We start from the raw sequence: 144,179 nt of genomic DNA on the forward strand, positions 1-144,179 counted from the left end.
AAGTGACAAATTTAGTGAGCTCTCAGACCTGTCGTTCAGGGCTGAGCTGTCATCTCCCCGCTCCCTCCTGCACCTTAAAAATGCAAGCTGGCATGTAAAAAAAAAAAAAAGTTATATAAAAACACAAACCGGTAGCTCCCCACTTCCCCCTGCACTAACCAAAACAAAAAAAAAATTCAAATAGATCGGGAGGGGGCAAAGGCGCTCGTCAGGAGCGTCCTGTATGGGCGCCCTTGCCCCCCCCCCCCGAGATCGCCGCTGTTCCCCGCTTCAGCCGGTTTTAATAAAAACAAATCTCCAAATTTTCTCATCCCCGGTCCCTCTCCCTTCCTGTGTTTCCTGTCCATTGCTCCAGGGCTCCACCTCACGCCATCCTCCGCCCCCATGCCCCGCCCCCTGGGATCGTCGCCGCCGCTCCCACCCTCCACCGGACCCCCCCTCCACATTACCGTCCCGTGCAGCGCCTCTCACCTGTATGCGAAGGTGCTGCACGGGATAAAACATCTGATTGCCAATTGCTTCAACCTTCTATTTATTTATTTATTTGTTGCATTTGTATCCCACATTTTCCCACCTATTTGCGGGCTCAGTGTGGCTTACAATAAGACTTGAATAATAGAAATACATTTGTTACAAATAAGTTATGGATTACATTGAACAGAGTTGTGCGAGTTGTGCGAGTTGTGCGAGTTGTGCGATGTCAGTCTGTTGTTCCTGGGCCCACCCTCCATTGACGTAAGTTATCTACGTAGGTAACTTATGTCAATGGAGGGCGGGCCCAGGAACAACAGACTGATGTCGGTGAAGGGAGAAGCAATTGGCGATCAGATGTTTTATCCCGTGTAACACCTTCGCATACAGGTGAGAAGCGCTGCACGGGACGGTAATGTGGAGGGGGGGTCCGGTGGAGGGTGGGAGCGGCGGCGACGATCCCAGGGGGTGGGGCACGGGGGCGGAGGCGTTATGCGGAGGCCAGCATAACGCTTGGCTGCTCTGCGCATGATTTAGGGGCCGATTACGACGGGGATTACGATTCAGTGATACATTGTACTTCTGGATACCGCAACGAACACGTTTGACCTGTTTTTTTGGTGCATGCTTCGGTTTTTCAAAATCGTTAAGGACTTTAACGATTTAGATTTTGTTACGTTTGTTTGATGCATCTGGGCCTAAGAACTGTTGAGGCAGGAAGAGGCAGCTGCTATAATTAGAGCAATAAAGATAACGGAGCTAAAGCAATCCAGGCTTTGAGTCTGTGATTTTTTTTTTGTTACATTTGTACCCCGCGCTTTCCCACTCATGGCAGGCTCAATGCGGCTTACATGGGGCAATGGAGGGTTAAGTGACTTACTCAGAGTCACAAGGAGCTGCCTGTGCCTGAAGTGGGAATTGAACTCAATTCCTCAGTTCCCCAGGACCAAAGTCCACCAGAAACCGTGGGTAGAATACCCAGGGTTTAGTGCGCGGTTATGTTATTTTTATAACACACGCCACGATCATAGGGCAAAAAACTTCATTTTTAGGTGAATTCACTATTCAATAGCCTCTAATGAGGCTTATAGAATGTATCTTTTCGTGAATATATTTTTTTCTTTTCTTTTTTTAAATAATTATTTAGCAATCCAACATAATCTGTTGTACTTAGCTTTGAAAGCTGGGCACTCTTCAATTTCAATATCTGTTCAACGGGAACCCGTTTCGCCCAAAACCTGGCTTCATCGGGAACGGAGTGCTTTAAATGTGCTGAAAATAAAGTGCAATAAATGCAGAAAGTTGTTATCATAGAAAGAAATATAACATTAGCACATTAAATTTCACCTCACGATCAAACATACTTTAGTGAAAGCGTGCAGCATTTCAAAAAATGGCGCCTCAGCGTTCCTGTGCATTCAATTGCCTGAAATACTTGCGCGTGTGTTACGTAATGACGTCAATAAAGATTTTACCAATCAATGGAACTGTTATGCGTGTATGTTGCGCAATGACGTCAGTAAAAATTGTGCCAATCAATGGAACTGTTAAGCCCATTTGGCTCTAAAGTGTCAAAGTCAAATATCCATCTGGTTTCCCTTCTCAACAAAGTGAGTTTGCGATTCCCTCCTCTGTGGTGAGCCTCTACATGATCTATTGCAAAACATTGAAGCTCTTCAAACTTGTGTTGGTGAGAAATGCAATGTTCCACGATAGGTTCTTTTACAACACCTCTACGAATGTTAGATCTATGTTCTAAAATTCTAACTCGCAGAGGTCTCGTTGTCATGCCTATATAAAATTTTTTGCAAGGACAGCCTAGAATATACACCACATGATCAGATGAACAGTTTGTAAAATGCACTAATTTGTGAATTTTTTTGGTTCTAGGATTTGTAACTTGTTTCATCTGTTTGGTTATTTTGCATATTTGGCAATGTCCACAACTATAGTGTCCCTGTATTTTCCTTTCGCTGGTGGTTAAAGGTCTTACATCAGCAGGACTGATGATTTCTTTGATATTAGTTGTCCTTGCATATGCAATACGTAAATCAACATTTTCAAATGCACTGGTGGACTTCATGATGTCCCATCTGTTTTTAATCAAATTCGAGAGAAGAGGACTGTGTTCGTTGTGTTGCATAACCATTGTGAATATGGTTTCATCCGTTTGGTGTACTGGTTTACTGGACATGAGTAAACTTCTGTCATTAAATTTCGCTCTGCGATATGCTTTTTTTAAAACGGACTTAGTGTAGCCTCTCATTGATAAATCATTCATCAGTTGTTTGGCTTGAATCTTGAACATAGAGGTATCTGTACAGATGCGTCTAAGTCTTAACAGTTGAGAAAACGGGAGACTGTTTTTGAGGTGCTTGGGGTGGCAACTGGAACTGTGTAAAAATGTATTTCTGTCAGTGTTTTTCTTATACACTTTTGTGATGAATTTCTTTGAGACGATGTTGATCTCAACATCAAGAAAATGTATATGGTCTGGTGAATGTTGTTCAGTGAATTGAATGTCATGATTACAGCTGTTAAGCCATATCATGAATTGTTGGAGGTTAATCAATGAACCCCCCCAGAGCATGAAAATGTCGTTGATGAATCTCCACCAATGTATGATGACTTCTTGGAAAGGGGACTTTGTGATCCAAGAAGATTCAAAATTGGACATATATAAATTTGCTATTGATGGGGCAAACGTAGCCCCCATCGCCACCCCACTTGTTTGCAGGTAGAATTTATCAAGAAACATGAAATGGTTTTCTTTCATGGCTATCCTTGCCAATGTCAACAAAAATTCTGTAGGTATTGTGTGTGGCCTAGGTCTCTTATCAAGAACTGATTGTATCGTGTCTAAAGCCTCATCTTGTGGTATGGACGTATACAATGAACATACGTCCAATGTGACCATTAGAACATTGCTATATTTGTCAAGGTCCACATCTTGAAGTTTGCATAAGAAATGCGTAGTGTCTCTGATATATGATGAATATTTAGGAACCTCTTCTCTGAGAAAAACATCGACAAAGGTCGACAAGGGTTCGAGGACAGAATTCTTACCAGATAAAATAGGTCTACCTGGTGGATTAATCAATTGTTTGTGTACTTTCGGTAGGAAGTACATCACTGGAGTAATTGGATACTTTAAACAGAGAAATTTTTTGTCTTTGATGGTGATGTAGCCATCATTCAGTGCTTTGTTAGTTATTCTATTAATAAGGGATTGTAGTCTTTTGGTTGGATTTAAAGGTATTCTTTTGTAGTACCGTATATCATTCAATTGTCTTAGTCCTTCATTGATGTAATCTTGTCGGTTTTGAAGGACGATCGCGCCACCTTTATCAGCTTTTTTAATGATGATCCCTTTATCATTTTTCAGTTCTTTTAGTGCGTTCATTTCTTCAATGCTAATATTATAGTTCTTCCAATGTAACGGACCACTCTTTTTTTTCAATTTATCCAGATCTTTAAGGATCATTGTTCTAAAAGTGTGAATGGCCGGTATTGGTGGAACTGGTGGTTTCCAAATAGACTTGGGTCTAACAACAGTTCTGTCTGGAATATCCTCACAATTGTGAAAAAAAGATTTAAGTTCTAACTTCCTGATAAATTTTTCCAAGTCTATGTGAAATTGAAAATCATTGAAGTGAGTTGACGGAACAAAAGAAAAACCTTTTGTAAGGATTGATTTCTCTGTGTGTGTTAACTCTCTGTCAGATAGATTAATGACAACGGACTCTATCTCTGAGACCTGGTCCACGGTCTGTTGCGTTGACCTGTCTGTCCTCTTTTGTTCCCTTTTCCCTTGCGTTGAAATCTGTTTCCTAAAAAAACTTGTTTGCTAAGTCCATCAGAGTCTCCACTCGTACTGATCGATGATGAGGAATCATAATATGCAGTGCGTTTTTTATCAGTAGGCAAATCAATTTCCTTGTTGCTCATCCAAGAGTATACATTATTCGTGGAGTAATCTCTCTCATCCCTTGCTAGTTTCTTTAATTTCGTTTTTTTGATGTTTTCTCGAAATTTCTCAATACTTTCTTTGAGCTCAAGGTGTTGTTTTTCAAAATCAGTTAACGCAATGTCGCTTTTGATTTTGATTAGCTCAGTGTCTAATTCTGCTTTAAGGTTGTTTAAACTATTCTGGCTTTTTTCAATGATTAGTAACATTAAATCAAGTGAACACTTGTTTAGTATCTTGTTCCATTTTTCTACAAAATCTTTGTCATCAACAAAGCACTGAGGAGCCTTGTTGATCCGCAGTCCGCGTGGAATTCTTTCTCTTTTGCAGTATTCAATTAATAAACCACTGTTCAGATCTATTTTTGCAATATTCTTATATTTGAGGGTAATGTCATTCCAACCGCCATTGGTGGTGGGACTAGATGTTGGTAAAGTGAACTCTGAAGGGAAACTTAACAGACTCTTGACCTGATCATTTGAAAAACTAAAGCATGATGACCTCGAGTCTTGTGACATACTGCTATTATCTCAATAGAACAAAACCATAGAACGAAAGCAGTAGCTATTAGAGCAGAACAAGTAACCTAATACAAAAAACAAAGCTCTAGTATCTGAATACGTGCTTGCGAAAAAATGAAGAAAAAGCCCTCAGAAACCGTGGGTAGAATACCCAGGGTTTAGTGCGCGGTTATGTTATTTTTATAACACACGCCACGATTCTATCATAGGGCAAAAAACTTCATTTTTAGGTGAATTCACTATTCAATAGCCTCTAATGAGGCTTATAGAATGTATCTTTTCGTGAATATATTTTTTTCTTTTCTTTTTTTAAATAATTATTTAGCAATCCAACATAATCTGTTGTACTTAGCTTTGAAAGCTGGGCACTCTTCAATTTCAATATCTGTTCAACGGGAACCCGTTTCGCCCAAAACCTGGCTTCATCGGGAACGGAGTGCTTTAAATGTGCTGAAAACAAAGTGCAATAAATGCAGAAAGTTGTTATCATAGAAAGAAATATAACATTAGCACATTAAATTTCACCTCACGATCAAACATACTTTAGTGAAAGCGTGCAGCATTTCAAAAAATGGCGCCTCAGCGTTCCTGTGCATTCAATTGCCTGAAATACTTGCGCGTGTGTTACGTAATGACGTCAAAAAAAATTTTATATAGGCATGACAACGAGACCTCTGCGAGTTAGAATTTTAGAACATAGATCTAACATTCGTAGAGGTGTTGTAAAAGAACCTATCGTGGAACATTGCATTTCTCACCAACACAAGTTTGAAGAGCTTCAATGTTTTGCAATAGATCATGTAGAGGCTCACCACAGAGGAGGGAATCGCAAACTCACTTTGTTGAGAAGGGAAACCAGATGGACATTTGACTTTGACACTTTAGAGCCAAATGGGCTTAACAGTTCAATTGATTGGCACAATCTTTACTGACGTCATTGCGCAACATACACGCATAACAGTTCCATTGATTGGTAAAATCTTTATTGACGTCATTACGTAACACACGCGCAAGTATTTCAGGCAATTGAATGCACAGGAACGCTGAGGCGCCATTTTTTGAAATGCTGCACGCTTTCACTAAAGTATGTTTGATCGTGAGGTGAAATTTAATGTGCTAATGTTATATTTCTTTCTATGATAACAACTTTCTGCATTTATTGCACTTTGTTTTCAGCACATTTAAAGCACTCCGTTCCCGATGAAGCCAGGTTTTGGGCGAAACGGGTTCCCGTTGAACAGATATTGAAATTGAAGAGTGCCCAGCTTTCAAAGCTAAGTACAACAGATTATGTTGGATTGCTAAATAATTATTTAAAAAAAGAAAAGAAAAAAATATATTCACGAAAAGATACATTCTATAAGCCTCATTAGAGGCTATTGAATAGTGAATTCACCTAAAAATGAAGTTTTTTGCCCTATGATAGAATCGTGGCGTGTGTTATAAAAATAACATAACCGCGCACTAAACCCTGGGTATTCTACCCACGGTTTCTGAGGGCTTTTTCTTCATTTTTTCGCAAGCACGTATTCAGATACTAGAGCTTTGTTTTTTGTATTAGGTTACTTGTTCTGCTCTAATAGCTACTGCTTTCGTTCTATGGTTTTGTTCTATTGAGATAATAGCAGTATGTCACAAGACTCGAGGTCATCATGCTTTAGTTTTTCAAATGATCAGGTCAAGAGTCTGTTAAGTTTCCCTTCAGAGTTCACTTTACCAACATCTAGTCCCACCACCAATGGCGGTTGGAATGACATTACCCTCAAATATAAGAATATTGCAAAAATAGATCTGAACAGTGGTTTATTAATTGAATACTGCAAAAGAGAAAGAATTCCACGCGGACTGCGGATCAACAAGGCTCCTCAGTGCTTTGTTGATGACAAAGATTTTGTAGAAAAATGGAACAAGATACTAAACAAGTGTTCACTTGATTTAATGTTACTAATCATTGAAAAAAGCCAGAATAGTTTAAACAACCTTAAAGCAGAATTAGACACTGAGCTAATCAAAATCAAAAGCGACATTGCGTTAACTGATTTTGAAAAACAACACCTTGAGCTCAAAGAAAGTATTGAGAAATTTCGAGAAAACATCAAAAAAACGAAATTAAAGAAACTAGCAAGGGATGAGAGAGATTACTCCACGAATAATGTATACTCTTGGATGAGCAACAAGGAAATTGATTTGCCTACTGATAAAAAACGCACTGCATATTATGATTCCTCATCATCGATCAGTACGAGTGGAGACTCTGATGGACTTAGCAAACAAGTTTTTTTAGGAAACAGATTTCAACGCAAGGGAAAAGGGAACAAAAGAGGACAGACAGGTCAACGCAACAGACCGTGGACCAGGTCTCAGAGATAGAGTCCGTTGTCATTAATCTATCTGACAGAGAGTTAACACACACAGAGAAATCAATCCTTACAAAAGGTTTTTCTTTTGTTCCGTCAACTCACTTCAATGATTTTCAATTTCACATAGACTTGGAAAAATTTATCAGGAAGTTAGAACTTAAATCTTTTTTTCACAATTGTGAGGATATTCCAGACAGAACTGTTGTTAGACCCAAGTCTATTTGGAAACCACCAGTTCCACCAATACCGGCCATTCACACTTTTAGAACAATGATCCTTAAAGATCTGGATAAATTGAAAAAAAAGAGTGGTCCGTTACATTGGAAGAACTATAATATTAGCATTGAAGAAATGAACGCACTAAAAGAACTGAAAAATGATAAAGGGATCATCATTAAAAAAGCTGATAAAGGTGGCGCGATCGTCCTTCAAAACCGACAAGATTACATCAATGAAGGACTAAGACAATTGAATGATATACGGTACTACAAAAGAATACCTTTAAATCCAACCAAAAGACTACAATCCCTTATTAATAGAATAACTAACAAAGCACTGAATGATGGCTACATCACCATCAAAGACAAAAAATTTCTCTGTTTAAAGTATCCAATTACTCCAGTGATGTACTTCCTACCGAAAGTACACAAACAATTGATTAATCCACCAGGTAGACCTATTTTATCTGGTAAGAATTCTGTCCTCGAACCCTTGTCGACCTTTGTCGATGTTTTTCTCAGAGAAGAGGTTCCTAAATATTCATCATATATCAGAGACACTACGCATTTCTTATGCAAACTTCAAGATGTGGACCTTGACAAATATAGCAATGTTCTAATGGTCACATTGGACGTATGTTCATTGTATACGTCCATACCACAAGATGAGGCTTTAGACACGATACAATCAGTTCTTGATAAGAGACCTAGGCCACACACAATACCTACAGAATTTTTGTTGACATTGGCAAGGATAGCCATGAAAGAAAACCATTTCATGTTTCTTGATAAATTCTACCTGCAAACAAGTGGGGTGGCGATGGGGGCTACGTTTGCCCCATCAATAGCAAATTTATATATGTCCAATTTTGAATCTTCTTGGATCACAAAGTCCCCTTTCCAAGAAGTCATCATACATTGGTGGAGATTCATCGACGACATTTTCATGCTCTGGGGGGGTTCATTGATTAACCTCCAACAATTCATGATATGGCTTAACAGCTGTAATCATGACATTCAATTCACTGAACAACATTCACCAGACCATATACATTTTCTTGATGTTGAGATCAACATCGTCTCAAAGAAATTCATCACAAAAGTGTATAAGAAAAACACTGACAGAAATACATTTTTACACAGTTCCAGTTGCCACCCCAAGCACCTCAAAAACAGTCTCCCGTTTTCTCAACTGTTAAGACTTAGACGCATCTGTACAGATACCTCTATGTTCAAGATTCAAGCCAAACAACTGATGAATGATTTATCAATGAGAGGCTACACTAAGTCCGTTTTAAAAAAAGCATATCGCAGAGCGAAATTTAATGACAGAAGTTTACTCATGTCCAGTAAACCAGTACACCAAACGGATGAAACCATATTCACAATGGTTATGCAACACAACGAACACAGTCCTCTTCTCTCGAATTTGATTAAAAACAGATGGGACATCATGAAGTCCACCAGTGCATTTGAAAATGTTGATTTACGTATTGCATATGCAAGGACAACTAATATCAAAGAAATCATCAGTCCTGCTGATGTAAGACCTTTAACCACCAGCGAAAGGAAAATACAGGGACACTATAGTTGTGGACATTGCCAAATATGCAAAATAACCAAACAGATGAAACAAGTTACAAATCCTAGAACCAAAAAAATTCACAAATTAGTGCATTTTACAAACTGTTCATCTGATCATGTGGTGTATATTCTAGGCTGTCCTTGCAAAAAATTTTATATAGGCATGACAACGAGACCTCTGCGAGTTAGAATTTTAGAACATAGATCTAACATTCGTAGAGGTGTTGTAAAAGAACCTATCGTGGAACATTGCATTTCTCACCAACACAAGTTTGAAGAGCTTCAATGTTTTGCAATAGATCATGTAGAGGCTCACCACAGAGGAGGGAATCGCAAACTCACTTTGTTGAGAAGGGAAACCAGATGGATATTTGACTTTGACACTTTAGAGCCAAATGGGCTTAACAGTTCCATTGATTGGCACAATTTTTACTGACGTCATTGCGCAACATACACGCATAACAGTTCCATTGATTGGTAAAATCTTTATTGACGTCATTACGTAACACACGCGCAAGTATTTCAGGCAATTGAATGCACAGGAACGCTGAGGCGCCATTTTTTGAAATGCTGCACGCTTTCACTAAAGTATGTTTGATCGTGAGGTGAAATTTAATGTGCTAATGTTATATTTCTTTCTATGATAACAACTTTCTGCATTTATTGCACTTTATTTTCAGCACATTTAAAGCACTCCGTTCCCGATGAAGCCAGGTTTTGGGCGAAACGGGTTCCCGTTGAACAGATATTGAAATTGAAGAGTGCCCAGCTTTCAAAGCTAAGTACAACAGATTATGTTGGATTGCTAAATAATTATTTAAAAAAAGAAAAGAAAAAAATATATTCACGAAAAGATACATTCTATAAGCCTCATTAGAGGCTATTGAATAGTGAATTCACCTAAAAATGAAGTTTTTTGCCCTATGATAGAATCGTGGCGTGTGTTATAAAAATAACATAACCGCGCACTAAACCCTGGGTATTCTACCCACAGTTTCTGAGGGCTTTTTCTTCATTTTTTCGCAAGCACGTATTCAGATACTAGAGCTTTGTTTTTTGTATTAGGTTACTTGTTCTGCTCTAATAGCTACTGCTTTCGTTCTATGGTTTTGTTCTACCAAAGTCCACCACCCTAACCACTAAGCCACTCCATCAGGGTGCTGTTTTTTCTAATTGAGATTGAGCAAGCAGGGCAGCTCCAGTTCTGTCTTTAGCGCTGTTAGCGATTTTACTTTCGTTTTCGCGCAGGAGTTTATTTACCTCATCAGCTGTTCACAATGTCAGCTCTGAGTCTGTGATTTCTGTCAGGGTGCTGTTTTTTCTAATTGAGATTGAGCAAGCAGGGCAGCTCCAGTTCTGTCTTTAGTGCTGTTTGCGATTTTACTTTCGTTTTTGCGCCGGAGTTTTATTTACTTCATCAGCTGTTCGCAATGTCGGAAAAGTTGCAGCGGTGTTCAGTTTGTCAGCGCCGGGGCCTCGCTTCGAGTGGGGTGTGTAAATTTTGTACTGCAGTGGACATTTTGCAGGAGCAGGGTGCAGGACCGTCTGTTTCGTTGGCGCCGGTAGTTCTGCCGTCGGGGGGGGGGGGTCCGATTCGAGTAGCGGTAAGGCGGTTGCGTCCCCTGCTCCCTCACTACCGGTTTTGGCGGGAACGTCCGCCATTTTGGATATGACCCGCTCTGATCTGTCTCGGGATCCCCTGGTTTCGCTACCAGCTGCTCCAGCTACAGTCCTATCTCAGGGGACAGCTGGTTTCCCTCCTGCCTTTGTAGTTCAGATGTATCAGGCTTTCTTACTGCAGCAGGCTGCTCCTGCTGAACCTCCAGTAAGGAGTTCTGTGGAGGCTCCTTCTGTGCCTGTGAAACGCTTTAAGCCTTCTGGGCAGGCAGAGCAGGATGATTTCTTTGAGCCTGAGCAGGAGTTCCCTACCCTGGCAGAGGATTCTTGGTTACCTGAGGAGGATTTGTCTGAGGAATTTTCTCATCCAGGTGATACAGTGGGGGAGGATCCCTCGGTGGTTAGAATCTTTCATAAGGATGACCCTTCAGGAGCTTATTTCCCAGGTTTCTTCTACTCTCCGTTTTGAGGATGATGATAGTGCTGTGGTGGAGCCTAGGAAGGTGGACTTGTTGATCAAGGGAGTCCGCAGGTCTGGTAGGTCGTTTCCCATGCATCAGGACATTAGGAATGTGGACCAGGCTCAGTGGGAGCGTCCGGACTCTGGTTTTCGGCTTGCAAGGGCCATGAGCAGGCTTTACCCAGTTCTGGATTTCCGATAAAGAGCTTTTAAGTTCCCCTGTAGTGGACGCAGTTGTCTCCGCGGTGACTAAGCATAACACGGTGCCGGTAGATGGTGGCACAGCTCTGCAGGATCCTCAGGAGTGTCGGATTGAGACCCTCCTGAAGAATGCCTTTGATGTTTCAGCTATAGCAGTGCAGGCCGCTATTTGTGGTTCTCTGGTCGCAAGGGTGAGTTTTTGGTGGTCCGAGAGGATTTTAGACCATAGGCGTAGTTTGTTTCATTTGGGGGGGGGGGGGGGCAAAGGATGGGGCAGAGCATATTAGCATATTCATTTGCATATATATATATATATATATATGCAAATGAATATGCTAATATGGAGGAAAGATACACAATTTCTCTTTGTGGATTAACTTTTCACTTCATCTTAAATGGATATGTGTTAACATGTATGCAGTGATTTCTGAAAAATAGCAGGCACAATACAGGACATTCATCTTCTGATTTTGGACACCACATGTTCTCAACCCACAGTAAATTATTACATTCAAACATCTCAAAACACTCCCCTTTCTGCATGCACATATGATTAGCAGCACAAGCTTAATTTCACCCATTTCAGTTTTGGTTTTATGTTTATAGTGAACTCTAAAGCAGGGATGGACACCCTCGGTCCTCAACCCAGTCAGGTTTTCAGGAGGACCCCAATGAATATGTACGAGACCTATTTGCATGCACTGTCATACATTTTCACAGAGGAAATACTGAAAGCCTGACTGGGTTGCAGTGCTCTACAAGGCTGAGATTGCCCACCATTTCTTTAAAGTGACCCTGCTTTTATCTAGCTTCTAGAAAGCGAGAATTCAGTGTCCATACCCATTCAATCTTCAGTTTCTCCCATAACTGCTAATAAAGGGGGTCACTTATGATAGCAGTTTTGTGGTGAGCTGGTTCTGCCCACTGAGAACTTAGACTAGCAGATTAATTCACACATAGCTTTTGGCCATTGATAGTCCAATTTGAACCCGTAGTCTGAAGATGAAGGCTCCATATACTAGCATGCCTCTAAGTCACCCAGTCCTATTCACTCTTGAACAGCAGTGGTTAGACTAGAGAGATCTCAATGTAAATCCATTGAGTAGAAGGTGCCAAATCTGGGACAGATACCTTTTTAGGAGAAGTTACAATTATGCTGAATACATCTATGGAGCTAGCTGTTTCTCTGCTTCTACCCCACAAGCTGCATGAAAGCAAGGCTGAGTCTTACTGTGAAGTTTCCATCTTTTACCCAATGCTATTCTTGCTAAGCATGTTTCTTCTTTAATAAGTTATTTTTGTTAACGATAGTAAAACAATATACAGTAGGCGCAAACACCCAACCAGATCAGTTTGTCCATCTGCCAGTTCAAGCCAAGAGTAAAAACACAGCAAGAAAGATCTAATATACCTGGCATTCTGCTCTTCCCTCCTACATAGGAAGGCCTTCTTTCGTTTTTTGTCTCTAGCCACCAAAAACTCCTGTATCCTCCGTTATTCACCTGCCTCCTCCGCTCGCTAACGTGCGAAACGCTACTTACACCAGGGATCCGCTCGCATCACACTTACCGAAGCAGTCCTCTAGGCGACAGCACCCCGCCAGCCTCCTGACCACAAGCCATACCCCGATCAGCTCACAGCCCAGCAACACCATAAGCAGTTCCCGCAGCGACGAACGGGCAGGCAGCACTGCGGTAGTAAAAGCAACAAGGAGGCAGGTTCGACTCCGTCCGTCACTTCCCTGCCCTCTCAGCGTCCTGCCCGAAAGGAAATGGCATCAGAGGAAGGTGGGACGTAGAGGGCAGGGAAGTGACGGACGGAGACGAACCTGCCTCCTTGTTGCTTTTACTACCGCAGTGCTGCCTGCCCGTTCGTCGCTGCAACTTTGGGTGAAAGTCGCCGTTCCAGTCGTTGTCGTTTGGGGGGGCAATGCCCCCCCTCGCCCCCCCCCCCCCCAGTCTACGCCCATGTTTTAGACCGTTCTTCGGATGATCTTGCTGCTATTGATCGTGACGTGGCTAAGCTGGAGATGGCATCAGCTTTTTTGGCGGATGCTATGTATGATTTGCTGTGGGCCTCTTCAAAGTCTATGGCTTTCTCGGTGGCTGCTTGCTGTACTCTGTGGCTGCATGGTTGGTCAGCGGATGCAGCCTCCAAGTCTAAACTTAGTAAGTTTCCCTTTAAGGGTTCCTTTTTGTTTGGTCCGGAGTTGGATAAATTGGTAAGTAGCCTAGGGGAAGCTAAAGTTCCGTGGTTGCCGGAGGATCGCCCTAGAGGTTTGGGGCGCGGGCAGTTCTCAGCTCGTAGCAGAGGTCGTGATTTCCGTCATTTTCGTCCTAACAGGGGATTTCTAGGTCTTCAGTCTAGATTATTCCAAAGAACTCAGTCCTTTCGAGGAGGTCGAGGGGCCGGGGGTTCTTTCTCCTCCGCCTCCCGGACTCAACAATGAAGGTGTGTGGGTCCAGCCTCTTATCCAGGTCGGCGCTCGGTTGGCGCAGTTTCAAGAGAGGTGGGCCCACATTACTTCAGATCAGTGGGTCTTAGAGGTTATCCGAGACGGGTACGCTTTAGAGTTTGCGTGTCCCTTGTCAGATGCCTTCCTGAAATCACCTTGCCAGTCTCGCGTCAAGGCCGCAGCGGTCCGGCTTACTCTTCGCAGGTTGCTGGAGCTGCAAGCGATTTCTGCGGTGCCGGCAGCGGAGAGGGGACAGGGCCGTTATTCCATTTATTTTCTGGTGCCCAAAAAGGACGACTCCTTTCGTCCGATTTTAGATCTCAAAGCAGTCAACCGAGCTCTCAGAGTCCCCTCGTTTCGGATGGAAACTCTTTGGTCCGTCATTGTGGCGGTGTGGGCCAGGGAGTTTCTGACTTCTCTAGACCTTACAGAAGCCTATTTTCATATTCCCATTCACCCGACTCATCAGCGGTTTCTGCGGTTTGCTATTCTGGGGCATCATTTTCAGTTTCGAGCCCTTCCCTTCGGGCTTGCGACCGCTGCCCGCACTTTTACCAAGGTCATGGTAGTTGTGGCGGCAGCTGTCAGAGCAGAAGGTATTTTAGTCCATCCTTATTTGGATGACTGGTTGATTCGGGCAAAGTTGTTCCACGAGAGCTTCCAGGTCACGGCTTGGGTAGTCGAGTTTTTGCAGCATCTAGGTTGGGTAGTCAATATGCAAAAGAGTCGTCTTCAGCCTTCTCAGTCCTTAGAGTATCTGGGGGTCCTCTTCGATACACAGCGGGGCCGTGTGTTTCTTCCGGCGGCTCGCGTGCTGAAATTGCAATCTCAGATTCGGCTTTTCTTGCAGAGATCCAGTCCATCGGCAAGGGATTACCTTCAGGTGCTAGGGCTCATGGCGGCGACAATAGAGACGGTACCCTGGGCCAGAGCTCACATGAGGCCCCTGCAGAGGTCCCTCCTATCCAGGTGGTCGTCCCAGACTGGGCCCCTTCTTCACAGGCTGCCGCTGTCGTTGCCAGTGAGGGCCAGTCTGCGGTGGTGGCTTCGGGAGGTCAACTTGACCAAAGGTATGCCTCTGGATCAGCCCGACTGGATAATGGTAACGACGGATGCCAGTCTTCAAGGCTGGGGAGCTCATTGTCAGGGGCAGGTGGCTCAAGGTCTGTGGTCCCTTCCGGAGTCCAGGTGTTCGATCAACTTGTTGGAAACCAGGGCAATCCGTCTGGCGCTTCGGAGTTTCCTTCCGCTGCTCACCGGTCGGGCGGTGCAAGTCATGTCGGACAATGCCACAGCGGTGTCGTACATCAGTCGGCAAGGAGGGACGAGGAGCCTTCCGTTGGAGCGAGAGGCGTCGTTGCTTCTAAGGTGGGCGGAAGTCAATCTGGTGGCTTTCTCAGCGGCTCATGTAGCAGGGGTGCTAAATGTTCAGGCAGACTTTCTCAGTCGTCACATGCTCGATCCCGGAGAGTGGGCGCTCAGCGACGTGGCATTTCGGATGTTGGTAGATCGCTGGGGAGTCCCCAAGATGGATCTGTTGGCGTCCGCGGCCAGTGCAAAGTTGCCTCTGTTCTACAGTTGTTGCAGAGATCCCAAAGCGCTTGCAGTGGATGCTCTTCTTCAATCCTGGCCGGACGGGCTGATGTATGCGTTTCCGCCTTGGCCTTTGATCGGGTGTCTGCTTCAGAAGGTAGAGAGTCACAGGGGTCGCCTAATTCTGGTGGCACCGGATTGGCCCCGCAGGCCGTGGTATTCCGACCTTCGATGTTTTCTGGCCGATCTTCCCTTCAAGCTTCCGGTTACGCAAGATCTCTTGTCGCAGGGTCTGGTCGTTCATCCGGATCCGGGTCGATTCTGTCTTACGGCATGGCTCTTTAGAGGGCTAGGTTGACTAAAAGAGGTCTCTCTGCTCCGGTCATTGCTACAATGCTGCAGTCTCGGCAGCGTTCCACTTCTCTGAGTTATGTGCGTACTTGGAGGATTTTTGAGAGTTGGTGTACAGAGCGTAGTCTGTCGCCTTTTCGGACTACAGTGCCGCAGGTTTTGGATTTTTTGCAGCGAGGGTTTGACAAGGGGTTGGCCTTGTCTTCTCTTAAGGTGCAGATTGCGGCTTTGACGTGTTTTTGTGGTCGCATCAAAGGGAAGTCGTTGGCCAGTCATCCGGATGTCGTGCGTTTTCTCAAGGGAGTTAATCTTCTTCGTCCTCCCTCTCAGTGTTCGTTTCCTCCGTGGGATCTGAATGTGGTGCTTTCGGTTCTTACCAAGCCCCCTTTTGAGCCTTTGGCGTCTTGTACTTTAAAGGATTTGACTCTTAAGACCGTGTTTTTGGTGGCCGTTGCTTCGGCCAGGCGAGTTTCTGAGTTACAGGCGTTGTCATGTAGGTCTCCGTTTTTGGAGTTCTGTCCAGATCGTGTAGTGTTGCGACCGGTTCCATCCTTTCTTCCTAAGGTGGTATCTCAGTTTCATGTTTCTCAACCAGTGGTTTTGCCTGTGTTGGGTTCTTTCTCCGGTGCGGAGGAACAGCGGAGATTGAAGTGCTTGGATGTGAAGCAGGTCTTGAAGCACTATATTAAGTCTACAGATGAATTTCGCAGATCGGATCGGTTGTTCCTTTTGATTGGAGGTGCGCGTAAGGGGCTGATGGCATCTAAGCCTACTATTTCTCGGTGGCTCAAGGAAATGATTGCTTCAGCCTATCTGCTTTCTGGGAAATCCGTTCCAGAGCATGTTAAGGCTCATTCGACGAGAGGTCAGGCAGCTTCGTGGGCGTAGCGTTGTCTGGTACCTCCAGAGGACATTTGTAGAACGGCTACCTGGTCGTCCTTGCATTCTTTTTCTAAGCACTACCGTTTGGACGTTCTCAGTCGTCGACAGGTGGCTTTTGGCAAGCGCATGTTGTCGGCGGGGCTGCTAGGGTCCCTCCCATAATGGTACTGCTTTGTTACTTCCCATCAGTCACATTCTGGACCGGTCCGGAGGGAGGCTAAGGAAGGATAAATTAGGCCTTACCTGCTAATTTGCTTTCCTTACTCCCTCTGGACCGGCCCAGATCCCTCCCTGCAGATATCGGATTTGTTTTTTTCAAGGGTTGGTTGGTTCGTTGTTTGGTTGTTTAGAGCTGTGTTGCTAGTTTCGTTATCTAATATGTTTCAATGAATACTGCATAAGAAGGCACATATAAAGTTGTAGAAACAATACTGTCCAATCTTTGGCTGTTTGTTTCAGGCACTCAAAATGAATAATAAATAAGAAGGCACATAAAAGTTGTAGAAACAATACTGTCCAAACTTTGGCTGTTTGTTTCAGGCACTCACCCTTGGTTGGCAAGGTGCCGGTGGCTGCTCAGGTTTTTGGATGCACAGATGTTAGGTGTTTTTTCTTTCTTCTGCTTTGGTACTCTATTACTGGATCTTTCTCTGTCTGGCAAGGACTCTTATTGGCTCTCTAGAGTCACAGTTTTTTCTCAGTCTCCACCTGCTGGAAGGTGTGCACAACCCATCAGTCACATTCTGGGCCGGTCCAGAGGGAGTAAAGGAAAGCAAATTAGCAGGTAAGGCCTAATTTAACCTTAGTGCTTACATGCTATAATGGAGACGGTCCTTGGGGGCAGATGGTGATGATGAATGTTGAGACACCATCTGTGCCTCAGGCAAAGTTGCACTAGGCACATGCTTTCTGCCAGACTGAAATTGGGCTCTCGTTGCAGTGCCATGTTTCTCAGTGAATAAACGTTCTAAAATATGCATAGCCTTAAATGGATGTCCAGCACGTATGAACGTCATTACATACACAGCTGTATATATGATCATCTAGCCCATATATGGATGGTCATCACGTGGACAGCCATCACGTGCATGGACATCTTCACACGTGTGGAGCCTCCTTATATGGATGATTGTCTTCATATATACAATGCAAAGTATAAACGTTCCTTACATTTTCAGTACCTGGATGTCCTGCAGGTACAGTGGATGTTTCTAGCTGGCAACATTTGCCTTATAGACATTCTTCGGTGGTTGTGCAGGAAAGACGTCCTTTCTACTTTACTTTGGACGTTTCTGATTTAGCCGTTTTGCACTGCGATTTTGGAATGTCTAAGAACATCTATACTATCTTTCCATTATACTTACCCAATTTTGGACGTTTTTGTTAGGACGTCCAAATTCAGACTTAGACGTCCTATCGAAAATGCCCCTCCACGTAAACAGCAGCTACGTAAAGCAGAACGGCAATGGAGAATAGGGAAAACTGAAGAATTGAAAAATATATGCAAATGTCAATGCTATTTTTTAACTCAGATTAGAATAGCTAAGACTTCTTACTACTACAAACAAATTCAACAAGCCTCCAACTCACCTAAACAACTTTTTTCTATTGTAAAACAAATAACAGCAAAACCACAGACTAGGGTAATTACACCGCACGTGGATGCTGAAATCTTAGCTAACTTCTTTATATCAAAAATTGACAAGCTACGAGCACAGTTTACCAGTAATACCAATACATTAGATGACGAGTTCATCTCAAGTCTCTCCGGGTCATGGTACACATTTGACCTATCACAAAAAGACTCCAGTGTAATTTAGATATCAAAAAAACTTTTATTCATTATACTTTAGTGTCATCCTACAACAGCTGACACTATCAACTACCTAAAAACTCTCATTCACTTCATCCACTCACCGTTCTCACCCTGTACCTAATAATATAAACTACACTAAATTGCATTACAATTGTACAATATATAACACTTGTTAAATTAATTTACATGTTGCACAATTTTTACACAGTTGACAGAGAACCATTACCCAGTCTGTCCAATGCAGTGATTAACGCCACGTTTTCCACCAGGCCACTGCGTTCCAGATGTTGATTATTTAGTCCCAAATATGCAGGAACAAACTAAAATATTGATGGTCTATCAATTGCTTGCAAGCAGTCTGCTACTTCAACAAGCGTCCTTTAAAATCACTGTACAGCTCCTGAGAAATTGGTGACCAGTTCATTGATTCACCATTGGTGTCTCCTACTCATATCGGTTCCCCCATGCTGGACCGCATTTCACAAGATCTTCCTCAGGAGGAACCACCACCACAAAGACAATAGTCTAATCGGCTGCACGCCAGACTGAAGCTCCCTCAGGAGTGGGCCACAGAATGCCGCACTGTAACGGGTCCGAAAATCAGGAGGCGAAAGACAAATTGGTTCCAAAACAAAGCAGCTTTTTTATTGCTAGCAACGAACAGTACTGAGTAGTCTCAGGATACTGCCCCCTGAGCGTCACCTGACACTCGTTCTTATACACTCTTATCAGTAGTCATGCGCAGTTACAGACAGAGGATCTTACACAGAACCCAGGAAACGAAACTTATCTTTGGCTTTGCACACAACCCTCTATTTCCAACACTGGTCTCTTGTCTATTCACAGTAAGGCAATATACTGATAAGCAGCACAAGTTCCAGCTGGTTTCTGCTATCTGGTTACAGCTGCTTCCTTTGAGCTAACTGTCAGCTTGCAAGCCTTATATTTCAGAAAAGGCACAGAAGGAGAGAAAATGTATTTCACAGAAAAAACAAGGTTAATGGCTGCCATGCTACAAGTTACAGCTTCTTTTAGCAAAGCACAATAGATTGTCCTTTACAGCAAAATCTAACTTCTAGTATAAACTGCAGCAAAACAGTAACTTATTTCAGTGTTCCAGCACATTTACACAATACAGCCTCTATGCAGGGATCACGAGACTGGGCTGGCAGAGCCAGCTGCCTTTCATACAATTCTGAATTGCTGACTACTACAATTTGTTATCTAGCTGCTGGTAAACAAATACATACTACTAGTAAAAGTCTAAACTGCACAGGTTTTGGTCTGAGTCTAGGCTCATTATATGTAAGGCACAAAAGGTCCAGTGCATTAATAAAGTATGGCTAAAAGGCCAAAAGCAGAGGTAGAGTCCATAAGTATAAGTCCATCAGTAGGCACAAAACATGAGGTTGTTCTGGTGGTCAGTAGTATTCATAGTATTCGAGTAGTATCCGGCGTTCCACTCCTTCATTCCCCCCTTTTGATACTTGAATATCCATCTGGTGGAAAGTATCACCTCCATGAACCCTGAAAAAGGAAAGAAAGGACAAGGATAGTTAGCGAGGGAGGCAACAAGTGAGCCCTAAGCCCTTGCGCAGCCGTTGGTTGCTTCGCCGGGGTTGAGACGGAGGGCCCCTAGTGGAATCCCCCCCCCTTTGTATCCGGTCTTATGCTGACACAAGGGTACTGGCCCATTAAGTGACTCAGGAGGTGAAAGGTGCACGTCAGCCACAAGGTGCTTCATCGTCAGCTTCATCAGACTGGGGAATGGGGGAGTACATCTGGAGAGCCATAAGTTGGGCAGCAGCACGGCGGTCAGCGATGCTTTCCATGGTGGAGCGGAGACACCTGAAAACTAAGGGGAGAGACAAAGGAATTAATAAGCAGGACAACAAAAACAGGCCACCCATGACGAGGATACTCTTGAGGCTTCCAGAGGTCGGTAGCCAGTTGGTTAAAGAGGGATCGGTTAGCTCTCTCCACTATTCCACTGCTCTGGGGTCTCCATGCACAATGTAACTTCCAATCGAGACCCAGCCTTGTACTGAGTTGTTGTGTTACTTCGCTGGCGAATGCAGGACCGTTGTCGGAGTTTATCTGTCTGGGAAGGCCGTATCTCAGCAGGAGGTGATGGATCAATAAGGAAGTGACTTCTTTCGCCATTTCCGCTCTGGTAGGCTGGGCCTCAATCCATCCGGTGTAGGTACACACGGCGACGAGGATGGCTTTGTAGCCCCGGGCTGGGGGCATATGCGTGAAGTCAATCTGGCAGACGTGGAAAGTGTTAGTGCCTCGGAGAACATGTCCTGGCATAGGACCGGGCCCCATTCTTGGGTTGTTCCGAGCACAAGTTGCGCATTGGCTGGAAGCATTTTTGGTCCACAGGGACAGTTTGTTGATGTAGTAGGTCTTCTCGAGTAGGCGCCCCAGGGCGTCCCTGCCCAGGTGGGTGCGGTCGTGAGCCTCCTTGGCCACCGTCCAGGCCAAGGCTTCGGGTATCCATATGCGCCCATCCTGTAGTACCCACCAGCCATTGCGTGACTCCAGGCCCTCTTGCCGGGCCCATTCCGTTTCTTGCGGGGTATAGATAGGGATCTCGGTGGGAGGTGAACAACGAGTACAGGGTCAGAGGAACAAGAAAGGTAAGGGAGTTGACTTGCTCTTTTTGCAGCGTCATCTGCCCGCTGATTTCCCCGGGCGATAGGGTCCGTTCTCCCGGTGTGGGCCCTGCAGTGCATCACAGCCACCTTCTTCGGTTTCCATACTGACTCGAGTAATTGGCAGATCTCAGTGGCATTTGCAAGTCCTTTCCCCTCAGCTGTCAGAAATCCCCTCTCCTTGTACAAGGCTCCATGCACCTGGAGGGTGAGGAAAGCGTATTTGGAGTCGGTGTAAATGTTAACAACTTTTCCTTCAGCCCACAGGAGGGCTTTGGTGAGGGCGATCAGCTCCGCTTTCTGGGCTGACGTTCCGGGCGGCAGGGCCATAGCCTTGATCACATGGTCCTCAGACACGACAGCATAGCCAGCTCTTCGAATTCCCTCTATCACCTGGCTGCTTCTATCGGTGAAAAGGGTGATGCCCCCTTGCCAGGGTTGGTCCTTGAGGTCAGGTCAGGTCTGCTAGAATGCACAGTGGCCATTACCTCTTCACAGTCGTGGAGTGGTGGTTCAGGGGCCGGGAGGAGGGTGGCAGGATTGAGGTTGGTCGTGTCCAGGATCCGCACCTCCGGATTTTCGCACAGGAGGGCTTGGTATTTAACCAATCGGGAGTTGGTCATCCATCTAGGTCCGTGGCTCTCGAGTAGGCCGCGGATGGTGTGGGGTGTGGTCACAAAGAGTGTCTGGCCAAACGTGAGTTTATTGGCCTCGTGTATCAACAGACAGGCCGCCGCAATGCTTCGGAGGCAGCCCGGCCATCCTCGTGCCACGTTGTCCATGCCCTTGGAGAGGTATGCTACAGGGCGTTGCCAGGTGCCGACCAGTTGGGTGAGGACTCCAAGTGCCAATCCCTTCTTTTCGTCGATGAACAAGTGGAACGGCTTAGTCACATCTGGCAGTCCGAGCGCTGGTGGGGCCGCAAGGGCATCCTTAAGGTCCTGAAGGGCTTTCAGTTCGCTTTTCTCCCACTGGAGATCTTGGCCCTCGAGTTCAGGTCCTTTCAGTTTGGCGTACAAACTGTGGGTCAGGATGGCAAAGTTGATGATCCAAATGCGGCAATATCCAGCGGCTCCGAGGAGTGCCCGTAGTTCCTTCTTATTTGCAGGAGTGGGTTGGTTGCGGATAGCTTGGGTTCGGGGGATACCGAGCCTCCGGGTTCCTTCTCGGAGGCGAAACCCCAGATACTCGACTTCGATCTCGCATATCTGGGCCTTTTTGCGACTGGCCCGGTACCCCTGGGCTTCCAGGGTTTTCAAGAGGTAAAGGGTAGCTTCTGCACAGTCCGTGTATGTTTCACGGGCCACCAACAGGTCGTCCACATATTGGACGACCGGCCCATACTCGTCCTGATACGTCTTCAGGTCCTGAGCGAGTTGGTCGCCGAAGAGGGTGGGGGAGTTCTTGAATCCCTGGGGGAGTCGTGTCCAGGTAAACTGCTGCTTATTACCAGTCTGTAAGTCTTCCCACGTGAAGGCAAACAACTTCTGGCTGTCGGCAGCAAGGGGGATGGAGAAGAAGGCGTCCTTCAGATCAATGACACTATACCACTTGCTCTGGGCTGGCACTTGGGCTAAAATGGAGTAAGGGTTCGGTACGAGAGCAACTATGTCGGCCACCTGGTTGTTGACTTTCCTCAGGTCTTGGACGGGTCTGTACTCTGATGTTCCTGGCTTCTGGTAGATTTCAAGACTCCCTGTTGGGGGAGTTTCTGCAAATGCGGGGGTTTCTTCAGGGAGATGGATGAAGAGTAGGTTCAGGAGGATAGGGTTCTTGACAGGCTTTCTTGGCTGCCTCGTCTGCACGTCGGTTGCCCCGGGCTATGGAATCTGTCTTCCCTGTGTGGGCCCTACAGTGCATCACAGCAACTTTTCTTGGCTTCCACACAGCTTCAAGCAGGTGACAGATTTCAGGGGCATTTGCAGCCCGCTGTCAAGAACCTTCAGGCGAACACTACACAATCAACAGGTCACCAACGTACTGGACAACCGGTCCATATTTGATCTGGCACATCATCAGATCTCTGGCGGGTTGCTATGTCGAGCTGCATAGGGTATACTGTGTGTGTGGGACTGGATGAACTTTAGGATCTTGTGTTTGCAACATGAGACAATACATGCGATCTTGAAACAATATCATACAGGAAACAATCAGTGGCTTCAGAGGCGTTAGTGATGATGCCTATACCAAGTAAGCTAAAAGAAATCATTACAATTGAGAATGTATAGCAATATTCCTATATGGACCACCAGTTTAAATGCTGGCCTAGAGTTTAGCAGTCTATCTAACAAAATGAGTTCAACCAAAATCTCCTTCCAGCATTGGTGCAACCTTAACAGAGTTGTTTTAGGATATAAAGGTTACAATTCTAAAAAGTTCATTGCAGTAATAGGCAACAACCCTGAGAACAGAGGAGAATGCGGTGGCCAGGTCTGTTTCAGGAATGGTGGACAGCAGGCCTTAACACAGACTGGTGCCATCAGTGATCACAGTCAAATGATGTCACGTCCTGCCTGCCAACTAAGGTGAGAGGACAATTTGATGAACCTGAAAAACAAGAAAGAGGACTCCAAACGATACAGGGCCTCTATGTAGGCCTCAGGGCATAAATGATAATAATTCACTCAATATCTGGTCAAACCCTTAACAAAATGCCATTAGCTTAATTCTATACTCAAATTTCATGCTTCTTTTGATAGGTAATACAGAATAAAATGAATTGCTATTCTGTGGCCTATCCCCAAACAGTATAGTCCTGTTGAAACACTCCCACATATATCCACTTCCACAACCCTTCTATCTAACTTACAAGTGTACTTTCATAGCACATAATCATGTACTCCTGCCATGTGGTTATTCACACTATTCACACAACTTGCACATTGGCAGTATATCTTTTACAAGCTTCAAACATCTCAGTAACCTTTCAATGACTGGGAACTTGCTTCCATCTTCTTCCCAATGTGATTCCCTATGATTTAAAACTTACATTTAGATCTTTATCATGGTACACCTCACCTCTCTGGACAACCTGGTTTAAAAAGGCCCAGCTAAAATCATGAGACATATGATTTATGGAGAAAAGTTAGAACAAGGATGATGTCAGCAAGTAGGCAGGTGCCTAGAAATGTTCTATAGCAGCACAAAGCATTCTCATTCAAGGTACATTAACAACTTCTTAATCTGAGCATTCAGCTAAATTCCTTTACCCTGGAGGGGGCAATATCTCTGGAGTCCCAATTGCCCAAGGTAAAGTAACACAGATATATATTTATCACAAGCATGATGAATTAAACACATTAAGTAGGTTAGTAGACAAACGGTTCCTTGCATAAATCGCATTATTAAAACAAAAGTCTGTAATTGTGAGTCTTGTCTGTCTGCCCTGGTTTAGACCGCAAGCTCCCTTGGGCAGGGACTGTCTCTTTTTTCTTTTGTCTTTCCCAAAGCAACTTGTGCATGTAATACACACAAAGATCAGCAGAGGGAGCAAGTCATCAATAAAAGAAAGAAGAGTGACGTCATAAGCAAACAACTGAACACTGAAACAACGAAAATCCACATGAAACCTAAAACTTATCTCTCTGAAATCTCAATTACCTGGGGTACAGAACATACACGTGGGATATTTCACTAGACAAACATTTATTGTACAAATCCTACTGATGTAGGTACAGAGAATAGGCAAGAAATAGTCTGCAAGTCTCATGAATAACTTAGGAATTTGCATCCCTCCTCTGCAGTGGAGGAAAACAAATTTAGTGCAATACAATTAAGCAGCTGTGATTTGCACTGCCTACGAGACTCATAAGGTTTGCATAAAAGGCAACTGCTCATGGCTACAGGCAGCTGATATGTCCCTGAAGAAAAGCACAAACTGGACCCTTTTTTTTTTTTTTTTTCAAATGCAGGGTTTGTTTAAACTGAATGTAAACAAGCTGCCACAAGCTCTCTCGGTAACTTTGACATAAGCTACAAATCTGAGTTTTAAAATCCAATGTTGTAGCTTTTGGGGTGTGGGATACCTTCTGTGGTTTTCTTTACATTCTTTAGGGACTATGGTCAGTAAATGAACACGATACCATAAATCTCACAGTAAATTACAACAGATGCACCGTGCTTTGAACCCAAGTGCAGCATGGAGCTATAAGAATACAAATATTAAATCTAATGTAATAAAAGAGAAACAAAGTGAGGCAACCCAGGCAGTTGCCTAGAAGGGCACTGGGATAGCACAAAATCCTGTTATACAAGGTATATAAAATTTGTAATAACTACACAATCCAAAACTCAGCTAAATAATTCCTATTTATTTATTTTAAACCTCAGAAAATGCCGTCATGCACCTTTCAGTAAATCACAAAGTTGAAAGTTAACATAGCGTGACAAAAACAGCTGGAGGAAAATCAAGGCTGCATTCCTGAAGGGAGGCTTTATATTTAACCTCCGTAATACTATACCCATAAGACTTAAAGAAAAGCATGAATTTTCATACCCTTTTTAACAACCAGATTCAAGAAAGACAAACAACATTATCCCCAGCAACGAAATCCTGGCGCTGCCCATACAAAGCTTGCACCGTCTGCTGTAGAATACATAGTTCTCCTGTTTCAGAGAAACAAAATCTTATCTCTCTATGAAAAAACAACACGTCAAAACGTCATGACGTCGAGAGCGGAGCTATAACACTCGAGGGCCGAAATACGAGGCAAACGCGAACCCCGAACAAGTAACGCGAGTAGCTCCGAGGGACGGAGGGAGGGGGCCCCTTGCTAGCGTCCGTTTCATTGCACTCAGAAACGGGCATTCTTTCCTAGTATCTTATAATAACTTCTAACATGATGCAACAGTTAAGTTCAAAGGCTCATATCACTCTGTTAACATGCACCCGGAGTAATTATTTCCTCGAGCCCACTCCCACCACCGGCTGTGGTCTTATGAGTGGGTCCCAAACCCCGGACTGCTTTTACTCTATAGCAGCCTAAGACAACAAAAAACCTGCACTCCTCAACTGCTGAACAGTTTATCTGGTTCTCAAGCACGTTATGTAAACACATTCCATTCTACAGCTCATGCAGCTCGTGTACACAAGGTCATGGAATCTGCAGTTCAGGGGGGGAAAGGGGTGGTGGAGCCACAAGAAACCCTCCCATACGGCTTCTTCGCCCAAAGCCTAGTGACGTTGCGGGACCTAGTCCGTATTAGTCACTGGCTAAGAGGGTGATCAAGCCTCTTCTTCGGTCCTTTACCGGGCCGGTCACTACGTAGAGTATACTCGCCTGTCCGTCGTCGTTGCAGGCCGCGCCGTCGTACGCGCCTCTCCAGAGAGGAAAAAAGAAAAAAGGAAAAGGTGCTTTGCCGGAACCACACAGTCCCACTTCCAGTCAGCCGGAATCAATCGGCCCTCCGCCGGGAGGTGAACGCTGAAATCAGCGGTGGCCACTCACCACCTTCTCGGGAGGGGGGGGTCGATGAGCCGACCCGGCTGCAGTGGGGAGGGGAAAGAATATAATCCGATTTCCCTTTCTACTCCAGTCCCATCTGGGTCGCCAATGTAACGGGTCCGAAAATCAGGAGGCGAAAGACAAATTGGTTCCAAAACAAAGCAGCTTTTTTATTGCTAGCAACGAACAGTACTGAGTAGTCTCAGGATACTGCCCCCTGAGCGTCACCTGACACTCGTTCTTATACACTCTTATCAGTAGTCATGCGCAGTTACAGACAGAGGATCTTACACAGAACCCAGGAAACGAAACTTATCTTTGGCTTTGCACACAACCCTCTATTTCCAACACTGGTCTCTTGTCTATTCACAGTAAGGCAATATACTGATAAGCAGCACAAGTTCCAGCTGGTTTCTGCTATCTGGTTACAGCTGCTTCCTTTGAGCTAACTGTCAGCTTGCAAGCCTTATATTTCAGAAAAGGCACAGAAGGAGAGAAAATGTATTTCACAGAAAAAACAAGGTTAATGGCTGCCATGCTACAAGTTACAGCTTCTTTTAGCAAAGCACAATAGATTGTCCTTTACAGCAAAATCTAACTTCTAGTATAAACTGCAGCAAAACAGTAACTTATTTCAGTGTTCCAGCACATTTACACAATACAGCCTCTAAGCAGGGATCACGAGACTGGGCTGGCAGAGCCAGCTGCCTTTCATACAATTCTGAATTGCTGACTACTACAATTTGTTATCTAGCTGCTGGTTAACAAATACATACTACTAGTAAAAGTCTAAACTGCACAGGTTTTGGTCTGAGTCTAGGCTCATTATATGTAAGGCACAAAAGGTCCAGTGCATTAATAAAGTATGGCTAAAAGGCCAAAAGCAGAGGTAGAGTCCATAAGTATAAGTCCATCAGTAGGCACAAAACATGAGGTTGTTCTGGTGGTCAGTAGTATTCATAGTATTCGAGTAGTATCCGGCGTTCCACTCCTTCAGCACCAGCATAGACTCATTTGACCTCCCATCTTTTACATCATTTCAAAAACTAATATCAAGTCTCTCCATCACTTATTGTTCCCTAGACCCTATACCTCCAGATTGGCTCAAAATCCCTTCTTTGGGTTTATCAGTCCACTTACACTCAATGATAGTAAAATGTCTCACAGAAGGAGTTGTTCCAAAAGCTGTTAAAGAAGCCTTGGTTAAATCCAGTCTAAAAAAAAAAACCCCTCACTCGACCCTCTTTCTCCCAGTAACTACCCAGTCTCCAATCTTCCATTTTTGGCAAAGATATTGGAAACTATTGTGTTCTCACAGCTTCAATCGTACTCTGAATCTATAAATGCATTACATCCCAGACAGTCAGGTTTCAGGAAAGGTTATAGCACAGACACAGTATTGACAGCTCTCGTAAGTGAAGTACATTCAATGAGCAAGGCCATATTGCCTTGCTTATCTCACTTGACCTATCTGCGGCGTTTCATCTGATTGACCATAGCTTATTACTCAAGCATTTGCGATCACTTGGTATCTCCGGCATCGTCTATAAATGATTCTCCTCTTATCATAGTAGTCGCTCTTTTTAAAGTAGTACAGAACTCATCATTCTTAAAATCTCATTCCATCTCCTGTGGGGTTCCACAAGGATTGGTCCTGTCACCACTATTGTTTAACTTATTTGTCAGTCCACTAGCACTGCTTATTCAATCCTTGGGTATTAGATCATATTCCTATGCACGTGATTTCCTTTTGATTCATTATGTTAGTCCTTTAAACATAGACTTAAAGCCAGTGCAGGACTGTCTCAACGAGGCTGCCAGCTGGCTTTCTAAGCACCACCTGATATTAAACCCTGAAAAGACAGCAGCTTCTTGGATAACAGGTCACAGTCCTGTACCAACCTTAATTCCTCCATTGTTTGACAGGCAAATTGTCCCAGTAAAATCTTTTAAATATCTAGGTATGATCATTGATTCAGCTCTCTCTTTCGATGATCAAATATCAGACGTAGTAAAAAAAATCTTTCTAGCACCTAAGACAATTACGTTCTATTAGAAATGCTATAGATAATAACTCATTGCGTATCTTAGCCTAAGCCTATATTACATTTTGATTATTGTAATGTTATTTATGCAGGCATTACTAAGCTCAATTTAAAACACTTACAAATTATTCAAAACACGGTCGCCTGTGTTATCTGTTGAGCCTCTAGATATAATAAGGCCACACCTTTGTTATGTCAGCTTCACTGGATCCCGATAGATTGAAGAGTGAAATTTAAAGTCCATGTTCTGACATATAAAGTGCTTCACTCAGCTACCCCGTCCTATCTTGCAACCTTAACTATTCCAGACACACCATCAGGAACACTCTATTCACTCACAGACAATAGATTAGTGATTCCACCGCCCTCTAGGGCTAGGTGGGAATCCACCTGAACTTCAGTCTTTTTCTTTTTTTCTCCAGCACTGTGGAATTCCCTCCCCAAATCTATCAGGGTGGAAGATTTGTATTCACTTTTTCGTAAAGCTCTGAAAACCTATTTTTTTGAAAATGCTTTTGAAATATAACATTATTTGATTAGGAAACCACTCAGGTAAGAAAATGTCTCTATACTATATAGAAGATATAAATTATTAGAGACAAAGTATGATTGGTTTGATGTGTATGACTGTTAGGCTGTATAGAGAGAGGTGTGACCAGCAGAAGAAAGCAGGTGTTGATGCCCCTGTATAAGTCGTTGGTGAGGCCCCACCTAGAGTATTGTGTTCAGTTTTGGAGGCCGTACCTTGCGAAGGATGTAAAAAGAATTGAAGCGGTGCAAAGAAAAGCTACGAGAATGGTAAAGGATTTACGTTAGAAGACGTATGAGGAGAGACTTGATGACCTGAACATGTATACTCTGGAAGAAAGGAGAAACAGGGGTGATATGATACAGACGTTCAAATATTTGAAAAGTATTAATCCACAAACGAACCTTTTCCGGAGGTGCGACGGCAGTAGAACGAGAGGACATGAAATGAGATTGAAGGGGGGCAGACTCAAGAAAAATGTCAGGAAGTATTTTTTCACGGAGAGAGTAGTGGATGCTTGGAATGCCCTCTCGCAGGAGGTGGTGGAAATGAAAACGGTAACAGAATTCAAACAGGCGTGGGATAAACATAAAGGAATCCTATTCAGAAGGAATGGATCCTAAGGAGCTTAGCCGAGATTGGGTGGCAGAGCCAGCCGGTGGTGGGAGACGAGGATAGTGCTGGGCAGACTTATACGGTCTGTGCCAGAGCCAGTGGTGGGAGGCGGGGCTGGTGGTTGGGAGGCGGGGATAGTGCTGGACAGACTTATACGGTCTGTGCCCTGAAGAGGACAGGTACAAATCAAAGTAGGGTATACACAAAAAGTAGCACATATGAGTTTGTCTTGTTGGGCAGACTGGATGGACCATGCAGGTCTTTTTCTGCCGTCATTTACTATGTTACTATGTTTATGTCCTCTTCAGTATGGAAGTTTTGTCTGTGCTGTCCTATCATAAAATGGATTTCATAGCCTAAATTACACTGTATGTTATTTGTACATTTTTGAGATGTAAACCGTTCTGATTTGCTATGCAATAAGTGTCGGTATAGTAAATAAATAAACGAAACTAAATAAAAATTTAAGTGGCGCTGCAGAAAATCCTGAGATAAACATATATGATATTTACTTAACTTTATATCTGCTATTTGTGTGGTTATCCATATATGTGGTCCCAGAATCCTAGACATTTGACTGTCTTCCTTCAATAAAAAAAAAAGCCTCACACATTTGTGGTGCTCCAAAGTAAACTTCAACATTAGTCTGATCCTCTGGGGGGGTGGGGGTGGCTAGGGTGGAGAGCAAGGTGGGGGCAGATAGTGGGGGGAAGCCCCCCCCCCCCCCATTCAGCTTCTAGCTATTCGACTGGCTTGCACTACATTCTCTTAACTAAAAGTGTAGGGTTTGTTCCAACTTGTGCTAATTGAACCCCTTGTGTGTCCAAGATATAAGCAACACATTTTCCTTCTACACTTTCTAATTCTTTCCATTTACCACTATCTGAGAGAAGGTACAAACTGTCATCTCAATAAAGCTGCTTGAATTAGAGATGCTGCAGCGTGGCTTGTTTGCCTTGTCCCTATGAAAAACCTCCTTGAGGCTTTCAGTTTCATTTCTCGAGATTTGGCGAGCAGGGAGCACACAGCTGCAGTCATTGGCTATCACTGAAGACGTGGTAGTAAATTTCTGTGCTGCCTGGGAAAGCAATCAGACAGGACAACTGAAGCAGCTGGTCTGTGAATGCAAGTAGTACAGGTAAATGGATATAATACAGCAGACCCAGGGCCGAATTTATATAAGCTAAACAAGCAGCTACAGCTTATGGCAGTGGTTTTCGGACTTGTTTCCATGGGACTCAACGTAAGAAAACAAAAATCATTCTTCCCTCTCTTTCGTGGGATTTCCCAGCCTGTACTGCTCACGTTCTTCACCATTCTCAGTCTCACTCCACCCTCAGAACCCCCACTTCATCTTTATAATACCCTTCGCCTCTGCTTCTGTTTTTAATTGCATCTCAGCCACTTAGAGCTGAACGTTGCTCGTCTGTGTTTAGCGTTCTTCTTGTATTGTGAGACAAAATGTACAAAAATGCAGGTACTGTGCAGCTTAAAATGGGGCGGTGTAATATCCAGATCTGCGGGATCTTCCAGATCTACCTACGACCTCAAGACTGGAGCGCGTCTTTGTTTTGACGGCCGCTGCTACTTACAGTATGCAGCGATCACCACCCATAACCCAGCGCTGCGATTCTCTGTTTCCGAGGCGAATCTTCAAGGAGGTTAAACCAAGGAGGTGTAATAGACAGGAGTGGAAGTGAGCCTATCTGGTCTACTGTAAAGGAAGACATTTGATTAATCTCTGTTTCCACTCCCCCGCGCAGCCGTCATTGCCGTTCACTCAAAACACAGCAGCAAACCTGTGAGCTGCTGCGTCCACGTTGTCGTTCTTTATTGTCGGTCCATCTCTCTGTAAGAAGTACTGTCTAACACTGTTTTTGTTAGGCAGTGCCTAACAAGGTGGAGGAGAAAAGACATAAATGAATAGCCCTAAAACCAACCAGTTTGTGCTCATTTTTTCTTCAGATGGCCAGATTTCAGTGAGAATATTCTGTTTCCTAATGGGTTCATCTTTCTTAACTGGTTGTAATCTGCCATGGGAAGCCTGGTGTTTATAACGACGATAGAATATATTGAAATTAAATGGAAGTAGAATTAAACTCTCTTTTCATTGAGGCACATGAAATCACATTTTCATCTGTTTTGTAGAAGTTTGCCTTTTAGATACACAAATGGATTATTCTGTTTTGGAACATGTTTCAGGGGCAAGTGGTTTTATAACTCCAAATAAAAATAAATATTTTGTTTCATGCAGATCTCTTTTGTTTAAACTAAATGGGCTATAAGCCCCTAATGCAGTCCAGTGGTTTTCTTATATTTTGTTGTTCTTGTGATGCCTTATACTGTGCCAAAACTGAAAACTCATATTTCCTTGAGGATAAATTAGGGGACACAGGATAAGCTTATCTGGTCCACAGGACTAGATGGGAAATATTAAGAAAAGGGTGTGGGTAAAATTTAAATGGAGTTCTTTGTATTCAGAAAGGCCAGACTGAAGAAATGTGTTTTTAGAAGACTTCTAAAAGTTAGGTAATCATCTGTAAACTTGATTGATTTAGGAAGAGATAACCCAAATTCACATTGTAGGCTGGGTGGAGAGGAAAGAGAAGCAAACGTTACAGTGCAAATTGGAAAAAATAAAAATGAGATTTGCTATATATTTGTGTATTTTCTAGCACAATAATATTCATGAATATTCATGAGAATGCACTGAAGCAGTTGTCATTACTTACACTAGCTATTTTGCTGGCCTAACCTATGTGAATAAGTTAACAGGACACAGCAGAATTTCACTGCTCTCCAGGTAAATTTTGTTCCAGCCCACAGCCTGTCCCAACCCCCATTCCATACAGGTGACACAGATTTTTTTTTAAGTCTCATACACAGCTTTGAATATCGGGCCCTAATTTTTTCAGAGGGAGGTGGAGGTGGAGGGATGGAAGAGAAATCTCTAAAGAATCTACAGTGAGTGACATGAGTGAAGCTGGTATTTTTTCACTGGGAGGATTGGGATCTGTGCTGGCTCTACCAGTGAGTGACTGTGGGGTCAATATTCAAAGTGGTTAAAAGAAGCTCTTACCCGATTAAATCACGCTGACCAGGCCTTGAGGGAATATTCAGTGGCATTTACCCGGATAGTATTTGATTCATTCTCACCTTTCTCTGATTTGTCTTTTCCCTTCCTCCCATTGTAACCGGACTGTTCAGCAAGTAAATCAGGAGGCTGAGACGCTGACTTCCAAAGCAAGGCAACTTTTATTAGCTAGCTGACACAGTACTAAGTTCAGACTCAGGATACTGCACCCCGAGCGTCATCCGACACTCATTCTTATACATCATTAGTGATCATGCGCATAACACATGCCATACATCACACAAGCACATGCGCAGTACAATTAGTAGTTCTGTAGTTCTCGCAGAGAAAGAATACGTCAGTTTCACAGAAAGTGTTACTTTGCAAGAAAATGTAACTTATTGCATTGTTTCAGCACATCCACATAATACAGCCTCTGTGTATTGATCACAAGACTGCGCTGACAGAGCTAGCTGTCTCCCTTACAAACTTTAATTGCTGACTACTAGAAATTGTTATCTAGCTGCTGGTTAACAAATAGGGTTTACTATTACCAAGTTCAAGCTGTAAGGGTTTTAGTTTAGGCTCATTAGAGGAACTCTGATTCTTTGGTTAAAACACAAAAGTATATGCAAAGTCCAAGTATAAAAAGTCCTTGTAGTTCAAGTAGTGCAACCTCACCCCCTACACCATCTCTCTTTAGTTTTAGTATGTTTGCTCTTGTGTGAGCGGACTATATCTTTTCTTTCTCAATGAATGTAGTTCTTTTCTGCTCTTTGTTTTGATTTTAATTTTGTAAACTTCTCAGCTCTGCGTCAGCTTGGGCAGTATATCAAGTTTTAATAAACTATAAAGTACCCCGAATATCCCCTCTAACTGCTAAAGCTGAAGCCAGCTATTGTGTGGGAAGTCTGGGGGTGGAGTCAGCACTTAACCAGTTAGGACCGCATAAATAGCAGTTCTGTCTTTGGCCAGTTTAACTTTTCTGGTTAAGGGCTGAATATCAGCACTTAAGCTGGTTAAGTGCCAGCCATCCGCATATACCTGGATATTTAATGCCCATACCCAGCACTGAGTATCTGGGCATAATTTCAGCAACAGCGGTCGGTGTTTTAACAAATTGCAACTGCCACCTGCAGAATATTAACCTCTGTATTTTTCAAGCATGGCTCCTACTGACTTATGCAAGAGAGGCCTGGCAATGAGTCTCTGCACTGGGGCATCCCGCATTCCTCACCATCCCCCAAATGCTGCCCCTGGTTGGGATGTTCAGTCAGCCTAGTGCCAGCTCAAGCACTATTATATGGCAGCTGTCACTTATTACACCTGGAAGTTCAATCTGGTTGGGTTGTGAAACTTTTAAAAGACCTACAGAACAGATATTGTGGTACCTTGAGCATTCCACACCAAAAAGACCATTTTTCAGATGTCAGGGGAACAACATGGCTACTACCACTTCACAAAATGTATTTTTTAAATGCATATAAAATAATTTCCATTTCATCAAGCAGATCAATCCATAGACTGGTGGGTTGTGTCCATCTACCAGCAGCTGGAGATAGAGAGCAATCCTTTGCCTCCCTATATGTGGTCATGTGCTGCCGGAAACTCCTCAGTATGTTCTCTATCTCAGCAGGTGGTGGTCACACACAGCAGCAGCTCTGGCTAGGTCTCCAAGCCTATTCATTTAGGTTTTGTTGAGTACCTGGGGTTGAGGGCTCTTCCTGAGCAAGTGCAAACCTGGTGGTGCCAGGTCCCTCCTTTTCTCCCCCCTCCCGCTGGCTCCGTTAAAAAAAAAACAAACATCTTTTTTTTTTAAACGTCCAAAAAGGGTGTTTATTTCAGCTGCTCACTGGGACACCAATTTGTTGCAGCCTGGAGCGAGAAGCAGGTAATTTTACCTTTTATAGCGGGCAGGGGGTTCCCCGAACGGTCTCCTCGTGGCTTATGACGTCGGAGGGCAAGGGCGCGAAAAGACGCTCCCCGGACTGCGTGCACGCATCTAGTGGGGAAGCGGGGGGTTCGAAGGCAGAGTCACCTTTTTTGGGCCCCTTTTCGGAGTCGGGAGAGTTCCCCGGTTTTTCCTCCGGTGTGGCGGGTTTTCCCGCCTTAGGCGCCCATTTCCCTCTGGCCGCCCTCCCGGTTTTGGCCGGCCACACTGCTCGGACGGCTTCTTCTTGGGCCGCCCTCGAGGTGGGGGATGTTAATCCTATGGTCACCCTTGACTTGGGCGACGGTAAGAAGGCGGCAAAATTAAAGCGCCATTCTTCCCACGCGGCTCCTTCGCGGAGTGTCGCGCTGGACGCCATTTTGGATGCGCAGCGCGCCTCTCCCCTGTTCTTGGGAGCGCAGGTTGAGAGTGCCTCTAGGGCCGTGGCCCAGGCTGCAGAAGTGCACAGACTGGGGGATTTCTTCCCTGAGTTCATTTTGCTGCTGCATCGGGCCTTTCTTATGCAAAACACTGTCCCTGCTCCCCTGTCTGATAAGGGTGATGAGGCTTCTATGATCAAACGCCCTCGGGTGGATCTCCAGGCCCTGGGGGTCTCTGTCTCCTCTGATGTGGATGTGGGCAGCGTATCTGAGTTCTCCCAAAGGTCCTTAGGAGAATCTTTGGAGGAGACTGATCCTCGCTCGGATGGAGCGGATGACCCCTCTGCAGCATGGCTTTTTCGCTCAGAGGATTTGCCCAACCTGTTAGTGCAGGCCATGAGCATTTTGAAAATTTCCTCTCTGTAGGAAGGCCCTCTCTCAGCCTCAGCTGGCTCAGCCATTATGCTGGGAACTAAGCGCCCACCTAGAACCTTCCACGTTCATAAAGCCATGCAGACTTTAATTTCGGCTCAATGGGATTCCCCTGAAGCGAGCCTTAAAGTAGCCAGGGCTATGTCCCGTCTGAATCCTCTGCCTGAGGGGGAATGGGAAGCCTTTCTCTGGCCTACAGTGGATTCTTTAATCACTGCGGTGACTAAGAAAACGGCTCTGCCTGTGGAAGGTGGCACTGCCCTGAAGGATGCTCAGGACAGGAGATTGGAGGCGGCCTTAAAGTTGGCCTTTGAGGCGGCCGCCCTGAGTTTGCAAGCCTCGGTTTGCGGCTCCTATGTGGCTAGGGAGTGCCTGACTGTTTTGCAGCGGGCTTCCCCCTTGGACTCTTCCTTGAGGGCGGACTGGCCGGCCCTGGAGTCGGGCTTGGCCTACTTGGCAGACTTGCTGTATGATGTCTTGAGAGCCTCAGTAAAGGTATGGCTCAGACAGTCTCTGCCTGGCGGTGGCTCTGGCTTAAGCACTGGTCGGCTCACCATGCCTCAAAATCTCGCCTAGCCAAGTTGCCTTTTAAAGGCAAGCTGCTCTTTGGGGACGAACTGGACAAGATTGTGGCGGAGCTCGGCACGTCTAAGGGCAAGAGGTTGCCGGAGATCAGGGCACGGGCCGGCAGTGCTCGCCCTGGTTCCTCCAAGGACCGATTTCAGGAAGCCCATCGGTATCGCCCAGGCAAGTCGACCTCCTTTTCCTCCTCTTCCTTCAAGCTGAACTTCTCCCCCAAGCAGCATTCGTTTCGCAGGGACCGCCGTCCCGGAGGTTCGTCCTCTGGCCCTCCTTCAGGGTCTCGTACCCAATGACAGGGCCCTGGTCCATGGCCCAGAGCAGATAGGAAGACGGCTATTCTCGTTTCTGGGAGAGTGGACCAGGGTAACTTCAGACGCTTGGGTTCTGGAAGTCATCAGAGACGGCTACAAGTTGGAGTTCTGCCGGCCCTTGAGAGACGGGTTTGTGAACTCTCCTTGCAAGTCTCCAGTCAAAGCAGCGGCAGTGCAGCAGACTTTGGACAACCTGATCCGCCTGGGCGCGGTGGTCCCAGTGCCAGTAGATCAACTTGGCAAGGGACGTTACTCCATTTTCTTTGTGGTGCCAAAGAAGGGAGGTTCTGTTCGGCCTATTCTCGACCTCAAGGCAGTCAATCGGGCCTTGAAAATATGGCACTTCCGGATGGAGACTCTCCGCTCCGTAATAGCTGCGGTAAAAAAAGGAGAATTCCTGGCATCCTTGGACATCAAGGAAGCTTACTTACATATTCCCATCTGGCCGCCTCATCAGCACTTCCTGCGCTTTGCAGTCCTGGGCCGCCACTTCCAGTTCAGAGCCCTCCCGTTCGGGTTGGCTACTGCTCCACGGACCTTCTCCACAGTAATGGTGGTCATCGCGGCTTACCTCCGCAAGGAAGGAGTGCAAGTCCATCCCTATCTGCACAACTGGCTGATCCGAGCCTCCTCTTATGCAGAGTGTGGGAGAGCTACGGACAGGGTTATTGCTCTTCTGAGCTCCCTGGGATGGATTGTCAACAGGGAGAAAAGTCAGCTGCGCCCGACTCAGTCCCTGGAGTATCTGGGAGTTCGATTCGACACCCAAGTGGGCAGAGTATTCCTGCCAGACAACCGGAGCGTCAAGCTTCAGACCCAGATGGACCAGTTCCTAGCATCCTCTACACTTCGGGTTTGGGACTATGTGCAGCTGGTGGGCTCCATGATGGCCACGATGGAGGTAGTGCCCTGGGCCAGGGCCCATATGAGACCACTACAGCACTCTCTTCTGCGGCGGTGGACTCCAGTTTCTGAGGATTACACTGTACGCCTTCCCTTGGATCCAGCGGTGCTTAAGGCGCTGAGTTGGTGGCTGAGGCCAGACAAGCTGTCCGCAGGAATGCCTTTCACGACCCCGGAGTGGGTTGTTGTCATGACGGACACCTGTTTGACGGGCTGGGGGGCCCACTGCCTGGGAAGGACAGCGCAGGGGCTCTGGTCTCCTGCGGAGGCGAAGTGGTCTGTTAACCTCCTGGAACTCCGAGCCATTCGGTTGGCGCTTCTAGAGTTTCTCCTGGTCTTGGTGCTGAGGCCAGTACGGGTCCTGTCGGACAATGCCACGGCTGTGGCCTTTTACAATCGCCAGGGAGGTACCAGGAGCATCCCTCTAGCCAAGGAGGCCATGAAGCTATGCCTGTGGGCAGAAGCGAATCTGGAACAGCTGTCGGCGGCCCACATTGCGGGAGTCATGAATGTCAAGGCGGACTTTCTCAGTCACCATACTTTGGATCCCGGAGAGTGGCAGCTTTCGGCTCGGGCGTTTTTGGACATCACGAAGCGCTGGGGCCAGCCGAGCCTGGATCTGATGGCGTCCTTGGCCAATTGACAAGTGCCATGGTTCTTCAGCAGAGGACGGGACCCTCGATCTCTGGGAGTCGATGCTCTTCTCCAGCAGTGGCCGGCACAGGAGCTTCTCTACGTGTTCCCGCCCTGGCCCATGATGGGCAGAGTTCTAGGCCAGGTGGCAAAGCATCCGGGCCGGGTGATCCTGGTGGGTCCGGATTGGCCCAGACGCCCCTGGTATGCGGACAATCAGGCTGTCAGTGGACGGCCTCTGAGGCTGCCAGCGGAGCGGGGCCTCTTGCATCAGGGTCCCATGGTGATGGAGGATCCCTTCCCCTTTGGTCTTACGGCCTGGCTATTGAGCGGAAGCGGCTGAGGAAGAAGGGCTTCTCAGACAAGGTCATCACCACTATGCTGAGAGTGAGGAAGCGCTCTACTTCTACTTACGCCAGGGTTTGGCGTACCTTTGCATCGTGGTGCGAGGCAGGCTCTCTATCGCCCTTCACTGCTCCAATATCTTCAGTGTTGGCGTTCCTGCAAGAGGGTCTGGAGAAAGGCCTGTCGCTCAGTTCGCTGAAAGTCCAGTTGGCGGCTCTAGCTTGCTTCAGGAGCCGTTTGAAGGGTGCTTCCCTGGCTTCGCTGCCAGATGTGGTGCGCTTCCTCAAAGGAGTTAATCACCTGCGCCCTCCTCTGCACTCGATAGTGCCTACGTGGAATCTCAATCTAGTGCTACGGGCCTTGCAGAAGCCGCCCTTTGAGCCCTTGTCGAGGGCATCGCTGAAGAACCTGACGTTGAAAGTGGTCTTTTTGGTGGCTATCACTTCAGCCAGAAGAGTTTCCGAGCTCCAGGCACTCTTGTGTCGAGAGCCGTTCCTGCGGTTCACTGAGGCAGGAGTGTCGATTCGCCCAGTGCCTTCCTTTCTGCCCAAGATTGTTTCTCGTTTCCATGTGAATCAGCAGCTTTGTCTACCCTCCTTTCATAAGGAGGAGTACCCTGCTCTCAAATGTCTGGATGTGAGACAAGTCATCATCAGATACTTGGAAGTGACCAATGACTTCCGAAAGTCGCATCACCTGTTCGTGCTGTTCGCAGGCCCTCGTAAGGGTCTGCAGGCATGTAAGCCTACTGTGGCACGTTGGGTCAAGTTTGGAGCTTCAGTGTTGTTCTGGTTATATTTCAGGCTTAGTCTTCAGTTCCTATTCAGGAGGACTTTGCATTCAAGTTCTTCCAATTGGAGTTTCCTTGAGTTGAAACGATTTTGTGTTACAGTGAGCTGCTGCATTCCTCTCCCCCCGTGGCGACGGTGGTTGGATTGATAACTAAATTAGACCTCTATCATATCTCCCTTCAGCCGTCTCTTCTCCAAGCTGAAGAACCCTAGACGCTTCAGCCTTTCCTCATAGGGAAGTCGTCCCATCCCCTTTATCATTTTCGTTGCCCTTCTCTGTACCTTTTTCTAATTCCACTATATCTTTTTTGAGATGCGGCAACCAGAATTGAACACAATATTTGAGGTGCGGTTGCACCATGGACCGAAACAAAGGCATTATAACATCCTCACTTTTGTTTTCCATTCCTCTCCTAATAATACCTAACATTCTATTTGCTTTCTTAGCCACCACAGCACACTGAGCACAGCATTTCAACGTACCATCAACAATGACGCCGATATCCCTTTCTTGGTTGGTGACTCCTAATGTAGAGCCTTAAATTACGTAGCTGTAGTTCAGGCTCCTCTTCCCCACGTGCATCACTTTGCACTTGCTCACATTAAAAGACATCTGCCATTTAGACACCCAGTCTCGTAAGGTCCTTTTGTAATTTTTCACAATCCTCTCGTGATTTAACAACTTCAAATAACTTTGTGTCATCAGCAAATGTAATTACCTCACTAGTTACTCCCATCTCTAAATCATTTATAAATATGTTAAAAAGCATCAGTCCCAGCACAGACCCCTGAGGAACCCCAGTGTCTACACTTTTCCATTGAGAATACTAACCATTTAACCCTACTCTCTGTTTTCTATCCTTTAACCAGTTTTTAATCCACAATAGGACACTACCTCCTATCCAATGACTCCAATTTCTTCTGGAGCCTTTCATGAAGTACTTTGTCAAACGCCTTTTGAAAATCCAGATATACAATATCAACCGGCTCACCTTTGTCCACATGTTTGTTCCCCCTTCAAAGAAATGTATTAGACTGGTGAGGCAAGATTTCCCTTCAGTAAATCCATGCTGGCTTTGTTTCATTAATCCATGCTTTTGAATATGCTCTGTAATTTTGTTCTTTATAATAGTCTCTACCATTTTACCTGGCACTGACGTCAGGCTCACCGGTCTATAATTTCCCAGATCCCCTCTGGAACCTTTTTAAAATATTGGCGTTACATGGGCAACCCTCCAATCTTCTGATACCACGTTCGATTTTAAAGATATCTTACATATTACTAACAATAGTTCTGCCAGTTCATTTTTCAGTTCTATCAGTTCTCTGTGATGAATACCATCCAGTCCAGGAGATTTGCTATTCTTCAATTTGTCAAATTGCCCCATTACATCTTTTAGATTTATAGAGATTTCATTCACTTTCTCCGACTCGTCAACTTCGAATGCCATTTCCTTTTATTTATTTATTTATAGAATTTAAACATTGTTCCAAGAATAAAACCCTTGAACAGAAAAGTGTTAATTTTTGCATAGTAAAGTAAAAAGAAAAACATTTCACAATGAGAGAAATATGTCACATAAAATCTAACACTCAAGTCCTCTTTATGATCCCAAGACTTTCTAATTGGGAGAAATAAAGATCATTAATTTCAAGAAATCATAGCAGTTTAGTGAGGAGCAGACATTAATTACTAGTGTCTCCTATGATCTTTAAGAGGATATAAATGATGTCAATTGCGAAGGTTCCTGAAATACATAATTAGAAGAATTATGCTTCACTATACATTTACAAGGAAATTGTAGAAAAAAGGTCTCCCCCAGTTGTAGGACTGCGGATTTCGTTAACAAAAACCGTTTTCTCTTCCTTTGGGTCTCTTTCGAAACATCGGGGAACAAGGAAACCCTGAGCCCCAGAAAGGGTTTCTCTCTGTGTTTAAAGTATAACCGAAAAAGCCACTGCTTGTCTGGTAAAAGAGCAACAGTAGCCAATAAAGTGTTGCCGTAGCTAACTCAGAGTCCGATGTTTCCAGAATAGTTGAAATGTCAACATTACTTGGTTGTGCTTGTTGCTGAGTCACACCCTTAACGGGAATATAATAAGCCTGTGTGAATGGCGGTAAATTTTCTTCAGAAATCTCTAAATTCTCTTTTAAATATCTTTTCAACATCTCCATAGGTTTTATATATGGAACTTTAGGAAAATTGACAAACCTCAAATTACTTCGTCGCATATAATTATCAAAAATTTCCATTTTATTTCTCAAGTTAGTAGTATCTTTTAATAATAGTTGCTTGAACCACTTGTTGATCTTTAACTTGTTTTTCAATGTTGTTTTGGTGATCTTCCAAAGTTCTCATCTTTTGTTCCTGTGTGACCATTTTTTGATCTAAAGAATTCACTCTATTAGTAATGTTAGCGTTAGAATCCAAAATACATTTTCCCAACTGAGATACCAAATCCCATAATGAGTCAAGAGTTACCTCCGCAGGTTTAACAAACCAGGGGGAGCTTTCATTTCCAAATCCATCAACTTTCGCTGATTCGTATCCTCGTGTTCATCAACATTCAATCCAGAGGTAGGTTTCTCGGGGGAAACTATCGCCCCGTCCTCCACTCTCTCTACAATCTGATGTTCAATGGCTTCCTTCATTTTGGATCTACCCGCTTGCCGAGGATCCGCTGAACCCACGAGAGGGGAGCTAAACCTCTGTGGTTGAGGAGGTGGAGCTCTATGGTTAGGGCTCAGAGTACTATCCAGTGATTATTATTTGTAGAGTACATAAGTAATGCCACACTGGGAAAAGACCAAGGGTCCATCGAGCCCAGCATCCTGTCCACGACAGCGGCCAGTCCAGGCCAAAGGCACCTGGCAAGCTTCCCAAACGTACAAACATTCTATACATGTTATTCCTGGAATTGTGGTTTTTTCCCAAGTCCATTAGTAGTGGTTTATGGACTTGTCCTTTAGGAAACCGTCCAGTGGCGTACCTAGGGTAGTTGACACCCGGGGCCGGTCATTTTTTAACCCCCCCCCCCCCCCAAATCCAGTACTAGGCATACCGAGAATACAAAACTTCAGGACCTATAGAGCGATTCTACCATACCATAAGCAGTAATTTCTACGAGTCACACAAGGAAAAGGAAAGCATCTTAAACACTACAGTGAGCACTAGAACATCAATTCACCTATTGTAAAACGAAACCAGACAGAATAATACAGATCGTCGATCCTGCACAGTCAATGCTAACTGAAAGCCATGTCTTTTTCACAAACACAGATACACCCTAATCCACTATAGAATAAGTAGTAATATTTAAACTTTCTATTTAGACAAAAATTAAACTGAACCGCCAAGATGCCAGACTCTGCATACAATGCAACACCACAGAAACAGAAAACGTCCCCTAGTACTGTGCAAAATATAAAGACAGCAGATGTAAATTTGAAAAAACTAACAAATACCAAACACCACTTTACAAATTAACAAATAGAAATAAAACAAATAATATCATTTTATTGGACTAATACATTTAGCTTTCAGAGGCCAAAATCTCCTTCCTCAGGTCAATACAGTATAGTGCTGTTACAGTATCCTATCCTGACCTGAGGAAGGGGGTTTTGTTCTCTGAAAGTTAAGTCAAAATGTATTAAAATTAGTCCAATAAAAAGATGACCTTATTTACATGTTCTACTTATAAACATTTATTAACACAGCTACAATACTATATCCTAAAGCAAAATAATTAAAATATATATTTACAGTTTGTTGTCTCTGGTTTCTGCTTTCCTCATCTTCTTTTCACTGTCTTCCTTCCATCCAGCATGTCTTCGCTCACTCTCTGCCATCCAGTGTCTGCCCTCTCTAATGTCCCTTCCATCCAGTGTCTGCCCTCTCTCTCTGCCCCTTCCATCCACTGTCTGCCCTCTCTCTTCCTTCTATCCACATCTGCCCTCTATTTCTGCCCCAGTCTGCCTTCTCTCTCTCCCTTCCATCCACATCTGCCCTCTATCTCTGCCCTTTCTATCCACCATTTACCCCAGTCTGCCCTCTTTCTCTCTCCCCCTTCCACCCACCATCTGCCCTTTCTCTCTGCCCCTTCAATCCGTCTGCCCTCCCTCTCCCATCTATCCAAGGTCTGCCCTCCCTCACGCTCCCCACTTCCATCCAGGGTCTGTCCCCTCTCTCTCTGCCCCCTCTTTTCAGCCCCCTTATTCCACCTGCCCCTAGTTTCAGCCCCACTATCCCACCAGTCCCCAGCCAGTTCTCCCTGTCCCCTTTAAAGCCCTCCTTTTCAGCCCCCAGTTCCAGCCCCCTTCTTCCACCACATGCCTTGCATCCCCCCTTTTCAGCCCCAGACCCATTCTCCCACCTGCCCCAGGCATGGACCCATTTTCCCTCCTGCCCCCTTGTCAGACCCCCAGACCCCTTCTCCCCTATGAGAACCCCCCTCCCCAATCCCTTTCTTCCCTCTGAGCACCCTCACCCTCCCCAATCCCCTTCTCCCCTTTGAGCTCCCCAATCCCCTTCTTCCCTCTGAGCACCCTCACCAATCCTCTTCTCCCCTCTGAGCCCCCCCTCTCCCATCTGAGCCCCCCCTCCATCGAGAGGCCTGAGCCCTCTTCACCCTAAAGCCACCACCCTGCTTTTTTTTTTTTTAATCCGTGCAGCGATGCAGGCAGCGCCTCGCGTCTGCCCTGCATGAACTGAAAAGAGGAAATCGCTTTGCTGACGTCGGGCCTTCCCTGGCTTGTTGTCCCGCTCTCGAGGAAATAGGAAGTTACCTCAAAAGAGTGCGGTTCAACAAGCGAGGGAAGGCCTGACGTCAGCAAAGCGATTTCCTCTTTTCAGTTCACGCAGGGCAGACGCGAGGCGCTGCCTGCATCAGCGATCGCTGCATGGATTTAAAAAAAAAAAAAAAAAAGCTGTCGGCTCTCGCGGAGCACCCCTCACCCGCTGACACCCGGGGCAGACCGCCCCCACCGCCCCCCCCCCCCTTGGTACGCCACTGAAACCATCGAACCCCTTTTTAAACTCTGCCAAGCTAACCGCCTTCACCACGTTCTACGGCAACGAATTCCAGAGTTTAATTATGCATTGGGTGAAGAAACTTTTCTCCCATTTTTTAAAATTTACCACACTGTAGTTTCATCGCATGCCCCCTAGTCCTAGTATTATTGGAAAGTGTGAACAGAAGCTTCACTCATTATTTTATATACCTCTATCATGTCTCCCCTCAGCCGTCTCTTCTACAAACTGAAAAGCCCTAGCCTCCTTAGCCTTTCTTCATAGGGAAGTCGTCCCATCCCTGCTATCATTTTAGTCGCCCTTGGCTGCACCTTTTTCAATTCTGCTATATCTTACTTGAGATGTGGCGACCAGAATTGAACACAATACTCAAGGTGCGGTCGCACCATGGAGCGGTATAATGGTATTATAACATCCTCACACCTGTTTTCCATACCTTTCCTAATGATTCCCAACATTCTATTCGCTTTCCTAGCCGCAGCAGCACACTGAGCAGAAGGTTTCAGTGTATTATCGACAACAACACCCAGATCCCTTTCTTGGTCCGTAACTCCTAACTTGGAGCCTTGCATGACGTAGCTATAATTCGGGTTCTTTTTTCCCACATGCATCACCTTGCACTTGCTCACATTAAACGTCATCTGCCATTTAGCAGCCCAGTCTCCCAGTCTCGTAAGGTCCTTTTGTAATTTTTCACAATCCTGTCGCGAGTTAACGACTTTGAATAACTTTGAGTCTATTGGAAGGCTATAACGCCATAAGCAGGTGAGGCAATAGGGTGTCTACCAAATGAAAATAATTAATTACTTTTACCTTGAATATATTCTCAGCTTGTTTTACACAGCCCGGGCATTAACCCCTTCAATCAGTAAGCCTCACTGGGATAGTTTTCAAAAGTTTATTAATTACTTACCAAAAGCAAACTTAACACAGGCATCACAGTACATCTATCATGCAGGCATTCAGATATTGGGAGAGCAGCGCTCTGTGACACATGGCAGGTGCCATCACAGGTTACAGGCTTCTCCCCGGCAGTGCCTAACTGGCATCCTTTAAATGCATTTCTTCTAACATTGATCCCTATGGGCATTCCAGTTTCCCATAGGTAATCTTTGCTTATAATCAGCTACTAACCTCTAGACATCAGTAAATTTGTTATGATTCTACATGTTCCCATGTCTCCCTTCCAGCCCCCCTAAATGTTCATCTTGACCCGTTATTACCTGTTTGTTCCCAAAACATCTTTGCTCACAACTTTGTCATCATTTTTCAGCTGCTGTTTTTCGAGCAGATTCCACCCTCCCCCTGTCAGCTCTCTGGAAGCTTATCTCAGCTTTTGCTTCAGTGAGATTCTCTGTGTCACACATGGTCATATGATTTTTAGAGGCCTAGGCCTGAGCTCTAAGCCTAGCTTGATCTGTATTTCACTGGAGGCAAGTGACAGCATTTTTCTACATTCCCCTCTTGCCAGGCCCACAGGTGGGGCTGGCACATGTGACTTCTAGCATGTGGCCAGCCATTCCAGAGGGTGCCTAGCGTCTAATGAGGAGATGTATACATCAGAGGTGACAGGGGTGGATTGGCATAGCGAAGGGAAAAAAAAACCATAACAAAGGATAACTTACGAGCACCTAGATATATGCTAAATACGATGTGGGATTCCCCTTTACAGTAACCCACCATGGAGCCTATCCAGTGGTGTGCTGGTAAATGTTTAACAACAGGCTCTCTCCCCGGTCCCCCTCTGCCCCCCCCCCCCCCCAAATTGCAGAGCTGGCTATAGCCAAGGAGAGAGCCTGGGGTGGGGGGGGGGGGGGTGGCAATGCATTACTCCAGGAAAAAATTTTTTTAATGATCCCAGGTTCCAATCTAATTCATGTTTAATATGCGATAAAATGCCATAAATAAGTAAATATAAACTTTTAATGTTGAGCACCTGATTCTCAAAGTGAACATATTCCAAACACTATAATGAAAATAAAATGATTTTTTTCTACCTTTGTTGTCTGGTGACTGTTTTTCTGATCATGCTGGCCCAGTATCCGATTATGCTGCTATCTGTCCTCTTAACTCCGTTTCCAGGGCTTCCTTTCCATTTATTTCATTCTTTTCCTCCTTTCTTCTTCATTTCTGGTCCTCAGCTTCTGCCTATTTTCTTCATCCATGTGCAGTTTTTCTCCTCTCTTCCTTTTCCCTCATCTCATCTCCTTCCTCACTCTTCCCTCCCCTCCATCCATGTCCAGCATTTCTTCTCTCTCCCCTCCTCTCCCCTGCCCTGCCCTCCATGCACCCATACCCAGCGACCCTCCTCTGCATGCACCCATACCCAGTGACCCTCCTCTCTCCTGCCCTCCATCCACTCATGTCCAGTGACCCTTCTCTCCCCCTGCCCTGCAAGCACCCATACCCAGTGACCCTCCTTTCCCCTGCCCTCCATGCACCCATACCCAGCGACCCTCCTCTCCCCTGCCCTGCATGCACCCTTACCCAGCGATCCTTCTCTCCCCTCCATCCACCCATACCCAGCGACTCCCTTCTCTCCCCTGCCACCTCCTCCCTAGTTGTTCAGCTAATTCTCCTCCCTCCCTCCCTCTGGATCCGGTCCCTCACCGACCTGACTCTGGGTCACCCTGCCTTGTCCTTTGAATTCTTCGGGGCATGCCCACTGCCATCGCTGACTCTCCCCCGCTGCCGGATCACGCTTCAAAATGGCCGCCGAGACTTACAAAGGCGGCCTCCAAGACTTCAGCAGAAGGCTCGCGAGGCTGCCTCTGGAAGTCTCGGCGGCCATTTTTAAAGCGCGAACTGGCAGCGGGGGAGAGTCAGCGCTGGCAGCGGGCAGGCAAGACTGCCCCGAAGAATTCGAAGGACAAGGCAGGGTGACTCAGAGTCAGGTCGGTGAGGGACCGGATCCGGAGGGAGGGAGGAGAGTCGGCTCGCGCTTTTTAACAACCGGCTCGCAAATCGGAAGAAAATTTAATAACCGGCTCTTGCGAGCCGGTGTGAGCTGGCTCCAGCACACCACTGAGCCTAACTATCCTACACCTACCCCTCTGGGGCATAGTGAAACCGAGGAACACGAGACTTCAAATAAGACTACTTAACATACAATAAATTCAACCAGTTTTGAGTATAAATGATTACAAACAACTAATATATTGTTATTATAGAACTACTCATTAGTCACATTTTGATTATGCAAATATAGCTCTACAGTATCACTAATATAGGAGCAATGTTTTATTTTACCTTTAATAAAAGGATTAATATAGGCTAAATAAAAATATACTTGAATAAATATGAAAAACTAATACAAACTACATAGCATTTTAATTATGAACAAAGCAATAGCAAAACTCTGTGTTTAATCTACCTAGATAGTAGGTGTAGGCTTTGCAGAATTATAGTGTTTTGAAAAATGCATAGGAACATAATCTCTTTTTTCCACCGTTCTGGCAACAGACTCGGTAAGGTGTTCATACAGGACATAATGACCTGCAGGTTCTTTCTTGCTTATAGCAGTTGCAATTACGCGTTCTATTAATCCTCTAATGCATGGGATGATACAGCATCCTACAACTATGAAAATGACAATACAAGCAAGAATAGCTATTGGCAACTGAAACAAAAAGATGTTTCCATTTTCCAAATGTTTTATCCAGCCATCCGGTCCAGGAAGTGTCAACGCCAGAGTTGTGAGCCAGTTCCTCAGAAAGTAAGGTGAGGCCTTTTAGAACTCTGGAGATTGATCCATCTGGAGCGGTATTATTGGGGATAAAAGTACAGCATTGAGTGTCTATTTTTTTTACAGACCCCTCCTTCTAATGCTGACATCATATAAAGAATCATCCGATTCTCCATAGTCATTCTGCTAGTGGCATCTAATTGGACCGCTATCCCCAGAACAGCATCTCTGGTGTAATTGACAAATCTTTGTTGATTGTAATATATGTAATTTATCCAGTCTACATTTTTGTTGATTGTAGACCACCAAAAGAAAACAGACTCAAATCCGGCTGCAATTTGATTGCAGGCTTTAAATTCATCAGGAACCCCTCTTGGTACTCCAATTGCATCAATATAAATCTGACTATCAAAAGAGCCAGGTACTGGATTCCTTTTTACTCGCTGCAATGAGGGGGAGGGTGTAGGGAGGCTATGACCAATGGAATTACCAGTTGGACCAGGGCACATTCTTCCGCCCAACTTCTGGGTAAGGTATGGTAGAGGACATTAGTTCCACAATACCGCCATACATCTGCTCGGCCACGAGTGAAATCAGTGAAATTTAAACCAATATTGGAATCTTTTGTAAGGGTAGTATTGCAGGATGTTAAATTACCCAAAAATCATGGATTATTCTTTGGATACCTGGACAGGCAAGTTTGGAATATAGTTCTGGAATCTGGTGCTCTAAATAGGGGAGGTATTCTCTGGCGCAGTGGTAGTTCTGGGTAGTGCTTGGCAAGGGGTTTGCATGTTTCATTAATGGTCTCTATAGGTTGGAGCAGTTCTGACATACACTGAAAACCATCTGGATGGTTGTGATTGTCTAAGGGAAATGGGACAACTACAGGTTGTGCTCGGGCTTCTGCATAAAACTAACAATTGGACACATTCAAACTAGCTGTGGTGTAATGGGCCCACTCAAGCCAAAGGTTATGTTCACCCATTCCAGTTTCAAGTGCAACCCAGTCCTTTGTACTGTTAATCTGATGGACTTGATAAGGAATTTCGATTTCTGGAACTTTAGTTGGTATCAGTGGGTTTTGGGTTGATGGAGGAGGACGAGGACGAACAAGAAGGAATGTGCCAATGGGGTCTCTACCAATACAATCTATTCCAAGGGAATATGCTTGATAAGTAGCTGATGTCACACCTCTAAAGGTAATGGCCACAGGGTTGCATTTAGTCATTTGGCAGTGTTTGACATCTATCTTTGGTTCTAATATTGTGATACTCTTTCGTAAGGGATTATCAATACTTTGGTATTGACCATGACCTGCATACCACCACACCATTGACCAACTTCCGCATGAGGCAAAAGGACACATATATAAATCAAACCAAGAATAATATCTCTGATAAAGTATATCTCCACACCTAGTGGAGGTATAGCAGGTCCACGCTTAGGTATGTAAAGAAAACATTTGTAACAGTTCTGAACAACAGTCTTACATAATTCTGGCAGCTGTGGTGCCCACAGTTTAGTGGAGAGTTGATCATATAATGATGCGGCATTCAAATGAAGTGGATAATGTAAGGCGTGCAGGAGTAAAGAGACAATGTAGTGAGAAGCACATAATTGGCAGTTAGGGTGGGTCCAGAGACCATCAGGATTAATAAAGCAGCCTGCAAGTTTCCATTACTTGTTCTGCTTGTGTGATTGAAGACTGTAATGTGGATGAAAAATCTGAGGAAAGGGGGTTAAGGGGAGGGGTTTCTTCAAGGGGGGCAGATGTGTCAGGGGGAGTGGTGTTTGAGGAAGGTGGTGTAGGAGGGGGAGTGTCGGGTGGGGTTGGAGGGGGGGTAGGTGGTGTGGTTGAGGAGGGCGGGGTGACAGTGTCAGGGGCGTACATCAGTGTATGGTCAGAGATGAACATAACCTGACATGCCAACTCGTCAGCTATATTGTTATCATTGATAGCGAAGGAAAAGGTGGTCTCCTGGTGACCTCTGATCCAGGAAATGGTTGTGCGAAGGCTATTCTGGTGGCGATGTTGGAGCGCCTCAAAAAGGGAGGTCCACAATGGCAGATGGCTTAAGGGCTGACCAGTAGAGGAAATCATACCCCTCTGGTTCCACTTACAGGCATGGGAGTGTAGAGAGGAAAAGACATAGTCAGAGTCTGTTACTATGGAGAGGTCAGTGTCCAAAGTCTTAAACAGTAAGACGTAGTGTACAGCTGCAAGTTCAGCTGTTTGGGCAGTGTAATTGTCAGGGAGCATAAACTGGACAGAGTCAAGAATGGTCTCATCAGGTGTGTAGTGTATGGCCACAAAGCCGGCCTTGTCGTGCTGGCATGAACCATCAGTGAACCATACTTGTCTATTCTGTAATATCTCATAATGGATGGTAAGGGAATCAGGCAGGGGGGCAACTGAGCAGTGCACTGGTGTAGAAAAAGAGCACTTTGGGCGTTAAGTGTAATTGTGAACAGGGGATCAAGATGTTGAATATCTGTCATAGTCTGTGGATGTATTGAATGCACTACACTAAATAAAAGCACTTGATACTTCTATAAGTGAGAAAGAGTCATGTGACTAATCTGTTTGTCTAAAAGGTACTTAACATCATGAGAAGTATGGAGAACAACGGGTAGATGTGGGACATAGCTGTAGAGCTTCATTATTGCTGTTGCCGCTGCGACCAATACTTTGTTGCAGAGGGCAAAAGCTCTTTCAACAGGAGTAAATGTTCCTGATAAATACCCACAAGCTATGTCCTCGTCTGCCTGGGTTATTAGGGCAGACCAAGTGTCCTCAGAATGTACAATCCATAAATGGACATCCTGGGAAACATCAATAGTAGACAAGGGGGAACTGAGCATAACATCTTTAACAATGGACATAAGGTTTTCAGTCACCTCTGTGGTGAAATGGATAGGTTCATTTTTAAGTTTTTGTTTACCTGCTAACGTGATAAAATGGCTGAGTACGGGCGGAATAATTTGGAATCCATAACCTGCAGAAACTCAGCATAGCACAGCTCTAAAATCAGAGACAGTACCGGGCATACATAAGGAAGAAACATGCTGCAGAGTCTCGGGTCCAAGGCCACGCTCCTGTGAGCCTATCTGATGGCTAAGGAAAGTAACTTGGGATTGGGCAGTCTGTAGCTTTTTGCGGTTTACTTTGTACCCTTTCGTAACTAAAAAGACTAGAAAGTCACAGGTAATCCGCAAACAGGTATCAAAGTCTGGGCATGTAATCAGCATATCATCTACATATTGAATGATGGAAGTGTGAGGTGGCAAAACATACCAATCATCCTTAAATTCACGTATATGTCCTGCAAGTGTCTGAGAGAAAATTGTAGGGCTGTCAATAAAACCCTGTAGAAGGCGTGTCCACTGGTAGGTGGTATTGTCAAACTGAAAAGCTGTTAAAGGGTGGCTTTCAGAGTAAAGTTTAATAGAAAAAAAAGGCATTAGACAAATCAATAGTGGAATGGTATTTCTGCAGGGTACATAAGTAATGCCACACTGGGAAAAGACCAAGGGTCCATCGAGCCCAGCATCCTGTCCACGACAGCGGCCAATCCAGGCCAAGGGCACCTGGCAAGCTTCCCAAACGTACAAACATTCTATACATGTTATTCCTGGAATTGTGGATTTTTCCCATGTCCATTTAGTAGCGGTTTATGGACTTGTCCTTTAGCAAACAGTCTAACCCCTTTTTATGTTTTAACGGTTTTTATTGATGATACAATGCTTAACAAAATCGTAAAATTTAACATGTTACATTGACACGTCACATTGGACTTATATTCAGACATCTAAATTGCCATCATCAATAGTTTATCAATTTCTCCCACCCTCCCCCCATTATCCTCCCAACCCCCTCCTCCCCCCTCCTTCGAACAACCCACTGACCTTTATGCACCATATCTTAACCTCTAAACTTCGTATCCCGCTCTCCCATCTCCTTCCACCCTTTTAATCCTAATAAGTATTCACTCTGCCATTGTTCGTTCAGACTTTCCAGGGTAACCCTGTTATCCATGATATCATATTCTGTTAACTACGGTCCCTTTCCCTTTAGGACTGTTGATAGGGTACCCTGGAACAAGGATCTGCAAACGAATCGGGGGCGGCTTTCCCTGCTCACCCCCCGCTCGACTGCGTCACCCTGTGAGTGAGTCCCTCTGTTCCCGATAGGCCCCCATACTTCATATAGTGAACTAAATCCCCCTTATAGTAAAACTTGAGGAAAAAAAAAACTGAGCTTTTTTATAAGCTATTCAATATTAAGCTTCGCGCACGCGGCGCCAGGGACTGGATGTAAGGTCTCCAAATCTCCAGGAACTGTGTTCTCTTCTTCGGGGAAGTTCCCACCACCCTACGCTCATGCAATAAGAGCTCGTGAACTCTGTTTCTCCAATGCCAAAACTCTGGTGGGTCCACACTCAACCACCCAGTCATAATCAATTTTTTCCCCAGCAGGCAGGCTTTGCGCACCAGTGTCTTCTGACTACCTCGTTGGAGGACAAAGAGCTCATGTTTATCAAGGATAATCCCCATAAAGGAACAATTAATCCGAGATCCCACTAATCCCTCCAGATATTGTATTATATTGTGCCAGAACCTTTGCACTCCGGGGCATTCCCACAGGCAATGATAAAATGTACTGTCTTGTTGCCGGCACTTAGAACATAGTGGGTCCGGCACTCCTCCCATCTTAAATACCTGTAGTTTGGTCATGTATGCTCGATATAAGATTCGATATTGACATTCCCGTAGTGTCGCATTGATCGAGATCTCAGGTATACGAGATGCCAACTTGCTATAATCCAGCGCTAAGCTGGGCTTCTGCATATCTCGTGCACAGCGTGCGGTAATTGCTTCAGTTTTTTTCTGTGGACCCATCGCCCATAGAGCCTTGTGCAGTCCCGACACTGTGAGCCGCTCCCCAGTTACTGTTTTGAAAAATTCCCTGATTTTCTTCCCATGTCCACTAGTAAGCTTTTCAATATTTAGGGATCTAACATAATGAGCTAATTGCTGATGAGCAAATGTGTGGCTAATAGTGAAACCAACCCCCAGAGCACCCAAATTTAACAGACCTCCTCTGGTCCCCAATACGTGTTCCAACCTCGAAATCCCCTGTGAGGCCCACCTTCGAAACACCCTGTTTTCTGACCCAGGTGAGAAGTTTGGGTTACCTTGTAACGGCAATATATCCGACATATCCCCTTCCAGCCCCCAATAGCTATTGAGATCTCGCCAGATCGCCCGCATTGGTTCCAATAGCAAACTTCCCTTAAATTTATTTGGCAATTTGTTCTCTGCCTCATGAAGTAAATAATGTGGGTGAAATGGCAAGAAATAAACCTGTTCCAATTGCCACGGGGTGAAGTCTTGTTTATCTAATAACCAGTCCCCCAGATGCCTCAACAAACACGCTTGGTTGTATTTTTTAATAGCTGGGAGCCCTATGCCTCCTAATTTCCAAGAGCCTACCAGTATGTCTAAAGGTACTTTAGGCTTCCCCCCCCCCCCCCCCCCCAAATAAACTGTCGTAAGTACTTATGGAACTGCTTAATATCTTTATTTTTTAAGCGCAACGGTAAAACCTGTAGTGTGTAAAGCCATCGGGGAAACTCCACCATGCGGAACAGCTGGACCCTCCCGTGTAACGTCAGCGGCAAGGCCTCCCATTGCTTCAGCCGACATCTCATATTATCCAGTAGTTTAGTAAAGTTGAGAGCGTAAAAGGCCTTTGTGCTCATGGCCACCTGTACTCCTAAGTATTTGAAGCATTCCCTGGCCCACTTTAAAGGAAAATCATTCCCCCACTCCATTCTCACGCTATCTGTATCTGTTAATGCCAGAGATTTGGAATAGTTTATTTTAAAACCAGCAAAGTCTCCATACTCCTGAAACAATTCCAATAGGGCTCCCAGCGACCTCTTGGGTTCTGTAAGATGCACTAATAAGTCATCCGCAAATGCAGATATTTTAAAGCCAACAGAACCCCAGGTAACCCCCACTATCTCCGGGCGAGACTCAATCTCTCGTATTAATGGGTCTAAAGACAGAACAAACAATAGCGGAGAGAGAGGACACCCCTGCCTCACCCCCCTCCTTATCAAAAACGGTTGCGACCCTACCCCATTTATCTACATGTACGCTTGGGGGTCTGAGTAAAGAGCCCCCACTGCATTCCTAAAAAATCCCCCAATACCTACCTTCTGCAAAACTTTAAACATGAAGTGCCATACCACCCGATCAAAGGCCTTCTCCACATCAAAACTTATTAGCAGAGAAGGCCGTTGCTGCTCCTTCACTTTCTCCAAGGAAGCGATAAGAGCTCTGATATTACTTACCACCGATCTGCCCTTCACAAACCCTACTTGCAGAGAGGCCACCAAGTCTGGCAGCACTCGGGCCAATCTATTTGCCAAAATTTTTGCATAAAGTTTGACATCACAGTTTAATAGGGAGATCGGTCTATATGATCCCATGTCCCCTGGATCCTTACCGGGTTTAGGCAGAACAATAATTTTAGCTAGTCCAAGAGTCTCTGGAACCGTGGCAGTACTAGCCATATAGTTAAATAAATTTAATAGAGGTAAAGTCACCTGTTCCTGTAGAATCTTATAAAAAGCCACACTAAAACCATCTGGTCCTGGTGCCTTATGTACCTCACTCTGTTGCAGGGCCAACATTAACTCCCCTTCCTCAATAGGGGCGTCAAGGATTTCCCCCTGTTTTGCCGATATCTGTGGCAGGTCAATATTATCCAAAAACAATGTGCTATCTGGTATTATCCCCGATGGCTCCCCATACAGGTCTGCATAGTATCTGCGGAAACTCTCTACTATGTCCTTTTCACGTCTGACTACTGTGCCATCCTGGCGTTTTACTTGTAAAAGTCGAGTCGTCCCTTTTTTCCCCTTAGCCAATCGACTCAGCAACGTTCCTGCCTTGTTCCCATACTGGAACAACTGGTGTTTATAATACAGTATAGATTTCTTAGCCCTCTCATGCAGGAGCTCATTTAACTCTCTCTGGGTTGTCAGATAGACTAATTTCTGTTCTTCTGTCTGTGTAGCCCCATATTTCAGCCGGTGTATTCGGACTTCTTTTTCTAAGCGTAATATTTCTTTATCCCTTCGCTTCCGCGTCCAAGCCCTATAATTAATAATTTCTCCTCTCAGGACTGCCTTTGCCGTTTCCCAGTACAACCCATATTGGTCTTTATGTTCTTTGTTGTTGTATTCATATTCTTTCCATTTGCTCTGCAACATTTCCCGAAATTTCGCATCCTTATACAGCTCAAATGGAAAAGACCACCCCCTATACCCGCTCCGGTCTCCTCCCAATTCCAGCCGTACCCATATGGGAGAGTGATCCGAAATTTCACTTGGACCGATCTCTGCCTCCACTGTTTTAGCAAAAAGGGGACGTGAAATAAATATGTAATCTATTCTGGATAGTGAAGAATGTGCCCGGGATAAATGAGTGTAATCCCTACTGCCTGGGTGTAACACCCTCCAAGCATCTACCAATTCCAATGTAGAGCACAAGAATGGTAGCCCCCTTAAATAGTGTCGAGGCCCCGGGCCTCCCTTACTAGTCTTATCCATCTCTGGGTCATATACCATGTTAAAGTCTCCTCCCAGCACCACATTTCCCACCTGATATGGAGACAGCAGGTCTATAATTTCTTTGTAAAATTTTTTCTCATATACATTCGGTGCATATATGTTACAGAAAACGTAGGGAATTCCCCCCAGCTCCACCTCTATCAAGACATATCTACCCATTGCGCTCCTCCTAACCGATTTTATAGATATTGGTAGCCCCTTTCGAAATAGTACCAATACTCCCGCCTTCTTATTGTTAGCAGGAGCGCCCACTACAGCACCCACCCAGCCCTGCTGGAATTTATCATGCTCTTGCGTCGTCAGATGTGTCTCTTGAAGAAACACAATATCGGCCGCCTGGCGTTGCAAAGCCTGCAAGATTTTTTTCCGTTTTATGGGCGAAGAAACTCCCCCTACATTCCAAGATAACAATTTAACTGACCCCAACACTCCACTTCATCCATTTCCACTGTCTCAGCCTTTTTCTGTTGAACAGAGAGCGTACCTCCCAGCCCTTAGGTACCCCTCTTTTTATCCGAAATAACCTCCCCTGCCACTCTTCAGTGCGCGAAGCCAATGATAAAAAAACATTTAAATAAATAAAATAAACCAAATGAATTCCAAAAGAAACGAATTGAAGGCCCCCTTCTCCTCTACCCACTGTTCACTCCCCCCCTCCCTCCCACCCTCCCTCCCCCTCTTCCATATACTACACATTGTGCTCTCTAAGAACCGGTCACGCTAACGCCCTGCCCCTCCCCCCTGCAGCTTCCTCTTTATCGAGATGTACAGGGCCCACTCCACTATGCCACTTTATATTGCCAACTCTCATCTCCCGTTAACATATTCGGGAAATCCCATTTCAAACAACATTCAGATTAAACATCTTTATCTTGAAAACTCCCTCCTCCCTTAAACATATTTGAGGAGTCCCCTTCTAGTTAACCTTCAATTAAAACCTCAACCATATCTTTTAAAACAACTTGTTATGCATATTGAACTTTTGCCCACCCGCAATTCCCCAACTCACATGAAATTAAAGCAATTGTACAGAATGTCTCACAACAGTAGCGCACTCAAGGCTCTGCTCCCGCTACTGCTTTAAATATCCTCCGCCTCTTCGGCAGAACACTGTGAAAGTTCTTTAGCCCTCGTTCTTGCTATGGTTTCCACTTTTTTCTTCAGCGTACTTCATCCTCGACAGTCTGCTCCGTGCCTCCTTGTATCTGCTTGGCAAACTGCAGCGCTTCCGTTGCGGTGTCGAAAAAGCGGGTCCGGCCTTCATGTTGGACCCTCAATCTTGCCGGATAAAGCAGTGCGAACCGAATCCGTCTGTTGTGGAGTTCAGTGCATGCTCCTACGAATTGCTTTCGCTGTGCCGCCACTGCAGTCGAAAAATCTTGAAAGCACAGCACCTTGTGTGTCTCATAGCACACCGTGCCCCGGGATCGCCATAACCTCAAAACCTCCTGTTTGTGGTTGTAGTTTAGTATTTTGCAAATTACCACTCGAGGTCTTTGCGCTTCGGGTCTCAGTTGACCCAGACGCTGTGCTCTTTCAATTTTTAAATTGTTCGCCAACTCCTGCGCATCGAGCACCTTCGGCAGCCACGTTTCCAACACGGCCTGCAGGTCTACTTCCCGTACAGTCTCTGGGATCCCCACCAGCCTGATATTGTTTCTTCGTGATCTATTTTCTAGATCATCCACTTTTGATTCCAACTGGGTAATCCTCTGCTGCCATTTTTTATGATGACCCTCCTGCTGGGCACTCCTGTCTTCCAGCTCCGATAGCCGTTGTTGGAATCCCGTCAGATCGGTTTTTAAACCTTCTAATTTCTCATCCATGACATCGAGTTTCTCAGAAATTCTCTGCAATTTCAGGTCCACGGAGGATTCCAGTAATTGCGATACCTCTGCTGCAATTTCATTGGCCCAAGCGGAGCTCACTGTTTCCCCCGAGGGGCCGGGATCCGCCATTTTACTTTCTCCCGTTCTCCCTCGTGCTCCGTCTTTCCGCATCGTTTTGGAGGACATATTATTAGTTTTTCTCCTTGTAAATTCCACAGTTCGCTAGTCTGGGATGTCCCGTCTGTCTTTCCTTCTTATACAGATTTCAAGTTCGCCGATTTAAGCTGCTAGGGGGGCGATGTTACATCGGGGCCTCAGAGCTCAGTCTTGCGGCGTCCTACCCCTCGCCTAGCATCACGTGACTGTCTAACCCCTTTTTAAACTCTGCCAAGCTAACCGCCTTCACCACGTTCTCCGGCAACGAATTCCAGAGTTTAATTACGGGTTCGGTGCAGAAAAAGTTTCTCCTATTTGTTTTAAATTTACTACACTGTAGTTTCATCGCATTCCCCCTAGTCGTAGTATTTTTGGAAAGCGTGAACAGACGCTTCACATCCACCTGTTCCACTCCACTCATTATTTTATATACCTCTATCATGTCCCCCCTCAGCCGTCTCTTCTCCAAGCTGAAAAGCCCTAGCCTCCTTAGTCTTTTTTCATAGGGAAGGCGTCCCATCCCCGCTTTCATTTTACTCGCCCTTCGCTGCACCTTTTTCAATTCTGCTATATCATACTTGAGATGCGGCGACCAGAATTGAACACAATACTCAAGGTGCGGTCGCACCATGGAGCGGTATAACGGTATTATAACATCCTCACTCCTGCTTTCCATACCTTTCCTAATAATACCCAACATTCTATTTGCTTTCCTGGCGGCGGCAGCACACTGAGTAGAAGGTTTCAGCGTATTATCGACGACGACACCCAAATCTCTTTCTTGGTCCATAATTCCTAACGTGGAACCTTGCATGACGTAACTATAATTCAGGTTCTTTTTTCCCACATGCATCACCTTGCACTTGCTCACATTAAACGTCATCTGCCATTTAGCCGCCCAATCTCCCAGTCTCGTAAGGTCCTTCTCTAATTTTTCACAATCCTGTCGCGAGTTAACAACTTTGAATAACTTTGTGTCATCAGCAAATTTAATTGCCTCGCTAGTTACTCCCATCTCTAAATGATTTATAAATATATTAAAAAGCAGCGGTCCTAGCACAGACCCCTGAGGAACCCCACTAACTACCCTTCTCTATTGTGAATACTGCCCATTTAACCCCACGCTCTGTTTCCGATCCTTCAACCAGTTTTTGAATCCACAATAGGACTTTTCCTCCTATCCCATGACTCTCCAATTTCCTCTGTAGCCTTTCATGAGGTACCTTGTCAAATGCCTTTTGAAAATCCAGATACACAATATCAACCGGCTCCCCTTTGTCCACATGTTTGTTTACTCCTTCAAAGAATTGAAGTAAATTGGTCAGGCAAGATTTCCCCACACAAAAGCCGTGCTGACTTGGTCTCGGTAATCCATGTCCTCGGATGTGCTCTGTAATTTTGTTTTTAGTAATAGCCTCTACCATTTTCTCCGCCACCGATGTCAGACTCACCGGTCTATAATTTCCCGGATCTCCCCTGGAACCTTTTTAAAAAATCAGCGTTACATTGGCCACCCTCCACTCTTCCGTTACCACGCTCGATTTTAGTCATTTTTCAGTTCTATCAGTACTCTAGGATGGATACCATCCAGTCCAGGAGATTTGCTACTCTTCAGTTTGCCAAACTGCCCCATTACTTCCTCCAGATTTACCATGAAGTCAGTAAGTTTCTCAGACTCGTCCGCTTGAAATATCATTTCCGACACCGGTATCCCACCCAAAACCTTCCTCTGTGAAGACCGAAGCAAAGAATTCATTCAATCTCTCCGCTACGTCTTTGTCTTCCTTGATCGCCCCTTTTACCCCTCTGTCATCCAGCAACCCAACTGATTCTTTCGCCGGCTTCCTGCTTTTAATATACCGAAAAAATGTTTACTATTTTTTTTTGCCTCTAATGCTATCTTTTTTTCGTAATCCCTCTTGTCCTTCTTTATCTGTACCTTGCATTTGCTTTGACACTCCTTATGCTTGTTATTTTCAGACGGTTCCTTCTTCCATTTTCTGAAGGCGTTTCTTTTAGTCATAGCTTCCTTCACCTCACTTTTCAACCAGGTCGGCTGTCTTTTGGAGTTCCGTCTTTCTTTTCTAATTAGTGGAATATGTTTGGCCAGGGCCTCCAGGATGGTATTTTTGAACAGCATCCATGCCTGTTGTACAGTTTTTACCCTCTCAGTTGTCCCCTAAGATTTTTTCCACCGTTCTTCTCATTTTATCATAGTCTCCTTTTTTAGAGTTAAACGCTAACGTATTTGACTTCTTGTGTATAGTTACTTCAAGGTTGATATTAAAACTGATCATATTATGATCACTTTTATCAAGCGGCCCCAGTACCATAATGTCCCTCACCAGATCATGTTCTCCACTAAGGACCAAGTCTAGAATTTTTCCTTCTCTTGTCGGCTCCTGCAACAGCTGCTCCATAAAGCTGTCCTTGATTTCATCAAGGAATTGTACCTCTCTAGCGTGTCCCGATGCTACATTTACCCAGTCTATATTTGGATAATTGGAGTCACCCATTATTATCACATTGCCCATTTTGTTTGCGTCTCTGATTTCTTTTATCATTTCTGCGTCTACCTGCTCATCCTGGCGAGGCGGACGGTAGTACACTCCTATCACCGTCCTTTTCCCTTTTATACATGGAATTTCAACCCACAATGATTCAAAGGTGTGATTTGTGTCCTGCTGAATTTGTAATCTATCTGAGTCAAGGCTGTCGTTAATATACAATGCTAACCCTCCACCAGTCCGGTCCACCCTATCACTATGATATACTTTGTACCCCGGTATGACAGTGTCCCACCGGTTATCCTCCTTCCACCAGGTCTCAGTAATGCCTATTATATCCAATTTTTCATTTAGTGCAATATATTCCAACTCTCCCATCTTATTTCTTAGACTCCTAGCATTTGCAACTTTATGGTTTATAATGGGCTAGAAAACCCAGATCCTTATTAAGTCCTGTCTGTTGGGTGTCAAAATATTCAATCATTCTGACTTCAAAGGTCTTGCATTCCTGTATTGTTTTAAAGTTACCTTTCAGGATTCTTACAGTGAAATCACTGGTGCAGTGTTCTGGTCTTAGGTTTTCTAGCCCATTATAAACCATAAAGTTGTATTTCTCTGTTTATTTCTCTGTTTATCACCCTCCTCTCACCTACCCACACCCATCCTATTAGAATATCAATGAAATGCTTTGATGTCCCCATGCATACCCCCACCCTCCCACTCTGTCAGACTGTCAAAGTAATGCTTTGATGTTTCTCTTATATATACTATCTGCTACCACATTTGCTTATTTCTGAACTGACGAAGAAGGGCAACCTTCGAAAGCTAATCAAGAAATGTATTAAGTTATGTCCAATAAAAAACGTATCATCTTATTTTCTTTTCCATGTTTTATTTTGTTTGATTTCTATTGATAACCTTTAAGAGTGGACTAACACGGCTACCACACCTCTTTACTTAAGAGGGTATTGAGAAATTTTGGGACCTTTGCATTTAGGCAACAGCTCTATGTGATGTGATCAATTGACCACTTCACCGTAAGGTGAGGAAGGGGCTGCCCACAAGTAATCAGGTAATTTGTTTAGAGCATCAGTAATCTGATGATCAACATAAGACGTCACTGCCATCAAAAGGGAGTTATTATTATTTATTATTATTTATTGCATTTGTACCCCACATTATCCCACCTTTTTTGCAGGCTCAATGTGGCTTACAGGGTGTTAATATGATATCATCATTACATAATCTTAGATACATTCTGTAATAGGCTGGAGGTAAAAGAATAATTAGTTAGAAGGTGTTAGGTAAGGTTGTGTGAGGGGTGTTTAAAGCATTTGGGTGGTGTAAGGAATGATTTGTTTCATTAAGGATTATTTTTGTATGCCTTGTTGAAGAGATGTGTTTTCATAGATTTGCGAAAGCTGGTTAAGTTGTTCGTGGTTTTCAGGTCCATGGGTAGTGCGTTCCATATCTGTGTGCTTTTGTACGCAAAGGTAGTAGCTTATGCCTGTATTTAATTCTTTTACAGCTGGAGAAGTTCAAATGGAGGAACTTGCGGGCTGATCTTCTGGCATTTCTGGGTGGTAAGTCTATTAGGTTTAGCATGTAGAGTGGGGCATCTGCGTGAATAATTTTGTGTACAATCGTGCAGATCTTGAACTCAATTCATTCCTTGAGTGGGAGCCAGTGCAGTTTCTCTCTTAGGGGCATTGCGCTCTCGTATTTGGTTTTTCCAAAAATGAGTCAGGCTGCGGTGTTCTGGGCTGTTATTGTCTGTGGGACCAGGTAAATCAAAGTTAATTTGAAACTTGAAAAGAGTCAGTAGGTCTCCTCTTCCAAGCAAATTAACAGGGCAAACAGGAGCATACAACAGAGCCGCAGAAAACTGTTGGTCATCAAACTGTATAGGTAGAGGTTCAAGAATAGGAGTGTCTGTGGGGACCCCATTGAAACCTGTGGTCGTAAGTTTTTCATGGGAGAGTTTAAGGTGCTTTTTCAGCTTTTGAGGAGCATTAGCCAGCACAGAGCAGGAAGCACCTGTGTCAATTAGAAAAGAAACGGGTATATTGCATATTAGCAGGGTAATCATAGGGTCCTCATAACCCGCTTGGGTGCGGACTATGCCTAGTCACTGAGAACGGCGTTGGTTAGGGTTCCACAAGGGGAATAATTGGTGGTCAGGGGAAGACTGGTGAACAGCATGCCTGTCAAAGGACGTTGTAGGACTTCGATATTCGGCCGCAAAATGACCCATGCGATGGCAACACCAACATTCAACATTTATTCGACGATGTGGACTATACTGGTTAGTGTTGGGGTACGGTTGCATATTGCGGTTCACAGGACCCCTAGGGACAGATTTCTGTTTCTGCCTACCCCGTGACATGGGGAACTCAATTCTGTTATCATTGTGGTATGGGCCAGGATTGGGCTGTCTGGCATTATTATTATTGCCAGAATACGTGGTGAAACTGGACATGTGAGGGTCATGTTTCACACAAAAGGGAATCTCCGTACACTCTGGAGGGCAATTAGCACAAGGGTTCTGAACCTTGGTGCAAGAACTGGTGGATGGTGTACCGTAATTGATTGGAGACAAATTTGGTGAGCAGGAACTGGGAGTTGAAGGGTAACAGGGTGATGACATGGGGGATCTAGAGGTGGAAGTGAATGAGCTGGTCGATGAGGACTGCTCATCCTTTAGTTTAGCTATCTTCAGGGTCATAAGATGGGTACTCATAGCTCGTTCTTTACGGATTTCATTCTGTTTGTTTTTAACGAGGAGTCTGCAGTGGTACAGAATGTGGTCTTTCATTTCTGGCCACAACTTGTAAGAGAGACCCACAGTATTGTCAAGACCTTTCTTAACTTTGGAGGGTAAGGTCTCCTTCAGGAGACGGTAAAAGACAGGAAGAGAATTTTTAGCATCAAACCTTTGTTTTGTCTCATCTCTGTATAGTTGTTGCATTCTGAGTAAAAAAAAAAAAGTCTCAATAGGTTCAGAGTCTGGAACCCATCTCTGAGAGGTAAGGACGGAAAAGTCCTTACGGGGAGGAAGGGCAGTATGGATAGCAGCAAATAGTTTAGTTTCAATTGAAGCAAAAGGGTTACCATCAAAGGTAGTTGAAATAATTATTTCAGCATATCCTGCCTGTGTAAACAGGTCGCCCACATTGGCATGTGGGGTGCAACCTAATAGGGTTTTGATGTCGCCAACAGCAAAAATGGTACGAAGTGTGGTTTTGCGAAACTGGCAAATCCATTTATTCCCACCATTGGTAATGTTTGGTAACTGCTGTACAAGGGCATTAAGATCAGCAGCGGAGTAAGGGGTATACTCTGTGTGGAGATTGCCGCCAGACAATTTGTTCAGTAACGCAGGACTTTGGCAGGGGATGAGGTAGTAAGTACAGCAAGGCTGTGGTCAGTATCGTCAGGTAATTTGTAACCCAATGGCTGTTTAGACTGAGTGTTGTCTGCGATAAGCGGGACATAAGTGTCCTCAAGGGTAGGGTGATAACCTTGAATCAATTGATCTGGGGAAGTGTGGGAAATAACTGCATCTATACGATCATTTACTGTACGATCCTGTATAACTAGACTTGAGGAGGCTGAATCTAGAGGAGGAGTGGTTACTAGCGGGGCATAAGAAGGCGGAACCTCAGTTGTGAGTTGCTGGGCTGGTAAAGTCACAATTGAGGCATCATGTGGCACAAGATGGGACACAATATCAGATGTGGGATGCTGTACAGGTATGGGTACAGCCTGTGAATTGGAGTGTCTCAAGGGGGGGTGATCAAGTAGTTCATGCTTTATAGAGGGCAAACCGCCTGCAGCTAAGGCAAGGGATGAAGATGCAGGTCGGGGACAAGGGGGACGATTAATCTGAATCTTAGGACGGGCCCCCATGCGTGGCCAGTCTTCAGCATTATTGTCTGCTGCGGCCATTGGAGTTAAAGCTGGCGGCAGGACAGCATACTCGGTGTTGCCAGAAAACAGTGGAGCAGTGTGAGCTGGGCTAGAATAATGGGTAGGAGAAGAAGGGATACGATACTGTCGTCGTAGCTCTGACATAGGGGGCAAATGACTTAGGGTACTGACAGTGTCAACGGTGACTTCTGGTCGTCGTGTGGAAGCCGTAGCTTGCCTAATAAGGCAGTATGAGGAAGGGGGCCATAGGGTAGTGAAGGGGTAGTAGGATAGGGGACAATGCACTCCCTATCCTGTGGTCGGGATGCCTATACAGGGATTGAAGGGGTGGCAACTTCTGGTTGCCGCAAAGCACTAAGAGCCTGGTCTATTTTGTCAAATACCGTCATAGCATCAACTGGGGGCTGAGCTGGATAGGCATTGGCCGAAGGGATAGGGAGTAACAGGGGGTCCACTGAATCCGGTTGTAAGCCCTGGAGAGAGGGAGGATTAAGGGTTATGGATTTGGGGACTGCAGGGAGGGTCTGAGGTAAGGATGCAGATTCAGGGATAGAAGAGCTGGCCATGGCAGGCACGCCAGGTGTGGGCAGGGGTACGGGCTGAGGGATGGTAGGGATAGCAGCACCTGGAACAACGGGTTCCAGACTGGAGGGAAGAGGTGACAGATCTACTGTCCCGGAGATCTGTACAGAAGTGGGTTTGTTAAGAATGATGGGATGGGAAACAGGTGTAGAGAGGTGTAGAGAGAGGATTTGTGGGGTTCAGGAAATGCGGGGGTAAGGGTGTATAACCAACAGCAACGCCACAGGTTAAAAGTTTGTTAGAAAACCCTGCCTCATATGGAGGCGGAGCTGTAGGTAGGGTCGAATCCAAAGGTGGAAGCGCCAAGTCTTCAGGGTTGGGCAGAGATTTGGAATTTGCTTCCTGATCTTCAATAAGGATAAATGTATTGATCACATTCAGATATTTAGTTCTGGACTTCCCTGTTTTATGGGAGTCATTGTAAGCGATCAAGCCACGTAATTTGGCATGCTCAAAACAGCCAGAGACGGGCCAATTAAGGGTTGGGTCATTTTTTCCATGTCTTGAACCATTTCTCTCGCAAGTGAGGACCTTTTTTTCATTCGGGAAAAATTTTATCACGGTTTCTAGGGGTGAGGGCATGGTTGGAAAAGTGTGTGGCACAAATTAATTATTACTAAATGAAATACAACAAGGCTGGCACTATACCTAAATCTGCATTAAAATTCTATCCAAAATTAAAATGAAATCTATACTCACCACTCTTCAGGGATACTCCTCTAATGCTCGAGTCACACCACTTCAATCGAGAGAGGGCTCACAAAGGGAGCTGCTTAGATACCTCACTTTTACTCAGGCAATCTGCGAGTGCGTCTGAGTAAGAAGAGTGCGTTGTCCACGGTAACTCGCAGAGCTACTTCTTTAGCTCACCGGGACAAGATACAGTAGAACTCAACTGTCAAGAGACTTAGCAGATCCCGCGTTCTAAACCTGAGTCATTAATTAATGCGTCCACTAATTAAATCTTTCTTCAGGATCCATTACAAGAAACTTAGGGCCACCTAAAACACCCTTGCCACACAGTTAAATCAACTTCAAACCTCTAAAAAAGAGTAATTTGGAAAAATTTCAGATAGATAAATTTTGGATACGTTTTAGATACATTTGGATAGTACTCCTTATAGAGACACCCTCAAAACCACTCCTTTGTACAGGGAAGTAGGAATCCAGTATTCCAATGCAAAGGGAAGTAGGCCGTAACACTCCTCAGTCTAGAGGGACAACCGGACCTACATAGGGCTGCCGCACTTCGCCTTTGGCGGGAAACCAGTCTCAAACACTCCTATACAAAGCGTATAACCCTAAAAACACCTTGGTAGAAGTAGCCCCTCAACACTCCCTTTGTTTGAGGGGAACAGGACCCACAAAAGACTTTAACACTCCGCCTGTGGCGGGAAGAAGTCCTAAGCGTACCTCTAGAAAGGGGGAGGTCAGTCTCCACTTATGGGAAACTGTCTAACAAAAAATGAAATTTTAAAGCAGAAAAGGTAGTGCTTGTAATTCAAAAAGTAAACGCTAGGCTGAAGTTGGAACAAACATGGGGTTTCCCCATCGTTTTCATACTTTAGAATAGTGTAAGGCTGGGTAACGGAAAATACCTGGCTCTTAGTACAGAGCAGGACTATGGAAAGTCCCCTTCACTTTCAGTACAGAGCAGAAAGCACACCGAAAAAAACAGAACATTCCCCAGTATTACTTTAAACTCACTTTTCCAATTCTGTTTCAGCATCTCAAACCACTAGAGGCTAGAATCGCTCGTGGTATCTCTGTTTACAGAATATGAAAGACTCAAACTGTCAACAATCTTGCTTTGGCAGTTTTCCCGGAAGAAAGGACCTTGCACACTGAGCAGAGCTCAGATTTTCTTAAATTTAGAAAATATAGTTTTAAAGGTGGCGGACACATTTAACCATTTAATCCCAGTGGAACAAGCAAAGCACAATAGACTCTACGTAATTAAATTAACCACTAATTAACCAGAACCACCCAACCATCCTCTGCTTACCAAAATGATTATTATTTGTAGAGTCTATTGGAAGGCTATAACGCCATAAGCAGGCGAGGCAGTAGGGTGTCTACCAAATGAAAATAATGAATTACTTTTACCTTGAATATATTCTCAGCTTGTTTTACACAGCCTGAGCATTAACCCCATCAATCAGTAAGACTCACTTGCATAGTTTTCAAAAGTTTATTAATTACTTACCAAAAGCAAACTTAACACAGAAAGGCATCACAGTACATTTATCAAGCAGGCATTCAGATATTGGGAGAGCAGCACTCCGTGACACATGGCAGGTGCCATCACAGGTTACAGGCTTCTCCCCAGCAGTGCCTAACTGGCAGCCTTTAAATACATTTCTTCAAACATTGATCCCTATGGACACTCCAGTTTCCCATAGGTAATCTTTGCTTATAATCAGCTACTAACTTCTAGACATCAATAAATTTGTTATGATTCTACAAGTTCCCATGTCTCACAGCCCTCCTAAATGTTCATCTTGACCCGCTATTATCTGTTTGTTCCCAAAACATCTTTGCTTACAACTTTGTCATCAAGCACTAAGCATCATGCAAATAGGAACAGCAAACATACTCTGAAATGTCTATATGCAAATGCTAGGAGTCTAAGAAATAAGATGGGAGAGTTGGAATATACTGCACTAAATGAAAAATTGGACATAATAGGCATTACTGAGACCTGGTGGAAGGAAGATAACCAGTGGGACACTATCATACCGGGGTACAAAGTATATCGTAGTGATAGGCTGGACCGGACTGGTGGAGGGTAGCATTGTATATTAACGAGAGCCTTGACTCAGATAGATTACAAATTCAGCAGGACACAAATCACACCTTTGAATCATTGTGGGTTGAAATTCCATGTATAAAAGGGAAAAGGACGGTGATAGGAGTGTACTACCGTCCGCCTCGTCAGGATGAGCAGGTAGACGCAGAAATGATAAAAGGAATCAGAGATGCAAACAAAATGGGCAATGTGATAAAAATGGGAGACTTTAATTACCCAAATATAGACTGGGTAAATGTAACATCAGGACACACTAGAGAGGTACAATTCCTTGATGAAATCAAGGACAGCTTTATGGAGCAGCTGTTGCAGGAGCCGACGAGAGTAGGAAAAATTCTAGACTTGGTCCTTAGTGGAGCGCATGATCTAGTGAGGGACGTTATGGTACTGGGGCCGCTTGATAACAGTGATCATAATATGATCAGTTTTGATATCTACCTTGAAGTAACTATACATAGGAAGTCAAATACGTTAGCGTTTAACTTTAAAAAAGGAGACTATGATAGAAGGAGAAGAACGGTAAAAAAAAACTTAGAGGGGCAACTGAGAGGGTAAAAACTGTACAACAGGCATGGATGCTGTTCAAAAGTACCATCCTAGAGGCCCAGGCCAAATATATTCCGTGAATTACAAAAGAAAGACGGAAGTCCAAAAGACAGCCGGCCTGGTTGAAAAGTGAGGTGAAGGAAGCTATTAGGGCTAAAAGAAACGCCTTCAGAAAATGGAAGAAAGAACCGTCTGAAAATATCAAGAAACAACATAAGGAGTGTCAAAGCAAATGCAAGAAGGTCAAGAGGGATTATGAAAAAAAGATAGCACTAGAGGCAAAAAAAATAGTAAAACATTTTTTTGGTATATTAAAAGCAGGAAGCCGGCAAGAGAATCGGTTGGGCCGCTGGACAACAGAGGAGTTAAAAGGGGCGAGCAAGGATGACAGACGTAGCGGAGAGATTGAATGAATTCTTTGCTTTGGTCGTCACCGAGGAATATTTGGGTGGGATACCGGTGTCGGAAATGGTATTTCAAGCGGACGAGTCGGAGAAACTTACTGACTTCATGGTAAACCTGGAGGACGTAATGGGGCAGTTCAGAAAACTGAAGAGTAGCAAATCTCCTGGACCGGATGGTATACATACTAGAGTACTGATAGAACTGAAAAATGAGCTTGCAGAGCTACTGTTAGTGATATGCAATTTATCCTTAAAATCGGGCGTGGTAACGGAAGATTGGAGGGTGGCCAATGTAATGCCGATTTTTAAAAAAGGTTCAAGGGGAGATCCAGGAAATTATAGACCGGTGAGTCTGAAGTTGGTGCCGGGGGAAATGGTAGAGGCTATTATTAAAAACAAAATCACAGAGCACATCCGAGGACATGGATTACTGAGACCAAGTCAGCATGGCTTTAGTGTAGGGAAATCTTGCCTGACCAATTTACTTCAATTCTTTTAAGGAGTAAACAAACGTGGACAAAGGGGAGCCAGCCAGTTGATATTGTGTATCTGGATTTTCAAAAGGCGTTCGATAAGGTACCTCATGAAAGACTACAGAGGAAATTGGAGGGTCATGGGATAGTAGGAGATAACCTATTGTGGATTAAAAACTGGTTGAAGGATAGGAAACAGAGAGTGGGGTTAAATGGGCAGTATTCACAATGGAGAAGGGTAGTTAGTGGGGTTCCTCAGGGGTCAGTGCTAGGACCGCTGCTTTTTAATATATTTATAAATTATTTAGAGATGGGAGTAACCAGCGAGGTAATTAAATTTGCTGATGACACAAAGTTATTCAAAGTCGTTAACTCACGAGAGGATTGTGAAAAGTTACAGAAGGACCTTACGAGACTGGGAGACTGAGCGACTAAATGACAGATGACGTTTAATGTGAACAAGTGCAAGGTGATGCATGTGGGAAAAAAGAACCCGAATTATAGCTACGTCATGCCAGGTTCCACATTAGGAGTTACGGACCAAGAAAGGGTTCAGGGTGTCGTCGTTGATAATACTCTGAAACCTTCTGCTCAGTGTGCTGCTGCGGCTAGGAAAGCGAATAGAATGTTGGGGATTATTAGGAAAGGTATGGAGAACAGTTGTGAGGATGTTATAATGCCGTTGTATCGCTCCATGGTGCGACTGCACCCTGAGTATTGTGTTCAATTCTGGTCACCGCATCTCAAGAAAGATATAGTAGACCTGGAAAAGGTGCAGCGAAGGGCGACAAAAATGATAGCGGGGATGGGATGAGTTCCCTATGAAGAAAGACTAAGGAGGCTAGGGCTTTTCAGCTTGGAGAAGAGACGGCTGAGGGGAGACATGATGGAGTTATAAAAAATAATGAGTGGAGTGGAACAGGTGGATGTGAAGCGTCTGTTCACGCTTTCCAAAAATACTAGGACTAGGGGGCATGCGATGAAACTACAGTGTAGTAAATTTAAAACAAATCGGAGAAAATCTTTCTTCACCCAACGTGTAATTAAACTCTGGAATTCGTTGCCGGAGATAGTGGTGAAGGCGGTTAGCTTGGCAGAGTTTAAAAAGGGGGTGGACGGTTTCCTAAAGGACAAGGCCATAGAATGCTACTAAATGGACTTGTGAAAAATCCACAATTTTGGGAATAGCATGTATAAAATGTTTGTACGTTTGGGTAGCTTGCCAGGTGCCCTTGACCTGGATTGGCTGCTGTCAGGGACAAGATGCTAGGCTCGATGGACCTCTGGTCTTTTCCCAGTATGGCATTACTTATGTACGTATCATTTTTTCAGCTGCTGTTTTTAGAGCAGATTCCACCCTCCCCTTGTCAGCTCTCTGGGAGCTTATCTCAGCTTTTGCTTCAGTGAGATTCTCTGTGTCAGACATGGTCATATGATTTGTAGAGGCCTAGGCCTGAGCTCTAAGCCTAGCTTGACCTTTATTTCACTGGAGGCAAGTGGCAGCATTTTTCTACACCAGCCCGGAGGACTCAGACTCTATTTCCCTTGCATCCGAGCCTCGCAAGTGACCGCTCCTAACCAATCGTTCTGTTCCTGGAGTCCCCAAAAATCTGTCCATAGGACCAGTTAAGGAGGAAGGCTGTGTGGAGGCATGGGCCACAGCCTTTCCCTGTCTCTTAGGCATTCTGTTTCCAAGTATTGAGGACTACCCTCACACTAAACACTAACAGCAGCGGCCATCTTGATCTCGAATGCCATTTCTGACACCGGTATGTCTCCCAAATCTTCCTAAGTGAAGACCGAAGCAAAGAATTCATTTAATCTCTCCACTATGACTTTGTCTTCCCTGATCACCCTTTTTACCTCTCGGTCATCTAGTCCAACCGATTCTTTTGCCGGCTTCTTGCTTTTAATATACCTAAAAAAATTCTTACAGTGTGTTTTTGCCTCCAATGTAATCTTTTTTTCAAAGTCCCTCTTTGCCTTCCTTATTAGCGCTTTGCATTTGACTTGGCATTCCTTATGCTGTTTCTTATTATTTTCAGTCGGTTCCTTCTTCCATTTTGTGAAGGATTTTCTTTTAGCTCTAATAGCTTCCTTCACCTCACTTTTTAACCATGCCAGCTGTCGTTTGGTCTTCCTCCCTCCTTTTTTAATACACGGAATATATTTGGCCTGGGCTTCCAGGATGGTATTTTTGAACAGCATCCACACCTGATGTAAATTTTTGACCCTCTTAGCCGCTCCTCTAAGTTTTTTTTTTTCACCGTTCTTCTCATTTTATCATAGTCTCCTTTTTGAAAGTCAAACACAAACATATTGGATTTCCTGTGTATACTTACTCCAAACCTTATATCAAATCTGATCATATTATAATCATTGTTATCAAGCAGCCCAATCACCATTACCTCCCGCACCAGATCGTGCAATCCACTATGGACCAGGTCTAGCATTTTTCCTTCTCTCGTCAGTTCCTGTACCAGCTGCTCCATAAAGCAATTCTTGATTTTGTCAAGGAATTTTACCTCCCTAGCATACCCCGATGTTACATTTACCCAGTCAATATCAGGGTAATTAAAATCACCCATTATTATTGTGTTGTCTAGTTTGTTAGCCTCCCTAATTTCCTATAACATTTCTACATCCGTCTGTTGATCCTGGCCAGATGGACAGTAGTACACACCTATCACTATCCTTTTCCCCTTTTCACATGGAATTTCAATCCATAGGGATTCCAAGATGTGTTTTGTTTCCTGTAGAATTTTCAATCTATTTGATTCAAGGCCCTCCTTTAACATACAATACTACCCCTCCACCAATTCGATTCACCCTATCACTATGATATAATTTGTACCCCGGTATGACAGTGTCCACTGGTTATCCTCCTTCTACCAGGTCTCAGAGATGCCTATTATGTCTAATTTTTCATTTAGTAAAACTATCTGTTGCTTCACCTGGAAGTACCACATACCTGAACACTGAACTCAGACCACTGGGATAGGCAGATGTCCACCTAATGCCATATCATCACAATAGGAAAGAGTATAGTTTATCTAAGAAAGAAGCATTCCTATGGTTGTGGAGGAGGAGAAGGAAGACAGCTAGCTATGAGAATAATGAACACATTGTCTCTTAGTAGCTCAAATGGAAAGGAGGTGGATAGCTGGGGAGTGGTGCCAGGTGAAATTTAGAATTGAAGGAGGACTGGAAAAAGGAAGGTTGGAAAGAGGCAATCAGAGCTGACATGGAAGGAGAACATCCTGGGCAACTGAACAAGACTCCCGTAGCACAAGAGTCCCCTCCCCCTTGCAGGCCCACCACCACTAAACTAGAATTGAAGAAGCATGGCCCACAGAGGGCTTCGTGTCATTAGTGAGAAGTAAGAAGGAAAATCAAAGCAAGGCTGTCAAGATGGGGCAGCTTCAAGGCCCTAAAGTGCACACCTCCTCCCATGCTGACTTCCATTGGAAATGGTAAGGTGACTGCAGGATCTGTGCATTCACCCGGGCTTCATGCAGATGTATTTTGGTAATTGTTTCTGCCATCTAAATACATCAACCAAGCTCAAAACTAGCCAAATGAAGGTAGGAGGGAAAGAACCTGGGATAGGGCTATATATGAAGTGAAACATTGGAGAAGGCCTGGAGTCAAGCTATAGGGATGGAAAGCACAAGGACAGGAAACAGGGCAATGGGAGATTCAAGAATGGATAAAAGATGATCTGGGGGTAAACGAAATAGGGACAGTGGAGAGAAAGGTCAAGTAAGAACCTGGAGGGAGAAGTTGAGAGAGGAACTGGGTTCGGAGTTCTTCGTTAAATGCAGATTATCTAACACACATTCACTAAGGAATCCTGAAAACCTGATGGACTGTGAGCTCTGTTTTAGAGGAAGGGATTTATTAATGCATTGAATGTTTGTGCCAGGGGATGTAAAGAGGGTACATTTAGGGTTACCATATGGCCTCTTTTAAGAGTACATGTCTTCAGTCCTCCAGGATTTTTAATTATTAATAAAATATCCTTTTTTTTTAATGTGCCTGTGACCAACACATCTACTCACATAATGAGAATCGGGGATGACCTTCTGTTACTCCCCCAGTGGTCAATAACCCCCTCCCACCCTCAAAAAACATCTTTAAAAACATTTCGTGCCAGCCTCAAATGTCATACTCGGGTCCATGACAATGCATGCAGGTCCCTGGAGTAGTTTCGTAGTAGGTGCAGTGCACTTCAGACAGGTGGACCCAGGCCCATGCAGCTTACAGACTACAGTAAGTTACATGCGCCTTTGCAGCATCTGGACACCCGCAGTTACACCAGGTCCGATGCTGGTTACACTACTGTTCTATAACGAGTGAATTCCATTATTGAATAGGTTGTTACTAAGCAGCATCAGGGCACCTAAGACGAAATGGCTACTTATAGAATTGCCCCAATAATTGTGATATTTAGCCACTATGGGCTAGATTTTATATATGGCGTGTAAATCCTAATTAAATCTAGTTAATGCCAATAATTGCTTGTTATACAACCAATTATTGGTGCTAATTAACTTGTTCAATTAAATTGTGCACGCCATTTTTGGCAACCTTTATATAATTAGGGGGTATTACCTATAGCTAAGCTGTTTCTTGTAGGATTGCTTCCAGGTACTGGTATAAATTGAAAGTGGGGGGGGGGGGGCTACGCACAAAAGGGATGTGATGGTCCCCTGGAGCTGCTGGCTAGGGCTATATCTTGCTATCTTATTTCAATGGCAATAATTAGAGAACGGCAGAAGAAAATGCAACTTAGTTTGGAGAAACCAGGAAGACGAGGAACAACTGGAGACACCAGTGTATAACGAAAGTGATTTATTGATAAACAAGGCTCTATGTGGCCACATTTCAGCGGCTGCCTGCATTAGGAATAAAACATCTAAAAATAAAAGTGAACAGTGGTGGATGTATTTAGGTGTCAGAAGCAATTACCAAAATACATCTGCATGAAGTACATAAGTAATGCCACACTGGGAAAAGACCAAGGGTCCATCGAGCCCAGCATCCTGTCCACGACAGCGGCCAATCCAGGCCAAGGGCACCTGGCAAGTTTCCAAAACGTACAAACATTCTATACATGTTATTCCCGGAATTGTGGATTTTTCTCAAGTCCATTTAGTAGCGGTTTATGGACTTGTCCTTTAGGAAACCGTCTAACCCCCTTTTAAACTCTGCCAAGCTAACTGCCTTCACCACGTTCTCCGGCAACGAATTCCAGAGTTTAATTACGCGTTGGGTGAAGAAAAGTTTTCTCTGATTTGTTTTAAATTTACTACACTGTAGTTTCATCGCATGCCCCCTAGTCCTAGTATTTTTGGACAGCGTGAACAGACGCTTCACATCCACCTGTTCCACTCCTTTATATACCTCTATCATGTCTCCCCTCAGCCGTCTCTTCTCCAAGCTGAAAAGCCCTAGCCTCCTTAGTCTTTCTTCATAGGGAAGCCGTCCCATCCCTGCTATCATTTTAGTCGCCCTTCGCTGCACATTTTCCAATTCCACTATATCTTTCTTGAGATGTGGCGACCAGAATTGAACACAATACTCAAGGTGCGGTCGCACCATGGAGTGATATAACGGCATTATAACATCCTCACACCTGTTTTCCGTACCTTTCCTAATAATACTCAATATTCTATTCGCTTTCCTACCCGCTGCAGCACACGGAGCAGAAGGTTTCAGTGTATTATCGACGACGACACCCAGATCCCTTTCTTGGTCCATAACTCTTAACGTGGAACCTTGCATGACATAGCTATAATTTGGGTTCTTTTTTCCCACATGCATCACCTTGCACTTACTCACATTAAACGTCATCTACCATTTAGCCGCCCAGTCTCCCAGTCTCGTAAGGTCCTCTTGTAATTTTTCACAATCCTGTCGCGAGTTAACGACTTTGAATAACTTTGTGTCATCAGCAAATTTAATTACCTCACTAGTTACTCCCATCTCTAAATCATTTATAAATATATTAAAAAGCAGCGGTCCTAGCACAGACCCCTGAGGAACCCCACTAACTACCCTTCTCCATTGTGAATATTGCCCATTTAACCCCACTCTCTGTTTCCTATCCTTCAACCAGTTTTTAATCCACAATAGGATATCTCCTACTATCCCATGACCCTCCAATTTCCTCTGTAGCCTTTCATGAGGTACCTTATCAAACGCCTTTTGAAAATCCAGATACACAATATCAACCGGCTCCCCTTTGTCCACATGTTTGTTTACTCCTTCAAAGAATTGAAGTAAATTGGTCAGGCAAGATTTCCCCACACAAAAGTCATGCTGACTCGGTCTCAGTCATGTCCTTGGATATGCTCTGTAATTTTGTTTTTAATAATAGCCTCTACCATTTTCCCCGGCACCGACGTCAGACTCACCGGTCTATAATTTCCCGGATCTCCCCTGGAACCTTTTTTAAAAATGGACGTTACATTGGCCACCCTCCAATCTTCCGTTACCACGCTCGATTTTAAGGGTAAATTGCATATCACTAGCAGTAGTTCCGCAAGCTCATTTTTCAGTTCTATCAGTACTCTAGGATGAATACCATCCGGTCCTGAAGATTTGCTACTCTTCAGTTTGCTGAACTGCCCCATTACGTTCTCCAGGTTTACCGTGAAGTCAGTAAGTTTCTCCGACTCGTCTGCTTGAAATATCATTTCCGACACCAGTATCCCACCCAAATCTTCCTCGGTGAAGACCGAAGCAAAGAATTCATTCAATCTCTCCACTGCGTCTTTGTCTTTCTTGATCGCCCCTTTTACCCCTCGGTCATCCAGCGGCCCAACCGATTCTTTTGCCTTCTTCCTGCTTTTAATATACCGAAAAAAGCCCATTAGGAAGTGAATGCACAGATCCAGCAGTCACCTCACCCTTTCCAAAGGAAGTCAGCATGGGAGGAGGTGTGCACTTTAGGGCCTTGCAGCTGCCCCATCTCTTGACAGGCCTTGCTTTGATTTTCCTTCTTATTTTTCACTAATGACACTTGAAGACCTCTGTGGGTCATGCTTCTTCAATTCTAGTTTAATGATGGTAGGCCTTTGGGGGGGGGGGGGTGCCTTGTGCCATGGGAGCATAGGCGCACGGTATAAGAGGCTTGGGGAGGCTAAGCCTCCCCAGCCAGAAGTTAACAGCAGGCTCAGCAGTTTCTCCGTCTTTCTCCAGACCGGTTCTCCTCTTTCCCTCCCCCGCGTGACTCTCCCTTCAGGCTGGGCAGCTGGCATCGAGTCCTCCTGCACCCTTAATCGCTACTACCAGAAGAGGTAGCGATCGGCGCCATCAACTCTGCGCACTCAGGGGGTGGGACCTATGGGCAGTGGCGTACCGGTGGGGGCGGTCCCGGTCCGCCCCGGGTTCAACTCGTTAGGGTGTGCTGGCTGCCATCCATTGATGTCTTCCCCCACCCCCAACTGGTACGGTCCTGCATGGGGTGTCCCAGCATCTTTCCCCCCCCCCCCCGACTAGTGTGGTATCGCTCTCCTCCCTCCTCGCTCGCCCCACTCTGCTAGTCTTTAAATTTCGAAGCTTCCAGCAGCATCAGCAATGGCGAACTTAGAAGCGTGCAGGAGCGGAGCGGGCATGAAGTGAGGAGGGTGAGGATGGAGGGGGAGCGATTCCAGCCAGACCAAAGGGAAAGGGGGGTGGGAGTGTAGAAGAGAGAGAACGGTGAGGAACATCATGGGAAGGGGACACAGGGCAGATGCTGAACTTGGGAACAGGGATGGAAACACAGAGAGCAAATACTGAACATGGGGGGAACGGGGATGGGAACACAGAGAGCAAATGCTGAATATGGGTGGAATAGGGACAGGGACACAGAGGGGACAGGGGAGGTTATGGATAGGAGAGATAGTGAGTCAGAAGGAATGACAGTGGACATGGAGAGAAAAAAGTCAAATAGGAGGTAAGCAGAAGATGGATATGGATGGGGAACAGAGAGAGGAGAAATAAAGATGGAGGGGGGAGATACTGGAATGCATATGTAAAAAGAAAAGAGGAAGACAGGCAGAAGGGAAAGAAAAGGCAGGCAGTGGATGGAAGGGGCAGAGGAAGCTGGCAGACACCATATGAAAAGGGGAAAAGGGCAGACAGTGGATGGAAGGGGCAGAGAAAGCAGACAGGTGCTGGATGAAAGGGAGAGAGAAAGAGAGCAGATGCTGGATGGAAGGGAGAGTGAAGAGAAGACGAGGAAAGCGGAAACCAGAGACAACAAAGGTAGAAAAAAAGATTTATTTGCTTTAGAATACAGTAGTATTGTAGCTGTGGTGATAAATAGAAATGAAAATAAGGTGATTTTTTTTTGTTGGACTACTTTTAATACAGTTTTGACCAACTTTCAGAGACTAAAACCTCCATCCTTAGGTCAGGACAGGACCGTAACAGCAGTACTGACCTGAGGAAGGAGGTTTTGGCCTCTACATGCTAATTGAAAAAGTATTAGTCCAATAAAATGGTATTATCTTATTTTCTCTGTTTTGTTTTATTTCTATTTTTTAATTTGTAAAGTGCTGATTGGTATTTGTCAGTTTTTTCAAATTTACGTCTGCTATCTTTATATTTTGCACAGTACTAGGGATATGCATCACTGTTTCTGTGGTGTTGCATTGAATGTGGAATCTGGCCTCTTGGGGGTTCAGTTTAATTTTTGTCTATATATTTCTATTTTAGTTTGTGGTTACTTATTCTATACTTGGTGAGGATGTATCTGTTGTGTTCTATGTGTTTTTGATGACTTATACTGTGCCAAAATAGAAATTTGAAAACTCTTATCTCTATCTGGTCATTAATAAAAGGAGCTCATTGTGAATACCATGCACCCTAAAATGATGTTTTGTGGCTGTACATGAGAATTGTGATATGATCCCTTGTTTCATATTGTTGACGGTCTGTGATGTTGTCCGTATGGGTGGTATATTGGTGTATTAGGGTCTGCCCAGTGTAATATTTATGCAGTGCAATTTTTCTAGCAAAAAAGGTGCCGGTACTCAAATGCAGGTCATTCTTCAGGGGTGGGGTGATCACTGAGGGACTCACTCCACAATAGCCAGGCCCCCTGCAACCAGTCACAGAATCTATGACAAAGCAGAATTGGTGTCTTGAGCCTGAGCTCTTTCATTAAAACTTGTGGTCCATGGGTCAATTTTAGCAGACACTGGAAAAGGTGCCGGTACTCAGTACCCCCAAGTACCCCCTCAAAAAAGCCCTGTATTTATGGTACAGTAAGGTTCTGAGTGTGTTTTTGCACAAGTTTGTGCATAGTGTTTTGCAGTTGAGCAATTGTGGTTAGGATATACTTTGAGCAACCACTTTATTCTTTGATATATGATACATATCTAATATCTAAATTTAATAAAAGGTATTAATTGTGACTTTTATTTTTACTTTTTTTTCTGTGTGTTGTCAGACACATGGATGTAAGCTTCACCCCCATTAGCCTCCCCAAACAGTTGGGCCACCGACCGCCTATGCATGGGAGTCTTGTTCAATTGCCCACGATGCTGTCCTTCCATGTCAGCCCTGATTGTCTCTTTGCATAAATGACAGATTAATAATAAACCATTCTGGTAGCATGAACATAAATATCCTGTGAAAAGCAAAAATGTGCAATGATGTGTCATGAAATCCCAATGGAATTAACTAAAACATTGACATTTACATAAAAATGTAACAGATACATATTGGAACCCAAAATAATAAAGTGAAAAACAGACTAAAATTATACAAAAAATTTCTGTACCATGAATGTATGAAAATATAATAAATGTGCAAGACATCTTGGTTTAAAAAATATTTTACATCTGTATCCTAGCTGAACATGTCAATCAATAATAATTGTTGACAACACAAAATGGTGTGTGTATATAGATATATAGATAGATATTTATTTATTTATTGCATTTGTATCCCACATTTTCCCACCTTTTTGCGGGTTCAGTGTGGCTTACAATATGAGTTGAATGTTGGAAATACAATTTGTTACAGATAGTTAGGGATTATATTATGCAGGGTTAAGCGAAACAATTGAGATATAATTTCCTTGTCATCAAGCAGATGAAGCCATTACGTATCGGTTTTGTCCATCAACCAGCAGGGGGAGATAGAGAGCACTCAACTTTTCACAGTGCCTCATGGCCAGCTAGCTCCACTGCCTCTTCAGTATTCTCTATCTCCCCAAGCAGGGTGGCTGCAGCTTCTTCGAGCTCCATCAAAATCTGCCTGGGGGTGGCTCCTGGCTTGCCAGTTGTTAGCCGGGGTGTTATAGGCTATAGCAGCTTCACTTTGAAGGCACATAGGTCAGCCCTTTCCCTGCCTTACCCATCCCCCCGAGGATGTGGACATATTAGCTTGCTTTTCCCTGTCCTTTCCCACTCAGTGGATGCAGGCACATTGGTTCGCCTTTCCCTGCCTTTCCTACTTATCTGAGCATCCGGAGTGATTTTATTTACCTCTTTTTGCCTCTGCTTTCCTCACAGCGTTAAAATAAATAAATAATTAAAGTCGCGTCGCGCTTTAGCGCAGCGATCTTAGAAAAGAGGTTTTTTTCTTGAGATTCTTCTACAGGACCGGAGCTGTGATACTCGGTCTAGTGAGGTAAGAGTGTTTTCTGACTGGCCCGCGATCGGGACGTTTTTGGCGCGAACCGCCATTTTTAATTTTACTGCCATTTTCGGCGATGGCTGCGGAGACTGTAAAGCGCTGTTCTAAATGTGGCAAGCGCAAATCAGCAGCGGGGCTCTGTAATTCGTGCTGTACAGACGGTAGAGCCGGCCCGAGCATGGCGAGCGGCAATCTGTTGCGCTCTGAGCTGGCAGCGGACGCCATTTTGGATTTTCCACATGGCGAGGCCTCCGTTGCGACGGAGAGCCCTGAATTCGGGGGGGGGTCCTCTGAGTGAGGCTAATAATAGAGCTCATAGCCCTGGGCAGGATCCGGGCGGTCAGGGAGCGGTTTTCTCCTCTGATTTTGTTTTAATGATGCATAGGGCATACATTCTTAAAAGAGCTCTTCCACAGGGATCTTCGGACCCTCTGTCTGCCCCCCCCCCCCCCCCCCCCCCCCGGTGGATCCTGGCAATTCTCAGAGTCAGGGGTCACGGTTCGGACCGTGCCTTCCTTCATACCTAAGGTGGTTTCAGCGTTTCACCTAAACCAGCCTGTTTTTCTTCCCTCCTTTGTTGAGGAGGAGTTTCCAGATTCATTTGGGCAGTTGCACCTTTTGGATGTGCGCAGGACTCTGTTGCAGTATCTGCGAATTACAAATTCTTTCAGGACCTCTGATCATCTTTTTGTGCTGTTTGCAGGTCCTCGCAGAGGGTCTTCAGCGTCTAAAGCCACTATTGCCCGTTGGCTCAAAGAAGCTATCTTTTCAGCATATCTGCTGTCTGGCCGGGCTCCGCCTGAAGCCTTTAAGGCACATTCCACAAGAGCGATTTCCTCTTCTTGGGCGGAAACTGGAGCACTATCTCTTCATGAGATTTGCAGTGCTGCAACATGGGCTTCTAAGCTCTCTTTCGCCCGACATTACAGGCTGGATGTGGCTGCCAGGAGGGATGCGCATTTTGGAGCACAGGTGCTAGCGCGTGGTGTGGCTTGTTCCCACCCTATTTAGGGATTGCTTTGTTACATCCCATACGTAATGGCTTCATCTGCTTGATGACAAGGAAGGGAAAATTAGGTTCTTACCATGGTAATTTTCTTTCCTTTAGTCATAGCAGATGAAGCCATGAGCCCTCCCTGTATGATTGTCTGTATTGCAGTGATTCTGATTTTAGGTGCTGTTCTTGTTTCCTGAAGTTATATTCCTTCCTTGGGGAGTCGGAAAACAGTCTTCAGGATTCTTGTTACAGTTATAGGAGTATGAGTTCATTCCCTCCAGTTCATGTTTTGGGAGGATGAGTTTATTCCCTCCAGGAGGATGCAAGTATTCCCTCCGTTTATACAAAGTGGAGGACGAGTTTATTCCCTCCAGGAGGATGAGTTCATTCCCTCCTTTTTTGAGTTCATGCCCTTGTTAAGGGGCCATCGTTCGCTGTGAGGAAAGTTCATGTTATTCCCATTGCGGTTTGCCATACTGCTTTGGAAGCTTCAAATACTGTTGCCATACTGCTTTGGAAGCTTCAAATACTGAAGAGGCAGTGGAGCTAGCTGGCCATGAGGCACTGAGAAAAGTTGAGTGCTCTCTATCTCCCCCTGCTGGTTGATGGGCACAACCCATACGTAATGGCTTCATCTGCTATGACTAAAGGAAAGAAAATTACCATGGTAAGAACCTAATTTTCCCATACAATCAAATATGTAAAGATAACATTAAACCACTATAAATTAATAAAATAACACATACACAGCAACAATTACAGGTCCTCACTCATAGATCTTATACAGCAGGTGTAAATGTCCTCAGAGCGATATTTGCCTGAGGATTTCATGGTTTTGAAATAATGTGACAAGGCCAGAAGTATGCTAGGCTGCTTTGAGAGGGTCTTAACCAGTTCTATTTTTGCACCGGTACAGTGTACCAGCACCTTTTTTTTTCTCTCTTAATTAGTGGCTTACTAAAAATCTCTGAATCAGCAGCGCAGCACCTCGCGTCTGCAAAACAAGCGGATCGCCTCGGACCTTCCACCTTCCTCTGATGTAACTTCCTATTTCCATGAGGGCGGGACACAGTGAGGGAAGACCCAAGGTGATCTTGTTTTGCAGATGCGAGGCGTTGCGCTGCCGATTCAGAGATTTTTAAAATGCAGGGGGCCGGGTGGCAGAGAGAATGGAGCTGCCCAAGGAACTGAGGGTAAGCAGGTGGGGACTGGGTTGGGGTGGCTGAAAAGGGGGGGGGGGTCTCAGATGGGAGAAGGGGGCTGGCAGGCAGCGGGAGGAGGATGGGAGGGAGAATCGCTGGACATGGATAGGAGGAGAGTAGTGGGGAGAGGAGAATCGCTGGACATGGATGAGAGGGGTGAGCAGGGGTCAAAAGACATGCTGGGCATGGAGGTGAGGGAAGAGAGAATCACTGGACATGGAGGGGAGGGCAGGGGAGAGAGTAAAAATGCTGAAAATGGATGGAGAGGAGAGCATGCGAGAGAGAATTGCTGGACATGGATGGGCGGACAGGGGAGAGAGGATAAATGTTGGACATGTAGAGGAAAGAGGAAAGAAGATGCACATAGATGGAGATGAGGTAAAGGGAAGAGAGGAGAAAAACTGCGTATGGATGGAGAAAATAAGCAAAAGCTGGAACCATATTATACCTCCTCCAGTCAGTTCCATGGAGGACCCAGCGGAGGATAAAGAAATGTCCAATTTGAGAATTTACATCTGCTTTCTTATTTTGCACTGGGTATACTGGAGCAGTATCAGCTTACAGAAATTATAATGAAAAAAAAGTTATTTTTTTTCTCCTATACTGGTATAAAATTTCAATGATGCTTATTTATATTCACCATGGCTGGTATAAGGGGTGTGGCCAACCTAGGGGGCAGAGCCATAGATGGTCACCCTGCCCACATTGAGTACCAGTACCTTTATTCCTACAAAAAAAACACTGGTCTTAACCATCAGAAGAAAGGAGATGATAATGCCCCTGTATAAGTTGTTGGTGAGACTGCATTTGGAGCTCAACTTTGGAGACTGTATCTTGCTAAGGGAGTAAAAAGACTTCAGCATGGTGCCCGATGCAGACGAGTCCTAGCAATGCAAAGCTGTGACAGAATACAATTAATGACAGCAGATGAAGACCAGCATGGCCCATCCTGTTTGCCCAGAAAGGCAGCCAGGGTTGTACATTTGAGTTCATGTGGATTACCCACCCCCACCCCTTTCCTCTGTTTAGATTTGTAGCTGACCCCGTACTCCTGTCTGGGTCTCCTTTTTTTTCTTTAAAGTGTGAAAGTTTTTTTTGTTTTTTTTTTACTTTTTACTGTGAGTGGAAATACTCTATACTTTCATTCAAGCTTCATGCCATATAGGGATCCTCTTTGTTTATCCCACACCTTTTTTTTCTCTTCACTTTTTTGACCCCCCCCCCCCCCCCCACACACACACACACACACACCAATCCACCACTCTCTCCATGAAAAAAAGTATTTTTTTTTTAATGTTGCTTTTAAGTTTCCCTCTTTGCATCTTCATTTCATGTCTTGTAGTTCGATAGCCTCTCCATTTTTGGAAAAGGTTGTTTTGCTCCTGTTCGGCCTCTCCTCCAGGGTCTACAGATTCAGGTCTTCAAGTCTCTTCTTGAACTTCTTCTGATGTAGACCCCATACGATTTTGACACAATTGCTTTTACCAGCCATAAATGTGGTGTGAATGCTTACACCTGCTGTTAAAGAACATGTAAATGTGCACTCTGCCCAAACTCCTCCCATTTGATCGAGCACTTGCAAAGTATGCACCATTAAATATTAGCTACATCCTTACAGAATATCATGTAGCTGGAAAATGGTTATTTACACATGTGAAAAGAAGAAGTGAGGTCTGATCAAAACGAAGAATCCAAGATGTAAAAGCAGAACAGTCTTCTTAATAAACAGTTCTGCTTAGGTTCTTCATTTTTATTGGACCTCACTTCCTCCTGTTCTTTTCCTTTTTCACCCATGAGGATCTTTGTTGCTCTTTTGCTCCTCAATTTACACATGTCCACATACACATGTGTAAGAACCCCAGAATTTACTCATTCATGCTGCTTAAATCTAAGTGGCTTCTTACTCCTAGTGTGACTTCTACATGAAAACCCCAGTTTTAATTGTAACATAGTAAATGACGGCAGATAAAGACCTGTACAGTCCATCCAGTCTGCCCAACAAGATAAACTCATTTTACATAGTATGTGATACTTTATATGTATACCCGAGTTTGATTTGTCCTTACACAACAGTCTGCCCAACAGTGTTCTTGTACTAAGTTATGAAGCTAATGTCGAAGCCTCTTAAAATTTACACTCTAGCCCATCTCTATCTATTCAGTCACAATCAGGGCGTAGATGGTAGAAGTCTGCCCAGCTCCCGTTTTGTTTTCCAATTACCGGCGTCGCCACCCAATCTCCGCTTAGATTCTGCGGATCCATTCCTTCTAAACAGTATTCCTTTGTGTTTATCCCACACATGTTTGAATTCCATTACCGTTTTCATCTCCACCACCTCCCGCGGGAGGGCATTCCACATATCCACCACCCTATCCGTGAAAAAATACTACTTGACATTAAGTCCTGAGTCTGCCCCCCTTCAACCTCAGTTCATGTCCTCTAGTTCTACCGCCTTCCCGTCTCCAGAAAAGGTTCATTTGCGGATTAATACCTTTCAAATATTTGAACGTCTATATCATATCACCCCTGTTTCTCCTTTCCTCCAAGGTATACATGTTCAGGTCAGCAAGTCTCCTCATACAGTTTACAACACAAATCTCATACCATTTTTGTCGCTTTTCTTTGCACCGCTTCCAGTCTTTTTACATTTTTAACAAGATACGGCCTCCAAAACTGAACACAGTACTCTAAGTGGGGCCTCACCAACGACTTGTAGAGGGGCATCAACACCTCCTTCTACTGGTTATGTCCCTCTCTATGCAGCCTAGCATCCTTTTGGCCATGGCCGTTGCATTGTTTCTTCACCTTTACATCCTCAGACACATAGGCGGTCAGTGGCCCAACTGTTTGGGGAGGCTAAAGGGGGCGTGGTTAGGGGTGGGGCCAGGGGTGGAGCTTACATCCATAATTGTCTGACAACACACAGAAAAAAAAATAAGTAAAAATATAATAGTCACAATTAATACCTTTTATTAAATTTAGATATTAGATATATATCATATGTCAAATAAAGTAGTTGCTCAAGGCATATACTAACCACAATCACTCAACTGCAAAACACTATGCTCAACTTTGTGCTAAAACACACTCAGAACTTTACTGTACCATAAATATTACACTGGGCAGAACCTAATACACCAATATACCACCCATATGAAAAATGCAGACCGTCAACAATATGAAACAAGGGATCATATCACAATTCTCATGTCATGTACAGCCACAAAACATCCTTTTAGGGTGGAAATTGACAATGAGCTCCTTTTATTAACAACCAGATAGAGAGAACAGTTTTCATATTTCAATTTTGGCACAGTATAAGTCATCACAAACAAAATATAGGAAAATCAAAAGCATTAGGGGTTTATAGCCCATTTAGTTATGTTTAACAAAAGAGATGTACATGAAACAAAATATTTATTTTTTTATTTTGACTTAAACCTTCAGAGTCAGCACCTACCTCTCTTGAAATCCAACGTGCCACAGTTTCCTCTTGAATTATTTGGGTCTGGGAAGGAAGTGGCAATACCTCAGACAACCACTGTTAACCTGAGTCTTCCTTTCCCTATTCAGAGACGGCCCCTCCCGCGCGGAACAGGAAGTTGCATCGCTCTCGCATAGGGAAGACTGACTGTCTGAGACCTGCACATCACGAACATCCCAACCCTACGAGGCTCTGCCAATCCATCTCACCCCTTCCCGCGCTCTGACTGTCTCCATCCGGGATCCCCGCGTCATGCACGAAGAGGAGCAGGAGGGACGCGGCGCACCGGAACTGGGCATGGCAGAGCAGGCTGGGTTTTGGAGATGCTGGCTGAATGGGGCCATCTCGATGTGGCCAGGGTGCCAGGTTATCTTCGGTCCTGTTAAGGCCGGTTCGGGAAGGTGATCCGAGGACCGGAGTTCGGGAGGAGCGCTCCGGGTACTGCGTGGCGCCAGGAGGAAGGAGCGCTGCAAGAGGGAACTCGGGAGGAAGCGGCATCGCTGTTTGGGGCTTTGGAGGGGTTCGGGTAGGGACAAGGTTGCTGGGCTGCTGGTGGTAAAGGAGCTGCGGGGAGCAGCGCTAATTTTTCCAGGGCCGGCGTTTGAAGCATCCGTGCATCGTCGGTTCGGGCCATTTCTGTGGGGAAGTGGTGATGTCAGGGCTGCCACCGGGACGAGGTGACGCCAGAAGGGAGGAGCGTTGAAAGAGAGCTGCTGCAGGGGGCAGCACCGAGTTTTTCGGGGCTTGGGAGCGCAGGTAATCGTATTGCCGATTCATCCTGATGAGCCAGGAGATTTGGAGGCAGAGAGGATGGGTCTAGAAGAAGGAAAAGATAAAGAAAGACGGCGTGTCGGGCCGGCGTTGCGTCGGAGAATCAGACTGCTGCTAGCGGCTCCCCAAGCCTCTTATACCGGGCGCCTATGCTCAGACACCAATACCCCAAGGTCTCTCTCTTGAGTCGAGCTTACTAATCTCTCCCCTCCTATTCGGTATCTCTCTCTTTGTTTCTGCACCCCAAGTGCATCACTCTACACTTCTTGGCATTAAATTGTAACTACCAGACCCTCAACCATTCTTCTAAGGTTCGGAGATCCCTTCTCATCGTTTCTACTCCCTCCAGGGTATCCACTCTATTGGCTATTTTCATGTCAACTGCAAAAAGGCATACCTTTCCTTCCAACCCTTCAGCAATAGGCCCCAGCAGCAACCCCAGAGAAACTCCACTGCTCACCTTCCTTTCCTCCGAGCAGATTCCATTTACCACCCTCTACCACCTGTCGGTCAACCAGTTTCTTATCCAGTTCACCACTTTTGGTCCTAAGTTCAACCCTTTCAGCTTATTCACGAGTCTTCTGTGGGGGACCGTATCAAAGGCTTTGCTGAAGTCCAAGTAGATTGCATCTAGCACACGTTCTGTATCCAGTTCTTTGGTCACCCAGTCAAAGAAGTCAATAAGATTCATTTGGCAGGATTTTCCTTTGGTAAAGCCATGTTGCCTCAGGTCCTGTAACCCGTCGGCTTCTAGAAAGTTAACTATCCTTTCTTTCAGCAGCGACTCCATTATTTTTCCTACCACCAACGTGAGACTTACTGGTCTGTAGTTTCCCACTTTTTCCCTGTCTCCACTTTTGTGAAGAGGGACCACATCCGCTCATCTCCAATCTTGCGGAACCTCTCCCATCTCTAAAGATCTATTAATAAATCTTTAAGAGGTCCCGCCAGGACCTCCCTCAGTATCCTGGGATGTATCCTATCCAGCCCCATAGCTTTGTCCACCTTCAGATTCTCCAGCTGTTTATAAACTCTTTCTTCCGTAAACGGCGCAGTATCCACTCCATTCCCAGATGTTTCCTCAGCAGTCGACCGTGGTCCTTCTGCAGGATTTTCCTCCGTGAACACCAAAGAGAAATAATTGTTTAGCACGTTCGCTTTATCTTCATCACTGTCCACATAGCCATTCTCATTATCTTTCAGTCTCGCAATTCCATTTGTATCTCTTCTCCTTTCTCCAATATATCTGAAAAAGGTCTTGTTACCTCTCTTTACATCTTTAGCCATTTTTTCTTCTGCTCGCGCTTTCGCTAGCCGTATTTCCCTCTTCGTTTCTTTGAGTTTAATCTGATAATCTTTTCTGTGATCCTCTTGTTGCGTTCTTTTGTATTTCTTGAACAAAGCCTCTTTTGCTCTTATTTTTTAGCTACTTGTTTGGAGAACAATATAGGCTTCCTGCTTCTCTTGTTTTTGTTTACTTTCTACTACTACTTAACACTTCTATAGCGCTACAAGGCATACGAAGATCAGTCACTATATTTATAGCAGCTTCTAGCTTGGACCACTGTTTTTCCACATCTCCTACGCCTTCCCACGCCAACAGCTCCTTCTTCAGGTATTCCCCCATTTTATCAAAATCAGTACGTCTGAAATCCAGTACTTTGAGTTTTGTGCGTCCGCATTCCGCCTTCGCCCTTATATCAAACCACACGGTGTGATGATCACTATTACATAGGTGTGCACCCACCCGGATATCGGAAACAGTACCTCCATTCGTGAGCACTAGATCCAGCATCGACCCTTCCCTCGTGGGTTCCGTCACCATTTGTCTGAGCAAGGCACTTTGACAGGCATCCACAATCTCCCTACTTATTTCCTTTTAAAATAATCCTATATACATCAGTTTTTCAAGTGGTCTCTAGGTCTATTAAGTATCTTGACTTAAACATTATCATGAAACCAGATAGTTTGTCAAATAAGCTACCCCTAAATGCTAGAGGTCACTGGGGATTTAAATCATTTACAGTTAAGTCACTGTGGATGTGGGGGGGGGGGCGTTATTGTGAAAACCAACATATTGCCTATGATGTATTTGTACGAGTGACAGAATACATTTTAAACATCTAAAATCAAGAATATTAAAATTACTGTAGCAAGGCAGTTGTCCCATAACTGCATAAAGTTCACTTACTGATGCAAAAGAGATAAGATTGTCTTCTGGTTCCCTGATCTCAGGATCTATTGAGTGGCTATACTGAGAGCATTTACAGTATATTCTGGTATAAGCTCCTCTCATCAAGCCACTGGGTTGATTTGGATAAACCTTTGTTGGCTGTTACACAGCATTCCTATGATAGTACCTTGCTACTTCCTCCATCAGCGTGGACAACCATTAATATGTGGAGAATGAGATTCGTTGTTTTTTTTTTTTATGAAACATGAAGAATAGATTAAGTACCTAACTTTAAACAGCAGTTAAGTGCCAAAACGGGTGAAAGAGAAGTTAGGTGCCTATTAGGGGCTTATTTTCAAAAGAGAAAAATATTCAAAAAGTGGTATAAATCTGCATTTAGATATTTTTCTCTGGTATTTTTGACGTTTTTCTATGAAGTCCGTCAGAAGTGCATTCAAATCACAAGGGTGTGTGTCAGGGGCATGTTAAGGGCGGGATCTGTGTATTCCTAACACTTGGACGGTTTTCTGCCATAAAGGAACAAAACATAAACATCCAGGGCTATAAGTTGGACATTTTGGTCTAGACCTGTTTTGTTAATGAATAAACCACAATAAAAGTGCCCTAAATGACCAGATGAGCACTGGAGGGAATCAAGGATGACCTCCCCTTACTCCCCCAAAGCCAGCCGAAGATGTAGTACTGACATCCATTAGAGCAGCATGCAGGTCCCTAGAGTAGTGTAGTGGTGGGTGCAGTGCACTGCAGACAGGTGAACCCAGGTGCATACCTCCCTCTACCTGTTACACTTGAGGTGGAAGCTGTGAGCCCTCCAAAACTCACCAGAAGCCCACTGTACCCACATATAGATGCCCCCTTCACCCATAAGGGCTATTGTAATGGTGTACAGTTGGGGGTAGTGGGTTTTGGTTTTGGGGGCTCAGCAGACAAAATAGGAGACCAATGGTGAGATGTGTACCTGGGAGCATTTATTTGAAGTTCACTGCAGTGCCCCTGGGGTGCTTCATTGCTCTCCTGGGATGTCTGTGTGTCTAGTCTATTAAGAATGCTGGCTCCTCCTACATTCACATGACTTGATTTTGTGCATTTTTCTAACTTTTTTTTTTTTTTTTCAAAAATGGACCAAAAATATAAATGCACAGAGCACAAAGACATCTAGCAAATAGCTGTTTTTCTGTTTTGAAAATGGCTACGTTCCTCACTTGAATTTTGGGCATTTTTAGACTTAGATGTCATATCGAAAATGCCCCTCTAAGTGAACTTAGGCACCATTCTATAACTTGGCATCTAAAACGTTCTAGAGTGTAACCGCAAAGGAGGCCTTCACATGTGCGGACATGGGCAGTTCAACTATTTTAGCACAAGTTTTATTGAATACATGTAATTGCTGATTTAGGCACGCCCTTTTACACCTGCCATTGAGTAAGCATGTGGTGACGCCTGAATTTAGGAGCCTACTTGCTGACTTAATCTGTTGTTAACACAATAAATAACAGCAGCTAAAGACCCGCATGGGCCATCCAATCTGCCCAACAAGGTAGCCAGAGCTATGTCTGCTACTTTGCTTGGGCCCCAGTCACCCATGCTTAAATATTGGTTGTCAAGTCTCAGTGGCTTCATTTCCCAACCATATAGACAGCCAAACATGATGGAGATGATATGTAATTATAACCAAGATTGAAGCTGACAGTATTCAACTTACTAGTTCAGATGTCTTCCCCTACTCCCCCCCCCCCCCCCCCCCCCGAGCTGCACATCACCCTCACCAGCAGCATTTGACAATAAAGTGGTCTACAACACTGGGGTTGCCAAAGCTTCACCTGTCTTATTTCCATTTGTAGGGCACAGACCGTATAAGTCTATCCGGCCTCGGCTCCCTCAATGATGGAGATGCCAAATCTTCTTTCATGACACAGATTTGCTGTTCTGGAATACTAGCTTAATGCCTAGATTTTGGGCTCCTAACTTTTAGCACCCTTTATAGAATTGCCCCCTATGTGTACATTAAGAGTGATTGGATGTTATAAAGCCTTTGAATCGCTTCATGGTGCGACCACACCTCTAATATTGTGTTCAGTTCTGGTTACTGCATCTCAAAAAAAGATATGGTGGATTTAGAAAAGATACAGAGAAGGGCAACGAAAACGATAAAGGGGATGGGATGACTTCCTTATGAGGAAAAGCTAAAGCGGCTAGGGCTTTTCAGCTTGGAGAAAAGGCGACTGAGGGGAGATATGATAGAGGTTTATACAATGAGTGGAGTGGAACGGGTAGAAATGAATCACTTGTTTACGCTTTCCAAAATACTAGGACTAGGGGGCACACAATGAAGCTACTAAACAGTAAATTTAAAATGAATTGGAGAAAATATTTCTTTACTCAACGTGTAATTAAACTCTGGAATTCATTGCCAGAGAATGTAGTAAAAGCAGCTTAGTGGGGTTTAAAAACGGTTTGGATGGCATCCTAAAGGAAAAGTCCATAGACCAATATTAAAATGGACTTGGGGAAAATCCACTGCTTATTTCTAGAATAAGCAGCATAAAATGTATTGTACTGTTTTGGGATCTCGCCAGGTACTTGTGACTTGGATTGGCCACTGTTGGAAACAGGATGCTGGGCTTGATGGACCTTCGGTCTGTCCCAGTATGGCAGTACTTATGTTGTTCAATATTCATCAGCCCAAATCAGACTTCAGCAATGGATCCCTTTTTCAATATTTTGCAGTGAAGTGGTTCATTGTATCACCTATTCAAGTCTAGACTACTCTGAACATGTACTGAGAGAGCATCTGCTGCTGCAGAGAAGAAGACTGGTATTTACCTGCTGAGAAATTGTGTTCAAATTTGGGAAAACGTGGACAAATAGGTAATTTCAGTGTTTTTTTTAAATGTTACTTATTTTAAAAACACAGTTTACTTTAGACTATAGTTTAGCATTAAAAAGTGTCTATTTAGAATCTGATATAAAAGTTCGTCTCTGTTAAGTTTGATTTCCACTCACCCACTCCAGGCTTACCAATTAGAAGGATTGAAGGTTTAATTAGCGCATTTTCATCAGTTATTAATCAGCTGTTAGCAATACAGTGTTTTTAAGTCCTTGAGGAACACCTAAACTAAGGGCCCTTTTACTAAGGCACGCCAAAAAATGGCCTGTGCGGTAGGTGCATGTATTGGACACGCACAGGTCCAGTTTTCAGTGAGCCTGCAAAAAAGACCTTTTTTGTGGGGGCCAAAAATGGACGTGTGGCTAAATAAAAATTGGCATGTGTCCATTTTGGGCCTGAGACCTTACCGCCACCCATTGACTTAGCCCTAAGGTCTCACGTGTTAACCGGGCAGTAATCATCGGCACTCATACACATCCAATTACTGCCCAGCTAGCGCTGCGCAGTAGAAAATAAAAAATACTTTCCAACGCTCATATCGGTCGCGCGTAAAAATGGAATTACTGCCCGGGGCACACAGTAGCCAGGCGGTAGTTCCAAATTGACGTGTGTTGTACACATGTAGGTGCCTACATGCCTTAGTAAAAGGGCCCCCTGGTAAGCTTAAAGGACTTTGTTTTAGTTTACATGCCTCTACTCATTTTGCAAACCTCATTAATAATTTGCCAATACTAGGACGGAGGCAGGAGTCCAGCAGAAAGATGGGAGCTATCCAGTTTTTTGCACTGTGTCACATGTTTCATTATCTCCCAGTTAGTGAGCGTATGTGTTTCTCTTGGTGCCAAGAGCTCCTAGCATTCAGGGAACAAGTCTGATCCCAAAGAGGTATACAGAGGAGACCTTCAGGGACATAGTACAGAAGCTGCACCTCCAGTCTGGCAATCTCTGTTTTGCCGTAGAGGAGAAGGGTCACCTGAACAGGCTCAATAGAGACTTGCCCATTATCAGATATATGGCTTTAAACTGTAACGTGTTAACTGCCTCATCACATCTGTGTATCCCACCCCCCTTTCACTGAGCTGTACTAGCATATGCAGACAGCCTAAAACCTAGATGTACTATTTAAACCTGGTGTAACTGCACTGTTTATTCACTGATCTGATGAAGAGACAATAATTCTCTTGAAAGCTTGTCAAAGATTTTATTTTATTTTTGTTACATTTGTACCCCGCGCTTTCCCACTCATGGCAGGCTCAATGCAGCTTACATGGGGCAATGGAGGGTTAAGTGACTTGCCCAGAGTCACAAGGAGCTGCCTGTGCCTGAAGTGGGAATCGAACTCAGTTCCTCAGGACCAAAGTCCACCACCCTAACCACTAGGCCACTCCTCCATTAATAGCTCAATGTAATTATATCACCTTCAGCTTGGTTGTTGACTCTTATTTCCACATATTCAGTTGAACACAGCAATCACAATATTGTAAATTTTATTGACACTTTTCAACTATATTTTTCTTAATAATTTATATTTTAGCGCTTCTTTTGGTGTCACGATGGCTCAAGCATTTACCTCATTGCCTGACCTGATCCGAGAAGACTATCTAAGCTGTAAGATCTGCTTTGAGTTGTACAAGAACCCAAAACTTCTGCCCTGCCTTCACACCTACTGTCAACATTGTCTGGAATTACTCTTAAAAAAGAACTCTTTGCGATGCCCTGAGTGCCGGATGGAGGTGGATGTCAAGGATGGCATTGACAGCCTGAAAACTAACTTTTTAATTAATAATCTCCTTGACCTCTTTGAGTCCAAGAGGATAAAAGACCTTAGATGCACAATCTGCCCTTCTAACCAGCCAGTTATAGCCCGATGCTTGGATTGCAATGATTTTTTGTGTCAACCATGTACCCAAGGCCATCACTGCTCCCGTCATACTCGTAACCACAAGGTGGTGAACCTGAATGAATTCCTAGAGGGCCAACATGATGCAGAGGTGAGACTTCATCAAGAGATGTATTGTCAGGACCACCAGAGGGAGCCCCTGAGGTTCTTCTGCAATTCCTGTAATTCAGCTATCTGCAGGGACTGTCGGCTCTTAGTTCATATCCAGCATAATGTGGGATCTATGGCAGATGAAGTACAGAAGAAAAGGCCTGAAGTGAAAAAGCTGATTGAAGGACTGGATAGTAACATCATGAAGATCTTAGAGCAGCAGAAAGCTGTGAAGGAGTCAATTGAAATGCTAAAAGCATCAGGGAATAATATCAAAAAGAGCATCACTGACTATGTGAATAAAGTCACTGCTCACCTAACAGAGCAAAAAGAAGCTGCTCTTGGAAGACTGTCTACATTTCAGACAGATCAAATGGAAAAATACCTTTCAGTAATGCAAGAACTCCAGAGCCAAATGGACAAGGCAGTCAACACAAAAAAATTTTCACAACAGGTGATGGATGTGGGAAAGGACTATGAGATTATGCACCTAGAGAAGACCATGGGGGATCGGATTAAAGAACTGCAAACTTTTAAACCACAACGGCTGGAAAACAAAATCGCATTGTTAGATATAGGTTTAGATTCAAATGAAATCCTTTCCAAATCACAGCTCTTTTGTGTTATATTCTCAGAAGACATGAAAACACCAGATACAGGTTTGTCTGAAGAAAATATATACAGAGGTGAACAGCCAGAAAATGCAGTTTCTTCAAAGTCAGTACCAAATGCCCCTCAGGTGAACCCCCAGCCAAATAACTCTTGCTTCATTCCCAGACCTGTGAAGAACCTATTCTGTACCAATACCTTTGACGTAGATGAGGACGAAGAGGATAAGTATGAGTCAAAGGTCACTGGAATTGCTGCTTTTCCTGGTGAAGGAGGAATTCTGGTGGTAGACAGTGAGAATAATGAAATAAAGCGCTTCTCTTTTAATGGTGACCTCCGCAGGACTATTACTTTCCCAGATGATGACATCACTGTCTGCAGTGTTGTAGTCTGTGGAAATACCTTAGCCTGCTCTGCTAGCTGTTACCTTTACTTTCTGAGCCTTGGTGGAAATTACCAGCACAAATTAAAACTGCGAGGCAGTCAGGATGACAGCAAGTACCCTATCACCTCTTTTGAATCGGAATATGTGGCAGTCAGTGAGGGAACTCTTTGCTCAGTCTCCCTCTATAATACCAAAGGTGAGTGTCTTGATCGTGTTCGCCCCTGGGGGTATGAGGGAGGTCGGTTCCTCTTTATTGCTGTTAATAGCTTGGAGAATTTTATTGTGTCAGACTTCACTAGGCAGCAGATTGTCATCTTTCAGAGATCTGGCCAGATTGTCCACATTCTGAATAGTTCCAACTCAATACTGACCAAGCCTTTCAGCCTGTGCGTGGATGATTCCAATAATATCTTGGTGGTTGATACAGATGACGTAATTGAGTTCTCAGCAGATGGAAAAAATGGGGAAGTGTTACTGAGTGCCAATGACGGGATGACAAAGCCACGCCTTGTCACTGTTGATAGCCATGGACGTCTTGTTCTGCTTCACGAGGACACTCAGATCAGTATTTACGAAAACTAGCTCTAAGTAGATCATATGATGGAGCAATTGTATTAGATCATAGAAAGAGATACAGGCAAATACCTTTATCTGTCATTGTGTGCATACATGGGAATTACCAAGTTTACGAATGTCAATGAAACTTTGCAATGTAGCTGATATATGGTGTGTCCGTAGATGCAATCCTTTACCAATGGCAAGCCTGAAGAGAAGGGGTACAGAGGATCCCAGTTTCCAGGGTGGGGACCATGACTACACAACTTTATTCAGAAAAAGAAATGATAAAAGGATGAAATAATTGTCTGAAATGCCTGTGTAAATAAGGTTAGCCAAGTAACTCCAGCATACCCCTGGTTATGTTGTTATCCTTTGGGTGTATAGTACTGCTGGGTTTACCCAGCTAATGCAGATTGAGATTATTTCTGGTACTTGGTTAACTTGCATAGCTGTTCTCTGCATACTAGACCCCCACTGGGTCCAGTTTATTATCCTGTGTTCCCAGTGCTCTTCTTTGATTAGGCCTTTGGGAATGCAGGGAGGAGTCTGGTGCAGGAGCTTAATTTTATGGTACTGCTGCTGCTCTCCCAGGATGATAGTGCAGAATAGACTATCAGAGACTTCGTTTTAAAAAGTTTGATCTTTAAGAATTGCTAATACTGCTTTTGAATTTTTGGCAGTTCACCTCTGGAATTCGTTTCTCAAATTTATTAAGTTAGAGAGAAATAATTTGCTTTTTAGAGGAAAGGTTAAGACTAATATTTCCTAGCATTATTAGGAATTAGAATGATGTGAATGATAATTTTTATTTGATTTTATGCTGTTCGTTCTTGATGTATGTTTTTGTACTGTGATTTGAACTATTGTACACCGCATTGAGGGCTTCTTTTACTAAAGCACACTAGCATTTTTTGCGCATGCTAATATTTAGAGTGCACTAAATGTTAGAGACGGCCATAGGAATATATGGACATCTCTAATGTTTAGCATGCACTAAAAACGCTAACCCACCTTAGTAGAAGACCCCCTGAACCCTGAACAGGGGAGATAGTGTTCTCTAAGAATTATTTTGATTTGATTTGATTTTTGATATTCACAGTGGTGAGTTGTTTTGCCTGTATTTTTTTGTTATTGCAGCCTTGCTATTAATATTAGATTCAGAGCTAGATTGTGAATGGTAAATTCCTGGTTTGTACTTTACATAGTAACATAGTAAATGACGGCAGATAAAGACCTGTACAGTCCATCCAGTCACCCAGCAAGATAAACTCATTATACATGGTATGCAATACTTTATGTGTATACCCAAATTTAATTTGTCCGTGCTATTTTCAGTGCACAGTCCGTAGAAGTGTGCCCAGAACTGTCCTTGTACTAAAATTTCCGAAGTTAACGTTAATTGCACGTTGAGTGAAGAAAAAGTTTCTCCGATTCGTTTTAAATTTACTACATTGTAGCTTCATCGCATGCCCCCTAGTCCTAGTATTTTTGGAAAGCGTAAACAGACACTTCACATCTACCCATTCAACTCCACTCATTATTTTATAGACCTCCAAAGGGAGGGGGCTAAGAAAATGAATGCGGAGGATCGGGTTGCCTCATAATGGGCTTGCCTTGCCTAGGGAAGGGGGAGTACCAATTGATTGGCATCCAGAGATCGCAGTCTGGGATGTTGATTTGTCCATGCCATTTTCAGGGCACAGACCTTGTTCTCCAGTTACTGAAGCTGAATCTGTCCAGCCATGATCAGGGTTTCCCCTTTCCTTTATAGAAACGGCTCTTTTTAGGCATCCCTCTGTAGAATTGCCCTCCAGAAGGGTAATTTTATGCACCGTTTTTGTAAGTAAAATAGTGTTTTATGTGGTAGATACCTGAAATGCTCTTCTGCGAGAGGTGGTAGAGATAAAAACTGTAACGAAATTCAAAAATGCATGGGATAAACACAAAGGGTTCTTATATGAAAAGAGAATGGGAGCAAAACAAAATGTAGTGATGCTTAATATGGCAACTCCAGTAACTGGACAGAATTCAATGGTCTGTGCCCTGATTATGGCTAGACAGATCTGGATGGGCTGGAGTGGGGCTTCGATGGCAACTACAGTCTGTGCTCTGAAAATGGTGAGGACAGATCTAGATCAAGTATCTATATGTTATATCAAATCATATCATATACTATGAGTTGATCATTTTGGGCAGACTGAATGACCCTCACAGGTCTTTATCTGCTATTATCTATCTGCCATTATCTGCTATGTTTACTATGTAAATAGGCCTATAAAATTAGGCCATGCCAAAAAGTCTGTGTGGTGCAAGCCAGCACATACTTGTATAGTAGGCATGTTCATGGGACGAGTTAGGGCAGAGCATGGGCGGAGTCATGGTCTATATGCGTATTTTATAAAATATGTACCAAAAGTGCACACTTACAAATGCTCTCAACAAGCATAATCTCTCCAACTTCAATCTAGGCACTATTGCTGCTGAATTTGCAAAGTCAGATAGACTTTACCTCTGTGCTGATGCTTCTTATTTTCAGCTGACAAAATATCTGTCCACCTACTCAGGTTGCAGAAGTTTGCAGGTCAATCTCTAACAGTGTATGTATTTGTAATAACTGTTTGATATTATTATGAAATTTCACAGTATAATTGCTTTCATTTTAGATTTAAACAGAAAAATGTTAGGTGCTAAATGGTGTAGAATTCATTTTCTATCTTGAAAACAGTAAAGGTTAAATATTGCACCAAAATAAGCATTAGATACATTTCATTTTTTCCCAACATTCCAGTTTTTATTCCTGAAAAATATTTTGTTTTGGTTTTTTTATCACTTCAAAATTTCTGGAAATTTTACCCCTCTATTTGGGGCTATTTTTTTTTTTTAATTATTTGCTTCTATTTTCTTGTGAGGGGTTACTTTAAGCATTCCAATAATGAGACATTTTTAGGCCAGGGTTCTGTTTTTAGCAGGAATTCTATATGTATGAGCAGCAGTGTCTTATCTTTCTCTGCAATACATTTAGTTCAGGAATACAGAACCCATTTCCTGTAGAGAGCCCTCTGAACCTGATAGACTGTGTTTAGATTTGCTTCACACATGTCCTGGTCTCAGCCTTTGGCAATACAACTAGAAAACTTTGCCATAGTAATTAATATGGTGATGCAACAACAGAGCATGGCTTGAGACTGGGGGAACGGCAAAATCATGTCTCAATTCTAAATAAGAGGTCATTAACCCTTAATACGGGGTTAACACATGGAAATAGGCTACCCCATGATTGCATTAAGGAGCTTTGTGGTAGTTTGCCTATTTCCGTTCATAAAACCACACATTGCTGAATTTTTCGAAGTTTTTCATTGAGGGGTTGTGGCATGGGCAGAGATTGGGCATGGAAAAGTTTAGTCAGCTAGCACGTTATATTTACCGTGTGCTAACTAGCTAACACACTGTTAACACAGGAGCACTAAGCACCTCCTCAATTGGAGGCGATGTGTGCTCCTGTGCTAACTCAGAGCAGGTAGAGCACATTACTCCAAATGTTAACAAGCAAACATCAGCAGCAAAGTGGACAAGAAAGGTGTTTCAGCAGCATGTCCCGCGTTAGGAGTCTGTGATTGTCACACAGAAAATATATGTCTAGAATCAGACAAGATCTATAGCAAATGAATCGAACACCTTCCTGTTAATCAGTTTTGAATATCAGCTGCAAATCCAGCTTGTAATCAACAAATGTTTGTAGTAATTCTCCTTCAGGACCTGTCACCGAAACACAGTCCGTGTCAAGTCAGATTTTCTTGTATACTTCACTATTGTCTTTTGCTAGTTTGCTTTGTGCGGAGTGTTGACTTTCATTTGCTATTCCAAATCTTAACGCACAGCCTGTGATAAAAAATTGCGGGAACACCCCTTCTTGAAACCTTTGCTGATTTAGAGGTTGGGTGCTGGGTTAGTAATAGCAGGGCTATGGGTTCAATTCCCACTGTCCTGAATTAGCCACTGCTGGAAGCAGAATACTAAGCTAGATGGACCATTAGTCTGACCCAGTATGGCTATCTTATGTTCTTACAATGCTGTGTTAGTTTTGGGCTTGCCACTTGTTAAAATTCAGCATTACAGCATGTTAAGTCCAAACACTTTAATGCATTTTGGGCCCCTTTTACAAAGCTGAGGTAAAAGGGGCACTGCAGCAGCATCGGCATCTGGATTTGTCACACAACAAGGCCCCCTTTTACCGCAGCGGGTAAAAGACTTTTTCTTTTTTTTTTTATTTTAAGAAAATGGCCATGCAAACTTTTCCTGGGGGAGCCCTTACCACCACCTATTTAGGAGGTGGTAAGGGCTCCTGCACAAACCTGCCAGTAACTTGGCAGCATTTGAGGCTGCCTGATTACTGCTGGGTAAGCCCCCCCCCCCCCCCCCCCCCCCCCGGTCCCAAAAAAATTATAAGTAATATTTAAGTACCGAAAATGGCGTGTGTTTGGGGCCTGCACTGCCGCTGAGCTCCTCCGACCCTCTAAGTCTTTCCATCCATTCCTTCTTTAGCTGAGGCTTACCTGCATTCAATTTTTTTATATTCATGCATTCCATGGTTCGCCATTCTCTTTTATGCACATTCCCCCGGATTCTATATATGATGCGATCCCAAGATGCACACGCAACTTGATTGGTTAACGAGCTGTTATTGATGTTAATTGGCACCAATTAGGATTTGCGCCCGCATCTGGCTGCAGATGGTTGTATTCTATTAATTGTAAGTACCAAGTGAATGTCTTGGTTTCTTTAACGGTATAAATTGCTTTGAACTTTATGGTATTAGCAGTATACAAAATACCATGTTACGTTATTAAGATGTTTTATTGTGTCAACATTGTAAGTAGCATACAATAATAATCTATACTGGTTATTTGAATATTGTTTCTGTTGATATTGTCTATTGCCAGATTGATCTTGTAATACACCACCTTGGGTGAATTTTTTTAAGAAGGTGGTAAATAAATCCAAATAAATAAAATTTTGCAGGTAGCATTTTATCTTGTTTAGATGAGGATTGTGAATCTTTCTGGTTTATACTTGTAAAATTCAGTTACACATCAATAAAAAGAACAAAGGCAAGGTGTCAAATTTTATTCATTTTTATTATTATTAATAATAATATATTAAATTATGTATTTATATAGTGCCTTTCATTCACACATGAATCTTAACATGGTTTACATTTACTTCAAAATCATATAGGCAGCCATCTCAAGAGGATGAGCCTACAGCATATATCTTAACACTTGGACTACCTGAGAGTTTTCAATGTGGTAGACAGACAATAAGCAATGGTGTAATTATTATCTGACTAGCTGGGTGTGTCCTGAGGACTGGGTTGAGAACCCTGAACTGGATAGTACGTGAGAAAAAAGTTCTCCCAAGATCACACATTCAGAGGGGACTTATGAGACCACAATCCCACATCTTTCACTATTTATAAAGTAGATGTGGAGGGGAATTTTTGAAAGGAACGTCCAAGTTGCAATTTGGACGTCCTTGCAAAATGGCGAAATCCAGGGGCGGGGAAACCCGTATTTTTGAAACAAGATGGACATCTATCTTTCATTTTGAAAATACCGTCAGACATCCAAATCCTTAAATTTGGTCGTCCCTAGACATGAACATTTCTGGCTTTCGGCGATTTTCAAAACCAAAGACGTCCATGTCAAAAACGTCCTAATGCAAGCCATTTGGTGTGGGAGGAGCCAGCATTTGTAGTGCACTGGTCCCCCTGACATGCCAGGGCACCCTAGGGGGCACTGCAGTGGACTTCATGAATTGCTCCCAGGAACATAGCTCCCTTACCTTGTGTGCTGAGCCCCCCCCCCCCAAAACCCACTTCCCACAACTGTACACCACTACCATAGCCCTTACGTGTGAAGGGGTGCACCTGTATATGGGTACAGTGGGTTTTGGAGAGCTTGCTGTTTCCTCCACAAATGTAACAGGTATGGGCCTGGGTCCACCTGTCTGAAGTGCACTGCACCTACTATGAAACTACTCCAGGGACCTGCATGCACTGTCATGGACCGGAGTATGACATCTGAGGCTGGCACGAAATGTTTTTAAAGATGTTTTTTGACGGTGGGGAGGGGGTTAGTGACCACTGGGGGAGTAACAGAAGGTCATCCCCGATTCTCTCCAGTGGTCATTTCGGGCACCTTTCTGTGCCTTATTCGTAAGAAAAACAGGTCCGGGTGAAAACATCCAAGTGTTCATCAGGGACGTCCTTGTTTTTTTTTTATTATGGGTCAAGGACGTCCAAGTGTTAGGCACACCCAAGTCCTGCCTTCGCTACGCCTCCGACACGCCCCCTTGAACTTTGGCCGTCCTTGCGATGGAGTGCAGTTGGAGATGTCCTAAATCGGGTTTCGATTATACCGATTTGGATGTCCCTGGGAGAAGGACGTCCATCTTCTGATTTATGTCGAAAGATGGATGTCCTTCTCTTTCAAAAATGAGCCCATTAGTAAACCACAGCACTTTGAGCAGGACTAACACTGTTTCAGAACTCCTCACCCTTAATACTATCCTAGCATTTCCCAACTAGTGTCCAATCAGACCTGATAAGCTCTGACATAGAGAATGACATGGGGACGGGGACAGAGCCCGCAGACAGGGTGAGGAGGGGGAGGTTATGGAGAGATCCCATGGGGACGGGGACAAACTTTGTCCCCATGTCATTGTCTACTTTGAAGGCTATTAATGAATTGGACAGTTATTTATGTTTGAAAGATGCAGTCGATAATGTTTTCATTCTTTGGAAAAACAAGCAAAAGTATTGGCCACAACTGGCAAAATTTGCTTGGGGGATCCTGTACATTCCTGCTACCAGCACATCTTCTGAGATGTTTTCTATTCCAGGAAGGACTGTGGAAGGCTGGAATCCTGAGGTTGTTGACAACTTATTCATCCACAGATTAAAAAAATCATAACAGTGCTTCATAGGGCATATTTCTCCCCCATTAGGACATACAGAATGGGTTGTATTTTGTACCCCTGGACATTTTAACAGAGTGGATTAGGGTTCCTTAGGGTAGTAGAAGTCAGCTGTTCTTGGGGTTAAAAGGGGAGAGGGTGGTGGGGTGGGGGAGGGTTATTGTATTTGCTCCTTAATATTGTTTTCTATTTGTGATTTATAAACAACAGTTGCACAGCATATTGTTCCTTTTTATATTTTAAGAAAAAGCTTTAAATATAAAATTATAACTGAGGTTTCTTCAGATGAGGATAGAGCCTAGGGGGACAGGGACAGAATCGGGGGGGGGGGGGGGGGAGGGATGGAGACAAAGCCTGCAGGAATGGGGACAAAACGTAGGGGGACGGAGACAACTTGCAGGGATGGGGTGGGGACAAAAACAGAACCCACGGGGACAGGGACAAACTTTGTCCCCGTGTCATTCTCTACTCTGACAGGAAAAAGTCACTGCCCGATGCTCAGGTTCTGCTTCCAGGACGTTGTAGCAATATGCAACATAAGTTGGGACTCTTAAGCATGCAGGAACTCCTTGCAGAGAACAAGGGTGGCTACACATGCCTCTGGTTTATTAAATTATTAAATATTATGGCATTGACTCATAGATAGTCTTTGGATTAGCACTTTTTTTGTAATCTGTGCGTTTGAGTTTTGTTCTTCAATAATGTGACCTGCTTTGATTCCCTAGCGGATATTGGCGAGATACAGTTGCTGGAATGGAATTGGTCTGACCCAGTATGGCTATTGTTATGTTCTTTGTGACTGGTTCATGTGTTGCCACTCCATCTCTCCCCATTTAAAATTTGGAAAAGGTTTTCAGTGATACCCTGGCTTTTCATTTGCCCATAAGGGTTTTCTCCACAGAGGCTGGTATGCAACGTGTGTCTTGCTTAATGCAAAGGTGCCTTGGGGTTGAAAATATTGGGAAACACTAATATGGATAACTTTGCATTACCTGATTACTGTACATCAAACTGAAGCACAAACATAAAGTAAGGGGGCCACATCCAAAATGGGAACCCATTGCTTACCAAGTCCCAAACACAGAACGTATTGAGTATCCTGGAGCTCTGTGTGCCACAAAAGTGAAAGATGTGACAAAATATCTATGTGGCAATACCTTTTTATACATACAGTATATGCAGGGAAAACATTGAAACCGCCCCTTGGCACTTGTTTGTTCCCACTCCCAGTGTTATCCTGCTGTTACACAGACAGACCTGGCGAAGGCTCCAGGAAGACTAGAAGCTGAGGCCAGTGCAATGGTACCCTGTTCCCATGTTTCCTGCCCAGAATAGCTGATGTCTAGAGGTCTACAGTAACTCCACCATGATGGAGTTCCATTTTAAACAGGGACTAGGACATGTTTTTAAAGCATGTTACTGCATAAATCTTAGTGCCTGTCACTCAGCATGGGAGGCAAATTCTAGAACTCATATCTGTTTTCAGAATCAGCCTCCTTTTTAATGGGATACTGAGGAAGGGGAGACTTTGGCCCCTAATGTGGTGGCACAGTTGGAATGCCAGGTCTTCAGTATCATGGAACGCAAGGATTCCACTATTGATGTACAACATTAAAAAAAACCTAGTATAAGGAGACTGATTTTTGAAAACAGATGCTGCTTTCAGAATCACAGTCTCCACAGTATTCATTTACAGTAATATTCTACCCCCCTCCCCCCCACCCCCCCAAAAAAAAAGCACAGTGGCGCCTCATCCATTTTATGCAAAGAAATTACACAGAAATGTGGGAAAACATGCTCCTCTATATCATTTTTCCCTTGTTCTTCCTATCTTATCCACCCAGCTCTGCCTAGCAGCCACAAACAACTGTACCTAATGTATTGGTTCTAGATGTCATACCGCTCTACCTAGAGGCATCAGATCCTCACCCAGGGCTATCACTGGACACAAGAACACAAGTTGCTTTCAGTGCCCCCTTCCCTTTTGGACTCAGAATGCTCACAGACTGACTCAAAAGTGTCTCCCCAGCCGGCTTGGTCACTGGCCAGTCATCCTGCTTGCCTGTACCTTGTAACATTTCTTCCTCCACCTCAGAAAGCCAGAGTCATCTCTGCCCCTTTCTGCAGGTCTTTCCCTCATCACATCTCTGGGGAAAGTTGCTCAAAGAAGGGGAAGTTTGAACAGAGAGTAAATAAGTATGAGGATCATCGAGTATGAAATAACAATTCAGCTGATGCTTGTTCCCCTCTCTTTAAATAATGTTTTGTGATTGTGTGACATAAAGCGCAGTGCATGGGATACAGTCTCAAAGCAGTGCCACTTATTTTCTCTGTCTCTGTCTCACCATCACGCTCACTGTCACGTCTTCCACAGGTAAAGCTTTGCTCCCACATAATGAGGAAATGTTTTCCAGGTAACCTAGACAGGTCACAAGCTTTCGTGGAATTCCCAGGGCCTCAGATCCTTTTGCCCCAAGCCATGACCATACTACACCAGATGTTGATTTTGGTTCTCTCACATGCAGACTCTTCCATTTCTCAGTCCCACCTCCATCTTTCTGTTTCTGTCCGCAGTGAGCCACTGGAGAAACAGGGGAGACCAGCTCCTCCCGATCTCCTGCAAGCAGGTGAAAATCAGAATGCTCACATGCTGTATGTCCTTAGCTGGTCAGCTGACCCACTACCTTCAGTAGGGTCTGGTTTTCCTCTCTAAGCCTCTGATTCTTGTCTTTTGCATCATTTAGGCCCTGGAATGTGTACAGCAATGAGAACTAGTTAATGAGAAGGTCATGTATGTATTTAAAGAAATTTATATTCCACAAATTCATTTTGATTCAGGTAAAAGGGGGTCTGTGCTAGTGTCAGCACGTGCTTTTGATACACGCTGAGGCCCCCTTTTACCACAGCGGTAAATGGCTAGCCATTTCTGGGGAAAGGAAATGGCTGTGCAGTAAGTGAACCACTTACCACATGGCCATTTCGGTGGGGAGCCCTTACCGCCACCCATTTAGATGGTGGAAAGGGCTCCCGCACTAACCTGGCGGCAACCAGGCAGCGCTGATTACTGCTGGTTAAGTTCTGGCAATACATTTTTGTAGTGCTGGAAATGGCATGTGCTGAGGGTGGGAAGTACCGACAGGCTCCTGCGGTAGCCTGTAAGTAGCTCTGAATTGGCTCACACCCCTCATGTCTTAAGTGGGATACAAAAAAGCATGCATAGTACTATCAAAGAAATAAAAACCTCATTTACGTAAACATAAAATTAAAATTCAGATCTGAAACAGCAAATATCTGATGACTGAGGCAACCCTCTGTTGGCTTTCTATACATATATGATCAGGCAAAATATTTTCAGTTCATTTTCTGTTTGACTTTTTATCCCAAATATGGGACACGATTTTTTGTTTGTTTCATACATTCATTCTAATACCTTTCATCACCTGTGTTAACCAGTGTTAATTCATACCTTATACTCATACAATCAACTTTGTGTGCACCAACATTTTTAAGGTGCCTAAAGTCTGCTATTGGGATCTTGTGAAGGGGGGTTATTCTCAGTTATGGCTGTATGGGACAAAGCCGACAAGTTACTCAGTACCAGGAAGGATCTTTATGGGAGAGAAGAGATAGTAGATGGCATGGATGGGCAGTCTGGATAGGTCATATGGAGGGGCATAATTGAACGCAAACGCCCATTTGTAAAAACGTCCATCTCCGAGAACGGGTCCATGAAGGGGCGGGCCGAATCGTATTTTCGAAAAAGATGGACGTTTATCTTTAGTTTCAAAAATACGGTTTGTGCCGGGCAAATGCATAGGATTTGGGCGTTTTTTGAGCTAGGCATTTTCGTTTTTCAGCGATAATCGAAACCAAAGCGCCCCAGCTCAAAAACGAACAAATCCAAGGCATTTGGTCATGGGAGGGGCCAGCATTGGCAGTGTACTGGCCCCCTGAGATGCCTCTATGCCAGCCTCAAATATCATTCCACGCTCGGACTTAATGGAAAGGGAAGGACATCTAAACAACTGATTCATGTGGTGCAGTGCTTAGAGCACTAGCCTGGGAATCAGAAGGTGGCTGGTTCAAATCTCCTTTTTAACTAATTTTTAATTTGGTCGTCCCCAACTGCACTTGCATGGTTTTTTTTTCTTTCCGATTTTTGCTCTCTGCATGGGTCCGGGCAGCACCAACTAAACTAAATTTGCTCGGGGGACCTGCAGGCTGCTGTCATGGAGCTAGGGATGATATTTCAGGCTGGCATAGAGGCTGGAAAAAAAGTGTTTAAAGTTTGGGTTTTTTTGGTGGGAGGGGGTTAGTGACCACTGGGGGAGTCAGGGGAGGTCATCCCCGATTCCCTCCGTTGGTCATCTGGTCATTTAGGGCACTTTTTTGGGACCTGTTCGTGAAAAAACAGGGTCCAGAAAAAGTGTCCTAAATTCTGGCTAACAACGCCTTTATTTTTTCGATTATCAGCCGAGTGCGCCCATCTTTCCTCAGTCGATAACCACGCCCCAGTCCCGCCTTCACCATGCCTCCAACACGCCCCCATCAACTTTATGCGTTCCTGCGACGGAGTGCAGTTGGAAACGCCCAAAATCGGCTTTCGATTATACCGATTTGGGCACCCACAAGAGAAAGACGTCCATCTCCCGATTTAGGTCGGAATTTGGGCGTTTTTCTCTTTTGAAAATAAGCTGGATGGTCTTTATCTGCCTTCATTTTTCTATGTTTCTATCTTAGCACAATCCTGGGATCCTGCCAGCTGAAACTTCTCCAGCGCTGGTCTCCAGCACTGCTATTGCCTGCCCTGCTCTCTCTTCCCCTCATGTTAGCATGCTCCTTTTAGTGAAACTGAGCATGGGTCCCAGAGCGAATTTGGGGGGGCTCAGGCCCCTGTAGCCCTACCTAGCTACGCCACTGTTTGAGACTGGCCAAAAAGTCTCCCTCCTGGAACTGGGTAAGTTGGCAGTGCTGTCTTTGCTGTATCAGCAGGGCTCTTTCAGGATTTTGAAGTTACTAGTAATGATATTATGGGACTTTGCTTTCTCCGAATGCCTTATTTTAATGAGAGCCCATTGTGGTCATAGCTCATGTATCTCAGATTCAAGTCCGTGAACACACTGAGGGGAGGCCCATGGTGCTTACCTGTTTCATGCAGCCAATATCTAGCTGCAGTTTGTGTATGACATCTTCTTGCTCCTGTAGCTGTTGGGTCAGTCTCTGCTTCTCTTTTTTCTCTCCATTCACTGCCTGCAAAATAGCCAATATATATGACCCCATAAATGAACAGAATGACATGAACTGCAGTATTCAAGAGTTTATTTACCTCTTATATACATCACATCTTAGAACAGCAGCCGTCCCTCCTATTCCTGCAAATTCATATTAAAGGCTATGGGGGCAAATCTATAAAGTACCTAAATGTAGGCATATGCCAATTCTATAATGGCATTAAGATGCGCCTAACCTCTTATAGAATAATAGTGCAAAACCATTGGGGCGCTTAACTGCACCTTGCAATGCACGCTTCTGATATTTTATAAGGTGCACACATTGCTAAGTAGAATGCCCTTCCTCCACCCCAGCGGGGTGTAGCCTCTTTGCTGTTATGCACTATGTAACTACCACGCCAATTTTATAGATTAGTATTTAGCACATACGCACATAAATGCCAATTTCTGACATTGTTCACATGCGTATGTGTACCTATTCTAGAAATTAATGCGTGCAATTGGTGCCTATATTTCAGCACTGTTTATAGAATTGCCCTTTCTGAGAAGTTCTGAGAGAAGAGGACATTTCTCTGGTAAGAGAACGTTACTTTGCTTGTGCTTTGAGAACTTAAAGATTGGGGTTTAAAGGAGAAATTGTAGGTTAGTGTTAGGCAAAATTAAAAAGCAAATTTTAACAGCTAATCTCCATAGTCTTTTCCACTTAGTTTTAAAAGCTTTGGACCACAGCATTAACAGATAGAATCTAAGAGCCACTGCAGGATCTAATTTAGTATTCCCCCCCACCCTCCCCAACACCCACCCACCCCTAGGACAACTCCTCATTTATAGTCAGTTATTGTAATTAGGGTAACAAGCAAGGAGTGCTCTTACAGAATTTTAAATACATTTCATTACCATCTAAGAAGGAAATACTAAATAAACCATACAATATACTATATAAAGTAAAAGACACTTTTATATTAGGATAATATCCTTAATACTGTAGCAAGTTTTAAATTATTGAAAAACTCAAAAAACACTAAGATGGAGTCAGCAGTCCAGCAGCGAGAGGGGTGCTATCCAGTCTTTTGCATTGAGTGTCACTTGTATGATTATCTCCCAGTTGGTGAGATGTCATATGTTTGCGCCCGATGCAAAGAGCTCCTAGCTCTTAGAGAACGTGTCCGTTCTCTTGAGGCTAGAGTAGCAGACTTGGTGGAGCTGAGGGAGACAGAGAGGTACATAGAGGAGACCTACAGGGATGTTGTAGAGAAGTCCCACCTCCAGTCTAGTAGCCCTTGTGCTACCTTGGAGCAGGGAGGTCTCCTAGAAGGAGAGCATCACCCTGGTGAAGTAGGAAGTACTCCTGTAGCCAGAACCCGCCCACCAGGGGATGTACTATCCTCTCGCACAGAGAATATGTCTCCAAGTGCTGCCCGGGAGGGAAAGGTTAGGATAGCTGTTGTAGTTGGTGATTCGATCATTAGGCATATAGATAGCTGGGTGGCTGGTGGACGTGAGGATCGCCTGGTGACTTGCCTGCCTGGTGCGAAGGTGGCGGACCTCATGCATCACCTAGATAGGATTCTGGATAATGCTGGGGAGGAGTCCGCTGTCTTGGTACATGTGGGTACTAATGACATAGGAAAATGTGGGAGAGAGGTTCTGGAAGCCAAATTTAGGCTCTTAGGTAGAAAGCTCAAATCCAGATCCTCTAGGGTAGCATTTTCTGAAATGCTACCTGTTCCACGCGCAGGGCCCAAGAGATAGGCAGAGCGCCGGAGTCTCAATGCGTGGATGAGACGATGGTGTAGGGAGGAGGGTTTTAAATTTGTTAGGAACTGGGCAACATTCTGGGGAAGGGGGAGCCTATTCCGAAAGGATGGGCTCCACCTTAACCAGGGTGGGACCAGGTTGCTGGCGTCGGCATTTAAAAAGGAGATAGAGCAGCTTTTAAACTAGAAATGGGGGGAAGGCCAACAGTCGCTCAAAAGTGCATGGTTCGGGAAAAGGTATCTTGCCAAGATACCTCACAAACAGGGAAGATAGGGTTTCTGGATAGTGAGGTTGTACAACAGACCATGGTAGACCAGGTGCCCTTAAATACAACTAAAGATCAGACAAAAGATGGCAAATCAATAGTGTCAGGTACTAAGCATCATGTAAATAGGAACAACAAACATACTCTGAAATGTCTATATGCAAATGCTAGGAGTCTAAAAAATAAGATGGGAGAGTTGGAATATATTGCACTAAATGAAAAATTGGATATAATAGACATTACTGAGACCTGGTGGAAGGAGGATAACCAGTGGGACACTGTCATACAGGGGTACAAAGTATATCGTAGTGATAGGGTGGACCGGACTGGTGGAGGGGTAGCATTGTATATTAATGAGAGCCTTGACTCAGATAGATTACAAATTCAGCAGGACACAAATCACACCTTTGAATCATTGTGGGTTGAAATTCCATGTATAAAAGGAAAAAAACGGTGGTAGGAGTGTACTACCGTCCGCCTCACCAGGATGAGCTGGTAGACGCAGAAATGATAAAAGAAATCAGAGACGCGAACAAAATGGGCAATGTGATAATAATGGGTGACTTCAATTATCCAAATATAGACTGGGTAAATGTAACATCGGGACACGCTACAGAGGTACAATTCCTTGATGAAATCAAGGACAGCTTTATGGAGCAGCTGGTGCAGGAGCCGACGAGAGAAGGAAAAATTCTAGACTTGGTGCTTAGTGGAGCGCATGATCTAGTGAGGGACGTTATGGTACTGGGGCCGCTTGATAACAGTGATCATAATGTGATCAGTTTTGATATCGACCTTGAAGTAACTGTACACAGAAAGCCAAATACAGTAGTGTTTAACTTTAAAAAAGGAGACTATGATAGAATGAGAAGAACGGTAAAAAAAAACTTAGAGGGGCAACTGAGAGGGTAAAAACTGTACAACAGGCGTGGATGCTGTTCAAAAGTACCATCCTAGAGGCCCAGGCCCAACATATTCTGCAAATTAGAAAAGAAAGACGGAAGTCCAAAAGACAGCCGGCCTGGTTGAAAAGTGAGGTGAAGGAAGCTATTAGGGCTAAAAGAAACGCCTTCAGAAAATGGAAGAAGGAACCGTCTGAAAATAACAAGCAGCAGCATAAGGAGTGTCAAAGCAAATGCAAGGCGCAGATAAAGAAGGACAAGAGGGATTACGAAAAAAAGATAGCATTAGATTTTCAAAAGGCGTTTGACAAGGTACCTCATGAAAGGCTACAGAGGAAATTGGAGAGTCATGGGATAGGAGGAAATGTCCTATTGTGGATTAAAAACTGGTTGAAGGATAGGAAACAGAGAGTGGGGTTAAATGGGCAGTATTCACAATGGAGAAGGGTAGTTAGTGGGGTTCCTCAGGGGTCCGTGCTAGGACCGCTGCTTTTTAATATATTTATAAATGATTTAGAGATGGGAGTAACTAGCGAGGTAATTAAATTTGCTGATGACACAAAGTTATTCAAAGTCGTTAAATCACGACAGGATTGTGAAAAATTACAAGAGGACCTTACAAGACTGGGAGACTGGGCGGCTAAATGGCAGATGATGTTTAATGTCAGCAAGTGCAAGGTGATGCATGTGGGAAAAAAGAACCCGAATTATAGCTACGTCATGCAAGGTTCCACGTTAGGAGTTACGGACCAAGAAAGGGATCTGGGTGTCGTCATCGATAACACACTGAAACCTTCTGCTCAGTGTGCTGCTGCGGCTAAGAAAGCGAATAGAATGCTGGGTATTATTAGGAAAGGTATGGAAAACAGGTGTGAGGATGTTATAATGCCGTTGTATCGCTCCATGGTGCGACCGCACCTTGAGTATTGTGTTCAATTCTGGTCGCCGCATCTCAAGAAAGATATAGTAGAATTGGAAAAGGTGCAGCGAAGGGCGACTAAAATGATAGCGGGGATGGGACGACTTCCCTATGAAGAAAGACTAAGGAGGCTAGGGCTATACAGCTTGGAGAAGAGACGGCTGAGGGGAGACATGATAGAGGTATATAAAATAATGAGTGGAGTGGAACAGGTGGATGTGAAGCTTCTGTTCACGCTTTCCAAAAATACTAGGACTAGGGGGCATGCGATGAAACTACAGTGTAGTAAATTTAAAACAAATCGGAGAAAATTTTTCTTCACCCAACGTGTAATTAAACTCTGGAATTCGTTGCCGGAGAAAGTGGTGAAGGCGGTTAGCTTAGCAGAGTTTAAAAAGGGGTTGGACGGTTTCCTAAAGGACAAGTCCATAAACCGCTACTAAACGGACTTGGAAAAATCCAAAATTCCAGGAATAACATGTATAGAATGTTTGTACGTTTGGGAAGCTTGCCAGGTGCCCTTGGCCTGGATTGGCCGCTGTCGTGGACAGGATGCTGGGCTCGATGGACCCTTGGTCTTTTCCCAGTATGGCATTACTTATGTAGAGGCAAAAAAACATAGTAAAAATTTTTTTCGGTATATTAAAAGCAGGAAGCCGTCAAAAGAATCGGTTGGGCCGCTGGATGACCGAGGGGTAAAAGGGGCGATCAAGGAAGACAAAGACGTAGCGGAGAGACTGAATGAATTCTTTGCTTCGGTCTTCACCGAGGAAGATTTGGGTGGGATACCGGTGTCGGAAATGGTATTTCAAGCGGACGAGTCGGAGAAACTTACTGACTTCACGGTAAACCTGGAGGACGTAATGGGGCAGTTCAGCAAACTGAAGAGTGGCAAATCTCCTGGACCGGATGGTATTCATCCTAGAGTACTGATAGAACTGAAAAATGAGCTTCCGGAGCTACTGCTAGTGATATGGAACTTATCCTTAAAATCGAGCGTGGTACCGGAAGATTGGAGGGTGGCCAATGTAACGCCCATTTTTTAAAAAGGCTCCAGGGAAGATCCGGGAAATTATAGACCGGTGAGTCTGATGTCAGTGCCGGGGAAAATGGTAGAGGCTATTATTAAAAACAAAATTACAGAGCACATCCGAGGACATGGATTACTGAGACCAAGTCAGCATGGCTTTTGTGTGGGGAAATCTTGCCTGACCAATTTATTTCAATTCTTTGAAGGAGTAAACAAACATGTGGACAAAGGGGAACCGGTTGATATTGTGTATCTGGATTTTGAAAAGGCGTTTGACAAGGTACCTCATGAAAGGCTACAGAGGAAATTGGAGAGTCATGGGATAGGAGGAAATATCCTATTGTGGATTAAAAACTGGTTGAAGGATAGGAAACAGAGAGTGGGGTTAAATGGGCAGTATTCACAATGGAGAAGGGTAGTTAGTGGGGTTCCTCAGGGGTCTGTGCTAGGACCGCTGCTTTTTAATATATTTATAAATGATTTAGAGATGGGAGTAACTAGCGAGGTAATTAAATTTGCTGATGATACAAAGTTATTCAAAGTTGTTAAATCGCGACAGGATTGTGAAAAATTACAAGAAGACCTTACGAGACTGGGAGACTGGGCGGCTAAATGGCAGATGACGTTTAATGTGAGCAAGTGCAAGGTGATGCATGTGGGAAAAAAGAACCCGAATTATAGCTACGTCATGCAAGGTTCCACGTTAGGAGTTATGGACCAAGAAAGGGATCTGGGTGTCGTCGTCGTCGATAATACACTGGAACCTTCTGCTCAGTGTGCTGCTGCGGCTAGGAAAGCGAATAGAATGTTGGGTATTATTAGGAAAGGTATGGAAAACAGGTGTGAGGATATTATAATGCCGTTGTATCGCTCCATGGTGCGACCGCACCTTGAGTATTGTGTTCAATTCTGGTCGCCGCATCTCAAGAAAGATATAGTAGAATTGGAAAAGGTGCAGCGAAGGGCGACTAAAATGATAGCGGGGATGGGACGACTTCCCTTTGAAGAAAGATTAAGGAGGCTAGGGCTATTCAGCTTGGAGAAGAGACGGCTGAGGGGAGACATGGTAGAGGTATATAAAATAATGAGTGGAGTGGAGCAGGTGGATGTGAAGCGTCTGTTCACGCTTTCCAAAAATACTAGGACTAGGGGGCATGCGAGGAAACTACAGTGTAGTAAATTTAAAACAAATCGAAGAAAAGTTTTCTTCACCCAACGTATAATTAAACTCTGGAATTCGTTGCCGGAGAAAGTGGTGAAGGCGGTTAGCTTAGCAGAGTTTAAAAAGGGGTTGGACGGTTTCCTAAAGGACAAGTCCATAAACCGCTACTAAATGGACTTGGGAAAAATCCACAATTCCAGGAATAACATGTATGGAATGTACGTTTGGGAAGCTTGCCAGGTGCCCTTGGCCTGGATTGGCCGCTGTCGTGGACAGGATGCTGGGCTCGATGGACCCTTGGTCTTTTCCCAGTATGACATTACTTATGTACTTATGTACTTTTTACCTCTAAGAGTCATACAGCCATGTTGCTCTAGTTTGCTTTGTCATGGATTTGGTGCTCTCTATTGAATTCCATGGCTTTGTCTGATGCATTCCATCTGGTTGACCATGATATATTGTTGCAATTCCTGAGTAGAATAGGTATATCTGGGCGTGGGATCTCTGGTTTCTTAAAGTATAGTCCTAAGATAAAGACAGTACACAGGCAGAAACACTGTACAAGGAGAAAAAAAGATCTCAGTACTGCTGAGCAACGTGCATCCAATTTCAGCTGAATCAATTGCAGATTTTTTTTAAGCCTTCTTGAGAGTCGATATTCAAAGTGATTTAACCAGCCAGAAACGGTTCCTGGATAGTTAAATCGCCTGTGCGGGGGCTAACAAGGCATATTCAGTGGCACTTAACCAGATCGTACCACTAAAAATATCCGATAAGTGCCCAATACAAAACCAGGTATTTTGGAGGTGCTGCAGGGGTGGAGTCAGCACTTAGCCAGTGAAATGCCAATAATCAGCACTTAATTGGTCAAGGTAACCACTTAAATAGGACCACATAAAAGTCAGTCCTATCTTTATGCAGTAACCTATAGCCAGTTAAGTGCTGAATATTGCTCTTAACCAATTATGGCTGAAAAGGTAAAGGAAAGACCCAGAAAGAGGAGAACAGGCAGAAAAATACCTGGAAAAGCTAAGAGAAGCTGAAAAACTGTCAGTAATGCGAAGAGGCAAATGGAAAAGATAGCTGATACAGTAAAATTGGGGACAAGACATTTTTCAGATATATAAATGACAGGAGGAAGTGCCATAATAGCATTGTGAGGCTCAAAGCTGAAGGGGAGGAATATCATAAGGATAAAACTGAACTGCTTAACAGTTATTTCTGTTCTGTGTTCATGGATTTGCTTACTTTATTTATTTTTTGTCTATTAGATTGTAAGCTCTTTGAGCAGGGACTGTCTTTCTTCTATGTTTGTGCAGCACTGCGTACGCCTTGTAGCGCTATAGAAATGCTAAATAGTAGTAGTAGAAAGGCCGGGGGTAGGACCGTAGAAAACAAATGCAAATGGGGATGGATGTATGGTAGACCAAGACCGATTCTCCGAACACTGTGTTCGTGAGGAGCTAGCTAAACTAAAAGTAGACAAAGCGATAGGGCCTGATGGGATACATCCAAGGGTGCTCAAGAAACTAGGAGAGGTTCTAGTAGCACCAGTGTCTGACATCTTCAATGCTTCCTTAGAGTCTGGAGTGGTCCCAGAGGACTGGAGAAGGGCAGATGTGGTCCCTCTGCACAAGAGCAGAAGTAAGAAGGAGGTTGTAAATTACAGACCAGTCAGTCTGACCTCGGTGGTGAACAAACTAATAGAAACACTTCTAAAGTGGAGGATTGTGAGGTTTCTCGAATCAAATGGATTGCAGGACCCAAGGCAGCATAGCTTCACTAGAGGCAGGTCATATCAGACAAATCTGATTGATTTCTTTGACTGGGTAACCAAACAGTTGAGCTAGATGTGGTGCACTTGGATTTTAGCAAAGTCTTTGACACAGTTCCGCACAGGCGACTGATAAATAAACTGAGTGCCCTCAGTATGGGACCTAAAGTGACTAACTGGGTTAAAAATTGATTAAATGGAAGGAGACAGAGGGTAGCTCTGAGGAAAAGAATGTTATCAGTGGTGTACCGCAGGGGTCAGTCCTTGAGCCAGCCTTTTTTTTTTTTACATCATTGTGGGTGATATTGCGGATGGACTGTCTGTTAAGGATGATACCAAACTCTTTAATAGGGTGGACACCTCGGAGGGTGGGGATGGCATGAGGAAGGATCTAGTGAAGCTTGAAGAATGGTCCTATAATTGTCAACTAAGATTGAATGCTAAGAAATGCAGTCATGCACTTGGTTTACAAGAATCCAGGGGAGCAGTACAATATAGGGGGTGAACTGCTTCTGTATACAAAAAGTGGGACTTGGGCACGATTGTGTCTGATGACCTTAAGGTAGAAAAAGTGATGATCAAAGCCAGAAGGATGCTTGGCTGCATAAGGAGAGGGATGACCAACAGGAAAAAAGAGGTGATAGTTTTCTTGTATAAGTCTCTGGTGAGGCCCCATTTAGAGTACTGTACTTACAGAAGTATATAAACAGGATACAGTCGGTTCAGAGGGCGGCTACAGAACTGGTAAGCAGTCTCAGTCATAAAACATATAGGGACAGGCTTAGGAACTGCAACATGTATACTCTAGGAGAGAGGGGATATAATAGAGACATTTAAATACCTCAGTGGCATTAATGTACAGGAGGTGAGCCTTTTTTAAATGAAGGAAAACTCTGGAATGAGGGAGCATATGATAAAGTTAAGAGGAAATCGGCTTAAGAGAAATAAAAAAAAAATACTCTTTCACGGAAAGGGTGGTGGATGCATGGAATTGCCTTCCAGTGGATGTCATGGAGACGAGGAGTGTGTCAGAATTTAAGAAAGTGTGGGACAGGCATATAGGATCCCTTAGGAAAGGAAGAGTTAGTGGTTACTGAGGATGGGCAGACTGCATGGGCCACTTGGCAGTTATCTGCTGTTATGTTTCTATATTTCATATACCCAGAAATTCAATGCAGGAGCCTAGACATGACCCAGCATTGAATTGCCAGTGATGGTCAGCAAAACACTGATCACTGCTGGCTGAATATCAGACTCCGTGCTTGTTTTTCTGTGTGTACTATAAAGTGTACTTAGCTTCAAAATGCTGTTCAAAATCCCAGATAAGGTCCCAGGAAGTCTTTCTGAACTGAACTCTGCATTTCACAAAAGCAAAGCATTTTTTTTCTAACAGAATGCTTAAAGCACAGGTCATATTGATAGTAAGAATAAATCAGGAGCCTGGTATTTGGCATTCCCATAGTGGAGTACCACTGGATCTCCAACCCCCTTTCTCCTATCCTTTTTAAATGTCCTAATGATCACACTCAGTAAAGTATTTTTATTGGCTAATATTAACATATCCTCACAAGCAAATAGCATTTCTCTTGTTGATGGTTCCTAATGATTTGGGAAGAGTAACTACTAATTGCTTCATTAAGATACAATGGGCCTGCGAATACAAACTCATACTAAATACCGATAAAACTAAACTTATGTAGATTGGTTCTCCTACACCTGTTACACAATTACTGATAATAAGAACTTTACATAGATTCTCTTTTTAAAATGTTAGATTCTTTTTAAATTCAAACTTAATTATGTCTGAACAGATCAATACTCTGATTAGGAATGCTTTTTACAAAATGAGGACGCTTTGTCCAGTTTGTATTATCCCATTTGAGCAGGTTAAGAGGTTAGTGGAAGCCCTTATAATGACACAATTGGATTCATGTAACGTCTTATATATTGGTTGTTCGATTAAGCAGAAGAAAACACGTCAAACATTGCAGGGTATAACTGATGACTGACCAACACCTTCTGGTTAGGAGACGTGGAGGGGCATTTTCGATATGACATCTAAGTCTGACTTTGGACGTTTTGCAAAAAAAACGTCCAAAATCTGAATGGGAAATAAGGTCATTTTCAAAAAAGAAAAACATCTATTTTTGTTTAATACTGTTTGAACAAGGTTTTGTGATTTGGACATTTTGTTTTATGGTCCATTTAAAAAAAAAAAAAAATGTCCAAGTGCAAAACGCTCAACATCAAGCCATTAGGATGTAGGAGGAGTCAGCATTTTTAGTAGACTGGTCCCCTTGACATCCAAGAAAAGCAATAGGGCACCCTAGGGGGCACTGCAGTGGACTTCATAAAATGCTCCCAGGTACACATCTCACCATTGCTCCCTTACCTTGTCTGCTGAGCCCCCAACCAACCCCAACAAAAACCTACTACCCCCACTGTACACCACTACCATAGCCCTTACGGGTGAAGGGGGTACCAATATGTGGGTACAGTGGGTTTCTGGTGAGCTTTGGAGGGCTCACAGTTTCCTCCACAAGTATAACAGGTGGGGGGAGGTAGAAGCCTGGGTCCACCTGTCTGCAGTGCACTGCACCACTACTAGACTACTCCAGGGACCTGCATGCTATTCTACTGGACCTGAGTATAACATCTGAGGCTGGCAAATAATATTTTTCTTCACATTTTTGGGGGGTTAGTGACCACTGGGAAGTAGGAGGAGGTCATCCCTGATTCCCTCCAGTGATCATCTGGTCATTTGGGGTACCTTTTTGTGCCTTATTCGTTATAAAAACAGGTCTAGCTCAGAACATCTTAATTTTAGTACTGGACGGTTTTGTTTTGTTCCATTACGGCTGAAAAACGTCCAAGTGTTAGGAACGCCCAGATCCAGCCCTTAACATGCCCCTGACACACCCCCTTGTGATTTGAACGCAATTCTGATGGACTTCATAGAAAAACATCTAGAAATTGGTTTTGACATTGCCAATTTAGAAGTTTTTGTGAGAAAAACGTACAAATGCAGATTTATGCCACTTTTTAGACGTTTTTCTGTTTTGAAAATGAGGCCAATTGTGTGCTACATAGCTTGATTTGTTTTAGTTTGGGGGGAAAGGGTTGGGGTTAATGTCATAACTATGGGCAATCTTTGTTCTTTGTTTCATGTTCTGTAATAAGTCAATAAAAAAGTTTCAACATACAGCTGCATGACTGATCTGTAAAACAAAGAAATATGATAGAGCATCCTCACTTTTCATTCAATTGCACTGGCTACCTGTGGAGACCTTGTTAGTATTTAAGTTGTGTTCCTTTGTTTTTAGAATTCTTTATGGGCTGGTCCCATGAGGCAATTATCCTCTCTGGATAAATGTAATTGTATATCCATGTATATGATACATTACTTTCCATCTTTGAAGAGGATTAGGTCAAAAACCTCTCACTTCTTTTATTCTTTTATCAAGTAGCCAAAAGTTGGAATGTTCTTCCAGCGGATCTGAGATGAGAAACTAGCTAGTTTAGAAAGAAGCTGAAGGCTTATGTTTTACAGATGTTCTTTTAAAGTTTGTTTTTCATTTCTTTTGTAGTTCAGGGTTTTTTTTAATCACATTCTAGTACTCTGGTTTGTAATTGCAGTTTGTAAGAGCTAGTGTTGTGTATTGTACAACCCAGTTTTATAACCATGGCCCCATGATTGTGGCCAAATAAAATTTTGTGACCATCCTCCCCCCCCCCCCACCCCCAGAGGTGCAAAATAATGATGTACCTATGGAGGGCCCACCCAGGTTGGAACCTCAAATATGACACAGTTTGGGAAGAGAACCCATTACCTCTGTCCTCACATCCATGACTCCAGTGACTAATGGTAGTAGCTACTACTGAAAAAGGTGTGAGCAAATCTAAATAAATAATGCCCACAAACCTGCATATGGGCCCAATAACTCTCCTGACCCTCCCAACACACACACACACCGCCGTACATGTATGGCCACCATGACAACTCATCCTACATATAGAACTAGTGAATCCTCCACCTCTATGTTGACTCAGCGATTCCCCTCTCCCCCACACACATACATGACTCTACAACATTATTTTCCCATGACTTCAGCCTCAATAGAAAGAATACAGAAGTTAGAGGCATTATGATATAAATGGGACTGCTTTATCCACATGGGCTCCTAATTACCTTCTGCAGCTGGTCCAGTTTTCTCTCCTGGGGTGCTTTATCACTGCTTCTCACCTCCTTCTCTTGATTCAGTGGAGATTGCAACTGGTTTCCACTCTGCTTCCTGGACACCGAAGTGTGGTCTGAGCCCCCTATTTCACTACAGAAATGAACATAATTATCTATAGAGAGGATTTTATTTCACAAGTTTCATTGTATTCTGTTTGAAATACAATTTCCTTTATTGTAGTCTATAGCACAAAAAAGTAATGATCATGTGTCTTAGCATTTGAGAAAACAAAGATTGAAATTTTACCTGTATTTTACGCTAGGTCATCGACTACCCTAGGCAAACCTTTAGCCTCATGCCCCTTCCAATTAACTTTTATACCATATGCCCCCCCACCCCCTCCATACATACAAACATCATGATTACCCAAACACCACCCCTTCCAAAAAATCTAAGTAAATAGGCTATTTGAAAACTGCACATCCTCCCTACTCATAAAGAATCTCCTGTCTGACTGTCAGGATCTACTGTTTTTCTTTGACTGTAGCTGCTCTTTCGCACCCTCCAGAAGCAGCTGTCCTAGATGACTGTCTAGTCATGCCTAATACGTAAGCTAAGAAACATAGTCTTGCCATCTGCCAGTCAACCTATTATCTAGCTGCCACACTGCTAAGCAATGAGCTACTGGGATGTGATATCAGTGGTTAGTGTATCTGGATTTAAAATAGGTTTGGACAAGTTCCTGGAGGAAACATCCATAGTCGGCTATTGAGATAGACATGGGGAAGCCACTGCTTGTCCATGGGATCAGTAGCATAAACTTTCTACTATTGGGTTTCTGCCAGGTACTTGTGACCTGAATTGGCCACTGCTGGAAGCAGTATACTGGGCTATTATTAGAATTTATTGCCATTAGATCTAAAACAGGAAGCTTTTTTTATTGTTCATTCCGTAAAAGTTTGAAATTTTTTTATTCCAAGAATATTTTGTTTTAATTGTTGTATAGACAATTTAGTTCTTTTATTCCGATTGTGTTTCTGTAAGTATGATTATTTAATTGTATATTGGAGTAATTTTATTATACTCTGCTTTGGACCCACTGAGGAATTTAACAGTATATCAAGCATGAGATTAAATTAGATTAGATTAGATGAACAATGGGGAGCCGGTTGATATTGTATATCTGGATTTTCAGAAGGCGTTTGACAAAGTGCCGCACGAAAGACTCCTGAAGAAATTGCAGAGTCATGGAATCGGAGGTAGGGTATTATTATGGATTAAGAACTGGTTGAAAGATAGGAAGCAGAGAGTAGGATTGCGTGGCCAGTATTCTCAGTGGAGGAGGGTAGTTAGTGGGGTCCCGCAGGGGTCTGTGCTGGGTCCGTTGCTTTTTAATGTATTTATAAATGACCTAGAGATGGGAATAACTAGTGAGGTAATTAAATTCGCCGATGACACAAAATTATTCAGGGTCGTCAAGTCGCAGGAGGAATGTGAACGATTACAGGAGGACCTTGCGAGACTGGGAGAATGGGCGTGCAAGTGGCAGATGAAGTTCAATGTTGACAAGTGCAAAGTGATGCATGTGGGTAAGAGGAACCCGAATTATAGCTACGTCTTGCAAGGTTCCGCGTTAGGAGTTACGGATCAAGAAAGGGATCTGGGTGTCGTCGTCGATGATACGCTGAAACCTTCTGCTCAGTGTGCTGCTGCGGCTAGGAAAGCGAATAGAATGTTGGGTGTTATTAGGAAGGGTATGGAGTCCAGGTGTGCGGATGTTATAATGCCGTTGTATCGCTCCATGGTGCGACCGCACCTGGAGTATTGTGTTCAGTACTGGTCTCCGTATCTCAAAAAAGATATAGTAGAATTGGAAAAGGTACAGCGAAGGGCGACGAAAATGATAGTGGGGATGGGACGACTTTCCTATGAAGAGAGGCTGAGAAGGCTAGGGCTTTTCAGCTTGGAGAAGAGACGGCTGAGGGGAGATATGATAGAAGTGTATAAAATAATGAGTGGAATGGATCGGGTGGATGTGAAGCGACTGTTCACGCTATCCAAAAATACTAGGACTAGAGGGCATGAGTTGAAGCTACAGTGTGGTAAATTTAAAACGAATCGGAGAAATTTTTCTTCACCCAACGTGTAATTAGACTCTGGAATTCGTTGCCGGAGAACGTGGTACGAGCGGTTAGCTTGACGGAGTTTAAAAAGGGGTTAGATAGATTCCTAAAGGACAAGTCCATAGACCGCTATTAAATGGACTTGGAAAAATTCCGCATTTTTAGGTATAACTTGTCTGGAATGTTTTTACGTTTGGGGAGCGTGCCAGGTGCCCTTGACCTGGATTGGCCACTGTCGGTGACAGGATGCTGGGCTAGATGGACCTTTGGTCTTTCCCAGTATGGCACTACTTATGTACTTATGTACTTATGAACCACTGATCTGACTCAGTATGGCTAGTCTTATGTTTTTATCTCCCATCTTTTCCATTCACTATGCCCATCTGGTCCTGGTACTGACCATAAGTGCAAACAATTCTTAACTTTGACTTCAGTCTCCCAATGATACTAACCCTAGCCTACCAAACACATACCATCAGGCCCAGTGAGATGGACATTTAAGCATCTCTAAAAGACAGGTCTTGAATGCCTAGTATTGTATACTGCTGTGCATTTGACTTAGCTTTGTATTACTTACAGCCTATTCACTGCTTATAGTTTTAACATTTTTAATGAAACTTTTGTTTTGGAGTCCTAGGGGGTCTTTTACTAAGCCGCGGTAGTGTTTTTAGCTCACAGTAGAAATCAGCTGGTAGTAAATGCTAAGACGTCCATTATATTCTTATGGTCATCTCAGTGTTTACCACCAGCTGATTTCTACCGTGAGATAAAAACGGTACTGTGGCTTAGTAAAAGGGCCCCCTAGTGTGTCACAGTACAATGGCTGACATTAATGCACTCAGTAGCGCCACAGAAAAGCTCTGCAAACTCGGCAGTGAAGAGTCAGCAACAGCTCACTGGGAGCTGGGTTAGCCCGAAGGGGTCAATTCCCATGCCTTTGATCTGTTTTTCTTAAATGCTGCACCACAAATCTAAACAATTTCCAATAACTTTCCAGTTCCCATTTTGTCAGACCTGACAATGCCCCATCACAGGGCTGAAGCAAAATACAAAGTTTATTACCTGTTCTGCAGACCATTCTTCAGGTCCTAGAAGGGAAGCACAGAGAAATAAGGGATAAAAATATGGAAAGTATAAAAAGGCAGAAAATGAAAAGTAATGGGGGGGGGGGGGGGGGGGGGGGGAGAGAGAGAGCTGTAATTAATTAAAATCATTATCCCAGAAAAAAAAAGTTGGCAAGAAACACTCATTCTAGCAGCCAACTGTGGAAAATGTCAAATGTTTGCAGTACAGTTTCTGTGTACCCTAAAAATAGGAATTATTTCTATACCAAAGACCACACCAGGGTTTGAAACAGATGTTCTTTTAAGTTCCCTGTTTTTATAAATGAACCAGAAACAAGATCTTACATCTAGAATGCTCTGTTAATTAATTGGGTCCTCCTGCACTCCCTCTGGGGACTCCACAAGCTGCAAGTTAAGTTTTTCATAGTTGTGTATTAATGCGTTAGAAGTATTTTTAGCCAATGTTGTTTCATATTGCACTGTTGGTTTTTGGAATAGTACACATTTTTGCATAAAAATTTTAATTGTGAGATGATTATACATATAAGACATCTATTGTCCATTGTGACATTATAAAAATATGGCCTTTATTTATGTATGAGAACAGAAGTATTCAATTGAATACATATTTATGAAGCGTGGGTTTTGGGATTTGGTATCTTTTGCTTTCCACCCTTCTATTTTGTTTCCCTCTGATTTGTGAAGTTTTGCACTCCCTCTAGTGGCAGAAGAGGGTTACTTCATACAAGCAGCAAATTGGAAATTAGAAACATGATTCTGAGGAGTTCTGGCTAATAACTGCTACATTTCTTTGTAGACCAGGGGTTCTCAACCCATCCTCGGGACACATTTAGTCAGTCAGGCTTTCAGGATATCTATAATGAATATGTATGAGATAGATTTACACAGAATGAGAGTAGTGTATACAGATCTATCTCATGTATATTCATTGTGGGTATCTTGAAAACCTAACTTGTTAAGTGTCCTGAGAACTGGGTTGAGAACCCCTGCTGTAGACTCACAGATAACTAATATTTTATAAATCAGCTATGTTACATTCCTTAGTAATTAATTACCATGCACGTTTTAAGCAGCTTATTATTATCTCATGCAGAATGATGTCTGACAATTTAGTCATGATGAGGGCAAGTTTCAAACTGCCCACATTAGTGTAAAGTCACTGTAATGTGTCTTTTTTAGTTGTGTCATTTGCACTGACATTCAAAGGAAAAGTATAAGAAACTTACACTTTCACAATTTATGTGAACGTAGAGTACTGACAGGTACTTGTGGCCTGGATTCAGTGGTGTTCCTAGGGGGGGCGGTGGGTGCGGTCTGCCCCGGGTGCACGCCGCTGGGGGGGTGCTGCACGCCTGTCCGCTATGTTCATTCTGTGCTCCCTCTGCCCTGGAACAGGTTACTTCCTGTTCCGGGGCAGAGGGAGCATGGAAACGAAAGAAGCGGACAGGCGCACGGCACCCCCCCCCCCCCCCAGCGGTGTGCACCCGGGGGGGGGGGGTTTCCTTCGCCGGGGGGGGGTGTCCTTTCGCTGGGGGGGGGGGGGTCGCGCTGCACCCGGGGGGGCGGGGCGCATCAGCGATCTGCCCCAGGTGTCAGCCCCCCTAGGAACGCCACTGCCTGGATTGGCCACTGTTGGAAAACAGGATACCGGGCTAGATGGACCATTGGTCTGACCCAGTATGGCTATTCTTATGTTCTTATGCCATTGCTTACATCTTCTTCTGTGCCAGTAGAATTCTACTTGAAAAATGTACACACACATTTGAAAATGCGTTCTGTACACATGCTTTTCCTCTTCAGCCTATGCACTGTCCCAAGAACAGTGCAACTCAGTATCAGAGCTTCCAAGATACCCATTTCCAGGACAGAGATTTTACACCTGCCCTGGATTTCTGACAACCTTATCCTGATGCATTATGAGACTTGCAGCTCTATTTTCAATAGATTCAATAGATTTTAAACTAGAATGGAGGGGGGGGGGGAGCAGAAAGTCATGCAGGAGCACATGGTTTGGTGTAGAGTATCCTTCAAGGATACTATTGAAACAGAACATTTATGGAATCACAATACAAAGGTTTCAACAATGCTGAAGTAAGCCAGGTGTGCTTAATGAGAGAGCAGGATAAAGGATGCACATTATCCCCTTCTAAGTAGCTTGTAGATCAAAGGAAAAAAACACAGTTTGAAGTGCCTGTATATAAATGCTAGAAGCCTAAAAAAAATGATGGGAGAGTTAGAGTATATAGCACTAAATGATGAGGTAGATATAATAGGTATCTCAGAGACTTGGTGGAAAGAGGACAATCAATGGGACACAATGTTAATAGGGTAAAAATTGTATCACAATGATAGAGAGGATCAAATTGGAGGGGGGTTGCGCTATATGTTAAAGAGGGAACTGAGTCAAATAAAATCAACATTCACATGAAACAGATAGTGGCGTGGAATCATTATGGATAGAAATTCCATGTGTGAAGGGAAGGAGTATTCTTATAGGGCTGTACTACCGTCTGCCGGAACAGAATGAACAGACAGATGAAGAAATGTTTACTGAGATTAGGTAAGCTAGTAAATTGAGCAATGCTATAATAATGGGTGATTTCAATTACCCCAATATTGACTGGATAAATGTTACATCAGGGAGTGCCAGGGAGATAAAATTTCTAGATGTAATAAACATCTGCTTCTTGGAGCAACTGATCCAGGAGCCAATGAGAGGGTGAGTCATTTTGAATCTGGTCCTTGGTGGCGTGCAGAGCATAGTACGAGAGCTGGCAATGTTGGGCCTTCTGGGAAACAGTGATCATACCATGATCAAGTTTGAGTTACTAACTGGGATGAGCCCACAATGGAAATCTACTGTAGCTGCATTTAATTTTCGAAAGGGTGACTATAATAAAATGAGGAAAATGGTTAAAAAGAAACTAAAAGGATCAGCTGCTAAGGTTAGGAAACGTGGAGGGGCATAATCGAAAGGGGCGCCCAAGTTTTCCTGAGCACGTTTTCACAGGACGTCCCGGCGAAGGGGCGGGGAAACCTGCATTATCGAAAGAAGATGGACGTCCATCTTTCGTTTCGATAATACGGTCGGGGATGCCCAAATCACAAAATTTAGGTCAACCTTAGAGATGGTTGTCCTTAGAGATGGTCATCCCCGATTTTCGGCGATAAGGTAAACCGAGGACGCCCATCTCAGAAATGACCAAACCCAAGCCCTTTGGTCATGGGAGGAGCCAAAATTCGTAGTGCACTGGTTCCCCTGACATGCCAAGACACCAACCGGGCACCTTAGGGGGCACTGCAGTGGACGTCAGAAATTGCTCTCAGGTGTATAAGCTCCCTTACCTTGGGTGCTGAGCCCCCCCAAACCCCACTCCCCACAATACCACTCCCCCAAACACCACTACCCTCGGAGGAGGAGGGAAAGGTGAGCAGTGGAGTGCCTCAGGGATCGGTGCTGGGGCCGATTCTGTTCAATATATTTGTGAGTGACATTGCCGAAGAGTTAGAAGGTAAAGTTTGCCTATTTGCGGATGATACTAAGATCTGTAACAGAGTGGACACCCGGGAGGGAGTGGAAAACATGAAGAAGGATCTGAGGAAGCTAGAAGAATGGTCTAAGGTTTGGCAATTAAAATTCAATGCGAAGAAATGCAAAGTGGTGCACTTAGGGAATAGAAATCCACTGGAGACGTATGTGTTAGGCAGGGAGAGTCTGATAGGTACGGACGGGGAGAGGGATCTTGGGGTGATAGTATCTGAAGATTTGAAGGTAACGAAACAGTGTGACATGGCGGTGACCGTAGCTAGAAGGTTGTTAGGCTGGAGAGGGGGAACTAAAACAATAGAGAGAGGTGTGACCAGCAGAAGAAAGGGGGTGTTGATGCCCCGTATAAGTCATTGGTGAGGCCCCACCTGGAGTATTGTGTTCAGTTTTGGAGGCCGTATCTTGCTAAGGATGTAAAAAGAATTGAAGTGGTGCAAAGAAAAGCTACGAGAATGGTATGGGATTTGCATTACAAGACGTATGAGGAGAGACTTGCTGAACTAAACATGTATACTCTGGAGGAAAGGAGAAACAGGGGTGATATGATACAGACGTTCAAATATTTGAAAGGTATTAATCCGCAAACAAACCTTTTCCGGAGATGTGAAGGCAGTAGAACGAGAGGACATGAAATGAGATTGAAGGGGGGCAGACTCAAGAAAAATGTCAGGAAGTATTTTTTCGCGGAGAGAGTAGTGGATGCTTGGAGAATTCCTTTATTAAAATAAAACGGAAAAAACCAATATTCAAGACATTACATCATGCCGTTGTAAAACCAGCCCCACTACACTTTTATACAAAAAATACAAACCCGATAAAACCCGTCCCCCCCAAATCCCCCCCACACCATACATTCAAATCAACTTCAAGCGGACATGCTTCCACCAAACCCCAAAATTATGTACCCCCCCCCCCTCCACCTTTTCCCAGCGTGCCAATTCCTGGACGGCTCGGACAACGTCCCAGGAAACCTGCTCAGCCGACCTGCACTCCTGGTGCATAGACACCCCGCATCGGGCCACCCACAGGCAGTACCTGATAATAACTGATATGAGGAAGGCGGTACCTGGCTCCAGCCGCCCCGTCCCCTGCTGCCTCCCGTACTCCCAGTCTGCATAGGTGTAGGACGTGAAGCTGGGGATGGCCAACAGGGCGGCCACTCTTCCACAAACTGCTCTGGAGAATGGACACTCCATAAGGAAGTGGTCCATCGTCTCCAGCTGACCAGCACACTCCCCCCTCGGGCAGTTTCGGTCCTGCATGCTTCAGTGCATATTTGCCCTAACATATAATTTACCGTGAAGGGACAAGCCAGGCAATGTCCCTGTACTTGTTCGGGAGTCGTCTAGATGAAATAAAGCGCAGGCCCTGCCTCAGCACGGGCCCTGGAGCATCCCTAAGAGTCAGGGGAGATGAGAAATGCTGGGAGCGAACCCGCTCCACCCAGCTCTCCCTCTGCCCCGCCCTTATTTCCTCCCATGTAATGTCCCACAACTGGACCAGCTTTACTAAGGATTTGTAGTAGCCTACCCCCTCCGGGAAACCCTTCCGCAACCTCCCCACCTTCCCCCCTCCCCACCAAGGGCCCCAAAATCCCTCCCACCACTGCACAACACTTTGTGCCCATCCTGGGGCCTCCGGCCCTCCCCCCCGCCCAAGGTTAAACTGGATGAACAGGGAGGAGAATAGCAAGACAGGGTTTACCATCCCCACCCCCCCTTCCTCCCGCGACCGGTAAGTAATATTGTGTTTTACCGGGTTCATCCTGTTGCCCCACAAAAGTTGAAAAAACACGCTGTACAATGAAGTGAAACAGCATTCCGGCAAAAGGCAGATGTAACTCAAGAAGAGAAACATGGGGACTATCTGGGTCTTCAACAACCGGACCCTGTCTGCCATGGACATCCGCCACCCCTTCCAACGATCCACCTTTTCCCTTGCCTCCGATATCTTTTGCTCCCAACTCTCCCGCCCGTAATCCCCCCCCCAAAAAAATACACTCCCAACACCCGCATTCTTTCAATCCCTGCAGGAAACCCGCCCCCTAGGTTAAATCGCCGTTCCTCTGGACCCACCCACAAGCTAGTACACTTACCCAGGTTTACCCGTGACCCCGATGCCTTGGAATATTCTTCAAGGGTCTCCCGCAGCATCCTCCCTCCCTCTGGTCTGCCACCCAAACGGTGACATCGTCTGCATAAGCGATGACTCTCAATACCTTCCCTTTGCCAACCTCTACCCCTCTGAGCCCTCCCTCCCCCCCCCCTCCCAGCCTCCGCACCAGGGGATCTATGGCAAAAGCGTACAGCAGGGGGCTCAATGGGCACCCCTGCCGTACCCCTGCCGTGACCCCCACCTCCGCCCCCCTCCATCCATTCACCAGGGGAAAAAATCGCGCCCCAGCATACAACAGTTGCAGTTGTGCGATCCACTCCCCCGGGAAGCCATAGTGATCCAGGACCTTCCACAAGAACTCCCACTGCACTCGGTCGAAAGCCTTGTCCTGGTCCAAGGCCACGACCAACCTACCATCTCCCACCCGGCTATGTTCCAAGCCCTCCCTCACCCAGGCTACTGCCTCCAGCACCCCCCTTCCTGGGACCCCACACCTCTGCGGGACTGCTAGCACTTCACCGGAGACCTTCCTCATGCGAGCATGAAGCATGTGGGCGAAGATCTTCCGGTCGCTGTTCAATAGTGCTATTGGTAGCCAGTTCGCCACGTCTTGAGGATCCTTGCCTTTGCTAAGGAGGACCAATGCTGATCCTCCCATAGACTCCGGCAAGGATCCTCCTGTTTGCGCCTCCTCCCAGAGTTCCAGCAAGAGCGGCGCCAGCTGGTCCCTGAACCGTTGGTAAAACTCCGCCGGAAGTCCATCCGGCCCCGGCGCTGTTCTGCGCCGCAAGGCCCCAATGGCCTCCTCCACCTCACCCAGCGTCCACGGCTGCGTTAAGACCTGAAGATGGGGCCCCCAGTTACCCACCCCCGGGGTCCCCTCAATATATCTTCCCATGGCCTCTGTCCCCAACTGTAGGTCCGAGAAAACCCGCCCAAAATGCGTCCCCACCACCCGCAAAATACCTTCCCTGGATTCTTGGAGCACCCCCCCCCCCCCTCATCCCTAAACCCCACCACCACCCTCCTCTCCCTTCGTTCCTTGCAGCAGTCATACGGGTCCGGACCAAGCAGCTTCCCGAAGTCCCGCTCGTAGACGAGGGAAGAGTAGCGGTTGTACTGTACTCTTTCAACCTCCTGCTGCAGTACCTCAATATCCTCCCTCCTCCCCCCCCCCCCCCCGGGAAATTAGATTATCCCGTCGCTTTCTCAGGGCGATCCCCAACCGGGTGGCCTCCCTTCCCTCCCGCCTTGCCTGACGGAGAAAAAACCCTCTGGTGCGGTGTTTCAGTACTTCCCACCAGTCCCTGAGGGAAGGGAAGACACCCTGAATGGACACCTGGTCTGCTAGGAATTCCAGGTACTCCTGGTGCAACACCCCCTCCTTCAACCATTTGAGATTCAATCTCCACAACCCTTTCCCTAGCTTGCACGCCCCACCTCCCCCCAACTCTATCATCACCATCCTGTGGTCAGAGAAATCTACTTCCACCACCCTAGGTGCCTGCCTACATGCCCCTTCCCGAACTATAAACCGGTCAATTCTGCTCCTACAGGTGCCCCGTGAAAAGGTGAAACCCTGATTCCCACCACCAAGTGCAATATGTACATCCACCAGCCCTGCTCCTTTCATAATCCCCGCTAGTCGAACCCCATCATAACGTACTTGTGGTGCCCGCCCCCCACTATCCTCTTTCCGTAAGATAGTGTTGAAGTCTCCTCCCCACACCAACTGCCTTGAAGTGTATAGGTAAGGCTTAATTTTGTTGAACAATGCAGACCTTCCCTGTTTGCTTTGCGGTCCATACACATTAATCACCCGCAAGGCCACCCCCCGCAATATTACGTCCAACACCAAACACCTACCAATACCCAGCTCCACCACCCTCTGAATCTCTACTTTATTGGTTTTAAAGAGGATGCCTATCCCCCATACATCTCCCCGGCTAGACCCCAGATAGAGGGTCCCCATCTCCAGGCCCTCTTTGCCCGCCGGATGTCCTCCAGCGTCTGCAACCGGGTCTCCTGGAGGAGGAAACAGTCCGCCTCCACAGCAGAGAGGCCATCAAATGCCAAGCTTCTTGCCCTCTGGGAGGCGACACTAGCCACATTAAGTGTGGCGAACACCAATAGCAGTCCCGCCATCAGTCCTCGCTACCACACCCCCCGCCTTCCTGGCTGCCTTCCCTTCTCTCCACACCATCATCCGTGGTCCCTTCCCCTCCACCCTCTTCTTCCTCCTCCGCCCAATCCCGGACCCCTAGCTTAAACATCCCTTCCCCCACCCTTGCTTTCTTCCTCCCTATCTTCTTTTTGTCTTCACCCACCTCCCTCCCTCCATGGGGATCATCAACCGACCTGCCCCCCTCCTCTCCTCCCTCTTCCACCCCTACTACCTCCTCTTCTTCCACCCTTCCCATCAATCCCGCCTCCGACCCTTCCTCCCTCCCCTCACGGGCCTGCATTACTACATCCTTTCTTACCTTCCTTTCCTCTCCCGCCCTCCCTGCATCAGCCGTCACCTCCCCCGATCCACCCACCTCCCCCCCTACCCTTCCCCCCTCTTTGTCCCTCAAAACCCTCCCCCCCCCCCCCGTTTCTCTTTCCTCTTACCCGCTGTTCCCCTCACTCCTTCTCCCCTACCTCCCAACCCGTCCTGCCGGCTACCCCCATCCTCTACCTCCTCACCAGTCAGTTCCTCAACCCCTCCCTCCTCTTCCAAACCCCTGAATCTATTCCCTACTTCTATCCCCATTCCCACCCCCCTTCCCCCCTTTCCTCTCCGCTGTTTCTTGGACACCTGCGTCCAGCCCTCATCCTCCCCTTCCTGCCGCTTCCGACCCTCCCCCAAGCCCCCCCCTCTACCTGTCCCTGTCCTTCCCTGGACCCTTTCCCCCCCGCCCCGGGAACCTGATCATGGTCTGCTTCCCCTCCCCCCTCCCCCTGACCTGAACCATCCCTATCTATCTCCTCCTCACCCCCATTATGGGAGGCCCAAGGGCAGGCTCGAAATGCATGCCCCAGACCCCCACACAAGTTGCACCGAATAGACATACAGGACTCCGTGGGATGCTCCTTAGACCCGCACTTTCCACACTGCACAACCGGGCATGACATACTAAAATGTCTAAACGACCCGCACTTGTGACACTGCCGTGGCTGCCCCTTATAAAAGCAGAGAATCCGATCCCTGCCGATGAACGCCGAGGAGGGAATGTGCTGGGTGACATGCCCTGCCTGCCTCAGCCTAACCTGCGCACCCCAACCTCCAGCCCACACCCTACTGGGGTCCGGGAGTTTGGACAAGGGGGTACGCAATTCTGCATACCGTTGTAGCCAGAAGGCCAGGTCCGCCCCTGATAGAGACTCATTTCGAACCAGAAGGGTTACCTGCACCAGGTCGGGTCTGCTGATCGGTACGGCCCGGTAGTTCTTCCAGTCCCCTCTCCCCCGTACCCCTTCGTATCTCTCCCAGAAGACCTCCATGCCTCGCTGGGTTAGAAAGCTGATATCGTATTCTGGTATATTCACCGGATGAATACAGGCATAGAGGTCCTCTGGGAGGAATCCTAGACCAAGGACCAATCTCAGGACCGCATCCCTGCTTGGCATCCCCCCCTCCCCCACCCATCTCAATTGTACCACATTCCTCCTTTTGGGAACCTGGCCTCCCCCCCCACCCCCCTCCCCATCCTTCCCCGCTGCCCCCTACCCCCCTAGTTCCCCTGCGCCCGCCTCCTCCACCCACCACCGCCGCAAAGGACGGACCCCCCCACCACCACCGTCCCCCCCTTCTCCAGCGCGGGGACCCCCCCGCTCCTGATGCACCATATCCTCCTTCTCTTGCCTTCCCCGTTTCTCAGCCTCCCTCCCTATCCCTCCCCCCAACATGCCTTGTACCCCTTCAACCAGCAAACCTTGGTCCCCTGCACCCCTCACCCCCCGAGCACTCGTATCCCCTGCAGTCACAGTGTCCATCAGTTCAATGCCTCCTGCAACAGAAACCCTGCCTGTCTCCCCATCGATTTGGTCCGTAGGAACTTTGAGAGCAGGTTCCCCTATATAACTGGTCCCCTCCCAGTGCCCCTGCCACCCTCCCCCTCCCGTCGAATCAACCCCTACCCCCAGAGCCAACCACCCCGCTGCCTGGCCGGAATCAAAATCCCTAGTACCACCAGTTAAGTTTACTTCTGGTGCGCATGGCAAGGCAAGCACCCCTCCCTCCCGCCCAAAACCTGCTCTCTGGACCGGGTCCCTTTTTCCCCCAACGTTCTGCTCCGTCGGATCCTCCAGCCCCGCTGTTTTGCCAAGCGAACGAGGCTTCCCACACTCCAGAAGTGCCTGCCCTCTCACACATGGGGAATCTTCTGGCGCTGCAGCTATTTCCCCTGCCAGCCTTTGTAGCTGTTCTGCAGTCTTTCCTGCTCCCACAGCCCGATTGGCTGGAGCCTCTTGCTCTGCTGCCAGGCCGGTTTGTTGCAAACACTCCTGATCCTCCTGTGCCTTCTTCATCAAGAACCCCTCCTTTTCACCTGCTGTTTGTCCAGCTGCAGCACTCTCTGTCACCAGGTTTTCCTCTGCTAAAACCTCACCATTCTCAGTCTTTGGCAGTGCTGCAGCCTGCCTGGCTGTGACCTCCAGCCCCTCAGTGCTGCGTGGGCGGGGCCTCCCCAACTGCAATGGAGTCAGTGTTTGTTTCCTGCTCTCAACTCCTGCTGCAGGCAATGGGCAGTGTTGCCAGGTGGGCGGTTTTACCGCCCAATTGGGCGGTTTTCCGCGACCCGCCGCGGGAAATTTTTGCCTGCGGCGGGTTGCGGTTTTTTGGGCTGTTTTTTGGGCTTCAGGGCAGTTTTTTGTGCGGCTTTTTCGGCCGCGGGGGGCGGGGTTAGTGACGTTTTTGGGCGGGGTTAGTGACGTAGGAGGCGGGGCCGATGACGTAGGAGGCGGGGCCGATGACGGGGGAGGCGGGGCCGGTGACGGGGGAGGCGGGGTCGGTGACGGCGGGGTTGATGACGGCGGGGGCGGGGGTGATGACGCGGGGGTGGGGGTGTCAGGGGCGGGGTTTGAGTTTGGGCGGGTTTTGGGCGGTTTTTGTGCTGGATTGGGTGGGAAAAAAATTTTCCACCTGGCAACACTGGCAATGGGCACAAAACCTGTGGCTGCAACTGCCTCTGCTGACCTCTTGCTTCTTGCTCAAGTAAGTTTTTCAGTTCTGCTTCCACCATCACTGGTGTAGAAAAGAGTCTCTCTCCTGAACTTCCAGCCCCTGTTTCTACAAGATGAAAAGTCTGGGTTTTAAAACTTTTTTCCTGTTCAGTTTTTCCAACCTCAGGTTCCCTTAACGAGGATGCCTCTCCAGCCCCACCTCCAGTCCTGCTTGCTCCAGAAGCTGCTAGAGACTGACTAGCAAGGTACTGCATATACTGTAATGTCTTTTGGGTACTGGGCCCAGGAAGCTCCTCTGGCCCCTGGGTTTTCTGGGGTCCAAGGTCTGAGCTCCTACTCTCCTTCTCTGTTTGCTGTTGTGACTGTTTGAAGGTTGTCAGGGCCTTTCCCCCCAAGGCCATTCTTTCTCGGTTCATATAAACTTCTCTCAGAGGGTTCCCAGGGTCCTTTTTCAATGCCCCCAGCAAATGTTCTTTCTTTTGAAGAAGCTTGAGTAAACGGGTTACCTCCTTTGTATAAGTCTTGTGGTGCTCCACTGGGGCTAGTTTGCACAGGGCTTTTGCCATTTTAACCCGTTTCCCCAACTCTACCACCTCTTTTTCTGTGCTTTTTATCTTTCTCACCATTTGAATCAGGCCACTGGTCGGGTCCTCTGGATCCTGACTATAGTCTGTGAAATCTTCCTCCTCTGAGGAGTCACTGTCCTCCTCCTCTGACACCGGTAGGGCCTCCCGGCAGATCTCCATTACCTCTGCTCTCTCCTCCCTCTCCTTCTCCGATCTGCTGTTCTCTGGGGCCTCCCCCAGCTCTCTCCCCCCCCTCACCTGCTAGATGGCGTGCCACTGTGAGGGGGGTACCGGTCTGGGTTCCTCCCGTGGAAGCCTGCACTCTTCGATCCACAGGGCTCCTTTCCCTCCTCTCTGGAGCCCTGCCAGAGAGGGAACTACTTCTGGCCTTCTGGTCCCTGGCCCCAGGAGACCCCCTGGCCTGGGCCTTTCCTGAGGACCGCTCCCCAGGGACCTTCCTCATTTCTGGGGAAGGAGCTAGGCCTCACTCCCTTCCCCCTGGAAGCCTGCAGAGCCTCTGGCAGCACTTCCTCCTCCTTCCAAGTCTCAACAGCAACTAACTTGGAATGCCCTCTTGCGGGAGGTAGTGGAAATGAAAACGGTAACGGAATTCAAACATGCGTGGGATAAGCATAAAGGAATCCTGTGCAGAAGGAATGGATCCTCAGGAGCTTAGTCGAGATCGGGTGGCAGAGCCGGTGGGGGGAGGCAGGGCTGGTGGTTGGGAGGCAGGGATAGTGCTGGGCAGACTTATACGGTCTGTGCCAGAGCTGGTGGTGGGAGACGGGACTGATGGTCGGGAGGCGGGGATAGTGCTGGGAAGACTTATACGGTCTGTGCCAGAGCCGGTGGCGGGAGGTGGGGCTGGTGGTTGGAAGGCGGGGATAGTGCTGGGCAGACTTATATGGTCTGTGCCAAAGCCGGTGGTTGGGAGGCGGGGATAGTGCTGGGCAGACTTATACGGTCTGTGCCCTGAAGAGCACAGGTACAAATCAAAGTAGGGTATACACAAAAAGTAGCACATATGAGTTATCTTGTTGGGCAGACTGGATGGACCGTGCAGGTCTTTATCTGCCGTCATCTACTATGTTACTATGTTACCATAGCCCTAAGTGGTGAAGGGGGGAACCTACATGTGGCTACATGTGGCTCACATTTACCACCACGTGTAATAGGTAGGAGGGATGGGCCTGGGTCTGCCTGCCTGAAGTGCACTGCACCCACTAAAACTGCTCCAGGGACCTGCATACTGCTGTCATGAAGCTGGGTATGATAGTTGAGCAGTGGCGTAGGAAGGGGGGGCGGTGGGGCGGTCCGCCCCGGGTGCACACCGCTGGGGGGTGTCGGCTCCACTGGTTCCCTGCTCTCTCTACCCCGGAACAGGTTACTTCCTGTTCCGGGGCAGAGAGAGCAGGGAACCAGCGGAGCCGACGCAGCTCCCAGCGACGTGCACTCGGGGCAGAGCGGCCCTCCCACCCGTCCCCTTTCCTACGTCAGTGGTAAGAATGCGCTCCGGGGGGGGGGGGGGGGGTGTGCAGCAGCAACCCACCCCGGGTGTCAGCCGCCCTCGCTATGGCACTGTATTTGAGGCTGGCATACAGGCTGTAAAAATATTTTTTTTAATGTTTTTGAGGGTGGGAGGGGGTTAGTGAACACTGGGGGAGTAAGGGGAGGTCATCCCCAATTCCCTCCAGTGGTCATCTGGTCATTTAGAGCACATTTTTGTGGCTTGGTCATAAGAAAAAAAAGGACCAGGTAAAGTCTTCCAAGTGTTCGTCAGGGACGCCCTTCTTTTCTCCATTATCTATCGAGGACGCCCATGTGTTAGGCACGCCCCAGTCCCACCTTCGCTACGCCTCCGACATGCCCCCATTAACTTTGGCCATCCCCACGACGGAAAGCAGTTGAGGACGCCCAAAATCGGCTTTCGATTATGCCGATTTGGGCAACCCTGTGAGAAGGACGCCCATCTTGCGATTTGTGTCGAAAGATGGGCACCCTTCTCTTTTGAAAATAAGCTTATAAATCAGGCATTGACGTTATTCAAAAATACCATCTTGGAAGCCCAGTCCAGATGCATTCCATGTATTTGCAAAGGTGGAAAGAAGAGAAAACGACAGCCAGCATGGTTCAAAGGTGACGTAGAAGAGGCAATTACAGCCAAAAGATTATCCTTCAAAGAATGGAAAAAGGATCCAAATGAAGAAAATAAGAAGTAACTTAAGCACTGGCAAGTCAGATGCAAAGCATTAATAAAGAAGGTTAAAAAAGAATATGAAGAGAAACTTGCCACAGTAACAACTTTTTCAGGTACATCAGAAGCAGAAAGCCAGTGAGGGAGCAAAGGGGGCGCTCAGGGAGGACCAAGCCATAGTGAAGAAACTGAATGAATTCTTTGCTTCGATCTTTAAGGAAGAAGATGTAAGAGATCTGCCTGTACCGGAAATGGTTTTCAAGGGTGCTGATGCAGAGGGACTCAAAGAAATCTCAGTGAACCTGGAAGATATGGTGAGCCAAATTGACAAATTAAAGAATAGTAAATCACCTGGACCAGATAGCATACATCCAAGGGTACTCAAAGAACTCAAGCATGAAATTGTTGGTCTGCTGTTATTAATATGTAACCTGTCATTAAAATTGTCCGTAGTACCTGAAGATTGGAGGGTGGCCAACATGACACTAATTTTTTAAAAAGCGTTCTAGTGGTGATCCGTGAAATTACAGACCAGTAAGCCTGACCTCGGTCCTGGGCAAAATAGAGGAAACTATTATAAATAATAAAGTTACAGAACACATAGACAAACATGGTTTAATGGGACAGAATCAGCATGGGTTCAGTCAAGGGAAGTCTTGCCTCACCAATTTGCTTCATTTCTTTGAAGGCGTGAATAAAGGTGAGCCAGTTGAGGCAGTGTATCTAGATTTTCAGAAAGCTTTTGATAAGGTTCCTCATGAGAGACTCCTGAGAAAATTAAAGAGTCACAGGATAGGAGGCAAGGTTCTGGTATGGATTTGGAATTGGTTATTGGACAAAAAACAGAGGGTAGGGTTAAATGGTCATTTCTCTCAATGGAGGAGGGTGCACAGTGGAGTGCCGCAGGGATCTGTATTAGGACCGGTGCTATTTAACATATTTATAAATGAAATGAAAATTGGAACGACAAGTGAGGTTATTAAATTGCAGATGATACAAAACTATTCAAGGTTGGCAAAACACTTGTAGACTGTGAAATATTGCAGGAAGACCTTATTAAATTGGAAGACTGGGCATCCAAATGGCAGATGAAACTTAATGTGGACAAATGCAAGGTGATGCACATCGGAAAGAATAATCCGAATCATAGTTACCTGATGCTAGGGTCCACCTTAGGGGTCAGCACTCAAGAAAAAGATCTAGGTGTCATTGTAGAGAATACGCTGAAATCTTCTGCTCAGTGAGCGGCTGCGGCCAAAAAAGCAAACAGTACTTCAAGGAGTCTGTTTACATATTAGATACTGAAACTACTGTGCTATATTTACTTGACCTCTTTTCCACTTTATGATTTTTATTTTCGTTTTTACATTTATTGTTTTTTTTGTTTTTTTCTTTTGTTACTGTGTATAGACACCTTTGGCGATACAGCACACGTTGTCTTCATATGTTCTGTATGGGCTCCCATATCCTTATCTCTTACTTGGTATTTCAGATCTAATAGAGAATCAGTTTTGCTACACAGGGTCTTGTTGTATACTTTGGATGCCTAACCAGCTTATAATTGAAAAAGAAAAATGCCTATATTGCGACCCAAATCGGGAGATAGACGTTTATCTCACAAAAACGAATAAAGCGGTATAATCGAAAGCCGAATTTGGACGTTTTCAACTGCACTCCGTCGCGAATGCGGACAAAGTTGATGGGGGCGTGGTGAAGGCGGAACTGGGGCGTGGTTATCGGCCGATCAGAGATGGGCGCCTTTCGCCGATAATGGAAAAAAATATGCGTTTTTATCGAGAATTTAGGGCACTTTTCCTGGACCCTGTTTTTCCACGAATAAGGCCCCAAAAAGTGCCCTAAATGACCAGATGACCACTGGAGGGAATCGGGGATGACCTCCCCTGACCCCCCCAGTGGTCACAAACCCCCTCCCACCACAAAATATGCCGTTTCACAACTTTTTATTTTCACCCTCAAATGTCATACCCACCTCCCTGGCAGCAGTATGCAGGTCACTGGAGCAGTTATTAGGGGGTGCAGTGGACTTCAGGCAGGTGGACCCAGGCCCATCCCCCCCCACCTGTTACACTTGTGCTGGTAAATGGGAGCCCTCCGAACCGCTCCCCGAACCCACTGTACCCACATGTAGGTGCCCCCCTTCACCCCTTAGGGCTATAGTAATGGTGTAGACTTGTGGGCGGTGGGTTTTGAGGGGGATTTGGGGGGCTCAACACCCAAGGGAAGGGTGCTATGCACCTGGGAGCTCTTTTACCTTTTTTTTGTTTTTGTAAAAGTGCCCCCTAGGGTGCCCGGTTGGTGTCCTGGCATGTGAGGGGGACCAGTGCACTACGAATCCTGGCCCCTCCCACGAACAAATGCCTTGGATTGATTCGTTTTTGAGCTGGGCGCTTTCATTTTCCATTATCACTGAAAAACAAAAACGCCCAGCTCACAAATTGTCGAATAAAACATGGACGTCTATTTTTTCCGAAAATACGGTTCGGTCCGCCCCTTCACGGACCCGTTCTCGGAGATAAACGCCCATGGAGATAGACGTTTTTGTTCAATTATGCCCCTCCACGTATATTACATAGTGATGACCAACATATTGGCGCTTCGTATTATGCCTAATAGATTTATTTATCTAGCTCTTTTGGCTTCTATTTGTCTGTATCACTGGATTGCCCATCAGTATCTCTTGTATAGATATTTGTATAGAGTGCATGGCAGTTTTGATTTCGTCTCTTTGTTTACATGTCTCTCAGTTCCTATGTCATATTTTACACTTGGAGAGATGTTCCACTGCACTCCTCTGTTTGCGCCTTTTATATCAGCTGGCCATGACAAGTCAGGTCCCTATGACAGAGTGGTTTTATACATCTTGTAGATGCGGATGACTTTTTGTATGCAGCTGCTAGCATTTGCTTATTCTTTTTAGTTGCTTTATCTTTGTATTTCTTTTCTAGTGCGTACTGCTCCAGCATATTATTGGTGTTTTTCCATTTGTAACTCTGTGAAGCTGACTTGCTTTGAACTGCTACAGTACGGGGCTCATTTTCAAAAGAGAAAAACGTCCAAAAAGTGGCATAAGTCTGCATTTGGACATTTTATCTCACAAAAACGTCCAAATCAGTATTTTTGAAACCTCTTTTTAGATGTTGTTCTCTGAAGTCTAAATCTCAATGGGGCATGCCAGGGGCATGTTGAAGGCGGGACTTGGGCATTTTTCAGCCAATATGGAACAAAACAAAAACGACCTGTTTTCATTACGAATAAGGCACAAAAAGGTGACCCAAATGGCCATATGACCACTGGAGGGAATCAGAGATGACCCCCCTTATTCCCCCAGTGGTCACTAACCCCCTCCCACCCCCAATAATTGTGATTAAGAACATTACTTGCCAGCCTCAGATGTCATACTCAGGTCTATTACTGCAGCATGCAGGTCCCTGGAGTAGTTTAGTAGTAGGTGCAGTGCACTTCAGACAGATGGACCCAGGCTCCTACCTCCCCCTACCTGTTACACTTGTGGAGGAAACTGTGAGCCCTCCAAAGCTCACCAGAAACCCACTGTACCCACATATAGGTGCCCCCTTCACCTGTAAGGGCTATGATAGTGGTGTACAGTTGGAGGTAGAGGATTTGGGGTGGGTTTTGGGGGGCTCAGCACACAAGGTAAGGGAGCAGTTTATGAAGTCCACTGCAGTGCCCCCTAGGGTGTCCTATTGCTGTCCTGGGATGTCAGGGGGACCAGTCTACTAAAAATGCTGGCTCCTCCTACATCCCAATGGATTGATTTTGTGCATTTTGCACTTCGACATTGTTGTTTTTTTTAATGACCCCCCCCCCAAAAAAACATCCAAATCACAAAATGGCCAAAAAAACAAAACGTCCATAGTATTTTTGAAAACAAAAGATAGACGATTTTCTTTTTCGAAAATTACCTTCTTTCCTGTTCAGAATTTTGATGTTTTGTGTAAAATGTCCAAATTCAGATTTAGACGTTCTATCAAAAATGCCCCTTCACGTGTCCTACGGTTTTTTTAGGCACTTTAATTTATTATTATTTTCTTCCATCAGCTTCTGCACATATGGTTATGTTTGTTTATTTCTTTTGCCTGTCACATTATTTTACTTATATAGCAACACCTTTGTATTAGGTATATTCATTTTCACTTTTCACTGTTCATGTGTACACAATCTATTATACTGTATTATCCTAACCACTTGATTGTCTGTTTCACACATTCTTATATGTTCTTTTTTTCATGTCTTTTCATCCCCATCTTCACGGTTTATTACAGCCTTTTCTATTCACTTATTTTGGTATGCATATTCCATCTATGTCGAATTTTTTCATCCTGTCTCATTACGACATGATCCATGCCATGGTTTTAACATTTATATCTTTATGTTTTTATCTCATTGTGTCCATGTCTTTTAGACCCCTGAGGAAGGCTTTGTGCCAAAACACGGCCCCTGTAGGGTCTTTGTGTCAGAAGATTTTGGCAAATAAACTTTTTAATGCTTTTACTTCTTGTTTGCCTTGGACATTTGGAACTCTCCTCGCTATCACCCTTGTTGGTGCTACTCGACGTTTTTGTGAAGACCCCTCCCCCCTTGTGTTTGCTTGGATTGTACTCTTATGTTATGTTATGAGTACTAATCCCATACTGCTTTGGGATATAAATTAAATACCAGAATTGGCCAAAATGTCTCCTTCTTGGAACTGAAAACTTAGCACCTCTGCAATATGGCTAAATTATATATACTGTACAGATTTAAATGCACTGAAAGTGGGTAATTTTCAGTCAATTTATCTGTGTAAAAACTTTGTATGTGCTTAATGAAACCCCAGGAACACCTCTGCAGAAATGCACATAAATCACAGGTTGCCAAATTTCCTTTTACGTGTAATGCTTGTATGAAGATTCATGTAAATCTTATAAATAAAAAAAGATCACACATTTGGCACAAAATGTATGCATTCACCTGCATAGAAGGAGGGCAAAATTCATTCAGCCTATTTCCCCAGTTACATGATTTTTGAAAATTGCCCCTTCGTCCCCATGGCTTGGTAAAGTGTCCTCATTGTGAGGGCAGAGCTATTTGACATTTCATAAGACCTGGTTGAAATAGTTGTTCCAGAAAGCTTTTTTTGTGATTTAGCAATATTAGGGTTGATATTAATTCAGCGTGGTTTAAGCAGACAGGAGGCTCCTGCCCTCTTAAACTATGCTGAGTGAGCCGGCCACTGATATTAACCAGGTGTGCCACTGAATATTGGCTCTAATCACCCAGACACATTCTAGAGGATGAGGAAGTGGGGTCAAGAAAGAAGCAGCTTGTGGAAGGGTTGAGAGGGAGGCCTACTCTTAGTGGGGGTTGGGATAAGCTCTTTTGGGGGGGTTGGATGGGGTAAGCTCTTGGAGTGAGAGGGTTTAGAAGAGGGCTGATCTAGGAGAGAAGTTCAGGAGGGCTGTAAGATCTTGTGGGATAGGATGACAGGGAGCAGAAGTTTGGGAGGAGCATCACAGGAAAAAGAATACTTGATAGTCAATCCACTAACTGATTAGCTAAGCAGGTAGCAGGTTGAATATCAAATACAGTTGCACAGCCAGAACACAACACCACCGAGTTAAAAATATTCCATCTAACAACCACTCTTCCACCTTATACATAGAATCCCACAACATCACCTTCTGCTTACTCACATCTTTATCCACTAGAAGAAGGTGATAAATACCATCCGCACAGCATAAAATGACAGCCCACAACCTCTACTATTCCCAATTCAGATATATTGGTATTAAATAGTGAGGGGGACAGAGGGGAGTCTTGCTGTACCCCTCAACACAACTCCTTCCTCTGAGACCACTCACCCTTAAATCTAACCCAATAACCTATTCCCACTGAAAAAGAATGGATCCAATGTACCACCTTTCCACCCAGACCCATCTGTTCATAGCGTTGCACAAATGTGCCTGCCTCCACCATTTCAAAGGCCATGCATAAATTAATGGATATCAAAAGTACCTTCTATCCCCTATCATGCCAGTAATACAGCTCATCCAACAAGGCAGTCAGAATCATCTCTGACCTAACACTCTTCCAAAATCCTATTAATCTCACATCCAACGCATCCTTTTCCTCCAAATAGTCCCCAGTCTGAACCACTTTTCCAGAAATTAGGCCATCTATGGTAAATCAAAATCAGCCAAAAATGTCGACATTCATCTCCACACAAAACCTTGCTTCACAATAGGCCTAATCACAGCTTCCTTTAATGCCTGTGGCACACCACCACATGCTAAGGATGCATTCATACATCATGTAAGCAGCCCCAGCATCTCTTCTGAATACCCCTTAAACAAAAACCTGGGAATGAATCCAGGGCCATTACTGACTTTGACAGAGACAAGATAGTTTATAGTTTTATTGAATTTGCTGGACTGCTCTAACAGATGGACAGAGCAGAGCGGTGTACATACTAGTTTAAAAACAAGAGTTTTGTAAAAGGAAAGGAACTACAATATTGGATAGGACAGCAAAATCATTCACACAAGAAATGAAGGAAATAGTAGGGGAAAGGAGACAGGTTAGTTAAGTAATGTAGAGAGTGAGAAACCATGCTTCAAACTGGGGGACCCTAACCAGACTGCACATCATGTACCTTTACAAAAAGCCAGGCTTTGGGTTCACTTTTAAATTTTTTAAAGAAGAGGTTACTACAGATGGGAAGAGGGAGCCCATTCCAAATGAAAGGTGATAGAAAGAAAAAAGCAGAATGTCTAGTAGAGTCTTGTTAAGCAAGTTTGGGACCAGGAAGAACTAAGGGATGATCATTTAGAGAACAAAGAAGTCTGACAGGTGAGCAGGAGAGGTAGTCGGGCATGCCCAGGCAAAGGGCCTTAATTGTTAGGGTAGCTAATTCGTGAATTATCTGTTGTTCAACCACTAACCAGTGATGTGCTTTCAACAGATAAGTACATAACTCAATTAAAGATATTACAACACTAAATAATAAACTAGCAGTGGATTGGTTTTCATCAAACAAACAAACTTAATCCTGAAAAAACACGAGTAATATTTTCTTGGAAAGGAGAGCTCAAACTTACAGTTCCAGTTTGTACTGCAGAATCCATAGTTGTTCCTCAATCTATTGTTAAAGACTTAGGAGTCGTCCTGGATCAGAATTTGATTTTCAGACCGCAAATCTCTCATATTATCTGTTCTTGTTTTTATAAACTTCATATGCTCTCCACCGTTTGACATCTATTTACATAAGAAGCTTACAAGTATTAACCTATGCATTCGTTATTACTAAACTCAACTACAGACATTCGACAACTATAGTTTGTGCAATATCTAGCAGTCAAATTAATTACCAGCTCTCGGAAATATGACTGTGTTACCCCTGTCTTACAACAGGAACACTAGTTACCAGTTGTTCACAGAATAACATACAAGTTCCTAGTTCTTACCTATAAAATTCACCATTCAGCACAACCATTATATCTTTCTCACTTTTTGATCTCAACAAACTCGATTGACGACTCCCTTCTTTCATGTAATACCTTTAGAAACCATTCAAGGAATCAAAAACCTTTTTATTTCAAGATGCCTACCAGAATCAGTAGTCCCAAAAGTACAAGTCCCTCTCAAAGGTCAAATACCAGGCCATTGCTGATGCAATGCTTGAGCTTTATATTATACCTTCTTTTTTTCCCCTCTCTCTTTCTTCTTTATTTCCTTTCTATCTCTTTCCTATCAAATTTGTAGTTCCTTTCTATATTATTTATTATAATTAGCACTGCCTAGATAGAATGCTCTTAGGTGGTATATCAAGAAATAAATAAACTTGAAACATTAGACTCCTCACCTGTTCTGACCCAGGTTTTGGTAAGACAGATGATGGAGCATCTTGCATGTGTGATTTGATCACGAATTAGAAATGACTTGGACCATAATGACCTACAGTTCAGAAGTCTGACAGAAAGGCTCTGGGATAAATGTTTAGAGTCGGACAGTAAGGGAACCGGGTAAACAAGTGGAGGAATATGATGCCTACGCTGCGGAGGAGCATAACGATGTCCCTAAATATCAGGAATAGGAGGGCTGAGAAGAAGAGCATCTGATTCCAAAGTGGAACCCGACTAAAAGAGAGTAGATGTCAGTAAAAGACCATGAGTAACTGCCAGGAGAAAGAGCCATCGTGGGTAGGAGACCCGTGGATTCAAAGGTGAAAAATGTAGCAGCGTGCACCTGCTCAATCAGAGGAAGGGTGGGCTCAGGATGGCACTGTGGACAGAAACACCAGCAGAAGCTCAAATCCTACAAGAAAAGGTACATTTAAGCATTCAACAGCACAAGGTCCACCCTCTGTATTAAAACCTCTACATAAGAACATAAGAATAGCCATACCGGGTCAGACCAATGGCCAATCTAGCCCAGTATCCTGTTTCCAACAGTGGCCAATCCAGGTCGCAAGTACCTGGCAGAAACCCAATAGTAGCAACATTTCATGCTACCAATCCCAGGGCAAGCAATGGCTTCCCCATAGCTATCTCAATAGCAGACTATAGACGTTTCCTCCAGGAACTTGTCCAGACCTTTTATTAAACCCAGAAGATACGCTAACCACTGTTGCCACATCCTCTGGCAACATGTTCCAGAGCTTAACTGTTTGCTCAGTGAAAAAATATTTCCTCCTATTTGTTTTAAAAGTATTTCTGTATAACTTCATTGAGTGTCTCCTAGTCATTGTACTT

The 144,179-nt window shown here is 44.7% G+C and overlaps 1 protein-coding gene and 1 long non-coding RNA gene across 3 annotated transcripts; one reads left to right on the forward strand and one right to left on the reverse strand.

Annotated features, from left to right (window-relative positions):
* The first annotated feature begins 30,782 nt into the window (after positions 1-30,782).
* On the forward strand, positions 30,783-95,362 carry LOC115458644 (E3 ubiquitin-protein ligase TRIM56-like). Of its 2 annotated transcripts, XM_030188484.1 has the most exons (4): positions 30,783-30,864; positions 61,488-61,542; positions 90,717-90,857; positions 92,411-95,362. In XM_030188484.1, exon 4 carries the CDS (start codon positions 92,430-92,432, stop codon positions 94,440-94,442), a length of 2,013 nt encoding a protein of 670 aa, XP_030044344.1. In that variant the 5' UTR covers positions 30,783-30,864; positions 61,488-61,542; positions 90,717-90,857; positions 92,411-92,429; the 3' UTR covers positions 94,443-95,362. The 2 variants fall into 2 exon arrangements, with proteins under 2 accessions (XP_030044344.1, XP_030044345.1); XM_030188485.1 differs by lacking the exon at positions 61,488-61,542 and having other exon boundaries at positions 30,807-30,864.
* A 6,392-nt stretch (positions 95,363-101,754) lies between these two features.
* LOC115458642 lies at positions 101,755-121,838 on the reverse strand. Its single transcript, XR_003940127.1, has 4 exons — positions 121,798-121,838; positions 118,624-118,762; positions 106,539-106,643; positions 101,755-104,140 (listed from the first exon to the last, which is right to left on the reverse strand). It is a non-coding gene; the product is annotated as an uncharacterized LOC115458642 (long non-coding RNA).
* Positions 121,839-144,179: the final 22,341 nt, after the last annotated feature.

Source organism: Microcaecilia unicolor, unplaced genomic scaffold (assembly GCF_901765095.1).
Source record: "Microcaecilia unicolor unplaced genomic scaffold, aMicUni1.1, whole genome shotgun sequence".
Taxonomy (NCBI): domain Eukaryota; kingdom Metazoa; phylum Chordata; class Amphibia; order Gymnophiona; family Siphonopidae; genus Microcaecilia; species Microcaecilia unicolor.

What these genes read in the sequence shown, in the direction of transcription:
- LOC115458644 (XM_030188484.1), top strand. Translation starts at nt 92,430, where the DNA reads ATGGCTCAAGCATTTACCTCATTGCCTGACCTGATCCGAGAAGACTAT.